The sequence below is a fragment of the Acanthopagrus latus genome, chromosome 18 (assembly GCF_904848185.1).
Source record: "Acanthopagrus latus isolate v.2019 chromosome 18, fAcaLat1.1, whole genome shotgun sequence".
NCBI lineage: Eukaryota > Metazoa > Chordata > Actinopteri > Spariformes > Sparidae > Acanthopagrus > Acanthopagrus latus.
Genome location: NC_051056.1, coordinates 23,860,052 through 23,984,919, shown reverse-complemented (window position 1 = coordinate 23,984,919; position 124,868 = coordinate 23,860,052). Strand labels below are relative to the sequence as shown.

The 124,868-nt window shown below is 42.0% G+C and overlaps 6 protein-coding genes and 2 long non-coding RNA genes across 9 annotated transcripts; 5 read left to right on the top strand and 3 right to left on the bottom strand.

Annotated features, from left to right (window-relative positions):
• The first annotated feature begins 12,771 nt into the window (after nt 1–12,771).
• On the top strand, nt 12,772–20,070 carry slc25a43 (solute carrier family 25 member 43). The gene is made up of 5 exons (XM_037078130.1): nt 12,772–13,268; nt 15,631–15,872; nt 16,063–16,235; nt 18,042–18,176; nt 19,360–20,070. The coding sequence occupies exons 1-5, from the start codon at nt 12,997–12,999 to the stop codon at nt 19,570–19,572; spliced, it is 1,035 nt and encodes a 344-aa protein (XP_036934025.1). The 5' UTR covers nt 12,772–12,996; the 3' UTR covers nt 19,573–20,070.
• Nucleotides 20,071–21,787: 1,717 nt separating this feature from the next.
• On the top strand, nt 21,788–23,931 carry slc25a5 (solute carrier family 25 member 5). The gene is made up of 4 exons (XM_037076849.1): nt 21,788–21,898; nt 22,702–23,188; nt 23,277–23,417; nt 23,520–23,931. Exons 1-4 carry the CDS (start codon nt 21,788–21,790, stop codon nt 23,675–23,677), a joined length of 897 nt encoding a protein of 298 aa, XP_036932744.1. The 3' UTR covers nt 23,678–23,931.
• Nucleotides 23,703–29,401, bottom strand: LOC119007289. Its single transcript, XR_005071086.1, has 2 exons — nt 29,268–29,401; nt 23,703–26,393 (listed from the first exon to the last, which is right to left on the bottom strand). It is a non-coding gene; the product is annotated as an uncharacterized LOC119007289 (long non-coding RNA).
• si:rp71-46j2.7 lies at nt 29,393–46,079 on the top strand. The gene is made up of 16 exons (XM_037076848.1): nt 29,393–29,759; nt 30,227–30,338; nt 33,119–33,332; nt 33,634–33,776; nt 36,532–36,700; nt 36,856–36,911; nt 38,266–38,456; nt 38,532–38,642; nt 38,780–38,905; nt 41,011–41,112; nt 41,202–41,360; nt 42,648–43,263; nt 44,799–44,862; nt 44,960–45,138; nt 45,230–45,318; nt 45,412–46,079. The coding sequence occupies exons 1-16, from the start codon at nt 29,571–29,573 to the stop codon at nt 45,508–45,510; spliced, it is 2,619 nt and encodes an 872-aa protein (XP_036932743.1). The 5' UTR covers nt 29,393–29,570; the 3' UTR covers nt 45,511–46,079.
• Nucleotides 46,080–47,765: 1,686 nt separating this feature from the next.
• On the top strand, nt 47,766–49,248 carry LOC119007550. 2 transcript variants are annotated; one of them, XR_005071156.1, is made up of 4 exons: nt 47,766–47,828; nt 47,995–48,196; nt 48,338–48,412; nt 48,966–49,248. It is a non-coding gene; the product is annotated as an uncharacterized LOC119007550 (long non-coding RNA). The 2 variants fall into 2 exon arrangements; XR_005071155.1 differs by lacking the exon at nt 48,966–49,248 and having other exon boundaries at nt 48,338–48,420.
• Nucleotides 49,249–49,257: 9 nt separating this feature from the next.
• mrpl11 (mitochondrial ribosomal protein L11) lies at nt 49,258–98,880 on the top strand. Its single transcript, XM_037077309.1, has 6 exons — nt 49,258–49,389; nt 62,680–62,858; nt 86,122–86,217; nt 94,577–94,670; nt 95,035–95,194; nt 98,677–98,880. The coding sequence occupies exons 2-6, from the start codon at nt 62,736–62,738 to the stop codon at nt 98,780–98,782; spliced, it is 579 nt and encodes a 192-aa protein (XP_036933204.1). The 5' UTR covers nt 49,258–49,389; nt 62,680–62,735; the 3' UTR covers nt 98,783–98,880.
• On the bottom strand, nt 72,848–80,494 carry tmem265 (transmembrane protein 265). Its single transcript, XM_037077308.1, has 2 exons — nt 78,359–80,494; nt 72,848–75,479 (listed from the first exon to the last, which is right to left on the bottom strand). Exon 2 carries the CDS (start codon nt 75,475–75,477, stop codon nt 74,413–74,415), a length of 1,065 nt encoding a protein of 354 aa, XP_036933203.1. The 5' UTR covers nt 75,478–75,479; nt 78,359–80,494; the 3' UTR covers nt 72,848–74,412.
• Nucleotides 98,881–103,772: 4,892 nt separating the features above from the next.
• On the bottom strand, nt 103,773–109,685 carry npas4a (neuronal PAS domain protein 4a). Its single transcript, XM_037077307.1, has 8 exons — nt 109,114–109,685; nt 108,616–108,779; nt 108,393–108,495; nt 107,976–108,288; nt 107,720–107,829; nt 107,436–107,571; nt 105,569–107,337; nt 103,773–105,466 (listed from the first exon to the last, which is right to left on the bottom strand). Exons 1-8 carry the CDS (start codon nt 109,286–109,288, stop codon nt 105,438–105,440), a joined length of 2,799 nt encoding a protein of 932 aa, XP_036933202.1. The 5' UTR covers nt 109,289–109,685; the 3' UTR covers nt 103,773–105,437.
• Nucleotides 109,686–124,868: the final 15,183 nt, after the last annotated feature.

The following is a 124,868-nucleotide window of genomic DNA, read 5'->3' as shown; positions in this document are numbered from 1 at the left end:
TGATTTTTTATGTCCTTAGACCTCATAATTTATAATGACTTATTTAAGATTCTTTGATTGTTGATTATGTTTATATGTACATACGAGTCTATTCTTACCTTTTTATTATAGTGTTTATTTTTTACTATGATTATTGTTTATTGTAACATTACTGTCCTTTGGCAGCTGTGGTAGAGAAATTTGCAGGACAGTAAAGGAATTCTGATTCTGACTCCTGTCTGTGATGCGATAGAAAATATAACAAGACATTTGTGAAAGAATGGGCCGCTCTCAGGAGCTCAGTGAATTCCGGCGTGGAACTGTCATAGGATGCCACTTGTGCAACAAATCCAGTCGTGAAATTTCCTCGCTCCTAAATATTCCACAGTCAACTGTCAGCTCTATTATAACAAAATGGAAGCGTTTGGGAACAACAGCAACTCAGCCACGAAGTGGTAGGCCACGTAAAGTGACGGAGAGGGGTCAGCGGATGCTGAAGCGCATAGTGCAAAGAGGTCGCCGACTTTCTGCACAGTCAATTGCTAGAGAGCTACAAACTTCATGTGACCTTCAGATTAGCCCAAGTACAGTACGCAGAGAGCTTCATGGAATGGGTTTCCATGGCCGAGCAGCTGCAGCCAAGCCACACATCACCAAGTGCAATGCAAGGCGTCGGATGCAATGGTGTAAAGCACGCCGTCACTGGCCTCTAGAGCAGTGGAGACGCGTTCTCTGGAGTGATGAATCACGCTTTTCCATCTGGCAATCTGATGGACGAGTCTGGGTTTGGAGGTTGCCAGGAGAACGGTACATTTCAGATTGCATTGTGCCAACTGTGAAATTTGGTGGAGGAGGAATTATGGTATGGGGTTGTTTTTCAGGAGCTGGGCTTGGCCCCTTAGTTCCAGTGAAAGGAACATTGAATGCTTCAGGATACCAAAACATTTTGGACAATTCCATGCTCCCAACCTTGTGGGAACAGTTTGGAGCGGGCCCCTTCCTCTTCCAACATGACTGTGCACCAGTGCACAAAGCAAGGTCCATAAAGACGTGGATGACAGAGTCTGGTGTGGATGAACTTGACTGGCCTGCACAGAGTCCTGACCTGAACCCGATAGAACACCTTTGGGATGAATTAGAGCGGAGACTGAGAGCCAGGCCTTCTCGACCAACATCAGTGTGTGACCTCACCAATGCGCTTTTGGAAGAATGGTCAAAAATTCCTATAAACACTCTCCTCAACCTTGTGGACAGTCTTCCTATGTTCCCTCACAAATGAAGCGTTAAAGTGATGTCAGTACATTTTAAGGCATTTTTAGTTATTATTTAAAGGTGTACCATAATTTTTTTTGGGTAAGAAATTTTAATCGGCAGAGAAAGTTTGACTGATTTTATGTCTATACAGACTTAATAAATGAACTGATCTTAAAAGGGCACTGTATCGTTTTGGAGAAGAAATTCAAACCCAGAAGTTGGATATTTACGCTATTAATGAGGTGATAACACAAACTCAGAAATATTATTTTCTTCCATAAGTGAATAAACAAGCTGTTCTCAGAGGAATACAGGGTCCCAGAACAGTCTTTTAAGCTAGAGAGGAGGCAGGGTCCGCCACATATAAACAAAGTGAAACTGTATGAAATTGTGTTGTCCTGTAAAGGTGCACGATGTAGTTTTGGGGAAGAAAGTTTAATGAGAAGAGATCTTCAATGGCAAACTGACCTTAAAGAACAACACAATTTCATTCTGTTTCACTTTGTTTATATGTGGCGGACCCTGCCACCTCTCTAGCTCCAAAGAGTGTTCTGGGACCCTATATTCCTCTGAGAACTGCTTGTTTATTCACTTATGGAAGAAAATAATATATCTGAGTTTGTATTATTACCTCATTGAAGATCTCTTCTCATTGAACTTTCTTCCCCAAAACTACATCGTGCACCTTTACAGGACAACACAATTTCATACTGTTTATATGTGGCGGACCCTGCCATCTTTCTAGCTTCAAACAGTGTTTGGGGACCTTATGATCCTGATGTTTGCATCAGTATGGATGATATAATATAACATAATAATATGAATACTGTAGCATGATGCACTTCATGACATATATTACTTATATTTGACTCTATAACTTGACTTTTATAACTTACTCAATTGAATTTTTACGACAGAACATATACATGTACATGTAGTCGATAATTCTTCTGGATTCTGAACGCAGGACTAACTTGTAATAGAGAAGCCTTCTTTTACACTGTTGTATCAGGTACCTTCATTTAAAGGTGCACTATGTAGTTTTGGGGAAGAAATTCTAACCAGAAGAGAAAGATCTTCATTGACTGATGTTTTTATGCCTAAACAAACTAAATAAACAAACTCTCTTAATTTTCATGAATAAACTGAATAAACTAACCCAAAACACAATGTCATACTGTTTCACTTTGTTTATATTTGGCGGACCCTGCCACCTTTCAACATTCAAATAGTTCTTATTTTCCTATTAGAACAGCTTGTTTATTCAGTTATGGAAAAACAAAAAAAAATCTTTCCTCATTCAATAAAATTTGGTTGAATTTCATCTACAAATCTATGCAGTGCCCCTTTGAAACAGTCACTTAATGGCATGTTAACTTCTAACATACGAATTAAACTCTATAATATTAGAATTATTGATGATTATTGATGAAAGAAGAATAGCAAACAACCAGAATAATTATTTAAAGAGCATAAAACATTACTCAGAAATGCTCCTACTTCGTATACAATCTTTAATTTATCAGCCTCCATTAATAGTATCAATTCAGTTTCTCTCTATTATCAACAATATTTGTGTCTTTACACTCAAACAATGATTTTCATCCCCCAGACAACTATCATCACATAAAGTACAAAGTCTTTAATTTCCGTCCAGACCGTTTGTATCTCCCTGTTATTTTAGGAATTCTGTTTTTAGAAAGTCTGGGATTATAAATAGCCTGGATGAACCGCCTGCTCTCACAAAGTAGATACCTTTCAAACTTAAACTCATCTTTCAGTTCACAGCATAGATCGAAATGATGATGTATTCTTCAGCTTATAACACCACATCTGCAAAAACGGATCTTTAAAAACTGAAAAAATAAAATGTTAAACATAAAACACAGCTTGTCCGTTGTCCCAAATTGATTTGAGACCTTTATTAAGCAGAAATCCTCACTGAGGCTGCTCCCAGACGCACCCTGTCCTGTCTGAAGTGGGAGCACGAGCTTGACCACACACTGAGGGTGGAGGCAGATTGGATTATGATGGACGAAGTTGTTTGGATACATTATACATATTTTGTATATATATCGTTTTTCATAAATCCCCATCTAATTCAGTTACTCAAGAGAATGCTGCTACGCTGTGACTATGAAACATCACTTTCCATCATTTTAGGTGAACTGTTCCTTTAAGTTACCCAATAGCAGGCTATATAAAGTAATTAGAATCAGCCCTACATTTACCGCAACATTTAAATAGATATAAACTTTATTGCACCACTGATTAAAATCCAGTAAAATATGGATGCAGGCTTCCTGTTTGCAACAGTATTTTTACACAGTATTATTTCTACTTTTTATTATTTTAATAATAAATCTGATTACTTCTTCCACTTCTGCTTTTAAACCACACTGGACACAGATTAGTCATCATCACTCTTCCTATAATCCTACTCGCCTCCATTTCCAAACTTCCTGTCTTGTCAGAACATCTGTATGTGAACACCTGGATGACGCTGATTGAAAAAATACTACTAGTTCTGGGACCGTGCCAGTTAAAAGGACTGTGACACATGAGGGCACGGTGTTAAGCACCATACCCCCTGCAGAATGGAAGGGAAGTCTCTGTGCCATAAAACATCCCCGTGAAAGCCTGTTTCCCCCAGGATTTACAGCCGTGGTAGGAAACCTCAATGCAAAGTGACATTTGCTGATACAAGCTCACTGAAAGAGACACTCCATTGTGGCAATACAGATGTCAGTTGCTCTATATTTTATAAGACAGACAGGAAGCTAAGTTTAGGCATTAGTATTTACTGAATTACTGAACAGCTTAACTCCGGCTGTAACTAATGATTTCTTTCATTGTCGATTAATTGATCCATTGTTTGGTCTATAAAATGTCAGAAGATGATCAGAAATGTTGATCCGTGTTTCCCAAAGTCCAAGATGGCGTATTTAAATGTCCTGCTTTGTCCACATCACAAATAAATTCAGCTTTCTGTCACAGAAGAGTAAAAAAAACAGGAAATAAAATCACTTTTTAGATTCTTGAATCAGTGAATTTTGCCCCTTTTCTCTCAAAAATGACAGATTAATGGATCTTCACAATACTTGGTGATTAAAGTAATAGCTGACAGCACTGCGTCTCTAATCTTAACCCACTGTCTTTCCTGAAAGAAAAATAAATGTATATACTCTATTTTTTGGCCATAACACACCAAACAGTAACCTACAAATTAACCAAAAGTGTGTTTGTTTGTTTTTTTCACAACAGAATAATCTGAAATGTTTTTGCCATGACGAGGTTTAAGACACAGTTTCATTTAAGGACCTTAATGTCGTTGCCTCACTTGTCTTCAGATTCAGGAAAAACTCGTCATCACTCAGCTTTTCGCACAATGCACCTCATTCTGATACTGCTCGTCGAACCATTTTTAAACTAGGTCATATCTTAAAACGCTAAATATAGAACAACAAAGTCTGGAGATCTTTGACTTCTAAGTACAAACAAATCTCTTGAAGTGATCACATGGCGTCAGAGTCAGACGTAGTGCACCAAAAACACTGCTTAAAAAACAACCTGACAGCTGATCAAGTGTTGAATTTGGACAGAGTAACAAACAGTTGGAGGGATGTTTGAAGACTTCCTCTGGTCTTTATCAACATAGATGAGAAAGAGTGACACCATGTGGTTGGACGAGGTATCATAACTGAGTTGCTTGAACTTTCTGTCCATGTCCTTTAGTTTGTTTGTTGGTTTGTCTGCAGGATTACACAAAAACCATTGAACGGATTTCTATGAAGCTTTGATGGAGGATGCGTCTTGGCTGTGAATATATCCCGTTAACTTTTGGGTTGGATCCATGAAGTAAAGCTTGGATCTTGATGAAAAATAATCAGGCCTGTTTGGGTGGATGATATCTATGAGTGAGCACAATTTGATGTGAATCCAAGTACAAATCTAGCGGATTTACAGTAATTCTGTTTGATATTGGGTCAGGTTTGACTGAATTGAAGGGGCCTAGGCGGAGGTATGCGCTCTACTAGCCGTCGACTCATTTCACATGGCACAGTAGTGAATTACACTGAAGTCACGTCATCAGAAATCCAAAACAACTGTGCCGATTTGAGATCTCGCGCAGACATCTGGCGTCCTTTTGGCAAGTTGTTCTTCGCGGAGCTGAACTGGGTCCGCTCCTCCTGATGGGAAACTTGGAGGTGGGGTGAAAAAAAAACGCAGAGACAAAGATAAACACCGACCTAACAATACAGTACATCCTGAAGCTCTGTCCCGCTCTCGCACATACACACACACACACACACACAGAACAGGCCCACAGCTCTGTGTTTGAGCTGTGGTACCTCCAAACAAGAAAAAGGGGCTGTTTGTCTTTCCTGGGATCAGTAAACATCCTCAACACAAACAAGTTCCTCTGGAGTGAGAGAGGAGAAACTCACACCGTCAGGGCAGCTGCACTCTCACTCCGCCGCCGCCTTTGATGTCCTTCAGAGGGAGCTGGTAATGAAGGCCCCTTACATCTTAATTCTTTTAATTGGAGCGTGGATGTAACAGGTTGCTGATACCTTGCTCTGTCTGTCTTGACTCGAACTGAACTTAAAGTGCATATTTAAAAGAAATCGTGATCACTATTTTTCATGTTTTTCCAGCTTAGCTTGTGTTAAAGGAAAGCGGAGCTCAGTGGTTTGGTCTGACTATAACCCTGTTAAAATATCCTGTGTTTCTGTAATAAACAACCAATATGATGGGGGAGAAACACCAAACCAGCAGCACATCAATCAGTACTGTCTGAAATAGCCTCAAGCCACAAATAAAACTTTAAAACTGGTCATGAACAGAAACCAGGGCTCCAGACGAACTTTTCAAACCTGTACTAATGCGCCTCACTTTTTCATTTAGGTGCACCCAGCAATACATTTTGATATGGAAATCATTGTCAACAGGAGCAAAAGCGCAAATACAGGTTTTTCATCATTTAAATCACATGCAAGAAGTAATAACAATAATCCTTATGCAACTTGTTTAAAAATTGACTTTTTAGTTGCACAGCAGCGACGATTGACACTTTTTTAGTTGCACTCAATGGATTTGCAAAATAGTTGCACCCTGGAATATCATAATTTAAATTTTCTTAAAACAGGTGACGCACTGTAGTTTGCAGCAAATGTTACTCAGACAGGAATAAATGGTGTATTTGTTGGGGACTGTTGTCATCTGTGGAGTATTGGGACCATCTCAGAATAAATCAGAGCCCATATTCTTTATGATGTCTGTCATTCATGTTGGTTCTTTAGGTTTTTGGACAACAATAAAGGTCCACTGCACAGATTATTTTGCTATGGTCGGCTGCACGGACAGTATTTGTTAGTTTTGGGCTTTTTATGGAATTTGTTGGCAATTGTAAGTGTATATAAGTTATCCTTTAACTGTCAAGTCCTACAAAGATAGATTCTCTGGTCGCAAGGACATGTGTGTCTGTTCTTTTTGTTTCTAACTGTTGCTAAGGGGAAACCAAGGACACCTCAGCTCTGCAGCAGCTTGCTAACCCCCCCTCTGGCCAATACAGGCTGAAAAAAAAGAAAGCCCTCCTCCATCCTGCCCTGGGCGAGACAGCGAGGCATTTGGTTCGGGCCACAGCTTGCACTGCAGCCCCAGGTCCTGTCTGGCCTCCACATGACGGCTTTTAATCAGTGACTTATGGGACAAAACCCACCAGACCACACTGTCACATTCAAGCTTCTCTTCAGTGGACTCATTGTGGATTTTGCCAGGTCATGGCTTTAGATGTGCTACATCATAAAACTTTCTTTTATATTATTGTTATGATAACAGGGATTTGACTGGTCACTGGCACCAGAAAAGGGCATTTGTTGTGTTTTCTGGCTGAAAAACATGTTAACAGTGCTACTCTAGTGTGAAATCCTGAGGACAACAAGCTAGTGTGTTTGTGTGTCTTTCCAGTCTTCCCTGTGTAAATATGCTTAGCCCCAGATCATCTTCAAGGGCTCGCTTGTTTGTACCTGCCGTGTCGTTCTGCTCGTCCACCCAGCATGACACCCTGTAGCTCAGGATCAGCCCCTCTGAGATCAAAAGACCTTGTGATTCTTATCAGATAATATTCTTGTCCGCCTTCCCTCCCCTTTGAGTCCAGCCTCCTCACACTGTTGACCTGAGCCATGCACACTGTTCCTTATGGCCCTTTGGCCTTTCCTCTTCTTATCACCGTGATGGCCAGGCCGTGATAAGGCAGGTCCGGCCTCAGGACAGAGGGAGGGAGCTGTCCACTCTTCTAAACCTCCTCGGTTGCATAACTCGGACACTTCAGGGCAGTAAAGAGGTTATCTCAGCTCTGTGCAAAAAAAGACACAAGTGAAACATCTCTCACCATGCAAATTGTACAGATCATAAATGTGTAGATCACTTAAAGTGCCGCAGACGAAAGATCTATATCAGCCCCACCTCATTATTTTATTTCTAACGTTGTTGGTTTTGGATCAGGATTACACCTGATCTTCTTGCCGTCGTCCTCTTTGTCCATAGAGGCTGAAACCTGCTCCGTCACAGCCACATTTTAACCTCGACACACGACAATCTGTCTGCGCGTTGCATGCATTTATGAGTATGCATTCAGGCCGAGCAGACAGGCAGGGAAGACTGGTGTCCAAAGTCACGACCCTGCCCTGACCTGGATGAAGGAAATGGTCACGCTGCTCGAGACAAAGCAGGCCAAAGGAGAGTCTGAGGGGCTGGCTGGTCAGCCTCTAACAATGGGGTCCGTGCTCTAAGACCGCGGGCCACACAAAGGCCAGTGAAACCCCCTCCTCTCGCTCTCACATTGCAATAGAGCTGGCATTTCACACTGGCCTGTGAACAGCCATTCAATCAAACTACTGTTTAACCTGACCCCTGGCCTGCACAGAAATCAAGATGAGTCTGGCGGGATGTATTTAGGTAACTGACCTCGCTGGCCGGCTGCTGCTTCAACTTCTGTGAAAATTGTAATCTGTAAAACGCACCATGTTTCCTATTTTGCAATTGCCGCGCCAAATTCCTGTGAATATTCCTTAAAAGCACGTAATCAATAGGCCGCCCAATAAATAATGTGTCTAGTGATGGGCTGCAAGAAGCAATAGCTCCCTGGGGAACAAGAGACAGCACCAGACCCTTCGTCTGGGTCAACTCCCCTCGAGCCGGGGCTGAGAGAGGCAGCCACATGACCCTCTCTGCTCTCAATGGGCTGCTCCTCCCCTCTACCTGTACATGGCTCGGATCAAGGTGTGGGGGCCGCATATCAAACAGACTGAGGCCTTTGATGTGGATGGAAACACAAACACTGATTTGAGCAGAGTCGTAACAGCTTATTTGTTCCCTTTAGTCATTCATTGAGCCGCTTGTTGAATGTGTATGTCTTCAAAGGGCTGCTGCATGCACCGACGGTACAGTAGCCAAGGAGGCCCTGAGAGCGCCCTGGCCCTCGTGGGTTGTGGTGGGAAGGCCATCTGGCTTCCTGTTCCTTAGATTTGATATTGATTTATTGGCTGTACATGGGAAGATAAGGGGGCACCAGCTGCCAGAAGTTCTCCTCTGCATCCTCGCAGACAATGGGCCTCCTGGTCATCCACATCCTGACAAGATAGGTGATGCATCATTCCTTGTTAGGATTAAACACGGCAAATAGAAAAATCAGGTGAAACAATGTGACATTTCTGCACAAATTCCAAATTAAATTATGTTTAAAAACCACTGATTTTCACTGACACAGTTAAAGACATTTTTTAAACCTCACAATAAATTGATTATGGGGAATTTTCATTATCAGAACAATTGTTTATTGAGTTAGAATTGAATTTCCCCTCGTGAATTATTTGAAAAAGCTGTCTAGCCCACTTGTGTACTGCCCTGTATTGGTTTCATGATTTATTTTAAATTGCATGGCATGGCTTGCACATTGTATCCCCCCAAAAACATTTTAAATCAGATGTGTTTAAATACTATGGATTACAAACTGAGAAACGAGGTTGCATCACAGCATTTATTTACTCATCATTTGAGCAGGAAGACCTCATGTTGTATGATGACTTATTTAAAAGTCTTTGATTGTTTTCTTCCCCCAAAAAGATGTTTATCCTATTTGTAACGCAATAGAAATATTTGTTTCTTCACAAATGTAACGTTAAAGTGATGTCAGTACGTTTTAAAAATGTTTTATTTTAATTTTAAAGGTACACTATGCAATTTTGGGTAAGAAGTTTTAACCAGCAGAGAGAGAACAACCTAATTAAACAAACTCTCTTCATTTTCATGACCGAATAAACTGAATAAACAAACTGACCTTAAAGGACAACACAATTTCATACTGTTACATTTTGTTTATATTTGGCGGACCCTGCCACCTTTCCAGCTTCAGGCAGTGTTGTTTAACCAGTTATGGAAAAATATATATATTTCTTAGTTCATATTGTTACCTCACTCTAGCTGCAAATATTAAATTTCAGAGTTTGAATTTCTTGTCCAAAACTACATGGTGCCCCTTTAAAGTTTTGGGAATACTGCGATGATTATAGGAGTAATGTTGTGAATTGCAAAAGATAATCACGACATGACATGTTCATATCATCCTGTACCTACGCACAGTGGCAGAGGGTATTTTTAATTTTTTAATTAAAAATGTCACTGCACATATGGTTAAATAAATCCAATAATTTATGGATGCATGATCACATAAATTCACCCTGTAACTCTGCACATTCACAGCAGATTTTACACATATCACTCTGTGTTTGACCGCATGTGCTGGTCTGCAGGGCTGAGATAACAGTACTTTTAGTGTGTGTTGTAATACAGACTGTCTTCAGTAATGAGGTGCAAAATTGCATTTACTATTCCTAACAAACCCTGACAACCTTTCACAGTTTAACCCATCACAGAAACCATTAATTCAGAATTAGCCTCCTATGCATAACAAGTCTCTGGTTCCTGTGAAGTGAGCCGGGCAGTTTGGCCTGAGCCCGGTCGGAGGAGGTGTGAACGTGGTGCCACAGTGAAATGTACTTATGCCTGATTTTTCTCACCAGTACACCCCCCACCCTCAAAAAAAAAAGAAGAAGAAGAAGAAGACACACTCACATACAGACAGACTTTGGTGTCCCCCACCCCCCGCTCCACCCTCCATCTCCACCCCCTTTCTTCCCTTTCCCCTCCCCAGCCCAACACAGGCCTGTGATGTGACTGTCTCAGATAATGAGGTGAGAATTTTATTGCAGCAGTCTGTGAGGGGATGACAGCGGCCCGGGCCCCTGGTTGTCGGGCGCCCTCTGCTGACTCGCTCGCTCTCTCTCGGGTCCTCCGGCAATGCACTTCAAAGTGGGAGATCAAGGGTTGACTTGCGCATGACATCCAGAGAATGACAATGCCTCAGCCAGCCTACACCTACTGCTACGTGCCGGTCCCGGAGACACAAAGGCACGCAGGGCTGCTCCCGCACTGCTCTGCTGCGTGGAGGAAGTGCTCATTCAGGAGGGGGACATACATAAAGGAAGAGGGCAGTGCTCTATGTGTATTCTATACAAACAGTGGTGGGTAGAGGCAGTGTGAGGGCAAGAGGAAGGACACGGAGGAGACAGGGTGGCAGTGACTGCTGGAGCATTAATTGATAAGATACAGCATCACACCGCTTATCTTTAAAGAGAGACGTCACAGTATCTCGTGCATTTCAAACCACATACATATGACAGTGACATCAAAGAAAGTGGACTCTTTTGTTGCTGCAGGGAGCAAAAGAACTGACTCGAGCACTTGAGTTTTGAAGTAAAATACTGGAGCTCCTCTTATCCACCCTATTGACTATTGATAGTTACATGATTCAAACATTCCTGAACCTTAAAATAGCAGGCTGGTTACCTGAGTAGCTGATCTGACCTCTCACGTCAGAGTGCTGCACATTAATAAGTCACATCCAGTTACCTCCCCTCCATCTAAATGTGCTTTCACCTCTTTGTTTTTCAGAGCGTTCAGCCGGAGCATCTCTTGTGATCCGGCTGTCATTTTTTCCTCTGGTTTGCCTCTGTTATTCCACAAAGCTCTAGTGAAAGGAGCCAAAGCGGTCCGGCCGCAGACAGATCACGGGCTCCCTCGCATGCATCCGGGGTTGTCAGCCCGGCAGGGAAGGGAGGCGCTCCAAGGAGAAAAACAAACACGGTGCTGAAACAAAACAGCCACAACAAATCCCTCCTGATGAACACAGTGATACAGTGAATCAGACCTGATGAACTCTATGAAAAGAAATGAGACAAAAACAAAGGAAGGAAAAGAAGATGTTATATTATTGTTTGTTTTGAAACAAACCTCTAAAACTTCTCTTCACTCAGAGCATCAATTAGGAACATGAGGTTCGTTAAAGGAGTACTAAGTCATGGCATGAAAATCTGTTTCAAGGACAGATACTTTCTCTCAAATGACCATGAAAAATATATAAATGCATGAAAATATAGAACAAAAAACTGTAACTGATATTTACAGTAACCTCAGACATACTTTTGTACCTTAAATAGTGCAGTTTAAGGCCAAAAGTCCTATCTCTATTTGTGAAGGATTAACTGATTGTTAATTCGCCCCCAGTTGCCATGAAGATGAATGAAAAGCTGGAGTATTGCGCCACCTGTTGGGATAAAGTGATTCAACCACTCCCTAAAAATCTTGCCTCTGAGAAAAGTGGTCTTCAAGAGGTCCCACTGGTGTTCAGCTGCAAAACATGAAGCTGTTTATCATCTGCTTCACTGATTCTTATTTATAGGAAGTAATGTCAGTGACAAAAAAAAAGATAAATGCATGACAGCTTTGACCGCAAGTTTTACTTCCTCTTCTGTTATCGCTGAATCCAGAATGCAAAAAGATTGATGCAGTTATGACTGACCTGCAATTTAAGAAATCGTTCTGGTGTGGTTTTTCTTCCTCTGGTGTAACAACTGCATACCAGTCATCTGATTCATGAACTTATTGAAGTAAAAAAAAAAGTGACAGGTTTTCTTTAAATCACGTTAAAAATAAAGAATGTTTTCACAAAATGGAAAATTGCTCTATAATGTCTTTTTAAAAATAACTGAACTGAAACTGTTCAACGCTTATCTGTGTTAACTGCGAATATTTGTGCAGAAGAAATACTGATAAATATGATAGAAAATGTTTCAAGTTGTCATCAAACATCGGGTTGTCGTGTGTTTATGTTTTATGTGGATTCATTTATGAGTGTTTATAAGCTACTCAAGCACTATTTACATTTTTGAGTCACCTGTTCTTTGACAACACAACATTTATTTAACAGCTAAAGTTGCTGTTATTTACTTTGAGGAGTATTTTTGACTTTTGTGTTTCTCAGCTAAACAGAGCTGCTACTTTCACTTGAATATAGGGTGTGAATCTTTTCTCTGGTGATCAGTGTGACAGCACGTGTGGGCTGGCTCAAAGACAACACACCTGTGCTGTACTGTGTGTGTTGTGATGGATTTAAATGTGTCCCTGAGCTTTAACCAGGTCAAACAGCGCCCCCTAGTCATCCTGAGGAGTCAGTCCAGCTCACCTCCTCCAGCTTTGTCACATAACACCGCTGGACAGCACAGCACAGCACAGCGCAGGAGACTGACACCTCCTCGGTCTCTATATTTAGATGTCTAACCTGCGTAAACAAATCCAGTCCTCGGAGAAAACACAACTCGTCTCAGGAGGAAGCGGACGGTTCGGAGCGAAGGCCGAACAGTGATGGCCTCAGTTAAAAAGGACGACAGGCTGACGAGGTCTCAGAGCTTCATGTGTGTCGGTTTCGCAGGTTTTTTCAGCAAAACCGTCACGTCGCCTCTGGAGGTGGTTAAAATTAAGAGCCAGGTGGGGACTTTTCACTCCAAGAGGGGTTTCTGGCAAAGTTTCCTCCTCGTCTACCAGAATGAGGGACTTCGGGCATTTTGGAAAGGAAACCTCACTTCTTGTCTGCGGTTGTTCCCTTACACCGCAGTTCACCTCACAACATACAAAAAGTGAGTAAAGCTTCATTTTAATGTGGACTTTATTGTTCTGTACTGACTATAAAACATCTCCCGTGCTACTTTACGTGTTGTGTTTGCTCGGTGTTTATGCTAGTTTGATTAAATTAGCTTGTTAGCCAACTCGGTCAGCTGATTTGTATTTAGCAAGTTAGCGTGTTTAGAATTGTAAAAAGAGTTGAGGAGGTGACACATGAGCTTCTTCAGGAGAAAACGTGATATCATGTTTATTTTTTTTATTGTTTGACTGAGTAAATCACCAGAAAGTATTAGTTTAAGTCGTCTGTTTACTTCAGCTAAAGATGTACTTCCTGTTTTAACGTACGAAGCGCACCTCCCATTGTCAGCCAATCAGAAGGCTGGATTTGGCTCGGTCGATGTGTGACGTGTGTGGGCAGGTGCTGCCCTGAGTCATGTCTCACAGGTCACGTGTTCAGAGAGCCTACTCAACAATGTGGACATGAGCTGAAAGGATTAATCAGTCGAGATCAAATGAATCACTAATGATAATTTAAGATAGATTGTTGTCATTGGCATTTAACTCTGTCATTAATCAAATTAAAAAGTTTAGTCATTCAAGGTTCAGTATTTAGTTTTGAGGTGTACATATTAATTGTATTGAGTTGAATGACTGAATGAACAAACTGTCCTCAAACAACAACAAGATTTCATACTGTTGTACAGTGTTTATATTTGGCGGACCCGGCCACCTTTTCCAGCTTCAAACTGTGTTGTTCAGTTATGGAACAAATAAACATTTCTTGAGTTTCTTTGAGTTTCAATCATATGACAAATATTAAGATTCAGAGTTTGCAAGTATGACATTTCTGAGTTTCTATGTTTTTTTTCTTACAACTACATAGTGCAACTGGTAAAATGGCAAAACTAATGGCCATCACAATTTTTCTGTACCCTGAGATGACATCATCTATTCAGATGTTTTGCATTACAGTCCAAACCCAAAGATTGTCCTGTAACTACCATCATTAAAAGTCAGTGGAAAGTAGCAAATCATAGCTGCTTGTTAAATGGCATTCATGGTTAAACAACAATCTATATTTGGTGGGGTTTTTTTCTATGGAAAACTTGACCAGTCGTTAAGTCAGGTACGGTAATTGTTCAGTTCTAAATGAAAAAAAGCAATAATAAATAAATTAACAATGAAAATTAGTGTTAGTTGAAGACCCATCATATACAGGTGTGTGAATTAGATTATATATGGTTGAATACTGGGGTTTAACAGTAAGACGACATTTGTACTCATCAGGCCAGGAAGTGTTGCCTGCGAGGCTGTACTCAGGGGAAACACATCCCTGTGCAACCTGCTGGGTTACTGCAGGACAAAATGTACTGAGGAATTACCCCATACATAAACACACAGGGCAGCAAGGAGCCTCACCTGACGGCAGTAATCCAGGGGCTGTTATTTACTGTGTGTAGTAAAGCTGCTGCAGTCAGTAGGTTCATTCTCATTGTCATGACTCAGGACACGTGTGTGTGTGTGTATGTAAACACTGCAGGATCCAGGATCTGCAGACCTCTGTCCTGTAATGTACACTGTGTTCCAGGAAAAGAAAGCAGTTCCTCTTTTCACATACACGTGACCTGAGTTATTAATGTGCTCTTTTAGTTGGAGGTGACTGAAACCTGACCTTTAAAAATGTTTTGATAGAGTTAATGTTTATGAATTTGCGCATACAATACAACAAAACACCAAAAGTAAAACATAGACACGATGACGGAAATGGCACCATAAAGTGCTAATTATTTTTAACAATCAGCTAATGTGTCTGTTGGATTAATCCTGTCATTGACCATAAAATGAGTTTAAATGGTAATAAATGTTCATCACATTCCTGAAGTGACATCTAAAATTGTCTTGTTTAGTCCAACCAACAATTCCAAGAAAGATGTTCAGTTTAGGGCTGAAATCATAAGTCAGTTAATAGACAGGAAATCAATGGTCAGCAGTTGTGATGATTAAATAAGCACTGACATTGTTTAATACGGAGGAAAAAATGAGAATTTCTTCCTCAACGTGTTAGGATTTGCTCCTTTTTCTGTTTAATATGATTGTGAATTGGATAATTTTTGGTTTAGAACAACGATGTCATGTTGTCATCGTATTTTCTGACCAATCTAACGATCGTAAACTTCATCAATAAATTAAAGGATAGTTTTTGATTTATTGTTCCTGTCCCAATTCTGATGATATCAAATAGAATTAAGCCCCAAATCCTTACCATTAAAGATTTAATTGATCGATTTTCTGTCACTTGACTTACAAATTTGTCCATTAATTGACTCAACAAAGAGAGAAGTTCTGCTCATTAATTTTGCCCTCCTCTGTGTCCAGGATAGTCCACCTTCACATGGATGAATTGGGCTTCATCTCTCAGTGGAGAGCCATACTGGCCGGTGGACTTGCTGGCGTCGCTGCTGCATTGGTCACGTACCCTCTGGAGGTGGCAGAAACCAGGCTCATCGTCCAGAACTGCAGACAGCCAACGTACATCGGTGTCGTTCACACACTGTCAAAGATCTACGGGAGCGAAGGGCTGCTCGCTCTCTACAGGGGCTTCTCTCTCACTTTATTGGGTGTGTTCGCTTATGCATGCAAATTATTTCATTTGCTACAGCCGGGCTTATGATACATGGTATCAATTCTGCTATAATGGCTCTGCTCTCTTTATTTTACTGTGGGAGTTGTATTTATATGAGCTGATTGAGTCTTACACACTTCATCAACGATAGATTTGGCTTTAACGTTCCCTTCATTTGTCCACAGGTGCTTTCCCCTTTTCTGTTGGTTGCTATGTGGTTCACATGAACCTGGACAAGATCTGGCAGGAGCCTGCTTCTCGCTTCACTCCCCTCCAGAACTTCATTAATGGCTGTTTGGCAGCGGGAGTGGCCCAAACGCTCTCCTACCCTTTTGAAACTGTAAAGCGGAAGATGCAGGTAATTTCCCACAATACGACTTCTCCTTGTAGTTTTGAGAAGTGACACCAAAAAGGGGCACGGAAATATATTAATAAACAGAGAATTTCAGAAGTTTAAGTAGAAAAATTCAGAAATCAACAAATACAGAAAACATATTCTTTATCAAGGTTTCCTGCTTTTAATCTATCGGTCTAATAGTTAGCAATTTTTAAAATTGGTCAGTTTTATGGCTTTTTAAAGGTATATTAGCTAAAAACTTTGATAAGAAAGCACTAGATTTCCAGTTAAACACGGTGAGCCTTAGTTTAAAAGGGATAATATTGTTTTAGGGATTTGGGTTGCATGGGATTTTCACAGTGCAACAGTATTTTTTAAAATTATATTGAAGATTTGGTTCAGACACGAACCTTAATATAAACTTGAAATATTAGTATTTTTTAATGACAGTAATAAATTCAAGATGTATAGAAGCAAATGTATACAGTATTATAACTTCCAATTTTCATACTGTGAAAACGATATATAGCTGCAACCCAAATGAGGATAAAACTGAAGAAAGTATGATTGATTCATTCACTGTGTCTATTATTTATTATTAGTCGATATTTTACCCGAAATATATAAAAATAACTCAACAAAGCAAGTTGACAGTGTAGTAGGTTTTGCCTGCTCACTGTTTTACCACCTTTAGTCCATTAGAGGGCAGTAGAAGTGTACCTACATTACTTGCTCTCTCAGTGTTCAGCAGGTTAAATTCTGAAATCTAAATATTCTCAGTCCTATGTTTATCTCATTGACCTCCATGTCATCTGTATTTATAAGGTCGGGATACAGGAAAACGTACTAGTCTGCACCACGTTCACCTTAAATGATGTCTGAGGACACACGGGTAACAATGGGTCTGCTAAGGACAGGATACTACATCCGGTTTTATCATCCTATTATTAGCTACCACAAGATTTGACAGCAGCTGGGAATGTGAATGTGTCCCTGGTCTGCAGAAGCTATAGATAAGTTCTCTAAAGATAGTCAGTAACTACCAGACAGACAGTAGGCGAGCGGAGAGTAATGTGTATGTCCACAGCTATGTCACCTCACCATGAGGAGCTATGTTACATAATAATTTAATTTAGGGATTCTGCTTGTTTCTGTGCCTCAGAGTTAAACATTCAAAGTCTGGCAGAGAATGGATGACCGTAAAACAGCTGAGGGTGTTTGCAGAAGCTTAGGGTAATGATTTAAGCTAAGTATTGTTTAACTTGCTGCTTAGTTTAATGTTTCCTTTACAAATGAAGCTGTTTGAATAGTCTAACACCTTCATGGCTGCGTGTTCTGTTGGGAACCTTGAAACTTCTAAAGATACTTTTCCTCCGTCACATGACTGTCAGCCTGTAGAGTTGTCAGGACACAATGTTAATGTCTCATACGGGACAAGCCTCATGAGTTTTAATATGCAGTTAACTAACATCATTATTTGACTCTTTATATTCTATAGCACTTATTCTGTCACTTTACCTTCAAAATGACAACATTGTTTTATTGTGTATATATGCTTATTTTTCAAATGGTGCTGCTTATTGTACCTTTTACTGAAATGTACAGTTTCATTTCTGTAGCAGAAGTTGATTAAATCAGTAGATCTGAGACATATCAGAGTTAATAACAGCCCTGCTGATCACTGAATGTAGCAGCAGTGTCACCTTCTCTTCACTTTGTCTTGTAAGCAAATTGCTTCCTCAAAATTGCCGTCCTGTGTTGTTTGACCTTTCTGTTTATTAATTTATCACTTTGCTGATTCACTTTTCACTTTCAATCCCTCCTCAGGCGCAGAGTGCCCGTCTGCCCCATTTTGGTGGAGTAGACGTCCATTTCAGTGGAACGATAGACTGTTTCGTACAAGTTGTGAGAAACAAGGGCGTCCTCTCGCTGTGGAACGGCCTCACAGCCAACACAATAAAGGTACGACTTTCACTGATATATCCATTTGTCACAACTCGTAAAACTGTAACCTCTATCAATCATACAGATAGAGGGCTGGTCTACTGCTGTCACAAATAAGCTCACGTGCTCAGGAACATGAGTGACAGAAATGTAACCCATGGCCTACTCGAGGGGAGAGGGAGAGTGAGGACGTGGGTGGGGAATGGAAAGCAATGTTCAGTGCGTAATTCATAGCATGAATAACACGAACAAGGTGAGCAAAGTCTGTCTCTGGAACAGCATGCTCCACTCTCCTATTTCAGCTGCAGACGTCATGATAGTTGTACACTGATTTACAAATATAATGAGGCACTGAATTAAAATAAAGCAATTCAGAAAGTTGTAGAAACATTGAATTACAGGCATTAAAGTGCATTTAGAGATCTTGGGGAGTCCTACTGCATATCTGAAAAAGGAAGTATTAAGACTTTTGTGGCTTCAGAGGAAGCTGCATGCAATCTGATTGCCTCCTGTGATGTCAGTCAGTGGTTAATGTTTAAAGAAAAAGGTCTGTATTGATACAGCAGAGCCGCAGATATCTCCCCGTCTCATTCCACTCATTCTTCTTCATTTTCAAACTCTGGAAGCAACATTACCCACAATGCAACGCAGCCACTGAGTGACATCACTGGAGGCAATTTCTCAGATTACATTATACTACTTTTTCACCAAGATCTCTAAATGCATTTTAATGTTAAAAATCTGTGGAGTTTTTCTTTAAATGATATACCCTGATATAGAAATACAGGAAGAAAAAAATAATTGAGTTAAAACTCTGGTTGCACCGGTGCATTTGTGGGCTTTTTAATTCCATGATTGAGCCATCACAATGAAATACCCTTATGGGCTCCAGGGTGCAACTAAACACAAAAATCTGTCAGGTGTAACTAAAAATATTGATCGATTGCACTGTTACACCTAAAATGTATCAGTTAATCTTTTAAACAATTGAGGTTATCATCATTTCTTTTTGCATATGCTGCGACCTAAAACACATGAAGAAAAACTTGTATTTGCAGCTTTATTCCTGCAAAGAAATGTACTTTAAATATATTATTATCCCGGTGCCCCTAAATAAAAAACTTAGGCGTACCAGTGCAACCAGTATATTGAGTATGTGTGGAGCCCAGCACTCATCTCCATCTCCTGTCTTCCTTCACAGATTGTTCCCTATTTCGGCCTTCTTTTCACCTGCTTCGAGATGTGTAAGCAGGTTTGCCTTTACCGCAACGGGTACATCGTCTCACCCCTGAGCTACAAGCTTGCGCCGGGGGTCGACCAGAGTCTCGGGCCGAACGAGCTGCAAGAGGTGAAGCAATACTTGAAGAACAGGAACTTTGGTTCAGGGGAGTCGTCTTTTGGAAACCAGTGGTGACAGTGCACATGATGTCTTGAGGACAAATATTGACTGCTGGCCCCCACTTGAACAGCAAAACGAGATATTTGTTGGACTGAAATACTTCAGAGGCTTGTGACTGTAACATTCACATAACATTGTGTTTCCGGTTTCATGTCTTGATATCAGGTATAAACTTAGATTTACATTATGTCCCGTCAGTAAAGGTCTACCTCTTTCAGAATACTTTGCAGTATTAATTGTTTATGACGGGTTCACTCATCCAATAACTTCTTTTCATGTCAGTTTTTAACCAAATGTCATGTGCCTTTGAGCGTTAACTATTTATTTTTAGGCTGACATCAGAAAGTGCCAGAGTTAAATCACATTGGCTGAAAGGCTCTTTTACTCCAGTTGTATGATAGATTGTATTTCTGATGTTTCATAAGTTCGATTAGATTTATCGCAATCATGTACAGGTGCTAACATTGTGATGCGAGGAATGTGCTTATGTCATTAAAATTTCACTGACACGTGTTCTGTTGTATTTATTGTCTTGATTGTTCTCACCAGTGATTTCCACGGGTTAGGGTTAGGGTTACTAGGTTGAGACTGTTTATTCTTTAAATGGTGGAAAATGCAGTGCCCACTGTGATTTTGATCAGTGGCCTGTGCTGGCTGAGACATTTTTTCAATCACTAGTCGACTGAGGCCAGCTTCCACAAAGTAATCCACATAATGTACATGTAGTTCTATATGGCTTGAGCTCCCTAGTGTGCCATCTGGTGGGATCATCCATGTGGTACACGGGCTGGTATTGGAGCTTTCCCATTAGCACTTTAGCTCGTGCTGTGTCAGGTTTTCCCAAAAATTGGCCCATGTCTGGAGTGGGGCCACAGCGGGCGGGCTCTAAATTACTGAGAGTGAAAATCCCACATTTCCTGTTTTTGGTGCTCCATAATAAAAGCTTTTAAATAACAGGAAACTTTTAGTGTGAAGAATTGAAAGGAGATGACCAATGTTTATCACCAAATTAGCTGAGCTTTATTAGCAGTGTTTCTTTGATAATTCTGAGTATATTCCGAGTAGGAAGAGTATTTACAGCTGGTCCTTTGAACACTTGTCAGAAGAAGCACATCAAAAGCTCGAGACCCACCTTCAAGTGGTTAGCCCTGTTTGAATCTAAATGCAAATCCCTGCCACCCTCACCTCATCCCTGGGCTGACTTAAGCAATCATACCACGTCAAGCAGAGCCAGCACATGTGTATAGAAACAGCCCCATTTATGAACAAGTACGTCCAAGACATGGCTGGTTACTATGCAAACGTGTACTTTAAAAGCCAGTATCTCCAGCCTAAGTAGTTAAAAGGCTAGAAGTTATCTGTGATCTTCAACTGCAAAGTTGCAGTAGTTGCATTTTAAATCTGAGTCACATAATGAAAGACTTAACAAGGATTTGGACCTGGTGCACCACTTGCATGCAGCTGGTGCCCCTTTTAGTTTTCTCCAGCCCTGACCCTCAGACAGCTGGAGTGCACCACTGCCTCAGGGAGAAAACTACCTCCTCCAGGGACAACAAGTGCTATATCTCTTCACTTCTGACATTTAATTTAATGAATGACTCCTCTTTGCCTTGTCGTAATAACCCAAGGTAGTATCTACTTAAAAGTGTGACTGGTTTCCAATTAATATTCTTCCCTCAGGCTGACTTAGTATTTAGTTTGATAAGTTTGCTAACACAGAGGTTGCATGGACCCAGTCAGCTGATTCAATCATGTACTTCTCCATACTGAGGTAAACTATCTGACAGCCAAAGGACATCAACAGATGGGTTGACCTTTATCCACCACAGCCTTTGAGCCACAGCTGCTTCACAGGTGACATCTGACACGACCTTGAGAGAAACCCGGTCCAAGATGTCCAACACAACACTTAACAACGAGTTCTGTTGAGGTTTAACTCAATCAGAACCACTAAACAACTTATTTAGCTACTTTTCTTCTTGTTGGAGTGTTAACGGTCGGCGTTGCCATGAGTGACGAGGGAGAGCATCGAATCAGCCTCCGGATACCCGTTAGCCCCGCCCACCACTCCCGCAGCCAGCCAATGAGGCGACAGAGTTGAAGTTCACGGTTTTTCTCGCGCACAGACTTCTTAAATCCCCTCTCCTTTCGATTGGAGTCGGCCATTTCAACTCCACAGGCGAACCCCACCGACTGAAGTGAGCGGGACGGCAGCTGACAACATCCGAAGATGACTGAGACAGCTATTTCCTTCGCAAAGGACTTCTTGGCAGGTGGTATCGCCGCTGCCATCTCCAAAACCGCTGTAGCCCCCATCGAGAGAGTCAAGCTTCTCCTCCAGGTGAGTGTGGGTTTAATTCCTGAGGACACTTTATCAGTTACAGCCGGTAATAAGATGAATAAGATGCCAGTTTTTTTTTGTTTGTTTGTTTGTTTGTTTGTTTTTTGTTTTGTTTTTTAATTTATCTGCGACACAAACTGGAGTTGTTCATCTGAGTTGTTGCTGATGTTTCTAGAAGTTTCCAAATGATGGAGTGTGACTTTAACAAGATATCGCGATAGAAAACGGTGAATGTAAAGATGCTGCGTTGTTGTGAGTGGAAACAGGAGTCCAAACATGGTGAACCAGCTCTGTCAGAGATTTGCTGCAGGCTCACATGAATGAGCATAATCGAGGCGCATCAGACTTGTTACGTAACACAGCGGCCAGCAGGCTGCAGTCTCAGCCCAGCTTAAATGAAGTGTGTTATTAAAGGCAGACGTGACCGTCCACTGTGACCATGGTGTTAAAAAAGTGCTCATCTTGCACGACAGGACTGTAGTTTGAGTTCACAACAAACAGGCAAGGTCAGAACAAGGTTTGCGACATGGCTTTCCTCTGCTGCATTGGGCCTGGGCTCAGCACCAGGATCAGGAGGAGGAGGAGGAGGTGGGGCTGTGAATTGTTGAATGGATGCCATCAGAGTTGTACTCTGACCCATGGCTACAAATGTGTCTGTCACACAAACACATGAGTCTGTGTCCTCACCGCTCAAACATAGGTGAGGTTAACAGGTGAAAGGTAGATGCTCAGAATGAGGTTATGTCAAACATTATCTGCTCTCCTGACTTCATCCTGTCTTCATCTCTCTGCTTTAATTACAGGTTCAACATGCCAGCAAACAGATCTCAGTTGACAAGCAGTACAAGGGCATCATGGACTGTGTTGTCCGTATCCCCAAAGAGCAGGGCTTCCTCTCGTTCTGGAGAGGGAACCTGGCCAACGTCATCCGATACTTCCCCACTCAGGCCCTCAACTTTGCTTTCAAGGACAAATACAAGAAGATTTTCCTTGACGGCGTGGACAAGCGCAAACAGTTCTGGAGATACTTTGCGGGTAACCTGGCGTCTGGCGGTGCTGCCGGAGCCACATCGCTGTGTTTCGTCTACCCCCTCGACTTTGCCAGAACACGTCTGGCCGCTGATGTCGGCAAAGCCGGTGCAGAGCGTGAGTTCAAAGGCCTGGGAGACTGTTTGGTGAAGATCTCCAAGTCTGATGGCATCAAGGGTCTGTACCAGGGCTTCAGCGTCTCAGTGCAGGGCATCATCATCTACAGAGCTGCTTACTTTGGTGTCTACGACACAGCAAAGGGTCAGTTTTAATTAACAGGCAGTCTTAGTCACTTTCGTTCGCCTTTTGAGTGTTAAATTAACCTTCTTGATTGACATTTCTCTTTCAGGCATGCTTCCAGACCCCAAGAACACACACATTTTTGTCAGCTGGATGATTGCTCAGTCCGTCACTGCTGTCGCAGGTCTTGTTTCCTACCCTTTTGACACCGTCCGTCGTCGTATGATGATGCAGTCTGGACGCAAAGGAGGTAATATAAAGACCACACATCAAAGCAAATCTTCCTGTTTTTGCTGCTGTTTTAGCAGAATAAAGTTGTGACTCCTTTTTGTGGTTCTGTTCATCCCCTCAGCTGACATCATGTACAGCGGCACCATTGACTGCTGGAGGAAGATCTCGCGTGACGAGGGCCCCAAGGCCTTCTTCAAGGGAGCCTGGTCTAACGTGCTCAGAGGCATGGGTGGCGCCTTCGTGCTCGTCTTGTACGATGAGCTCAAGAAAGTCATCTAAGCTGTTTTTGTATGTCCACTTTTCATGTTGTGATGTTGAATTGTAACATATCTTGTACATTTGGAAGGACTTAAATGCCACACTATATTTATAGGGACCAACTAGTATTTTGTACTAGTTGTACGGGCAGAATCTGTTATGCACTCTTCTCTTGGCCCACGCTTTGTCTGCATTTGTTTTGCCCCTCACCAGAATGTCATTCCCTGAACACAGGAACCTTACCGGAAAAAGAGAAATAAAACGCAAACCTTACAGTGAATCTCCTGTCTGGTTTTGAAATGTAATCTTATTTATGAAGGATGACGTTACAGAGCGACCCGGCAGCTCGTGTTCCCAGTCGCGTTGCTTAAGGAAGCTATTTGGCAGCCTCATGTGTCCAATGTAAGCTTAGAGCTGCAGACGTCTCCCAGGTTGTAATTGGGGTCGAGCCAAAATCAGCTGAGAAAGTTGACCTGCTGACAATAATTCAACTGAGGCACACTCAGATAGACAGACATGAAGTCAGGAGCTTTACAGGTGGTGTTTAACATTTATTGATAGTTCAGCAGATAATTTTTCACAAGTGAATTCCTGCAGGGAAACAAACCAGAGTTGCCCATATGGGAGGTGGATTAGTCCAGTCTGCCTTTATCTCCTTGCCAAACCTCATCTGACTCCAACTGGTGTGAGTGAGGACTTTAACCTTGAGCTGTGTGACCACTCTGCAGCGTGATAAACTTGCTCCACCTATTTACTACTACAGTCAAGTGATCTCCAGATCTCTGCCAATTAAAGTGTGTGATAAGGTTTTATTCCATATGCTTGCTATTTATTATCAGGAAAGCAAAGGGCACCCAGATGAGTTCATAGGGATTTAGGCAGGTGTTCATTTCTATGTAAAGCGTCATCGTGAATTGAATTCGTCCTGATACTTGATCTTACTACCTTTTTAAAGAAGCACATGATTGTAACCCTATCAGGACGAGACATGTTGCAATTCTTGGCATCTAACCAGGGTTTGTCCTGGTCTTTCTCTAAAATCAGATCTTAACCTTTGTCCTAATGCTGTCCACAGGTGGAACACAACTGTAAAAGAGATACTCAAGTTCAAATGTTGAGTTTTTCCTTCTTTCCTTATGTTTCGTTACATTCTTACTTTATTTTTACTAGTTACTTTACAAATTAAGATTTTTGTATACAAACCATAACCTAACACTTTAAAATATGATGAAACAAGTAATTGATAATTAGAAAACGGATGAGGAACTATTTTTGACAACATTTCATTGTTCCATTATTGTCTTCATGGTAGAGAGTGTTGATCAGTGTTGAACTTCATTACCCAACGTCTGAAATCAAATTTCTTGTTTTGTCAACAACTCAAAGATATTCAGTTTGCTGTCATAGAGGAGGAAAGGAACCAGAAAATATTCACACTTAAGAAGCTGGAATCAGACAATTTTGACTTTTTTACTTTAGGAAATTACTCAAATCGATTATCAAAGTAGTTTCCAATTACTACATTAATGAATTATAAAGTAAACTAATCAGTTGATTGGATATACAAAACAAGCGTTGCGATGGTGTCACTCTGGGCACTTTGGGTGATTGTGACTGCATTTATTGCTATTTACAGATTTTTTTTTACAAACCAATCAATCAATTAATGTAGCAAATAATCAACAGTTAAATCCATATTGAGTATAATTACTGGTTGCGGTCTTCTACAAAATAGTTCTAAGCGAGCTCCACCTCGACCACAACAGTAAAATCCAAGCACAAGCGCCGATTTTCGTTATGTGGAATCGGTTTACTTTGTATACTTTAGGTACATTTTAGGATTTTATGTACATAATTACTTGTAACAGAGTATTTTAACAATGTGCTACTAGTACTTTAATCTGAATACTTCCTCCGACACTGGGGCTGCCATTGTTTTAAAACAACTCTCCACACTAAGGATTTCTGACACTTGACGTCTGACGTGTTTGCTGTGGCTATTATCTGCACCCTGATGTTCCCGCAGCACACTGTCACTTTGTATTATGGACCGCATGCTGACTGTGAGGTCACATGGCAACTTGGCAGCTTTGATCAGCCTTCAGACATTTTTTTTTTTTTATGATGAACATTATCCATTTCTCTGTTTCAATTAGGAGGCTATTTGAAGTGTGCAGTCTGAAAATCTTATTAGCAGTGACTTGAACAAATGGCAGCAGAGTCAAGTTCTCTGTTTGGTTTTAACATCACAGAAGAGTCTGCAGCTGTAATTACTCTTATTGAAAGTGTGACTGCATCATTTGAGTCTATGAGAATAAGTTATCTTAAAATTGCTGAACCATTATTCACTCTCACAGTTCATTGGAAGTTTAATTCTGTCAGTAGAGTGTCTACTGTCGAGTATTCCCCTGATGTGATTCTTCAATTATGGATAAAGCATCAAAAATGATTAACTACACAAATTACTCCACAGAGTTTGGTGAAACGAAGCAGCTACAGATAATCTGCTGGTCTGAAGCTGATATTTTTTTTTTATGGTCGTAGTCGTCCTGTGCACTTTTAAAAGCACTTCTGTGTAGACACAATCACTGTGCGCTGGATTCTGAGCCCAGTCGGATCTTGAATAGAGGACGTAGACTCATTTTAGCAACACTATCAGATAACGTGGTTTACTCAGCTGGACACCGCTTAATCTCCTTCCAGTGATTCAGAAAAATCTCAGATGTAAACCGTTGACCTGAAAAAAAAAATAATAATCTGTTTTAAAAGTATATTGACCGCTCCATCCCCAGAAGCCCCTCTCAGCAGGTATATACGTTTAATCCTTCATTCAACAAGCGGCTCTGTTACAACTTTCAACAGGGATTAAAGAATCAGAGGCAACAGAGTTCACACAGAGTCTGCGTCCTCCTCGAGGTCACGCAGGGAACAAGTCAGACAAGCGTAGTCGACATGTTCTCAGCCTGACAGAGTACAGTATGATCCTGAAATGTGTGAATTTATTAACATTGCTCAGTATTTAGAGACAAAAATGCCTTAAAACTTCCTCTGTTTATGTGAGATTTTCAACTATCTTGCAACAGAAACATGTATAACTCTGGGTGCACTGAGACACACCAGCACGTCACTCAGGTGTGTCCAATAATATATTATAATTTAATTTCTTAACACATTATGTAAAGTTAAACATTTTTTTCTTCATTCATATCACAGCACATACAACTAGAAATCGCAATAACCTCAACTGTAAGTTATAAAGTGCTTGACAAACTGACAGATAAATAATTAACCTCAAACTTTATTGGGGTATTGTAAAAATTGATTAATATAAAAGCTTACAATTACAATCTACAGAAATATGTTCAGAGGCTGATATCTGACTTCACACTCAGTTGGTGTTTGTTACAAAAATGTTTTTATAAAGGTTTTAATCTGTCATGCTGAAAATCAGGTGCAGCGGTGCGAAAGGGCGAGTCTCACTTTGCAGGTTTTTTGGGTCATAGTCTCACCCTGAAGTCCTGGATTTTCAAACTATCATGGTGATGAATATTAAAAACAATTTTCTGTAAATATTTCAGCCCTTCTGTTGCAAGTACTTCCCATCATTAGACGTCCCAGCCAGAAACACCTGCTGTAACTTTAATGTTGAAGATATGAAATATATCTTTCATTACACAACAAAAGATCAGATAAACAAACTCTGGACTTTCTTAAGTGAATTTACTGCAGTAAAAGTAGTGATACCACACTGCAGAAATAATCCATTATCCATCAAGTATTAAGTGTATAACGTTATATTATTAAATTAAATTTACTTGTGTGTACATAGTATTGTGCAGTTGAAGTTCCTGGAATTGGGGTTAGTTTTAACAACTGCATAGACTGTTTGGTAACTCAACCTCAACCCATGCAGAGTAAAGACTGGAGGTGTGTGTGTGTGTGTGTGTGTGTGTGTGTGTGTGTGTGTCTACGGATCACTGAAGCGTCCCTGCGCACTAAAAGCCTTCTGTCATGCCGCCTGTTGCGTAATCTCAGCTGTTAGACTGAATGACGTCACCGGGTCACGACCTGACTGTTTTCCCCTCATGAGGAAAAACCACACAAAGAGATGGCTGATATTAAAATAAATAAATATATAGGGCTGTTTAAAGGAAGTGTGGTCTTTTTTTATAGCTTTTTTTTACCCAAAGACTGTAGTTTGGATTTTAGCCTCAGTGCTTGAATATCATAGAAGTTGTTGGACTATTTCTTGTGTTTATTTACTGTTTATTTATTCACCATTGCCTCATTATAACGTACATTTCATGACTGCTAGCTTTGCTGTGCTGTTGAATTTGCACTCATCGGTGAATAACAGGCTTTAAACATCATATAATCCTGTGTTCTGATTAAGAGTACTGGATAAATTATATTTAATATCATCATCCTTGTACAAATCAGTGGGCGTCCTTCAGCTCTGCTCTGTGTGTGGTTTAAGAGCAGTGTTATCGCCACCCTGTGGTTTTTACCAGGTTTCTGCTACCTTAAATTCACAACAGTTAGCAGTGTTCAATGATTCAGAGCATATCGATGTAATTTGGAGCACCTTTTATAGCTTCAGCAGTACTTTATATATTTTCCATCAGTGTTGCATCATCAGAGTTTGTGCAGTTTAGAGGGTAAGAGCACAGTTTTATATTAAAATAACTGTCACTAAAGCATTTTTCTTTTGTTCATTTATTAATGTATTAAGTTGAATGATCTGTCTTATGGATCAGAATTGGAAAAGAAATGTTTCTCTTATCAATATCTAAATTCTTATTAATGTTTCCTGTTTACAGGTGAATCAAATAATTATAGTTGGCTGATGTCAGGATGTTTTTGCAGTGATGGGATGTAACTCAGTACCTTTAAATACCTTTGACTCCAAGTACTGGAGTTTATTTACTCTTCTATTATATACTTCACTCCAAATGGTCATGCACGGTCTACAGGATTTTTCCAGTCTACTGAGTGCTCTAAGGGCTTTACAACACTTGCCACATGCACGCACACACACACATACACACACAAACACACACCGATGGTGGGGGCTGCCATGCAAGGCACCAACTGCTCATCAGGAACAATTTGGGGTTCAGTTTCTTGCTCAAGGACACTTTGACATGCAGCAGGGGGGAGCCAGGTATCAAACCAGCAACCTACAGCTACAGCCCCCCTGATATAGTCAAATTTTCTGCAATCAATATATATATATATATATATATATATATATATACATACATACATATATATATATATATATATATATATATACATACATACATATATATACTGTATATCTGTATATATAGTTTATATATACATAGTAGTACATAGTTGCAGTGATCCTAACAAAATTGTGTTTATCCATTTTCTTTTTTTGCAAGAAAGCTGGCATGGTTTCATTCTTCTTCTTTTTTTGCACTGTATATACTAATAATAGCTAATATAATCACTCAGGAACCATTTTACTTTTACTTCTATGGAGTATTTTCACATTATTACTCATAGATAGATAGATAGATAGATAGATAGATAGATAGATAGATAGATAGATAGATAGATAGATGCTGTCAGGTACAGCTGCTACCTGTAGATGGCATCCTGTCATAATCAACAGCAGACACGCGCCGGCTGCCCGCAGCCAATCACAGCTCCTCTTTCAGCAGCTTCATAAAGTTGGCTTCTTTCCGCCGTCCTGACTTAGTGTTTTGAGGAAACGGCGTCTTCTTTTTTTTTTGGTTCCTGGAGCTGAAGATGTGGGCGAACAATCACACGTACCTGACCATGAGCAGCACACGTCGGCTCAGAGTGAGAGACACGAGCAGAGAGAGACTGTAGTGGTGAAGAAGAAGAAGAGGAGGAGGAGGTGGAGGAGGAGGAGAAGAAGAAGATGTATCTATGGCGGTTCTCCATTGCCATAACCCTTGGCTTGGTGTGGTATTTGTCGGACTGCGGTCGCTCAGTGACACAGTACTTCTTGTGTTTCCTCTTTTGTTTCTACACTCCGCTTTTCGTCGGGAAAATTTGGCGAGAGAGCAGCACCCAAACTGACGAGGAGGCGAAGGAGCACCAGCTGCAGGTAGGCTGCTGCTGAACGGGCTACATGTTGCTTTATTGTGGGGGGAAGTGTTGCGTTCACGAGCACCATCAACACTGAGCCATGTTTCAGAGAGTTAGATACTGAATGTATCCGCTTTGTGATGCCACTTTCAACAACTTTTCTCCATTGCATGCGTGAATAAGTTGGATAAACACGGTAATGTTTTGAATATAAATATTTTTTAAGTCTCTAAGAGGATTTTCAAAGTATAGGTCATTAATCCAACTTGTCTGCCAGGTATCACTGAATAACTGAGCTGTGAAACAAGTTCAAATATTTAAGTGGGAGCTTTTCTCTTGTAGCCTGAGGAGCTTTTTTTTTTTTTTCTTGCGCCGAGGCCTGAACAACTTGTTTCTACTCATCACATAACTCACTGGAGTTCAGCTGTGAGTGTGGGTGGACTTTTTCTCTACTATGTTTTCACCCTTCTGTTGTGTGTTTTCCAGGAAACCGTGGATGAACGCTTGTTTGCTTGCGTCTGTGTTGATGGAGGGAGCCGGGAGCATGCTGAACCCCTGGAGTCTCAATATCCACATGTAAAGAGGTCTCTACAGAAAGGTGAAGCTTGTTTTCTTTTTTTTTTGAACTGGTGAAAACACATTTATCTCTCCTGCAAATGCACCCAAGGGCTCTGCTCCTCTTCTTGACTTCAGGATGTTTTGTCAGCGGTTTTAAGCTGTTATGACCCGACACACGGTTGAAAAAAAGGACAGTTTTGCATTGACACAGCTGCAACTGGAGCTCATGTTACATGAAGCTAGGAGGGGCTTCGGTAGAGGGAAAGACAAGATGAAAAACACACCCTCTGAAAAGCTGGGTTGTAATGGAAATAAGATATCTGTTTCTCACACTTCATTATCAGTTGTGTTTGCTTTGCAGCGTTTATTAAATTGGCTTGCATCCGGCTAATAGATTGATATCACAGCTCTGAATTGGCTCAGTTTCTTTGCTGGAGACACATATTTTGTGCTATCTACATTCAAATGTATCAAGGCTCAACTCTGACCTCTAAAAAAATAAAACCCCACTGACACGTTTGTGAAACTGAGAAATGTAAATCAAGCTTTTTTTTCCTTTGCAGTCACGTGTCCTTGAATGCACTTATTGTTTTCACTCCTGAATATATCTTGAAAATCAACTGATGTGAATATCTTTGCTGTGAATAATTCAAGACATTTAAAATCATCTTCCTTTGACTTTGTCGGTCAACAATTTTCACCATTTCCTGACATTGTATAGACCAAAAAACAAATTGATTAACAGACTAATAATCGAGTAATCGCCAACGAACACAGTCGTTAGTTTAACAAAATATGAGCCCCCCAAAATACATGAAAAATAATACAGGTGCCTTTGTAGAAATGTGTAGACACAGTAACACAAAATATCACTAAAGACGAGTTTCATGTTGTAAAAAAATTGCTATTTATAGACACAAACACAGCAGAAAAATGTAAGAAACTAAACTATAACAGTCTGTTCATGCGTGAGGTGATTTTTTTTCTCACTTGTTTCTGCACCCTTTTCATTGAGACTCTATGTAGCCCTAAGTCACTGACACTAATTAAACTGGCAGTCAGTATTGTTATAAAGTAAATATTGATTGCGTAACGTAATGGCTATAGAATAATGATGCCATCTGTGTTTGGATAAATCTCACTTTCACGCTGCAGTTTTGTCGGCAACTGGGAACGCAGTCTCCCGGGAAAATAAAGGATGACTGCCGATCCAATCAGGCTGACGGCCTGGCATGGTTTCTATTTGCTGTCACATCTCCATTATTGGCTAAATGAATGATAAACTCACATTTTGTCCTGCGTTGGTAGTTTATACTCTAAGGAAAAACGCTGCTGTTGCAAAAGACAGCCAACAAAACCATTTAGGCATGCCAGGGGAATTTCTACTCAAAATCCACCTCCAGTCAGAAACCCTCCTCTTATTCTTGCAGTTGGATGTTTGAGCTTGAGAATTTTCTCTGTGCTCAGTACAGAACTTATTTAAAAGGGAAGGATACGGGCATGACTGATGACATAATCATAATCAAAACTGGTTTTACAGTCCAAAAATTCAACAAACACAAGTGCGATGTGAAGAACTTGACGCCTCTGGTGCACAAACACTAAGACTGGGCTTCACTCTGAGGAAGGAGACATCCTGTGTTCAGCAATTAAACTGACATTAAAAATATTTTCCAGATATTCAGGAATTTCTATTAACAACGAAAGAATGGATGACACTTGAATGATTTCAACGCACTAATTGCACCATTATTCTGAGGGAACATGTCATACCCAGACACGGATCTGAAAACATAATGGCTCCGACCGTCACCGGCGCCGAGGCATTGGGACTTGAAGCAGTGATGGTAGAGGGACGTCTACAGCTTCAACCAAACATTCAAGCGGGTTTTGTCGTTGTGGAGAGCAATTATCATGATGCAACGTTTAACTCTTACAACGGTTACTTCTGTAACTACACTTTTGGAAGTACTCATACTACCAGGGCTGGGCAGTGTAAAGATATTATATCATTGTCGTGACTGGTAGACTGTTGTGTCACAGCCTCAGGAAGCATCGCGATTGAATCGCACATGTGTAGTGTAGCTGTAGTCGTCCCTTCAACCGTCGCCGCCTAAAGTCCTTGTTACTACCTTCAGGGAATTTCTTCAAGGACTCAAAGATGAACTGATTAGACTTTGGTGACCTCATGGCGTCCCATCATCTTGAACGCGATATCTCTAAAAGCACATTATTGGAGAAACTTGAAGAATTTTTACTCTGACATTCAAATGTCTTAACAGAATAAAATGATGAAGCTTTGACATTTGAAATCTGCCCTGTGACATCATCATAATCTGCAAAAAAATGTTTAGGCTGTTATCCGGCACCGCAGCTCAAGAACAACAACTGGACTGAAGCACGGTGGCATAAAATCTCCTGCCAGTAATTCTAGTTATTTATGCACATAAAAAAATGTCGAAGGGATCTTCAATAATTCAGTTCTAAAAAAACTTCTTCTAAAGAAATGTTTTATGGTCCTCGCACATCAATCAGCTTGTCTCTGCCTGATATATAAACAAAGTTGCATTGCTGTAAATAAAACATGCTCAGCGTGTCCATCGATTAATAATCCTGTCTGCATCTCAGCAGCAGCTTCTCGTGTTCAGAGGAAAACACAGTCGTGGATATTTGTGCTCAGCGTGAGATGAATCATTGGGGCAGGAGTTTTAAAAAGTCTGATTTTCAATGAAGTCTCTGCGGTCGTTGGGTTTGATGTTCAGGAGGTGAGCGTGGGCGCTCGGTGTTAATGCGAGTTTCCTTTGTGACTGCTCCCCTCAGTGTTTGAGTGTGCCTACGCTCAGCTGGTCCTGCCTTGGTACGCCGTTCCCGAGCCGTGCGAGCACCAGCCTCTGCACCAGGTGCTCAGCAGGGAAGTCGACTACATAATCGACCGGATCATTGAGAGAGCCAAAGACTTTGATGTCTGCCAGGCGGTTGTGGGCTCCATTCGGATTCTGACCCAGCACTTACATAATGCAAAGCAGCCTGACAGGTGAGACTTTACTCCTACTTTCTCTTTAAATGAGATTCATGCTGCTTCAGCTACTCTGTGCTCTCAGTTATGTGTCTGAACCCCATAAAAACCTCCATATTTCTTTATCACCTGTGAATAAGTCACCCAAGTTTTACAAGATCATCCCCACGCTGACATCCTAACGATTGTTCCCGTCTTAAATGGTGTTTCAAGAGCAGTAAATCCCCTCAGATTTAACACTTAGATTAAGCGATTATCAGATACGTGGTGATAAGCATCTATGATCCATTAATCACTTCTGTTGTTCTTCCTGTTTCAGAGAGCTCTTGTTCACTTCCAGAGCAGAGGAGATGGCCGTCCTCCGAGAGTTTTCCGACGCTCTGGTACGTAACCTTTTTCCCGACTCCCTCTGGAACCAAGAAGTCAACCGCTGTGCCTTAAATGAGATCATTGCCTTAAAGGGTAAGAAAGCTTTAACATTTCTCTCTTACATAAGGCGTAAGCCTACCGCGACTTCTTCCACAAGTGTGAATTGTGTGTAATCCCTAATTGTCAGAGGCATTGTGGAGCTTAGGATGTGAATATCCTCACTGATCTTCCAATTCCCTTCAGGGTTTTGTCATTTTTTGTTACAGATAAACTGTTTTATCTGGCGGGAGTCTTGCTGAGCAGGAGGTTTCTGCAATCAAGTTTGTAGCTCAGTTACAATAAGTGATTTTTACAGCTGTAGTTAAAAGTGATATGCATGTCCAGATTTCTTTTCATCTTGGCAGCTGCGAGCAACTCATTTCTATCATTCGTAGAGACTTAATTGTTTGCCATAATTTGGAACAGTTGGCAAATTATGTAGAGCTTTGATTTTTACAGTGAAAATGATTATCATAATTATGCCTAATATTGTGACTGCTCTTATCAGTTGGAGGAGACCTCATAAGAAATGTTTCAAAAGGGCTGATTTGACGAAATTAAACATGCTACAAGGAAGTTTTAACTGGTTATGAAGCAGTCAGTTTAATTCAGAGGCCTCTGTATGACCTCCCACCCATGAGCTGCGTTGGTTTCTGAGAATTAAAAGTTGCAGAGTTGAGGATGATTTGAGGGGAGAAGTTGCTCTGTAGTCCAGCGGTACGACAGCAGAACAACTGTCTTATATAATGATGTTTTATGTTGGCATCATGGCGAGCTGTATATTGCTGTTGGCATGAAGTTACAGTGGAATAGTGATGTGTCGGTCATGAATTAATCAGTTTGAAGGAACAACTCTTTAATGCCAAGGAACTGACCTGATTCCACGTTTCACTTCTCTCTCATTCGTTGTTGTTCTCACAAGATAGTCGTGTTGTTCACTGTTTAGTTATCAGAGTGGTGAAGAAGGCTGGGAGCCAGCCAATCGTATGCTGAGTCTACAACACTGTCATCGAATTTTAGCCAATGAGAAACACAAAAGCATAGCAATCGTTTCCATGGGGAAAAAAAAAAAATAATTTTGTTCATAGCTCATCGTTCTCGTTTGTTCACTGATTCCTCTGCTGGCGTTCTCGTTCAGTCAGTCACTTGTTCTTGGCTTGCAGGCTTTAGCTGTTGTGTTGGCTGAAAGTACACATAATCATGAAGTTGCAGCTATGTATTTGCCTTGAACTACAGTGTTATGTTGATCGTTAGCGCGATCGTTTGAGAACGAGGAGCTGAGAACTGTGCATTACATGATTCACCGCTAAACGATGAGTACCAGACTGAATGAACGAACGAACGATTCTTCCTGTTGAACTGGACGACAGGAACTGAATCTCGACATCGAACGATGAAATCCACCTCTACAGGGGAATGTCGATCACTTTTGGCATTATAAACAAAATGAGCTGTAGCTACATGTAATCTATGTGTCTGAACCGTCCGCATTGTACAGTTATTAATCTCGTTCAGTTTACATCAGAAGTTGGAAGTCGGCGCTGGGACTGACATCATACTTGAGTCGACTGCATTCCAGATTAGATTTTGAGGTCGGGGTTGGTGCGGTGGAGACGACTTTCTCGTGAAATCTGACATCAGTGACGTCTCATCAACCCATGCTGACCATCATCTCTCCCTCAAACAAGCCTGTGTTGCAATATTTAACCCAAAGTCTCTGTGTGCTCGGCTCTCAGTAATTGTGTGGCTTCTGACTGAATCTCTGTGGTTTGAAGTTTACTTTCACTTCTGAATCTCAGTTGAGCTGTCAGACACCTGCTTTATCTCACTGTTTCATGATGTTCATTACGAGCTGAAAAAAAAAAAAATAAATTTTGATTCTGCAGCTCTGTAATAAAAGATTGTAAATAACTAAAAAAACAGGGAACCATTTTAATTGGAAGCATTTATAGGAAATGAAATGTGTTTGTCACCAAAGTAGTGGTGCTTTGTTTGTGGCTGTTTTTCGATGATGCGCTCTTTCAACCACCACTCAAAACGAGCGCATCATCAGCGAGAGACACAAATTCACAGCTTCCTTGTTGCTGTTTTAATTAATTGGGTAACATTTTGTGAGATATGCACAAGTCTGCTTTCTTGTACGGATTAAAGAACCAAGATATAACATGGGAGTTGGTGAGCTGTGAGTTGTTTGGACAGAGATAAGCTAACTGTTGCTGTTTTCAGTGTTTAGTCGAAGCTAAGCTAACCGGCTATCTTTAAGCAACAAAGCAAATCAGGGCGGCATCTCACAATTATATTAATTACCAATAAGCTGCCAGTTATATTCACAATACATTGAACTTTTGATAAGCATTTTTAACAACTGTTTGACATTTTAAAAGCTAAAAGATTAATCAAAGAGCTCAAAGCGACGTCTTCGAATTGCTTCTTTTGTCCAACCAACAGTCAAAAATTCACTCTGACAAAGAAAAGCAGCAGATATTTGCTTGACAGGAGCTGGAAGCGGCAAATTGACATTTTTTGCTTGACAAAATGTCAATCATAATGGCTGGGAAACTACTTTTTTCAATTTGATTACACAGCAACACAGCACAGTTGTTGCAGCTCTTAAACGAATAAACATCAATTCATTTTGAAATGTTCCATCGTCAAAAACCACTGCAGCTGTATAACGTGAACTATAAAAAACATGACTCAACCCATTAATATCGCCAAATGAGAACATTGTGCCTCCTGATTTTACTGTGGTTTTTTTTAAATGATGAACAGCATTTGTAGGATTGTGCTGCTGTCGTGTTTTCCCCAGGTTTGGGCCTGTTGGTGACATGGCTGTCTGACCCCGACAACCTGAACCAGCTGGTGGTGAGCCAGCTTGACAGCGTGTCCCCTAAAGGCTCTGTGGAGGAGCTGAGTGGATCAGACCTGGATCAAACCTCTCTGGCTTCACAGGAGGGCCAATGCGAGGGCAGCGAAGCGTGAGTGACTGTCAACTTTTGCACCCAACTGGCTTGACCTTGGCACAGTGAGCCTCAAAGCAATAAAAGCAATGACTGTGAGAGCCACCTTCTGTGTTTTGAAATTGGAACTGACCTGATTTTTTACTTTCATTTTTTTTTCTTCTCCCTCCTAGGAGTTTGGAGGGAGCAGGGATACAAACCTGCACCAGGAGCCAGGCCAAAAGGAAAGGTGTGTTTTGTGATGGTTGAAATTAAAAGGCTGTAAGCTGTGTGAGCTGTTCATGTGAGTGTTACCTGGTTTTCAGCTCGGAGCGTGAAAACATTAGTGATGGAGTCTTGAGAGTGGCAGATGGAGAAGTTTGTGGGTGTGAAGAGGAGAAAAAAGAAAAGAAAGAAAAGACAGTGCTTACATAACATGCTGCACAACAGTTTGAAAAATAGCAGTGTGTTGTCGGCTACAAATATTATAATTTTCTTTACCAGCCTGCCTTTTGGCACGTAATTAATCCCCTGTTTCTTTTGTTTGTTGGTCCAGGCAGCTAATTACACAAACGCAAGCTGAATGGAAAATCAGTTCTGCTTCTATCTCCTTATATTGCAAGCAATCCAACAGTTTGATGACTTAATAAGAATTCATAATGCCATGATAATTAACCCTGACATGAAAAATATGTATTTTCGCTGTACTGATTGCATCGTAAATCCTGAAAAACAGCACAATTTGTCACCATCTGTAAGAATAATCTACGGCTGATGGGATATTTATTCATTGTAAGGCTGTCTGGTTAATTATAAGACTGAAAGTTGAATTACTAAAAAGTGTGGAAAGTAAAAATACTTAATTGCTGTACTTCAAGTATCTGCACTTATTTTTCTGTCAACTTTTTGCTTTTACTGCCTACATTTTGGTGTGCTTTTTCATTTTTTCCCTATTTCCTCAGAGTTTTATAGTTTCTTCTGCTTGCAAAAGATCTTTAAAAGTTAAAAAGTCCAAAGTCCGAACCAACAGAAACTCCTCTCACTGCTCCTGAAACACCTCATTGGCATTCATACCTTTAATTCTGTGACTTTCTGACATCACACTACGTCACCACGTCACACATTTATACATACATAAGAGTTGAATAAGCACAGCTGTTCTGTTGTTGTCGTTAGTGATACTGGCTCTGGTGTGTGTAAACTGACCAATCAGAGAAGGGCATACACTGGACATGAGGTTCAGTTAGCCTTGCTTTTTACTTTAAAGGCTGTGTTCATGTGAGAGCCTGTACTTTCTTTCTTTTTCTTGTGTAAGGGAGTTGTATCAGTACTTTGACTTGAGCAAAGAATGTGTGCACTTTTGAGACCTCTGGTTACAGACCTTACATGCCTAATCGAATGTTGTTCAAACTTGAATTGTTTCTCAAAAGATTTCTAACCATAGTGAGACTCTGAAGTTGTTATGCTTCCTTGTGATGCAGAAAAACAAATGCAAATTGCTGTGAAGGTGAAGGTCAAGTCAAGTTGGACTGGATTGCTACTCTCTCTATGAATAAAAACATTTATTTATCGTCTTGTTTTTTATTTTTTAATGTATCCATCAGGGAACAAGCTAAAGGAAGGATGGTCAAAATTTGTGGACAAGATGAAGTCCAAAAAGGCCAAGAAGAAGAAGATGAAGAAGTTGGAGCACGAGCTGGTGTTGAGGGTCATGGCGATCCAGGGAGACGTGTCCAACGACGAGGACGTCAGCAGCAGGGAGGGCTCCATTCACAGCCAGCAGGACTCTGACAGGGTGAGTCTGCTGCAGATAACTAGACATATTAAACCTGAGAGGAAATTACGTGAAAACATGACGGATTCTTTTCAGGAGGACAGCGATCTGGAGAACTACCTGACAAGCGTCCAAGAGGACATGATGGAATTCAAGCTGTCGTATGAGATGTGGCGCGTCGGTCGCTGGGCTGTCAGCATCCCTCATGTGAGTTATAAATATCAGTGACAGCCTGGAATGTCAGGAGACTTGTTATCTGTCTGCTGAGGCTCTGTAAAAGCTTGTCCCTCTGTGGTATGTTGATGTTTGAGCCGGAGTGTGAGTAGGTGTTTACTGTGCTGTAGGCCGACTGTGAGGAAGAGGAGCTGATCTTCACCGTTCACCTCGAGGAGAAGGACAGCCCAGAGAACCTGCAGTGGGACATCAGAAAAACCTACATGGATGTTATATACTTCCGCAACAGATGGCAGGTAAAAAGCTGCAGGCATAGTTATATTGTTCCTCATGTTCTGTCAAGCATACGATCTTACAATGTTGGATGTTTATTGAAACATCAGCCCGTTCGCTAGTTAGCTCAGTTAGCTGTGTAGTAAGCGGTCCTCCAGCTGAACATTTACCTGATTTGCCAACTTTCTGACTTTGTTTTGCTAGATTTAGATCCTCTTAGCGACAATTTTGGCGACTTATTCTAAGCCAGCGAGAAGCTGATAAATATCTTCAAATATATTATAATGTAGGGCGGCTGTAGCTCAGCCGGTAGAGCAGGTCGAATCACTGGTTCAAATCCCGGCTCCGGGCAGGGCTGAGCTGCATGTTGAAGTGTCCTTGAGCGAGATACTGAACGCCACATTGCTCATCAGTGAGGGCCCTGCGATGAGCTGGCAACTTATCCAGGGAGTACCCTGCCCTCGCCCTGAGACAAGGCTGGGATTGGCTCCAGCAGCAACACCCCGCAACCCCATGGAAAGGGATAAGCGGTTACGGATAATGACATGACATATATTATAATGTAATAAAAATGTCAGCTAACAGGACCGCTAGCATTAGCAGCTAACTGAGTTAACCAGTTAAGCAACAAGTAAGGCTGTCTGTCCATCAGTAAACACTTGGGAGTTGTTATCTCCACGAAATATGAAAAGAGGCAAGAGGAGTCTCTGCTCATGTTGGTATCCAGTCGTCGGCGCTTCACCTCAGCTGGCTTTTAGAAGCTTGCAATCAGAAGGAGCAAAAGTGGAGAGTTTCAGAGGATGAAGTGAGGGGCAGTACAAAGGGCCAGTATAAGATGAATAGGCTAAGAAATCTTTTGAAGCATGAATCATGAAAAGCTCCTCCACTGAACTCCCAGAACAAAAATACAGAGCTGGCAATGAGCATAATGGGTCTTCTTTTAAAATCATAACCTTCATGAAGGTTGACTGAAAGAAGCGCTTGTTGGTTGTCAGGTTTTTTTTCCTTTTGACTTCAGAGGAAAAGAATTACGTGTGCCACATATTGTATATTCAGCATGAGCCAGAGGGGGGAAAGCATTGTTGTGAAAACAAACCACAACTTTTTTCTTTCTTTTGTCACAAATCAGGAATTCCACTTATGTGAACCACTGGATTTGATTACAGTCATATGGGATGCAGAACATATTTTCCACATGTCAAAATCAGTTTTATTTGTATTGTTACACTTATTTAATCTCAAAGATGAGGGATTTTTTAAACATTAAACCTGATACAAATAGCAGCTGAATGGTTTATTATCATCCATTTAAATTTAACAACTGATATCAAAATGTTTTAAGGTGCTTTGTGGTTGTTGGGGCACACAAACTGAAAGCAGAGTTCATTAGACTCGAGGGATTTGCAGTGAAAGACTTTGAATATGAATTTGATATGACCCAGAGGACCAGTCTCGCAAAGTAAACACGACCGTACGCTGCAACCCCCAACGAGAGCCTTACATGGATAAACACAAATGTCTTGCATGTCTCGCGGACGTAAAACCACCCAACTTTTTTGTACAAGCTGCAATGATGAGCGCTACAAGCAGCACCAGTTGTAAAGCAAAGAGCAGAATAATAAACAGCGTCTGAGGGCTTTAGAGGAGAGGCAGAGGCATGCCTATAAATCACATCACCATAATCCATAAGGGAGAGAAAAACGGCTTAAACAATCCTTTCCTGACAGAGCTTAGGAATGTTGGTCCTATTTCTGTATATTGATGTTTGTGTTAAATACAACTCAGACAATCTTGTCAACAAATTATGACAGTTTATTGTCAATCTGTATAGTATATCTATATATTTATTTATACTCACGAACACTCCAACTGATACAGTGGGAATGCAGTGGACAGTATGAGAAAACTGATTTTGAGCATAAAAGCATGTAAATCTATTCCCAAAATAAAATGATAGACCTGAAAATGAACATTATGTTTCCTGGAAGATCATTAGGTGCAATTTGGAGAACGTGAAAATAATGTTTCAGGTTTTCCACGGCTAGTTGAAAACTTTATAACTTGGGTTGACCAAGTCTTAAATCTCTCTTTATCTTTTTTTTTTTATGCCTTTTTGCCTCTTTTTCAGGACTCGACCAGCTTGCCCACGATCCTGGTGCTGGAGGAGTCGGAGATCAACGATGAGAAGGTCAAAGAAGAAGCCAGAGTGTCGGTGGAGAACTTCCTACAGGTGAAAGACACCAGAGGAACCGACATGCGTTGACAGATAAACACTTGATAACATTAATGACAGATCACTTCGTTCTTTTGCTGTTTCAGGAATTAGTTTCTGATAATCTCATCGGCCACACCCAGCCGGTGTTTCAGTTCCTCTGCCCTCTTGACAAACTGCTAAATGAAGAAGAACATTATGGAGGCGTGTGGGGACTTCTGAGCGGTCTGGCTTACTTCCTGACTCCAGGTCAAGAGGAAGAGGAGGTAAAGTCTCACACATCTGGCTTGCATTCCTATCTGACATTGACCAAGTAACAGACGGTAACAGAACACAGTGAGACGATCAGATAAACAGACACGTTAATCTGCAACAGAACAAAGGCGGGTGGTGAAACTAGTTATTCAAGCTGTCCTGCGTAAACATCGCTTCAACAGACCCTGGTTCAGCTTTGGCCTACTTAATCATGGTGGTCCACAGAGACAGTGTTCCTGGAGTTGTTACAGATCACTGGCCATCACTTTTGGTTTTGGGCTTTTTTGGTTTTACTTCCGATGCTAAAATTAGTGGGATCATGTTCTTGCCAACGATTATAACCTCTGGCAATTAGGTCATGTTTTCAGCTTGTCTGCTCGTTTGTCAGCAGGATTACACGAAAAACTACGTAATGGATTTCCACGAAACTTGGATGGGGGGTTGGCCTTGGCTCTGTTAACTTTTGGTGCAGGTCCGGTTAAACTTGAATGAGCTTAAATGATTTTATGATAGCATGTTGCTTCCTCCTCTCTGTCTCTCTGCGTTTATTCTGCTCTCCTTCTCTCGTTTGTGGGAGGCCCGGCTTTCAGTTCGCCTACTGTCAAGACTTGCTGCAGTGAACCAAGAGGGATAAAACAGTTTATTTTTGTTATTTGAACTGTCTGTTTTAAGGCAGTGTGAGGGAGTGCTGAAAAGGAACACAGTTTTATAGTAGCATTGTGAGATGGAGCCTCCTATCACCCATTTCCGTGCTTATGAATGCTTAAATTGCTGCTTTTTTTGGGGGATGCAAATTTTAAGGATTGCTTTAATAGTTGGCAGCTTTAACAATCAATTATCTGCTAATTATTAATAATAAAAAAATAAATAAATCTGTCATTAGTGAGAGGTTTTTCCATTATGACTGACAATATCAATGGTTGGTGCTAAATCAGAGTAAGTTACTTGAATAATAAATTGAATATAAAAAAAAGCCATTCAACAACTGGCCCAGCAAAATCCAACAAACACTGTGGCCACTAACTGGCTTAAAAATATCGGTCGGCTCTATTTATTTAGGATTAGTTTTTTTTTATTTGTTCAGCTGGAAAACATCTAAACTATCTGGCATCACACTGGCATGATACTTACGTTCATGTGCCTTTTTTATAATGCTCCTTTTTAAGGAGTTAACTGAAACTTCCTGAACTAATACACATTATATGGATTAGTTTAGTTGCTGGTGTCTGTCACTCTGTATTAAAAGGACCACTGCCTCAGGGTCAGCTGTCATAACCTGATTGTTTTCCTTTTTGCAGAGCTCCAGCCCTCAGACAGAAGCCCCGAAAGAAATCATATCACGATCTTTACATCTAGAATCCACGCCTCTGCCTTCAGAAAACCCTGGTGCCTCTACCGAGATGGGCATTGACGTTCCAGACGCTGCAATCCCGTCTATTGTGATTTCCGAATGCGATCCTCCCTCAGAAACGCCTGAGGAGGCAGAAACCGAGAAGGAGCCGGCAAACGAAAACTGCTCCCAGGACAAACCGGAGGACTCTGATAATCCCTTAACCTCTCACTTCAAAATGATTTTCAAAGGACTGACCCGATCCAGGTCGCAGGAGTCTCTCGCCTCGACAAAAACCAACGGAGATGAAGACCAGCCCGATTTGGATTCCACGCCACACTGCAGCCAAAACGGAGACTTGCATGGGGATAGCATAGATGGCCCGTCATGGCTTCATTTCAGTACGAGGTCAAATAAAAAGGAGAAAACATGTTTCAAGATGTCGGGTGGAGCGCACAGAGCTAAGGGGAAAGACCAGGGCACTCTGGCACGAAGGGAGGACGCCCAGGGTCAGAAGAGCCAAGTTAACTGGGAGCAGCTGGAGGGGACCAAAGCCATATTTGACCTGCTGAAGGAAATATCTGGTTTGTTCAAACTCTGTTCACGAGAATAGAAGCTTCAGGATCATGCCAGTGTTTTTGTTATCATGTGTACTTCACTGACAGCTGCTGCGTTTTTAGATTAATTTTAAGTAACCCAACCTGTAGAGACTTGACACACGCTAATCCTAGTGAACATTTAATCTGTTTTATTAATCATCGTGCGGTATTTTGAGGTGAAAGTATGTGCTGTTTTGATAAGTCGTGCTTGAGTGGTGCATTCATGAGCTTTTTGACAAGCTCCAACAGTCCCGGTTTGACAGTCGACAGCTGAAGAGCATCATATTCACGAGCCTCACTGCCAACAAAAAAAAACCAAAACCTGAAGACGGATAATAAGACGTCGATCTGATGAAAGGCATTTTGGTAATTCGGTAACTTCATGCACTGAAAGGTTTGTCTCGGAAGACACTTTCACAGACAGGTTGGAGGATATCTAAATCTCTGAATGCTCAAGCAGAGGTAATTTTATTTCTGGTTTACAGAATGTTTCAGTGAAGCCTCACCAGGAAATAATTACACAAAAACTCCTAACAGGTTTCCTTTTAAATCAAATTATTCTGTTTTATGAAAAGGACTATAATAGTGGCATAATTATGAGAAATAACAAGTCATGTCGAGTCGGTTTGTTCTGTACAGCCCACAAATTTGCGAGGAAGAGAGCCTTGCAATTAGTACAATACATGACACCTCTTTCTTTCCTTTTCTTATTTGAATATGAATTTTAGCAATCACAAATGACAGCCCATAATCAGGAACATCAGACGTGTAACAACTCTACTTTTAACTTGGTATTGGGTAACTAGTTTTCAGAGAAAGAAGATTAATTAGTCAAAAAAGGGAAATCAAAGGAAGTTATAATTCAATTCAGTTACATTTTGTATGATATGGGATTCATTGTGCGAGTTAATCTGCTGCTCTGTGTTGAGTCTGAAATTTCATATCGTAGACTTACTTTTTTCCTCAGTGCCAGATTTTTAAGAATTACATGTCGTCCCCCCTTTTAAAATAGAAGAGAGGTTGTTTACTGGTAAAACCTTGTATAATTTTCTGTGCAACTGTGCTAGTGTTTGGGATTTGTGTCATTTAATCCACTGGAACAAAATGCGTCTTCTAGCTAGTGACTGCAGTTTTGTTACGAGAGAATACTATGAAAAACCTTCTGGCGAGACAAAAAAAAAATAACTGAAACAAGGTCGGCTCCAATTTAATTTCTATGTATGAGATTGTGCAAAGCTCTTTTTAGATTTTCCAGAAACATTCAGCCACAGGGCATTTTTGTGCACAAAAGAGATGTGTTGAGGCTGCATTTGTTGAGATGTTTAATACCTATGCTCAAATGTGCAGCTGGAGAGCTTTGTGGGAGATTTAGACACTCAGTCCTCTCATCTAACTCTACAACAACTACAAAATACTTGATGAAAAACTGGCTTCAGCATACAAAAACACTGAAATGGTCCCTTTTTTTTAACGATGCTCTCTGGTCAGATGCGTCTTAATACTCTTTTTGTCTTTTGCAGGAAACTCCATCCTCATAAACATATTTGATGCCATTTTGAAACCTGTCATGCCCATCCTGAAAAAGTAAGAATAGTGCCGACTGTCATCACAGATTTTACCTGGATTTTTTTGTTTGTTTGTTTGTTTAAATAACTCCTGGTCTTGTTGTATTCCCCTCCAGAAAAGTGAACTCTTTCCTGAGCAAGATGAACCCAACAGAAGTGCAGATGGCCTCGTACATCGACACCATGCGTGACAAACAGTGGCCAGAGTTTCAGCCGGCAGCACCTCCCCCTCCTCGCACCGACGAGGAGAAGAACGAGACGAGGCAGAGAGCACACAGCTTAATCAACGCCAGATGTAGGCGACGGCTTTCTGCGTTAAAGGAAGTAACCCGTTATTTTTGGCTGCTGATAATATGTGTAAACAAAACATCATGTTCTCTCTGTAGATTCTAACTATCTCGTCTTGAAGAAGACGGACATGGACTCCGCTTTTAATCTTTTCCAGAACAGTGAAGAAAACAAAACGCTGGTGTATGTGAGTATTTCAACTTTCTATTCAAATACTCCGTTTGATTTTGTATAGCATGAACATGTTGTTCTGATTCTGTCCTCGTGTCTTTCACAACAGATGCTCCTGTCATTCCTGTTGAGGGAATTCTTTCCCAGTGAGCATTCCTTGCATATGAGCGCTGCTGCTCTTCAGAAAGTGACCAACGCCAACAACTGATCTGTGAAGCCTTGATTGTATTTTTAACGGTACTTTTTAAAAAGAAACGCTTTGGAATATCAGATTATTTATTAAATTAAATGATCTTAAATGCCTTAAAAATATTTATGACAATGTCTGCATGGATGTGGGACTTTTTTTTTTTTTTTACCTCGAACATATCAAACATACTGTGAACACTTTGTGAAGTTCCTTTTGGTTTTTATTTTGTATAGCTGATCTGCATTTGTTGGTGAAATTAGAAAACAGTCTTTGCATATTGTACTTTTTATTTTAAAAACTCTGAGGAGAAAGTAAATTAGATTTCATATTTCCAGTTTGAATTTCACCCTTTACATTCTGATGGAGAAGAATTTAAATTTTCTAAAAATATTCACTTTGAGCACTTGTGTGCGGTGTTTTGTATACTGGTTAATTTGGCCTTAACATTTTTATCATAGAATATTTCACAGTGACGAATCACCTTTAATCTGTCAAAGCCATCAGCAGGCCTGCAAAAAATCAAAGCTTGAAGTAGTGTTAATGTAAATAATTTGAGTTTATTCCGAATAAAATATTTTAATACGTTTTTGTTTTCCATTGTGTTTCTGGTTCAGTCTATTTAACTGAGTTTAGAGTGTGTTAAGGAAACGTACAGTAGATAGAAAATGGGAATTAGTTGCTGATTTGCTCTGATCCAGTGTTTGAGTAGAAATAATGTTTTCAGATGAGTTAAAGAAGTTAATCCTCTGAGGGTGAACTGCCAGATGTATTAATAATAATTACTTAAATCAAAGTACGAGATTAAGATGTCTTGGCAGTATGTGTGCACTTTCACATTTGCCCACTGGAATTTAGAAATAATTGGATTTATTTGCTGAACAGTATAAACATTCCTCAGATTTCAATCACATACTGTATCTGCATGAGTTTGAAATGCTTCGCTGATCAGCTGAAAACAGTTTATAGCCCATAAACAGCGAACAACTTTTGCCATATTTTTATAACCCCTAATGGAAATGCTGCCTCTGGTGCTCACGCTATCTCATTATGGAAGTGTAACGGAATTAATTACAGGATTATTCTGGTCCAGGTCACAGGAGGGAGATTATCAGGCAGCGCAACAGCATTAATTTATTTTATATTCACTGAAGTTCCCTAGAGCAAGGTAACAAACGTCACACTGAACCCAACACTTTAATTTACAGAGGGGAACTTGATCCTATTAGCAGCTTGAGGTGACGACTTGTTAGTAAAGATAAATGCAAAATGACAAACTCATCATGAAAATATTAACACGAGTGTTTAAATGTTGCCTTGCCCCACCTCTCTGGTTCTCATCCTTGTTTTTGGTTGTCAACACGTTGTTCTACCCTCTGAAATTTGAGGAACAAAATTCACTCCTGACCTTTTCAACAGCAGTTGAGTAAACAAGGTCACCTTTCCTGGAGCTGTTGCGAACACACCTGGGGCTCATCAGAAGATAGAGTCTTCCCAGTTGTCACTGAAATGCAGATAGATGGATTGATAACTTTAATAATCCCCGGAGGGAAATTAGGTTATCATAGCAGCGGGTACATTCACTTACAATACAATCAAAATACAAGGGCAAATATAGAAACAATAAAATATTATATACAGTATGAAATGCTTGAGTATCTATAAAATAAAACACTGAGGTAGTAAAGAAAATTCTCATGAATATATTTGATTTCTCCAGCTAGTAAAGATCAGGTGACGTGACTGAGAGTCCCTGAAAAGCTTCTAAATGGACCAATTACTGCCCAAAAACCTGAAGAGTCACAATTGTACTGGAAACAATTTAAAGAACGGTATGGGAGACATCGTGACTGATGGTGATTACAAATCAGAAAATATCACAACCAACAGTTTGACACAAGGTGAGAGTTTAAAAACAAGAAAACTGGATTCATGAAATTATATATATATATATATATATATATATATATATATATATATATATATATATATATATATATATATATATATAATTTATATAATTAACATATATAAACTGTCAAAATAGTCCCTCATGCAAGTAACAGCTATAAAGAATAAACATTTACTACCTAAGAAGCTTTCAAATTCTGAATAAACAGACATCTTCTTATTTTCATTCCTGCTATTAATGCTTTCCATTTTGTCCCCCCCCCCCCCCCGTTTCTATTCTCCATTCCATCCTAGCTGAGTTGTTCATGTGTTCATACACGTTGTCTCCAGCCTTGCGTAACTGTTTCCGTGAACACTTGACCAGCAGGTGATTTGAGTTGAACATTCCGTTGCCAGTAGCAACTATTGCTGGTGCAGTGACGATCGCAGTGAGTTCATCTTGTTTGTGGATGCAGGACACACATCGTGCTTTTATATAACATTTAATCTTCATTATTTCATCGTTATATCCGTCACAATATGATAAAATGATGTGTTATTATAGGACATTAACTGTTTGACAGGTACAGCAGGTTGTATTTTTTTTTCTCTAAGTGCTGAATCGGAGACAACTGGACCCGTTTCAGTTCCTTGAAGACATTTCACTTCTCATCCAAGAGGCGTCTTCAGGTCTAACTAACTGGATGGGAGTTGCAGACTTGCAAACTTTGTGTGGGAGTGTCCTTATGGAGGTATTCATGGGTCACTGACCCAACTGGTCTTCATGTTGGTTTCTAGGACCAGGTCAGCACTGTAGGTTGGTGATAAATAATGTTACAGACCTTTAAAAGTCGTCTTGTTTCTGTAGGATACCCTTGAGCTGACCGTTATTTCTGATTCCTATCATTATCATTGTTGTCTGATACATTTTGCCACTACTTCTTCATGTGTTTAACAGGAGGAAGTCCATTCAACAACATCCTAAAAGACTCATTCCACCTCGTCCATCACCTGTTTGAACTGTTGCCCTCCGGTAAATGCTTACAGGTCCATCAAAACACACACCACAAGATTCATCAGCAGTTTCTACCACAAAGCCACCACCGTACTGAACTCAGAACTAAAAACACACCCCCACACTTTACCATCATGGAACATATGTTTTGCATACGTTGGCAAACTGGCATGACTGAGAGTATGAGTGAGGAAAGTGGATGATGAATGAAAGCATTATTTTTTGTATTTTTAGGATATATTATCCATTTTATTTAAGCATTTTTTTAGTCCAGTACTTGAGTGCTCCTAAAATTTTGTTGTATTTTTGTATTTTTATGACAAATAAAGTCATTCTTGGACTTTCAAAAGTGTTAAAAGCACCACGTCAGCCTCAGCCAGCTAGCAACAACAAGTGATCCCAGAAAAACTTCATTCAGACATCATTTTGTCACATCATGGTGGATTTAAAAATGTGACAAATGAAGATGAAATGTTTTTTTTTGTGTCCAGCACACATAAACATATAAACTCACTGCTGTGGGAACTGTGACAGACTTTATGTTCTACCAAAAAGAAACCACTCTTTTCAGTCATACAGTTACTGTTTAATTTGGAGGAAACGCGGATTAAACATGTACAACACATCCAGGGTGGAATAGGAGTGGACACATGGGCACAAAATGGAGGAAACACAAAACTATTGGGAATGAAATCAAGTCAACATGCTGATCCAGATGGGAGACAAGAACTGAAGCTGCAGTTGAATGGGCCTTGTGGTTACATCCTGTCAGCTATCAGCTAAAAGATATTCTGTGCTATTCATCCGCTGTGTCAACAACCACCTCCCTGCTGAAGCTCAGCTCACAGTTTCTCCTCCTGCAGTTGCTCCTCCCCTCCAGCAGGGGGCAGCGCTCTGATTGGCTGACAGCTAACTGACGGCTGTGTTCAGTAATCCAAGATGTCTGCGCCCTGAAGGATGCTGCTAGCGGCGTGAAGGTGCAGGACAAGTGACAGGTACGACAACACTGCGGTTAATGTCGTGTTTTTAGAGTTAAACCCGGTTTTGTTTGACTTGTTAGGAGGGTTTTAAGCTGTTTGTTGTCGTCCTCGGAGTACTAATGGAGGTGAGGTGCGTGTAGCTTCGTGCTGTACAATGTGACTGTGGGCAGAAAGTGTCTCTCCTGTGCGTCACGTTTGTTCTTTTAAAAGAATTGTCCGTGTTTGTTTACGTTAATGGATGATTTTCACACATTTGTTAATGTCTTATAATTGTTCTTCATCGCCTGGTTTGGTGAAGTAGACGAGGTCGAGTGTTAAACGTGCCTGAATTCTTGTCAAACTGGAGGCAAAGTCAAAGCTCCCATTAAGGCTGTGAAATGTACTGAGCTGGTCTGTTTAGGGTCACAATGAAGCGTTGGATCTGTAGAAACATCTGGGTGAGGGGACCAAAAAGACTGAAGGCTCCAATGTGTCCATCTCTTTTTCTTTTGTGTTACAATAACACTGCTGGAGACGCCAAGAACAAAATGAGCAAGCACAAATTTGTTTAAATATGATTAGCATGCTTCTGTTCACATTTCTTATTAGTTCATGTTATGCCATATACACATCTGCTACTTAAAGTCTGAGGAAACGTGTTTCTAAATCATGTCAGTCTGAGCAGAAGACTCGTACATGAACACAAGACTGCCTGACACAATCTGAACAGTCTTAACTATTTTACTTTTTCACATTTGAGTCAAAATCTTGTGACCGTTTTCTGCTTGTAATGCCCTAAAAGAAGCAGATAATCTGAGATTTTCTTGATAAACATGACCTCAGGAACTTTTTGCTTTTGTTGGAGTTTATTTTGATTTCCTTAAGAAGTGCTCGGGATTTGAATCCAAGGCTGTAAAGCCTCTGTCCCTTCACACACGAGGTACAACATGGCTCTTCTGCTATATGATTCGACTGTGAACAGGAGTCGTGTGCTTCCGCTTGAATCTTCATAGTCTACAAGCATCGAAGGATTGTTGATGATGATACTCACAGCAAACATTTTGACTTATTATTTAAGGGAAATAATGGGATGCAGGGGTAAGTTGTTATGAGCTCCCCCCATGTTTGACAAGTACAAAATAAAATGTCTGTAGATGCACAAGTACTTTTTTCTACCTTCCCTAAACAGTGGAGAAACAACAAAAGAACATCTTTTAGTACTCAAACAGCATAATCTTTACAATGGCCACTAAGAAACCTCATTTCTAATTGGCTAGAAGTTGTGCATCAACTTTAGGTAACCTGACAGTTTCACCGGACATCTATGAAGTATTTCAGTGTTTGTTTGCAGGTTTGAATTAATTAACAAACATCAGAGTGTAGGTAAAGACAGCAACTGTGTGCTTCGAGCTTGCATTATATTTGTAACCACGGTAACGACAGAAACCCAAATGGAGATAAACAGATGAAGTCAGAACCATGAACATTTAATTATGATGGTTTTTTTACACGCCTGTCTTCGTTTAATGAGGATGCTGTTAGGTGGTTCGTAGCCCTTGTCTCATGCACTACAAAACATGGAACGCACTTGTCAGATATTCTTTACTTAATCCATGATGAGCTACAAAAGCCTTATTAAAAATGCCCAATTTTAACAAGACCAAAGCCTGTTCTGGAGGACAGTAGTTCAGATAATAATCACTCACTGGCCGCTTTATTAGATGCACCTTGTGAGTACCGGGTTGGATGTTCTGTAACCTCCTGCACGATTGGCTGATTAGATAGTTGCTTTAATGGGCAGTTAAACAGATTATTTTATTTTCCCATCAGGGTAATCATCTCGCCACCGAGGGGGGGTCACTGATCCTCAGGTTGGAAACCGCTGGCTAAACACAATATGAGGGAAATCTGCCATGTGCGATAACATTGTTTAATATTGCGATGACGATTTTAGTTGCAAAAGATGAACAAATATTGAAGTTTCCATAGCTCTTCTCTGCTTCCCTAGCTTTCCTCCTAGCTTGCCATCTTTGCAGTTGCAGCCAAATGCCATTTGATCGATCACATAACTGACAAAATGGTGTGAATGCATCTGATACGTTTAATATTGGATTAATATCGCTGGATTCACAAGATGATGCGTTCTCGCAAATCCACCTGGCCAGGTTTACGGCTGACCTCACAGGTGTTGAACCAATCGGTGTCCTTTGAGAAACTACTGGCAACAACAGGTGTGGTTTAGATGTGATGTGCGGCAAGAGAAGCAACTTTTAGTCTGAAAACAATGGTGGCTTCTCAGGAGGTTATCATGAAGTATTAGTCGTCTCAGAACTGGAGCGTTTATTTCACTGAAAGAAGCGCAAAGAAAAGCATTGAAGGATTTTCTCGGTGGAAAAGATATTTTCCCTTTTTGCCCGACTAGCTTCCATTAGAGTTCGATTTACCAACTGGCTCCGCAGGTGGTAGCGCTCTCCTTCTGTTGATCTCTTGTTTGCCTGTGATATGCGGTGATAGACAGATGGTTACTCCTATCACCTTCCAAGTACTTTTTCAAAGTGACTTCCCTTTTCCAAACAGTTTCAGGCGACTCCTCTCCAGATGGATTTGTAAGAAAAAACATTTTGTGACACAAACCATCTGGCTAATTAGGATAATTCACATTCTGAGTGTGAATGCATGGCATGTATAAATTAAAACGCTCTTCAAAAGTAAGGCTTTTTTTGTGTTAAATGGTAAAATTTCTGAATAGTTTTAATATGTGAAAGACCATTATTGAGTTTAAAAGAGCTGAGTCATTTCTTGCTGTAAATCTTTTTCTGCAAAATCCAAGACCTGCCCGTAAAAGTAGCTTCTTCCGGATTCCTTGCGGCAACCGTGAGTCAGGCTTGACCCCTGTTAATTCTGATGCCTGTCTCCAGATCAGTAACCACACGCCCACACTGTTATATATTAATCATACCTCCCCGTTACTGTGTCTGTGAGGCCCAGCTGCAGCAGGAGCTCAGACCCGGGGGGGGCAGATGGCTGCAGAGTTCAGAGGGTTTACTGTCACATTCTGGCTGCAGTCACACTTGGCTTGCAGTTTTCTGCACTGCAATACCGAGGACTTGGTTTTATAATGTCAGAGCCTTGTGTATCCACGTGTCGCCAAGAGATGGCTGTGATGTGTGTAATCATTGAAATCTGTGACAGCATTGCCTTTTCTCCCTCTTCCTCCCCTCGCGTCGGCTGTGTGAGTGTTGCTGCCGAATCTCATCTTTAGTTTAAAGAAGTGTGATGATGGTGTGAGGAATGAAATGTCTTTTTTGCCTTTTTGTACATGCAGGGTGTATAAATCATGGATCATAAATCAGACATAAAACATACTCTAGCCTTCCTAGTTCGGAATCACATGTTATATTGATTATCTTCCTTCCTTTTGTAGCGGCTGTTTGAATGCAGATTAAAATGGTATAATTTAGAAAAAAAAATTATAATTTAAAATGGAGAGAAAATAAAAAATAAATTATTGAAACCTGGATTCATTTTATGTCCCCACAGTGGCGCACGACAGGAGAGAAAACTGTTGAAACACTCTTTTCTTTTAGATAATTTGCGCCACAATTGCGAATTTTGGCTCATAATATTTTGAGAACCTGCCTTTGTTTGGGCCTGTTGAAGTCTACTCCGTGATTAGTTGAATAGGTTTAAACCATGATTGTCTAGTCAATAGTCTAATTTTAATAGAGCTGACCTGGACTGACCTTTTTGAATTTTTGTTTTTTAGGTTTTAAGAAAAGCTCCGCTGAAGCATCACCTCTCAATTCAGGCATGAATATGTATTTGACACTCAAAGAGAAATTTGTTCTCTAATAAATCTGCAGCATTTTTTATGCTAAGTTCCTGATTTCTTTTGCAAATGCCTTGTGGGTCCTTGTATCCATTTTGCTCAGAGGTGTCTTTGTCTCTCTCTGTCTTTTCAATTTGTCCTGTTGAACCATTGCACAAAACATTTCTTATTATGCAAACCTATCATACAAAGTAACATCTATTTGTAAAGAGGACTCTCTGCTGCCTAAAAGCAAGAAGGACCCTTCAGAAATATAAAGTAGTCCTCTCTGCCATCCGACTGTACTGAAAATTAGGCTTTTATGGCGATTCCGAACTTTTGAGCGGCTGTGTGATTTGACACAAAAGTCTACTTGGACTTGAGGATGAACTGATTAGATTTTGGTTGTCAAAGGTAAAGGTTGCTGTGAACCGTCTTCCGTCCCTTCCTCCTGAACGCAGAGTCCCTGAAGTTCACCACATCTGGTGCAAACGGCGGCGGAAGAATTCACACGCTATGATTAAATTTCACACAAATGTCTAGAAAGACAACAGGATGAAGCGATGACATTTTATGTCCGGATGGTCAAAGGTCGACTTCACAGAGCTGTAATAATGTTCTGCAGAGAACACTTCTCTGGCTATTAATGGTGAATCTCAGTAACAGAAGGGGGAGACTGTGACCATATTTCACATTTTGTCAGATACTGAATCGGTCACAGTAATGTCTGGTGTCTGTGGCGATTGATTTGATCCTCTTTGCAGTAGAGTTGATGATGACGTGTGTAAAGAATCCACATTTGTATATTTTTGTATATATCAGAATCAACCTTTTTGGCTAAACATGTGAACCCATGCAAGGCATTGGATTTGTTTTTCTCAGTGGACTTACACGCTAACAGACATGCAGCAGCGCTCCACCGTAAGCCGATTGGTTGCGCTGATATTGAGCCTCAGGTGATTGTCGTCGCAGCTCTTGATGAAGCTCTCCATCAGCCGTCTGTACTCTGAAGACAGCATGTTTTTCATTGGAAATTGTATATAAAGTGATAGCTCTCATTTTGGCAAAAAGATACCCGTCATAGATTATATTAAATTCCTTCAAAGTCTTCGCTACATATATTATTGGGTCTGGACAGCCTTGTGTGTAAACTGCAGCCTGACTGGCTGCTGGACTTACAGCCGGCAGACGGTTATTCTAGTTTAGATTTATTCCCAGTGCAGGCAGTTTGTAACACATTCTGTCTCTCCATTCAAACATGATGGAGGGAGGGAAATGTAATTCAGGGGATCCAGTAAAGGAAACGGCCTCCCTGGGATTTCAGTACAGGCTAGCAGAGATAATACATGCAGAAAGTTGAGAACCGGAGTCATCACTATTCTAGTGCAAGAACCTGGTTTGACTGCAGTGATAGGCATGTATGTGCTGCTTCAGTAGTCAACTTTTCACTCAGCTGCCTTCAAACAGAGCAGTGGACGGCTGCTGCCCTCATTAACGGACTTATTTTTGCACGGTCACTGCTTAGCAACAGCAAGACAAGTCAACTGATGTAATACAATGTGCTGCGGACGCACCAACATATCACACACAAATGTGATGGTTGCTGAGCATCTCATACCAAAGAAAGGGAGATATAATGCATAATGCAGATAATTTGCTGCATACAGACTCGACAAGTTTTGATGGAGAGTTTTGTTTTTTTTTTTTTTCTGTGACATTTTAGAACCTGGCTGCTGGAATTTGACTTCATACCAGAGGTGTTGAATGTGTGTGAAGTCGGGGCTTTGTGCCGGAAAACCTTTTTATGAACTTTCCTAGACTGATGGATACACACTACTGGCTTCAAATACCAGTAGACAGTGTAACCTTTCGATTTCTCTTGACTGGAAATAAGAAGCATATACATGTTAAAACCATGTAAAAACAGCCCTTCATCTAAAGTACATCAGTACTCGGATTAGGGATGCAGATTTTAAGGCATGTATTTGATTGATTGTAATCTGCATTTACAATAGATTATTATTGAATCATTAGCAGTATAAAGTGTTGAAAATGGACAATGCAGAATCAGTTTAAGCTACATTAGGAGTTAAAAATTCACTCTTTTCTAACATTTATCATCTGATGATTTATTTTATAAATCCCCCCACATATTTGCTAATGAAACCAACAGCAGTGGCAGCTGAGATTTTATAGCATGAATATTTTGTTCAATAGGAACTAAGTGCAGCACAAAAGCAGACTGAGAGGGCGTCCGTCTGCTTTTGGCCGTGTAGTCTAAGAGTCATCTTTTTTTTATCAGCGTATCACTGAGAGCCAAGACCTTTTCTTTTTAGGAACACCCTGTGTGCACTCGCACACTTATACAGCAACAACCCTGGAAGGTTCTGTACATCCACAGTCTGGTCTGTTGAACACTGAGTGGATGAGGGTTAAGGGCCTTGCTCAAGGGCACCTCGGAGGTGGTAATAATGGTTCGGCAGCAGCTGTTCTTTCGCCTCCCGAAGTAAAGATTCAAAAATTGAACTTAAGGTCATAAGCCTTCCCTTCTCACCATGGGCCAGAGATATTATGGCTGTTATTAACTTATCACAGGAGTCGATATCGCTGTCAGCGGATGAGAAGCTACAAGTTTCAGTGCAGAAACACCAAAGAGATATTTGACATTGGTAAAGGAACAATTTATCCCCCGGAGAGTACTGATGATATGTTGAGCATTTAAATACGCTTTTCGGTCCAAAATGTACCTAACATTGCCCGCGCAATATCTGACGGAAGTAATGGCAGATACTGTGGAGGTCGGCAGATTGTTCAGTAAGATTGTGTGATTAATGTTTTTGATAGTAAAACATGCTGAACGCCGAAACAGTCACCCTCCAGTTCTGATGAATATTTTGGCAGAATGTAAACGTCTCTCTCTCTCTCTCTCTCTCTCAGCGGGAACATCAGATAAATGTGAGAAATGAATTTTAAGCGGTAACGCCTTCATCAGAATATATTTTTCCAAGATAATTGCGAAATGAAAATTTGATATGAAGCTGTTCTTTTCCGCTTACTGCTCATTTTGTAGTTAAAAACTACACAAGATCTGGTGTTACATCAGACTATTTGATGTAAAATGAGTTTATTCCTCAAAGTGGGGGAAATGATGAGGGTTTTTTTTTTTCTCTCTCTCTCTCTCTCTCTTGCTCTGCGCTCCGTTGAGATGAGACCTGCAGGTTCAGATCTCGGTTAAATCGGGTCATGCAAGTTCCCTTTTCCAGTCTTGTGGGATCATTCAGACTCTTGTTGAGTTCTTCGTTTTATTTGACTGGCCTTTAGGACTTGGCATTCAGCAATCAATAGCTCCAGGGCCGGAGTTTGATGGGATGAATACTAATGTGGTGGAACAGCTTTGGCATATGACTGGCCCTGTATAACTTTATATCTGACGTTATCTCTTCATCTCATCCCGGGCGTCTCGTGTGGCTCATCTAATAATCACAGCCCAGGACATTTGTTCTGTTCGGTCATTACATTAGGCTCATCGATTATAGTTAATCTGTAGCTCCTAATTCATAACACGGTGTCCTCTAAACAAATAGTGTCCCAGACTTCCCCTGCTGCCAGTGAAGGTCCTTCCTGTGCTATTTATTTTGCTGTTAACAGAGATTTGATTATCTTATGTATTCAAGGACACCAGTCGTGTATTGAGGCTCTAATGGTATTCAGACTTTTCTGCACAGATGAGCAGAAAAACATGAAATTGCTATTATAATTTAATATGCCTGTGCTCTTTTTCTATTAGTATCTAGGGACAGCAGCATGTCTCCAGGGCCTTTTCTTCCTCTTTATCTTGAATTTGTTTGGCAGGGAGGATGTGTAGCGGTGACATAGGCTATCTCAGAAGTCACACACACGTGACTGAAGTGCACCGCTATCTTATTGTGAATGAGTCTTTCAGCCAAATGTCTTGCATCAAATGTAAAGGTGAATGCCACCACTAGATGGACTGCCACGCTAAGAGTTGAATAAAAACCAATTGTCAGGGCCAGTTTTAGTGTCATTGAGAGATAAGAAAGGATTTGGTCCCTTTCCTTTTAATTTGAAAGAATACTAATCATGGCTTCTGTTTGGCAAGTGGGCTCTGACAGGTTTTATCTGTTTTGAAAGGATAGAAACAGAACGAGTTTCACTGAGTGATGAGACTGGAATAAGAATCCCTCAGTCCTTATCACAGTATCACAAAGAAAGACCCTCAGGATTGCACATTTAAAAACATAACCTACGATAGAAGCTTGATGCGTTAGTTATTTTATCAGCTAAAATCATCTTTATTAGTGCTGGGAGCTCTCAGATAAGCTGTAAATACCATACAGAGGAGACCGTAGGACGTAAATGGAACAAAAAAAAATAGAAATCTGTGGGGATAGGTGGCACGGATAAAACCCTTTATCACAGGGAGTCGTGTCGGCTTAGTGGATAGGACTGATGCTATATTGTGACAACAACCTTTGATGTATATTATTCCCATTGTCTCTGCCCTCTTTCCCTGTCAACTCCCTACTGTCCTCTTTTGAAAAAAAAAAGGCAGAAACACCTCTAGAAATCTTTTGTTTCCTTTGGTTTTATCTCTCAATGTATTTGATTTGTTGCATTGTTCATAATGGCCCAACAGAGCGATCGTCAGCTGGCGCCCCATGGGCATCATCCAGTCTGCAGAATATTAATGACTTCATAAAATGTGCCTTTCTAACGAAGAAGCCCAGTCCGTCCTCAGAGTAATCGACGATTATCTTTCAACCCCTGGTAACGAGCCAAAAAGTCTGTAGTTCATATTTCACCCATTCCACAGAATCAGATTATTCCTCTCAGCTTCACTCGGCCCGGCTCCCAGGCTACCGAGTCCCTGGAGGTGACAACACTGCATCGACTGGACTACGGGAGGCAACTCCAGAGTAGTTGGAGAATCACTCAGCTTGTCTACCGAGAGCCACAGGGATGACGTATTCCTGTAGGCTAACCCAGAAGTTAGCAATGTCCCCGTTCCCTTCACAAAGAAGAATTTTGCAGAACATAAAATAGATGATAAGCCAGATCATCTTGATTACTGAAGACTACTTTTACGATATTTTGAAATGTGAAAGATGCTGATATTACAATAGTTTAGGGTTGACTGTTGGTACTTTTTATTTTTTGATAAATAATCATGTCACCTCCCAGTGATTATCCTTCATCAATCATAAAAAATAATAAATCACAGATGATACTATTACACTAAGTGGGCAAAGGTGAGTATGAGAACAAGTAGAATGGTCTGCTAAGTTCAGAAAATTACATCACTTTAATGTGATTCAGCCTTTAAAACCAGGAATGAACAACATTTGTCACATCACCAAAATCTCAAATGGTACGCAGTCTAAGGATATGTATCGTACATATTGCTCAGCCCTACTTTGCAATATACAGTAACATCCTGTTCACCATCATAGATTAGCATGCTAACCTTTGCTGATTAGCAGAGCTATGTTTAGCTGTCACTGATGGGAATATTGGTAGTTTTTGCAGTTAGGTCACAAATCAAGGTATCTGAAGTTTTAAGGCATCGCCAAAGTTATTACAAATCTCACTCCAAACTACAAATTGCAACCTTGAGGTGGCCTAGAGGAAAAGTGATGGGATCACTAAAGTCAGTAGGCAACCATGAGTGCCTGTACAAAATACTGTGTCAATCCTTTAAGTGGAAGTTGAAATATTTGAGAGGATAAGTGAAAGTGAAAGCTGCTCGTGGCGCTACATGGAGAGCAACAGAGTCAGTATAAATCTGTAGGAAATTTCATATTCCATCAATCATTAGAGGGGTATTGATAAACGAATGTGAAGCTCTTGGTGGTGGTAGAAGAGACGTCAGTTGGGTTCATCCTCTGGGGATCATGATCGTCTATACATAATATTATGGCAGTCCATTCTTTAGTTGTTGAAATGATAATAAACTTCAGATGTTATATCAGTGTAGACCAAAGTGCAGAAGCGACATCATCAACCCTCGGGCAACGCTGCTAGTGTGGCTAAATATCATACATGCAAAATAGCTGTAATGAGGGTGATGAAGCTTACATTTAAGTTTCCTCATAAACAATAACTTGACTTTTGATACTGTTTATACCACAGGACTCAAAGTAATTGTGGGTATCAAACCTTGGAAAGCAGAAGTCAGTATCACCGGCCTGTAGTCAGACAACTAAAGATGGTTTAGGGTGGACGATGGGATCGGCTGCAGGAGCATAAACCAACCACATAAAGGTGCTCTGACAGGAGGTGAGAGAGCCTTCACTGAAGCGCAGTTTACAAGCTAACACATTTATACTCAAATGAATCTTTGTCAGTGTGTCTGTGATAAGATAATAATCTCCGGTTCTTGTAGCAACACAGACTCTGCCTTATTAGAAAAATGATTTGACTTCATTTTCTTCGCTCGTTCTCGTCCAATTTAGCCGCGATATGAAGATGAGAAGGCAGATAAGGTGTAACAAAGGTTATTGAACCAGATTTTTGCTCCGTGTTGTCGCGGCTACAAAGTCTGATCCCGCTGAGAAATCAATTAGTATTCAGCTTTTATTTCATCGGACCGCAGTAAAAAGATACGGAGGATATAAAGTGGAGAGGAGGAAGACATGATTTCCTGCAGGCTGATACAATGTCAGTGTCATTTATATTGAGGAGGGTCTGGGACTCGCGGCTCAAAGCGATCTTATAGAGGCCATTTTTCAAGAATGTCACTTTTATAGAAGATTGATATCTGTAACCTTGACTTGTAAACAAATCACAGATTCAGAGGATTCCTTGTTGTTTGGCTTGTTCCCCCTTAATGAAGACTAAAGAGAGCCTAATAGCCAAAACAACAAACAGCGGTGGGCTTTACTGGCGGCAATTAAACTCACATTGTAAATAGCAATCTGATTAATTTCTTTAATCAAAGTCAGCTGTCTCCTTGAAGTGCAGTCAGATTTAATTATGCCGAAACACACCACCAAAGCTGCCGTTACTGGTCTGTGAAAACCGTCCTGGCACATTTTGATAAAAATGTAATGAGTTTTTACGTGGGGAGTGTAGTTTTTATAGACCTGCATATTATCATGACGAGTGAGATTTTTCCCTCCTGCTTCTCTCCCGAGTGCTCAGTTTTATTGACATGTTTACCTCTGTCAGAGATACAGTGTTTCTATCCCGAGTAGTTTCTCTGACAGGCGGCAGGAAAGCTTAAAAAATGTCCAGATATCCTCGACAGATAGCCCGAGAAACACAGTCTGGATCTAGAGTTTGCATTCTGGTGGTGGCAGGCGATTTATTAAGTAAAATGGCTCGAATTGATAACCAGATAATTGTGAGGACAGAGGAAAAAAGAAAATCATTTAACTTGAAACTGACAGGAATAGGATTGAAGTTGTTGGGTGCAACAGTAAATTGGAGGGCAGTCTAACATTTGTTGGTTTTTCTCCATTAAAGCTCACCGTGCTTTCCTTTTTATGAGGTGGTTATTTAAATGCTTGTTTTGTGGCATGTCATTTATCGAGCATGCTCTGACAAAGTGCTTTTACACAGCAACCCTGCACGGTGCAAACAAATTGCCTTTTCTGTGTTCTCCTTGTTATCTGCAACACCGTTGCCAGTAATTGCCGTAGGAATGCAATATTCGGCCTAAAGAGCAGCACAAAATTGTGTCTGTTCCTTCAAATTACAGCGGCATTTGATTTGATTATTCACAGCAAAAATATTAACTGAGCTCTGATTGAGGCTTATTTTGCCACGTTTCCTGCCGCTGCATAGCTAATTCTGCTTATTCCTTGAATCTAATGTAAATTCAACTGTGACACATACTGTCAGCGTGGTTGTGATGCCTTATGTAGGTCAATTCTTATTCAGCGTTAACTGCTTGGCCTTGTGATGAGTGATTTTCATTTTGCGAAGGGGAACTGCAGTTTTATTATTCATACTTCAGCAGAGATTGGAGTTGCGGTGCATTAAAGCATGACGTTGTCATTTCCCAACTCTCAGTACTGTTATTCCCTTTGCCCCAAATTGGAATTAAACCCAACATTTGATGCTCGCCCTAATTGTTTTTTGCTCCCAGTCATCAAACTCCAGTTAAGCCTCCTCTCTGTGGAGGTACACTGTGTCATTTTATCGGTTTGGTGCTGGTTGGTGCAGCGCTTCTCCCCCCCGACACCTCAAAACTACTGTGTTTCTGCAGCTTGCCAGTTAAGGATTCATGAGTCTTTCTGTCCATTTTTGATAACAAGTAGGGGTTTCTCACTTCAGATTTAATGCATAGAGGTCTCTGCATTTTTTCTAACTGGCTCCGAAATTGATCTGAACTGCAACATGATTTTTCCACAATGAAGTAGCCGAACACATTAGGCGAGCAGCGTGAAATTGACCTCTGAGAAGCAGCAGTGTATGTGAGTTACATTTTAAAGACAGCTATTGAGAGAATTCAAACTAAATGGATTCTATTTGGGGACTTTTTCTGCAGCATGCGTATCACCTTAATGCTCTTACAAATATTGCCTCATGGTGGTTGCACTTTAACGGCTGCTGGATAATCAGCAGCCCAGATAGAATCACAACTTTTCTCGGGAGCAGTTTCTCACTGTGTGTTGCTCTCAAGCCGCGTGAGGTCCCATATATCTTTTTGGTACTGTCTCTTCTGTTGATCTAATTGGATACCCTCTGTTGCCTACAATGAATCATCGCTGGACCTCTTCTCTCCCTTCAAGTACTTATTTTTATTGAATGCAGGGTTCCCCTGAATCACAAGCCCCAACCTTAAAACTTGTGTTTGTCCCTTGGCTCCAGTCATTGATCTTTTTTTTTTGTTCCTTCTTTTCTTTACAGCTGTGTCAGTATCACTTTTATTCCAGCAGAGGATTATAGGCATGCTTTTATGTGCTCCTCCTCCCCAGAGAAAGGCCAGCAGTTCAGGCCATTCTCCACACTCCACTAATTGACTCCTAATTTGGCAAATGCATTTTAAGGTGGAATGAAAAAGCCGACCCCTCTTTGAGGTCATATGTGAGGATGACACTCCCACATGTATTGCTGTTGTTACTCATCCCTCCTTCGCCCTTGACTCTTGACCTCCACTGATGCAGAGGAAGCTCTGCTGCAGCACAGGGAGTTCAGCGCTGGTGAGACATCTAAAATGGAGGTGAGACAATGGAGGCGTTTTGGCATGCACGCCATGATTTTTCCAAAGAAGTTTAAATCCTGCCAGTCCTCGGGATCTTCATGGCGAGCATCTCAGTCGGCCGCTGATCCACACTGCAAACACCTCCAGGAAAGTGGCTCTCGCTGAGCGGATCGAAGGCAAAGATTTTTTTAATTACTCGCCTGCTGCAGAATGGAAAGGCACGGGTTTTGCCCATGGGCTTCAGTATCGACTTGAGTGTATGATGTTTTAATGAGCCCGGCGTGTAAATGATTTGTTGCGGCTGTGTATTCTTGAAAGACTAATTTGTTTGTTTTTCTTACGTTTTCAGTGGATGGATTCTCAATTGACTTGGAGGCAGATTTAAGGATTTCCAGATAGACCAGGATGTCAAAGATCTCAAAGGCAGCCAAGGCTGTGAAGAAATTGGATGCAAGCAATGTTATCCGGGCGATAGTGAGGTCAGGACAAGCAGCCCCTGGGCCCCCACTCGGCCCCATCCTGGGACAGGTACTTACGAATCCACTTCTTGTTCCATCTGTCTGCTCCGAGTAATCAGGAGTATTAACTTAATTGCAGGAGCAGAGCTTCATTTTATCAACTGACCTTCCGCAAACAGCTCTTATTAACTGCGAGACAACCTGATCCTTCCCTATTTTCTCTTTGCCAATCACATAGGTGCCTCTCTCTCCTGAGTCACCCCTTCGTACACCCCCCTCCACCACCTCCATCTCCTCCCATAGCCCTATTCATATTCCCATTCTTATTCTAGTCGCACAGCTCCATTGTGCAGGTGGGTGCCACACTCTGCCTCGCTCTGCAACTATTTTCTTGCAGTTTCCAGGCCAAAGACACTAACACCTCCATCCACACCAACTGTCTGCGCACATTAGCTTCACTGTTTACAAGCGAGCTGATGAAATGGGATTTAACCTGTGAAGGTTTTGTCTTAAATCCTTGTATACTTCTCCCCGCTTCAGCTGCTCCTGAGAGACAGCTGAGGCTGTGTTGTGTTTTATTGTTCAGGGATCCACCGCTACAACTATGTCACCACCGGTGCCAATTCCAACGAGAGAAACTGATGCATTGGCTGGTGGTACAATAATGAAATAAGTCAGCGGTCGTCAAGCATTGAGTAATGAACAAAGATGGTTCGGAGTCGGACGGGTAAAAATAACAGAGGCTGATTTATCCCTCACTCTAAAATAAAATCATCCTTCTGTAACTTAACTATTCAGTGGCGATGCTCATTAACCTTGTCTTTGTGTCTGATCACACAAGTGTGTTGTTTTAAGATATTTCTTGTAAAACTTTTTTATTTTATTGTACATCATAAAGGCACAATCTGCTCCCACTTTAATGGCCATTCAGCTGCCTGAAGTTTGATTGTTTCTTGTGCGCGATTGAATGAAAGCGACCCTGCGGCTTGTTTCCTACATACAGATGAGATCCAGTTAGCCTCTTTTAATGGACAGTGCTCATCAGCCTTGGATGCTGTTGCTCGCTTAGAAACCAGATCAATTCTCACAGCTCATCCATCTCTGTGACTTAATGGCGACGCCCAGAGAGGAGAATTGAAAAGTGAACAAAAACTGGCAGAAAAGATCCAGTCGTGATTAATAACGTCAGGCGAAAGCAAACGTCAGAGGGGAGTTAAACGAAGTGAATATAACACATTTCTCTTATCTGACATCAACAGTAACAGCGCAGTTACTTTATGGTTGTGTTGAAAATGATGTACTCTGCTGTCAGCAGCTGCACAACATAAACTGTGTAACATAAGATCTGTTCATTACTGCAGACCTGAACCTCCTGATGCACTGGGTCTTAGATTTAGTGCTCGGATATTAGTCATTTCAGACCCGCTTCTGAAAGAATTTCTAAAATAACAGTAAAGTGCAGGCAGCAGGGATGGCAGCATTGTGCTTATTCCACAGCACATCTACTTTAAATCATTTTAACAGCACATATATCGTAAAATGGATTACAGCATGTTACAGTTGGATAACAGTTTATAGTGATTTTACAGTGTATCCCAGCATGTTGCTGTTTATTTACAAAGGATAATAAAATCGATTACTTTTGCATTTATTGCCCACGAAGAAAATAAAACAGGAGCAAAAAAAAGAGAGAATACAGAAAAAAAGTTACAATATCTACTTTTATAGTTAAACAGCCACATTAACTGTTACTAATTACAAACAGATTAAATGCCAAGAGTGACTTTTAACAGTATTATATATTATATTATGTTTTGTTTCTTGTTCTTCTGATCTACTCGTTACAATTTCACCTATTATATTCCCATAGTGGAGTTCCAATTAGTATTTTTAAAATTTTTTTAATGACTAAAGGTTCTGTGTCTAGGATTGAGTGGCATCTAGTGGTGAGGCCGTAGATTGCGACCAGCTGAACACACCTCGTCCCACCATAAACACGAACACGAAATATAAGTCTCATTCAATAGTAGCAAAGACAACTCTCTTAGATTGACATGATTATACATGAATGAAAACATTAGAACTTCAGCAGTTTTGATAATAGATTTATCAGTTTGAGGGTTTTTTTTAAGGAAAAAGTTCAAAATGTTCTGTTTCCAGCTTGGTAAATGTGAATATTTTGTGGTTAATTTACTCTGCGGTATCTGCAAACTGAACATATTTGTGTTGTGGACAAAGCAAGACATTCGAGAACTTGATCTCGGGCTTTGGGAAATACTGACCAAAGTTTTCCACCATTTTCTGATATTTTATCAACCATACAACTAAAATTAATCGAGAAATAATCAATAGATTGATAAACAATTAAGATAATTGTTAGTTACTGTGCTAGAAAACATAGTCCTGATTATTGTATTCCATTTCTGCCAGTTGGTCCCCTTAAATCATCCACATTGAAATTTTGATTTACAGATTATTTTGGCTACATTTAGGCTTATAATTGCTTAAAAAGCCATAAACCATTAAACTATCAAAATAGTTGCCGATTTATATTTATCAAATGGGCTGTCAGATAATCTTAAGAGTCATTTCAGTTCCATCACAGATAACTCTGTAATCAATAGATCATCAACACTTTATTTTACAAATCTGAAAATGTCATAATAAGTTGGTGGTAATTAATAAATGGCATATTTGAAATTTCATTGAAATTACCCCAAAATTACCACAATCATTACCTCTAAATTTGTTGATATGTTTTCTGCTCAACCTTTGCTGACCTTTTTTAATTTCCAACTAGTTTCTCTCAGCAAGTGAGTTGTTTTCAACTAATTATTGTGGTAATTAGGAGGTACTTTCAAAGAAACTCCCAATATGGTACTTTCTAATTACCACCTACTTACCATGAATTTCTCAGCCGTTAAACTAATCCAACCTGAGGGGCTACCTGTTACTTTTCTGGAATTACCACCAAGAGCACTAAGATAACTGATTCTAGACTGGGGAATAGTTCTGGCATCACATTTCCTGTGCCAGAGATATACATTTCCTTGAAATAGATTTTGTTTAGTGTGTTTGCAAGAGTCAAAGTGTGTCTGCACTAGAGTTCAGATTGGACAAGCACACAGAAAAATACTCATTTTTCATTTTGGCGCTTTCAGGATGCTGGGAGTTAAAAGTCTCAGTGCTTCAGGGGGTCGTGAACATCAACTGTTTTTTTTGTTTGTTTGTTTTTTAGTGTGTGGTGACTCGCAAAGGTTACAAAACACAACTGAAATAGTTTGTTTTTGTCTAGCTTGAAAACATTAAGCGCTCTTCCTCCAGCCCACCAGCTCTGCTCTAAGCTCAGTCCTCCTTTGTCCCTCCGAATGCTGATAAACTCCCCGATAACTATCATCCAACTGTGCAGCTCCCCTCTTTAAACTCATTGTGTTTATTTTCATTCTCTCTGCTCTTATATTGGGTTTTTCTTCAGCTGTAGCAGGCTGCTGATTTCAGCAAAAAAGCTCTTATAACACTGAGCAGTACCTGCTCAGCACTAACGGCAGACAGACACAGCGAGCAGTTAGCTGTTGAACATAGTGGAGCATTTAGCAGCTAAACAACAAGAAACCACAATCGGAGCTAAAAAGAGAGAGTGAATTTTGGACTTAACCTTCGCCAGGCAGCAAAAATAGGAATACAAATTAATGATAAATAGGCAGCTGATTGAAAACAAGCTTGCTTTATTTAATTTTAAAGGTTGCGATGCGTCAGACGGTGTGTTCAGCGCTTGTATTTGCTGCTTCCACGTGGGGGAAAAAAAAAAATCAATTCACTGATTTGTCTCCAATACAATATTATCACAGGTTTAAGAGATCTCGTTCGCAGGAGTCTTGCACACATTGGTCACAGCCCTCTGGACTGATGTTTGACAGTGACTGTCACTTTTGAAAGAATATCAGAGTGAGTACAGTAATAATTCATACAGTTGGGAAACATCCAGACATTTTCTATCCAATAACAAAGCAGAGGATCTGCGCTTTAATCTCATCCCATTTCAGCCTCTTCTATTCCTGCTCAAAAATACAGCAGCCAGAATTTTAACCGCTGCCAAGTGAAGAGACTGTAATAACCCAATTTTACCCTCTCTGCACTGTTTACCAGTCTGATGTATAATTGATTTTAACATTTTTACTGATCATATTTAAGGCTCAGCTAAATCTTCCCTCCCTCTCAGCCACACTGGAGACCTCCGAGCTGAGATTAAGAAGCTCGCTCTGTCATTCAACTCTCAGCTGTAAAGGTCACAGAGTTTTTCTGCTTCACGTTTACACACATCCTGCCTTCAAGATTTGGGAATACTTCTTTCACTTTTTATCTTTACTTGTTGCGCAAATTTTTGCATATCAATAACTGCCATACACTGCAAAAACATGTTTTTCTCTGGCAGAAATGCATTACATGGCAGACGGAGGGCATATTTTTTAATGACAGCTTTCAATAGGCACACATGAATACTCCAAACGACAACAATCGCGAATTTTTCAACGCTCCTCAGTGTCTCTTGCCACATATAACACCTGTCAGGGTGACGTGAGAGCTGTTATGTCAGCATCAGCGGGTGTCGTGTGTGTGTGTGGTATTTTTAGGCATTCTTCCCCCAAAAAACTCTGTTACCCTTCCAAAGACGCTGTGGTTTGAGTTTGATCATGTTTAAAGAAGCTCAAATGGGTGACAACTCAAAGTATAGAAAGTGGTTTCTTTACTAACTCCAACAAGTATTCACTGCAGTCTTTACTGCTTGTCTTTGCGTGTGCTAGTGCAGTGCTCGTTCAAAACACACGGAGCGAAAATATAGCATGCAAGGAATTATTATTCATTAAACTATTCAGCGTTACATTAGAATTAAAGCGCTAACATGAGCAGACATTTGCCCGAGGCTCACACTTCAGCAGCACGCCCAAGAAAGTTGCAAAGCACCGAAAGCGGGCGTCTATTTTTGCAGCTCAACAGTTCGCTCAGACAGGATTCAGAAACATTCAAAGAGACAAATGCAGTATAGCGAAGATATGCGGTAACACTATCTTGATTTTCAAATGTGATCAGCGCTACCTAATTTTACTGTGTGATCTGAGTTTGGTGTTCAGTGTCACAACCCGGCTCAAGGCTTGACAAAGGAGTGAGGTTAAAAATAAATGTATTTTACATAACTTAGGGGGAAATTAAGGCTAAGTAAGGTAAACTTGGTACAGCACAACCAAACAGGGTGCAAGCCAGGGGACAAGAGAGACCAGCTGACACTGTGTTTATCTTCATGATGACCAAACCCCACCGTCATGCTCGTGGATGCTGGTGACAGTGAAGGTCCTGTATGTAATCTTTAGTAAAGTAATATAATGCTGTTATAATCCATCATCCACCCATCCATCCATCCCTCTATACATCCATCATCCATCCATCCATCCATCTATGCATCCATCCATCATCCATACATCCATCCATCTATACATCCATCATCCATCCATCCATCATCCATACATCCATCCATCCATCCATCCATCATCCATCCATCTATACATCCATCATCCATCAATCCATCCATCTATACATCCATCCATCATCCATACATCCATCCATCTATACATCCATCTATACATCCATCTATACATCCATCATCCATCCGTCCACCCATCCATCATCCATCTATACATCCATCCATCATCCATCCATCCATCCATCATCCATACATCCATACATCTATCATCCATCCATCCATCATCCATACATCCATCCATCCATCATCCATCCATCTATACATCCATCATCCATCCGTCCATCCATCCACCCATCCATCCATCCATCATCCATACATCCATACATCTATCATCCATCCATCCATCATCCATCCAGCTATACATCCATCTGTTCATCCATAGACCCATCCATCATCCTTACATCCATCCATCCATTCATCCATAGATCCTTCCATCATCCTTACATCCATCTATTCATCAATAGATCCATCCATACATCCATCATCCGTCCATCCATCCATTCATCCATAGATCCTTCCATCATCCGTCCATCCATCCATTCATCTATCCATACATCCATCCATTCATCCATTCATCCATAAATCCATCCATCCATCCATCATCCATCCATCTATTCATCCATCCATCCGTCCATCCATCCATTCATCCATCCATCCATCGATACATCCATAGCTACACTCTAGATGGACGCACGCACACATACGAACCGTTTGAGCCAGAAGCTTATTGATTTACCGATGGATGCTTTGGATGTTTTTATATCTTGTTTTTCATTTCATAGACGCAGCTTAGACGTTGGTGAAGTCTATTAAGGGTTCATTTGAGCAGATATCACATTTTTGATTCATTTTTCTAAATCATGTTTTTCTCATGGTGCTCTCCAAGGAAACAAACTGCTGCTGGAGTATATTCATTTTAAGAATGAGTTATCTGTTTTTGCAATTTCGCTCATCAACTGATGAATAAATATTGATTTTAAAATATCATATGTTGGTGATACATAGACACAACATTCAGTTTTAATCGTGGAAAGTGGACAAATACATTCAAGTAATTTACTGTAGTAACTAAGTCAGTGATTAGTTTAATTTTGTGCTATTATATTCTATATATGTTTTACTTTTCTTCGCTCCACATTCATTTATAACAGGTATTTATACACTGTGTGTGTGTTACAATGTCTGTATCTGCGTAGTCAATTGTTGAGACTCATTTACAGGAAGTCAAATTCTGACGCCGACCCAACGTGTCAGTATTTGACCTGCGAATGAGACTCAACCATCTTTTCTTTCTCTTAATTGTTCACCTTGATGCAGGCGCAGTGGCTTGCCTCACATTTCTCTTCTCTCTCTCTCGCACCAAAGTAAAGGTTATGTGTGGTTAACACTGAGAAGGTAACGCATCACTGTTCATACAGCCAAGCTCAGTGCTGGTTCTAGCTGTCTTCAGTTCAGTAGTTAAGTCCAATCTGCAGCTAGTTTAAACCAAGTCCAGTTGAGTAAAAGATCAACATACATGAGTTTTGTTAATGAGTTTTCTGATGAAGACTGTTTTTTGCGGCTTTAATTGTCTTGTGTTGGGGAAGTAACGTGGTGTGAGTCACAGTTGAGCTGACAGTGCTGCTGTCAGTCACCAGTAAGCGAAGCTCCACCGCTCGAAGCTACCGACTCAGTCAGTGACAATGTTGATTCAGTATTGTCTCTTCAGTTTAAAGATCTTTTCGCTTACAGAACATCTTTATTTTATAATGATTTAAAGTGGAGAAAAGCTGCAAATCCTCATGTTTGAGAAGCTTTTCAGTATTTTGGTTTGACAAATAATCCTTAACAATTAATAATCAAGTTAGAGTTTACTTTTCTGTCGATCAGTTCACTGATTAAATTACTAAATGTTTGTTTTCAGTTTATGTCTGCATCATTTAAACAACTCACCAGTATTTATCTCCTGTTTTAGCCTGATGTTACCCCGACATCTGAGGCCAGTATTAGTATGCGTTTGTCACCAGTATTGCATTGCATATCATAAGAGGGTCTTTTGCATCATTTCTTTCTCCTGGAATATACTTTGAAGTTCTCTCCAGAAGCTGTGGCGCTGATGGTGTGTGCTATGATGAATGATTTAGACATCTGTCCGTTAAATTTGGCTGTCTCTGGCAGACAAGGTGGCTCTGAGCTCACAGGCATACTGTAGCTGTCGTTGCCTCTGAAGTAATGAGGTGAGATGGGTTGTAACCAAGTGTTCAACCAAGCAAAACAAAGCCATATGTTTGTCTAAAGGTGCCTCCTTTTGGACTGTTTGGATGTCACTGTTGTCGGAGCGGGGTGTTGTGTGCGTTTGTCTCTCTTGACTCTCGTGCTCCATCAAGCTCACCCTGTGTGCGCGAAGCAAACGGTAAATAAATGGCAGTCGGCAGCCGCTCTGCTTTAGGCAGTGGCCCCGGCCCTTTAATCTTAGCCAGCCTCTCCTCCTCGGTTTTTTTCCTTCTCTCTGACTAACCACCCTTGACAGGGGAAGTGCAGATAGGTAGGCTGCCTGTCGGCTGCGGGGCAAATTTAAACAAACGAGAGAAATAAAAGAAGGAACGCGAGACACAAAAAGGGAAGCTGACAGCTTTGGTACAGGAGAATAATTACAGACTGGAATGAAATTAGCTCAGGAGCATGGAGGGAAAGAATGGAATGCGGTGGGGAGAGCGGCGAAAAGAAAAGAGAAAATAGAGCAGCTTGTGCCCTTTTTCTTCAGGAGCAGGTTATGAGAGTCTGAGGGAGCTGAGGGAAAATGCTGAGCATTGTATCTAGAGCTTAACAGGTGTAACAAATTCTAGGAGGTAGTCATTTGCAGGGGCTGCTGCCTATGCAGTTACTGCTTTTAGTATAATAGAAATATGAGAAGTTGCCCAACAGGGAGTGCATCTAGAATGCATGTGTTTGAAATGTAGAGTGAGCTGGGAGGAGGAGATGAAAGGTGGAGGGAAGGTGAGAGTTGGATGCCGTCTACTACACTGGTTATTCCTTTGTGGTTTTTTTCCTCAAAAGTCTCCCTGAACTGCAGAGAAATTCCCCCACCGAAACTTTAACTGAGTTTCTTTGTGTGGCTGACTGTGTGCATTAGTCTTAATGCATCCTGTGAATATAGCCTGTAAGTCATGCATAAAGCAGCGAGAATAAGCACTCGCATTTTGACAAATAGCCTCGATTTCAATTAATAGGACCATTAAAGCTCAGAGGAGAGGCCGACGGGTGCATTCACAGCCGCTGTTAGCCAAAGAGCCATTTCTGAAAAATATCACACACACACACACACTCTTACTACAACTCTTGACATGCACACCCCATCACGTCAAGACTTTGCTCTCTTTCAGCATTAAAGGCAGACAACACGACAGCACACTCAAGGATTACTGCGAGAGGATCCGAGCTGATGGGGCCGCTGGCATAATTGTGATAAATGACGGCCTTTTGTCAGGGTGCCGCTCCATGAAGCAAAGAGCGCAGTTTCTCTAGCTTGAATGTGTTTGGGGGGCTTACATCCACTTCACCAACTCCAGTCTGAGCAAAACATAAAAACACACAGTTTTCTCTCTGGGCCTGATTGACTTTAATATAATGGAGGTTTTGAAAGTATGAGGCAGTTATTTGTCCCTCAGGCCTCTTGGCTTTGAACATTTCGGACAGGCTCCTCCAGATTTTTCCCCTATATGTGGCCGACAGAATGCCAATAATGCTCCTATGAAATAGCCAATGAACTGTCAACACCAGACGAGTATGAAACACTTTATTAGTTTGCACTCTGTCCTGAAGGTGTAGCTGACGCCAGCTGTGGAATAACGTCACAATATACACATGGTAGTGTGTCCAAGTCCCACATGGTACACGTGATGTGTGTACGCCTCATGACGACTAAGAGGCTTGTAGCTCCATGAGGAAACAAGGCACTTGACTGTAGGGCTGCAACTGATGATTATTGTCATTGTCGATTATTTGCATGATTATTTGATTAATCGTTTAGTTCATAAAATGTGAAAAAATCTGGGAAAATGCTCCCAGAGCTCAAAGTGACGTCTCCAAACAGCTTATTTTGTCCAACCAACAGTCCAAAACCCCCTCGATTCTCTGTTTGCGATCATAAATGACAAAGGAAAACAGGAAATCCTTGAATTTAAAGGAGACATATTACGCCTTCTTGTTTCTTTTCCTGTTTTTGAGAAGGTTGTGAAAGGAACATTAAAATGAGCATATTATGTCCCCTTTAAGAAGATTGAACCAGCAAATTGTTGACATTTTTCCTTTTAAAAATGACTGAAGCAGTTAATTGATCAATCAGAATAACTGGTGATTAATTTTCATACAATCGATTAATTGTCGCAGCTCTACTCGACCGTACTGTTTGCCCTCTACACCCACTGACACTTCATCCCACGGTGCCCAAAAACTACAACACCCACATATTAACAAACCAGTTATTGAAACACTCAGTTCATAAAAAAGTTTAACTCTTCCATTTGAATTGGAGCAAAAAGGGATTTTTTTTTTTTTTTTTTTTTTTATCGTTGGACAGGCAGCGGGACAGTTTGTTTCTTCTTCTTCTTTTTGAAAATGACGAACATAGACCTTTGAGACGAGAACAGACGACAGAAGACAGCAAAACATGAATTTTGAATGTGTTGTGAGACTGTAAAAGGATTACTTACACTGGTGTTCCGTCTTTGTAAACAATGTACGAAAATAGACCTGTACTGTAGTTTGTGTTGCAGTAGGATTAAGATGATGCAAAGATGCTTATTGCCCATCTTTTAAGCCCCACCACTGAAATATTTTATTTATGGAAACTGTGTTCTTCATGAAGAGTTGGCATCTTTATGCATGTTTGCACAATCTGTTGTGCTAAAATGGCTACCGGATGGTTTTTAACACCAGCAGCTAAAGTATGTGTAGGTGCAGCAGACGTCTCTAAAATAATCTCTCTTGCTGAAATTTTGCATTTAAATCAAGTAAAAGACAAACACAGTTTGGCAGGGATGGTCGGGCACAAGGTCCATGAGTCTGCAAGATTTCACTCCAACCAAACGCCACAGTGAGTGATTTCACTGATGAATATTTCTTGCCAGATCACTATTATATTATCAGCCGGTGTTTCCCCTGTTGGTTTACACGACACGGCAAGACTGGTACATGATAAATCTGGGAGGTCAGGACATGGAGAGATAGGCTATGAGGAGAAAACATCCTCTACAAATGCTATGTTTATCATGTTTGTCTGACTCTTCACTAGCCTTGTTTTACTGTGAAAAAAAAGGTGCTTCACCTCATCAGGCCTCTGAAATAAGAAAATCTAAGAAGGGAACATCACTTGGGATCGTGACTAGACTTTGATTTAAAGGGCCACTAGCCAAAGAGGTTTGGATTCTCTGGGTTAGACTCTATTGAAATACTGAAGCAATGTGCAGAGTGAGTTTTACTCCGTAGATGGCTTTTGAATCAAGTCCCTGTGGTACTGAAGGGGAAAATAAATCATCACTCCTCTCTGTATTAAACTTTTCTCTGTGCAGGTCGCCCTCTAAAGTGACAGAGAAATTGTACACTAAAGGTCACAGTCTGTATTTTGGCATCTAACATGAGACGAGTGTTGATCAAATTGTCCTTTCAAACCACACGAACTGGATCCAAAGTTAAATGAGTAAATCACAAATACAAGTATGTGGGAACAGCAAAAAAGCCAAATATGAAGAAAAACCTCAGTGAAACAAATTCAACACGTCTGAACGTTCAAAAAGGGAATTAGCACTACGAGACTTCAACACACATTTCTGGAATATTCTTTACAGTCTGATAGATGTGTTCACAGTGTTCAATTTAAAAATACACTCACACAAATCACAGTAATGCGTTTTGAGTTATTCTTAGTACAACAAAATGTGCAGAAAGCCAAGCTTGCCAAATGCATTTCCACAGTTCTGCATTGTACCCATCGCCATTGTACTGAAATCCAATACAAGTTCTCTGTTTGGATGTGATACTGGCTCGGCTGTCTCGACTTCTGGGTGTGGGTACATGCTTTTGTGCGTGCGTGCCTGTTCGGAGTGACTCTCTAGAGTTCGTGGGAGATGAAAGAGGGTCCTAAGGGCGTCTCTGTGGGCTCCAGGCTGACGTGGGAGAGAGTGTGGCTCTGGGAGCGAGACAGCGAGTGATAATGAGAGGCTGGGGCTTTCCCCTGGGCCTGGCCCTCTCCCTGCCCCGAGCTCTGGCTTGGCAGTGTTGAGTCTCCTGGTTCTGCTCCAGCCACAATCCCAGCTCCCGCTGCAGCGCGGTCCTGCTTGTGTTTCTCCCAGGCTGAGCTCAGCTTCACAGCCAGAGCCAGCAGGTTCTTCCCCAGGAACACGGTGGACACACGGGAGTCCCTGTACCACAGCATGCCTGTGCCCCTCAGGGCCAGGGTGAAGATATTGATAGTGACCAAGCTGAGCCAAGGGTACAGAGCCTCCTTACGGGGCCCCCTCTGTCCTGGCAGGCCGGTGGCTCCCAGCTCTGTGAGGGCCACACACGGCAGCAGCAGCAAGAGGGCATAGCAGTAAAAGAAGACCAGGCCCTCGGCCCAGATGGGCAGCCTCTGCTCAGCAACCCCTCCAGTCCCCGCTGCAGCACCTCCTTGGGCTTCCCACAGTCCTGCCTGCAGGTCCAGCACATCCAGCAGGTCCACCACCACCCACAGGAGCCGCCCCCGCACCTCCTGCTTCCTGCGCTGCGGCGTCATGTGGTCGGCCCCCGTCAGGATGAGAAACAGGGAGGGCAGACAGATGGACAGCAGCAGAGTCAGCGTCTTTCTGGCCAGCGGGTCGGGCGGCCGGCGCTCCTGCCTATAGTTATGGCAGACGAAGAAGAGCTTGAGCTGGAGCAGAGACAGGAACAGGAACCAGAGGGCATTGGCAAAACCACGACGTGGCGACCGCGCCTCCGACACCACACCGGCCGACACGAAGCGCAGCGCGAGCAGGAAGCCCACGTCCCCGAGCAAAACAGCCGCATACTGCCAGACGCTCGGCCCTGGCAGACCACGAGATCCCAGCATGCTCTGCTCCAGCAGGTAGAGGTCGACCACTGCCATCGTGCTCACTGTGACCAGGGTTGATACGCACACCTGGGGCGTGGGCACCATGCCTGAAAGAGACACACACACATGCTCAGTAAATCTCTTGCATCGCCTAAATTCAAACTCGGCTCATGTCACGTTCCACGGTGCCATCTGTCCTCGGAGAAACTATGAAATGTGAAGATAAGAACATGTTTCTCCTTAGCAGCAATAACTCAAACCAGATGTAAAATAGTTTTATGCTTGTTGCTATGGTTTAAGACATCAGCTGCCTAGTAAGCAGTGAGCGCCCTTCATCTTTGGCCAGAGCTACATCTACCCTGGCTGCTCAAGCCGAGGAGCCTGTTAAATTGTGTTTTTTTTCCCCTTTTTCTCTGCAGCGCTTTGAATTAAGCAGTCTTCATTTTCCATAAAGGTCCTAAGATTACTGCTTTTTTGATTCGGAAATCTTCCCCAAGTTCTCTGCTGATACTTTCTTCCTGTTTGTTGTTGAGGTTCCTGTTCTTTTTTTGTACTCTGCTTATTCATTATTAATTAATTGTGTTCAGACGCAGCTAGGTGCGCTGTCAAAGCCCTTTCTTCGCCTCTATAGTCTGCCATGTTTATTCTCACGCCGTGCTGCAGTCTTTAATCATCACAAATTCCTCTCTCATTTCAGATGAATATTGATAACTCTCTATTTGTTTAGAGATGTGTTCGAGTCGTGTCTTTGTGTACACACTGTGTGCGCCCGGGTGAGTGCACGCAGGCAATGCTAATTTGGCTGAATATGAGGGGTTTATTTTGTGTGTGTTGCAGCTCATATCTCAGGCACCGACAGCGTAAACCTCAGTATTGGAATAACGTGAGAAACGATCATTGACTTTACGGCGTAATCGAACCGACATCTCTTTATCGTATTTAGCCGTAAAAGCAAAGCACAGGACCGGCGGACTGTCTGCTATCTGCTCGGCAGCACTCGGGGGGTGTCAACCCCTCAACTGGATCGATGACATTATAATATAAAATCATTACCGGCTCAGATGTGTCGTAATGGCAACAGTTGAGCGTGATCGAGCGAGGGATTGTCAGCATGATTGCGGCCTGTGAGAAAATTCTGCCAGTGGAAAGTGTGTATTGATATCTTTCAGACGGAAGACGCATCACTTCCCTCACTGTAAGACTAGCAGGAGCTCTGCCGTCTCCTCTGTGCTGGTGAATCATTGAAGAGGGCTGAGGAACTCCACTGGGTTAAAGAAGAGGGTTAGAGAGTGTGAATGCGTGTGTGTGGCGAAGCGGGATTGAGCACACGACCGCAAGTGAAAGATTAATAGGCCTCTTGGCTGTCTACATTCCTAATAAAGTGTTACTGCATGATGGTAATAGTTCATAAATAAGCTCAGGGGGAGAAGGGGTGAAAGTGATGAAGAGGAAAAGACTCAAATGCAGATACAAAGTGACTTCCACCCACTTATGTGAGGACGTGCATTTCGCGAGCCAGCCCGGGCCGGATGAATCGAAATGTATTCATCAGCGGGGGTATTGAAATATCACAGACATTAAGGGTTTGTTCTGAAACAGATGAATCAAAGAGATGAGGAAAAGGAGCGATCTCCACTGATTAATCTGCTCGGAGGCATGGTGGGAGGACAGGCGTGGATCATGCCAGCATTCGCAATATCTGATTGTCTGCGAAGCCTTTTGTCTCACCACACACTGCAAACTTGATTATCATCCCACCCCCCCCACCCCCCTTCCAAAAGAAAATTCAATAAACCTCGCCACAGATTGAGAGGATATTGGAATTTAAATTTGGTTTTGCTTTTCTCGGGGAACAAGCCCCAGTCTGCGGGGGGAGGGGGAGGGGGACGGAGAAGTTCGCATCCACCGTTGCAGCTGGCTCTTCCTCGAGGTCGCGCCTCTAAAGTTATTCCACCTGCGCCTTAATTTTCACCCTGGAAATCTCGCTGTCAGGCCGCATTTGGGTTTTGACTCCCTGTCAACGCCTGTGTAATTTATTCTGCCCTGAGTGAGGGACCGGGGTGACAGCCTGTGTGTCCACTCGGCTCATCAATAACGGCCAAATTCATCATTCTCCTGTCTGGGAAGTGACACTGCTGTTGACAAGGTGAGGTAACCCATTTCGCTCTAAGCACGAGTAACGGCATGTAATGGCGCAGGTGAAAGATGAGTTCATTTTCGTTTTTTTTTTTCTTCAGACATTTGTTCGATTTTTTTTTTTTTTTCCCTTACTTCTCGCCTTAAAGCTAATCATGTGTGACACCTGGCGCACAGGATCTTCCTCCATCTTTGTAAGTCTGAAAAAAGCTCTTAAATTCAGGTGCAGGTGTGTGTGTGTGTGTGTGTGTGTGTGTGTGTGTGAGGTGGGGGTTTGCATCTTGCATTTGTTTTCCAGGTAGGCGAAGCAGAGATTAATTAGCCCACCCACCCCTCCCCTCGGTTGATCTCTACAGACTCGCCTCAGAGAGTTCCTAATTGTATCAAAGACCAGGATCCCTCACAAGTTTTCACATGTTCCACTGGAGCACCAAGGGCATCAGGACAACATCTCTGCCATAATGTGCAAACTAATTAATTAATAGAGAGCCAGGCAGTGTGCTGAATAAATCCCCTCCCCAGACTTAAAACCCACGTGACTCAAACATCTGTTGATTTGTCAGGTAGCAGCCAAAGTGTTGCCTGAAGGGCCTGTTGTTTTTTTTTTTTATTGTATAGAGTTATCACGTTTGTTTTCTCTTGAGTCCCCCCAAAAAATCATGCTTATCATTTGTTGCCCCAGCATGCACGCAGCCCTTCTTTCTTGCATCCTCTGCCAATTTAAACAATCTCTCCCTGCAACACCTGTTTCATAACTGCCCCCGTTCACAGCAGGTAATCTGGGGTTTTTTTTTAATCCGTGCAAGGCTGTGGTAGTAAAAGTAAAATCTTTTTTTTTTTTTTTAGTTACCCAAACCATTCGTCTTGCACTCTGGCTCGATCCTCTTGATTTACAGCTGGGAAATGTGCTCTCTTTTCCCTCCCAAGAAGAAAGAAGCAGGAGAAGCAGGAGAATCAGGAGAAGCTGCGGTCGGCCACCAATAAAGTCGCTTTTATTGGCGTTGATGAGAATAAAGTCTTATTCCAACAGTCCGGGTGTTTGTGCACAGGAGAGGAGGCTGCGAGAGGGGAAAGTCATCGCTACAGCAGAACAAAAAAAAAAAAAAGAAAAAGACTTATCCAGATCCATTGCTCTTCCCGTGCAGATCTGGCGTGGCCGATATCTTCCAAATGGCTCCGAGGTTTTTATTGCAGAGGCTCGAATCTGGATCTGTCACCTCCCGCAGTGTCGGCTTCTGCTGTTGTCGGGGTTTATCTTCTGACACAGAGAGACAGAGAGAGAGAGAGAAAGAGAGGGAGAGGGAGGGAGAGAGGGAGGAGGGGAGCTGCTCCTGCTCCTGCTGCCTCCTCTGCTTGCCGCTGCTGCTCTGTCGGGCTCCGGCTGCGCGGAGCGACCGACGGGGGAAGTCGCTCAGAAGTGGAGCGGCGGCATCGGGCGGCGACGCGCAATCGTTAAAGTGGAGACCGCAGAGAGATCCAGCCGAGGAAAGATGGCTCAGGAGGAGGAGGAGGAGAGAAGCGAAGGGGGAGAAACTCACTCACGCTGTCCGAGTTTGGCTGTGCTGTTCATTTGTAAGCATGTTACGTGCCTCCAGTTCAGACCTCCCACCCTCTTCCAGTCCCTCCTCCTCCTCCTCCTCCTCTCCCTCCTCCTCCTCCTCCTCCATCAGCTGTGGAAGTTAGACGCTATGAATTCTTGAAAGCAAACCCCAGTTACAGTACACTCATTGGTTACGGTTAACGCCACTTGCAGGAAGATTAGTTGCATTGTTTTCGGGGAGCAGGCAGATTTACCTTATTTACCCTTCCTCGCCTCCGAATTTAGAAAAAAATAAAAATAAAGCGCGAGGAAGTGGAGCGAAAGATGCTTGTAGCCTGTAGACACATTTAGAGCTCAGAAGGCAGATGTTACAACTTTAATTAGTCCTCCTTCTGTCTACTTACTGTCTTAGTCACACAAGGAAATCATCCCTCTGTTGTAGATTAACTCATTACAGCCGGCTTACTGCATACTTAAACAGAAGGATTGGGAATTTCTGAGGCAGATCTGCTCCCAAAATGAATCTTTTGGAAACAGTTTTCAGAAGAAAGGCTGGCTGCCGTCTTCCGTTTGGAGAAATTAATTTGGGGTTCCTTTTGTCGAACCACAGATGCAATTTTCTTTCTTAAAATGTCCAACGTCCAGGGGGCTCAAGTCCTCTTCCTCTGTGTGGTGCGGTGGGTTCTTTTTTAGAGTGAGAGGTTTAATCAGACTGGTGAGAAAGGGGATGGAGACTCATCTTTCTTGTCAGATCCAGCTCTGCGCTCTGCTGGCTTCCAAGAGAAGAGAGATTTTCCATTTTCCTCACTTCAGCGTGAGGTTTTCTTTTTTTTTTTTTTTTTTAATCTTCTTCACCCCCTCTTCTTCTTCTTCTTCTTCTTCTTCTCCTCGCCTCTGTCACTCCTCTGTCCTCTCGTTTATCCTATTCTCTCCTCCTTCCTGATGCCATGCTCCTGTTTTCTTTTTGTTCCCCGTGGGTGTGGTTGAAGGTCATTGTGCACACTGGCTCACTTTCAGAGAAAAGAGAGGAAGAGGGGGGGGAGAAGAGACGAGGCAGGAAAAAAAGGACAAGGGAGAACAGTGAGAATAGCAGAGGAGGGCGAGGGGCAGCCAGGCGGACAGGCTGTCCACAGTACTGTGCAGTCATCACTTTTTGCTTCCGACATGATTGGGGAAGTTTGGAAGGACACATGGGGTTACAGACTGTCCGAGAATGCTAAAGGCGTCAACAGTGTGCGGTGCCACACATCAGACCCGAGGCTGACCTCGCCAGACATGGAGGACTCGATCCCTTCCCCTCCTGCGCTCGGATCTTCTCTCTCTGAGTCGTCTCGGAGTGCGAGACGTGAATCAAATCAGGGCTCCTCTGATTTTGCATTCTGTAACATTATCGCAGTTTTTGATGCTCAATGAAACAAAACCAAAAAAAATGAATAAATAAATGGACGCAGCAGAATCAGAGATAACTTCTTTTTATTCCTTGTGTTCTTCTTCTTGTCAAAACCTGGCACACACTTTTACCCACAATGCAGCTCGACCTCTGACAGTTCAGAGGTTTGGTCTTGAAAGCTTATTTAAAACTAAATCTGTTTTATGGAAGCACAGTAAGGATTATTTTCAGCTGATGATTACCTGCGTCTCATGGCTGACGACAATAACAGATTCCTAAAGATGGATGATTTGATATTGTTTGTCTCTCTCGCGTGCACGCCGCGGCTCTAACCAGGTGGAGCAGTCTGATGTCACGAACCCGACAACAGCGTGCTGCGCGTCTTCTTCTTCTTTGTGTTTATTGACAAAATGCCAAACAGATTTAGAGGAGCATGCTGCCACCGACTGTATCTGAGCGCATAGATGTTGCTCTTGTTAAGCCTTTCAAAGCAGTTTGGCTTCATATTAACAGGTACATTTATCTGCTACAAGTGATGAGATCAATTTCCCAATATAGGGCCTGTATTTACCATGCATTACTAATGTTTTCAAGGTTTAGGAGTATGAATTTAAACAGCTTACTCCTTACTCATCGCATGTAAACCGAAAACCTTTTCATATTTCAAATTGAAACAATCCGGTCATCATATTTGTTTGTCGTAGAAAGAAAGCAAGAGTTAAAGATGTTGTGTAGCATGTCTGAATTCTGTGAGACCTTTGTTACATGTTGTTGTTTACTTGTAACAAATGTTTACAAAAATGAACAAACCCAGAGAAATACGCATTTCATTTGAGAGTGAGGCAGGAAGTCGGCTAACGTGGCTACACGTAGCGTGAATGAAACATTACCTCGTCCGTGAACATTTCTGTCCGAGTCAGGTCAGATAGATTTTCATCAGCAATGGTTGTTGTTTAGCAATGAGAACAACAAACTCTCACGATGCAAAGCTGCTTACGTCCTATGTTTTGTGATGAGTGCGAGACCCCCTATTGGCAGAAATGTCATACTGTGCATTTTAAAAACTCATAATCTAAACGTAGAACCACAGTAGGTGCCGGGGCTGCACGATAAAGTAAAAAAAAAAAGAGAACATATTGAGATTATTTTGACTGGTTTTACAATTGCGAGATGATTTTGTGATTAATGAGAATGCTTGTTTTGATGTGACGTTTGTTGAGGTCTGTACTGAACAAACATGTTTTCTCAGATCTGGATAACAAGCTTTGCTAATGTTGCCTGGAAGTTTTGGCTTCAAGTAGAAATGAAGAGCGGCCTCTTGTGCTTAAGCCCCAACAGATGCAGACTCAAGTGAAATCACTTGAGAGAATTCGTCTCCAGCTCCGTCTGACACTACAAAAGGGCTCGCAAGAATTTTTTTTAATTTTCCATACGCAGTCGTTCTCCTCAAGAGCTACACACAGCCATGGATGTATGAAATCACTGGAGTTCCTCTTTAAAAACACCTGTAGTGCACAAAATTCACCATTTTCTCTGTGAAGACTCGGCAAACTCAACAAAAGATTTGGTAGAAACATTTTTCTATGAAGTCTGACTTTATTCCAACTGCTGACTCTCTTTCTTTGTGTGTCTCTCCTCGGCTTGTCAGCGTATCTTGTGATTGTTCAGTCGTCACCAGCGTGGAGCCTCAGCTGCCTGCCGCTCAGGCTTCTGTGTTTCTGCTGCAGCCTCCACACGTGATTAATCATGTGAAGTGGCAAAAAGCACAACACTGTCAAGACTGTGAGGGAGACCTAATGGAGTTGAAAATGGGATGTTTTGTCGTGATGCAATCCATTTTGTTTCACCTTCGCCGGCTCGCCTGCCTGCCTTCTCGCTCGCTCACTTGCTCGCTTTTTCGCCATGCCCCCAAACGGCAAATTCTTCTTCTGGTGCCAGGTAGCAGAGGAAAGTGTGAAGGCTGTGTCTATTTTAAGCAAAGATCCAGACGGCAGCAACACTGCTGAGAAGTTTTGGCTTGTTTTGGTGGTTATAAGGATGAGTCCCTGAATTTGGTTCGCTCCGTCGGCTCCGCACTCATAGCCGTTTGAGCAGCACTCCTCTGCTCTTTTATGCAGGGCTGTATATTGGCCTCAGCACAGTTCACTGGAGACTCGGGGTGAAAATCGTTTTCATTTTCCACTTTTAAGACTAATCCACTGATTCCAGGGTGGAAAATCAAGTAAAATGCATGTCCAGCGTGAACTCAATTTATTTTGTGCTGTTTGCTGTGTGCGGCTGCGAGTGTTGGACCTAAGCCCCGAACGCTCTCAGTTACCCAGCCTGCAGGCGAGGGTTCAACATGAAACCTAATCAGCTGTATGACGCTACAATGAGGCTGAATGTGATAAAATGCCAACAGCGGAGCAGATTAAATGAACAAGGTAATGAACGTAATGAATGAGAGTGTTTCACACCGAAGAGTTTAATTAACCTCGCCTCCCACCAGCCTCTCTCCTCTGTAACACCTTCCTCACCGTATTGCAGACCTCCTCCGGGTCGACCGCCCAGGGCAATTTATCGAGTGGCCTTGCGTGCCAGGGGCAATTACTCCAGCCTCCTGCCCCAAGGCCTCATCCTGCATCTGTGTCCTGTATCTCTGTGTTTGCCACACTCCAATAAGCACAGTGCTTCTCTTGACCTACTCTCCCTGCTTCCCATCTTCCTCCTCCTCCTCCACCTCCACTCCCTTTCTCTTCCTCTCTCCTCATTTTTTTTTCTTTTCTTCGCCGAGACACCTGCGACCACACACACAGTGAACGCTTCCTCACTGTCAGCACTCCCTGGCAAGCTTAATATGCACAAATATCCATGCTTGAACTGATAGTCTTGTCAGATTGAAATGAGGCAGAAGTCTTCATACATAAACATACACACTCACACGCTCACCCATATTCATGAGGACCTCCCGCGGCCTTCGCTTTACTTCTCTCCCGTCGCTCAAACAAACCTCCTTCCCCATTGTTCAAATATTGACCACGACCACTGGACACATTCTGACAACTTTAATACACCTCAGCAGTCTCTCTCTTCTCCCAGTCCTGTCTCTCCTCCCTTCCATCCACACACAACATGCACGCACACACACACACATACACACATACACTCTCGCCATCCTGCCACACCAGTGCTACATCTTGTTAAAAAGAGTTAGTGAAGCTGAAAGGCCAATCACATTAACACGGAGGGAGTGTCAAAAAAGACTGCAGAGAATATGGTGGAAGGGTCAAATCAAACGGACACTTCTCTGATTTTAATTGCAAATGCTTAATTGCTCCCATAATTATGAGTAATAAAGCTCAGCCGCGCTGATATTGAATGGATCATATAGCAATTACTCACCACTGTCGCCGCCGGATTTGACGGCGAGAAATATCTTCGTAGATTAGCGTCTAATCCCGGTGCCCAGGATCTCAGAAGTCTTTGAAGATGTGCGGCTGAATGTCCTCGTCCACGGCCGGCGGTGGAAGGCCCCGCCTTGGGTGATGGGCTGCAGCCATTTTATACTGGAGAGCACCCGGCTCTAATCAGTCATGGTGGAGGAGAGGGGATTTATCCAGCAGCTCGGACTCGAGGATGATTAGATGCTCAGATGCAGTGAGCGGGGTTAGCGATTTGGCCAGGGCGCGAGTGTTGCTGTTCCAGTTCTCTCTCGCTCCCTCGCTGATAAATGTCATGTGAAGTTGGAGGAGCCAACCTTGAAACCTGCTCTCGTTGCACACCAGCCCTCTGCTGCATTTAAAGACGGTGATTGCAATTACCAGCATGGCTCAATTTGCTGTAATTACAGCAGTTAAACTATTAAATAGCCTGAGGCCAAAATAAAACTTGCTCACAATGTCGTTTCCAGAATCTAAGACGGTTGGACTCTGGAGAAATAACTTCATTAAAATATGATTACCTGTCTCTGGTGCATACTTGATTGTGTGTGTAACTCAGGGCAAACTGTCTGCTATCCTCAAGTGGGTCCCGTCCCTTGTCTTTGTTCTCACGGGCCACTTTTTAGCTGTTTCTTCATGTTGAATTTCCCCTTTTTTTGCGCTGTCTGTCTGGTCAGGGTGGCCATGTGAAGTCTTTGCCTCTGTCTATCTTTAGAACAGTCGCTCCTCTGTCTGCATAATGTCCCTCTGCCCGTGCTTAAGCACATTTTAGAGGCATCAGGCATTATCTCTGGCTGGTCGGGGAGGCCCTTTCATGGCATTGTGTGGCTTGAAAGGGCCATCGGAGTCGGTGGGAGAGATCATTATCCGACACGGGCTGAACAGAAGGAAGGGAGCGGGAGCTGAATGTGTGAGGCAGAGCCCGAGGGTTTGCTTTGACTCATACCCAACATCACAGCCTTTATACTAATCCATATTTAATTAGACTTTCCTTCATTGCTCCCTCCCCACTTGTTTACCCTTGCTATGTTGTTTTATGGGATGTGGAGGGAGGGAATGGGGCACGGGTAGAAGGTATTGAGGTTGACATGGGATTACTATTAATAAGCACGGGAGGGGAGGGAAGGTAGAGCCTAGTGAGGGCTCTGGGGACGTAGCTGTGTTTCATTTCATTAATTGGATATTGTGATTCAAATAGCAGCCATAAGCTCGGAAACAATAACCTTCCCTGCGACTCGCGATGTGATGTGTTGAAATTTCAATCAGCCTGTTGTTATGGTGTCAGCGGACGCATCGAAAACGCCCGTGAGTAATGAGTAGCACTTTGGACGCTAATGAAGTGACGGTCTTGTCTGATTTGCAGTCATCAGGTGCCTTCAAAGCCTTTAGTGGAAATGATGTTCACAGAAGTTTCTGCTCCGTTAAGATCAAATAAATGTCTTCCCGGATACTGTCATTGGAGAACGTCTCAGGATGACTGGCTTCTCATCAGATCCATTATTAGAATCTGAAAGCTGTGCTGTGCTCTGTCGTGGAGCAATAGAAGCTCGCGAGTCCATTAAACTGTATAAAACCACTTTTTTTTTCCCCTCCTCTCATTTCTGAAATGAACATTTCAATCAGCGTGTTGCCTTTGGGAAGGATGGCAGATGAAGGTCAGTATAAGTTTCAGCGGTAATAATTAGATTCTTTATTAGGCTTTGCCGCCGAATTCAGCTCCGAAGAGGAATGGTGCAAAGAGGCAGCGTTGGCCGGGTGTTGACTTAATGTCACCCATCCATTTTGCTTTCGCTCTGGTTGGCCTTGCAGGAGCTGGAAAATGGGAGGCTCATTCATCACTGGGTTTCTCTGGCTCTGGGCGCCAACATGCATTCAGTCATAACTCGAGTGACAGACACACACACACAAAAACACTCTGGAACAACAGAGAGCTGTGCACACACACACACACACACACACACACACAACCATCTCAGTGTGAGTATAGCAAGAATAACTCGCATGAAGCGTCTCAAGATGTAAAGGCGCATGAACTCACACACCTGTCACATATATACCGTGACACGTCTGCTCCCCGAGCCACTGGTGTGTGCAGATACAGTCAGACCTGTGCTGAGCTTTGTCACTGATTGACTGACAGCAGCCTGCGCATTTGTATTCAGGCGGCGCAGTGTGACACCGGTGACGTTTTAACTGTTTCTCATGCATTTTAAAACCATCCTCCCTCATTTTTCCATGTTTATGTCCCTGTTTTTCCATCCCAGAGAGGAATCCCCATCGGCCAGTTCTGTAAGGACTTCAATGAGAAGACGAAGGAGCTGAAGGAGGGAATCCCTCTCCCGATCAAGATCCACGTGAAGGTGCGTCTGCGATTCCTCGCTGTGGGTCCCTCCAACCCATTCGTGACCTTCTCCACTTAACATGCCTCCGTCTCACGGTTTTGGTTAATTCATCTAGCTGCATAACATTACCATAGCACTTCCATTATTCATACTCTACCACTGAAGTAAGCCTTTTCCATTTGCATTCATTAATGAAGCAATACCCAGAGGAACTCGGAGTCAAGAAGCATTAAGTGCACACAGGAAATGTGAATTACTCAGAAAAGAGGTGTTATGAGCGTGTAGTTTTTATTTTACGCAACCACATATTGTTTGACTCGTCACACCCTCCCTCCCTCTCCTCTGTGTGTTGTTGTGTCCTTTCCGCTGAGTAAATGTGTGTTGTAATGAGGTTTGTGATGTAAGGAGGGGGAAGCCTAATCCTTTAAAAGGCGTGAATTTATTTTGACATGCAATATTCAGCCAACAGCTCTGCCATCACGACTGGGGCCTCGCTGCTGCCGAACGTTGCCATCTGCTGGCGGCGCTCAGTGCTGTGTTTGCTCTCTTCACCCTGTTCTGTGTTGGTGTGTTCACGCAACATGTTTCAGCCACTCAGATTGATGTTTCCTCAGCTCAACTTTCACCTCAGGCTAGTTCTCACACTGCCTTTCATCTCACTTTAGAGGAATGCCTTGACATTCTGGGGAATTTGCTTATTTACTGTTTTGCAGAGAGTTGAGGATCGAGATCGTGAGAAGATCGATAGCACTCAGCCGGGAGGCAATTAGCTTAGCATGAAGAGTGGAACCGGGGGGAACGGCTAGCCCGCTCTGTCCAAAAGTTTTAAACGTTTTGCATCCATTTAGGTTGACCCATAAACAAGCAGACGTCCAACAAGATTAAGATTCAGACATGCTTGTGGCTCTGTGAGGCGGTACAGTACTGACTCACAGCGGTGCTCTCAGCTAAATGCTAACATCGGCGTGCTAACATGGTATGACAAGTCCAGCTGAGGCTTATGGGAACAGCATTGATATTACATGAGTCTGATCATGAACCAAATACATCGAAACACTACAAAGAGATCGGCTTTTACCATTGAGTTAAAGCAACATTATGCAGAACATGATCTTCAAACTGTTCAAGGTAAATAAGTTACGTAGTGTTGCTGTAAGTGGGCCTGCACTGACCAGTTTTTGCGGCACGGGCACGTTTACATTTTAATCTTAGTTGCTTGAGTTTTTCTGTGTTCCAGTGCTTCACTCAACCTGCCCCCTTCCATTTATCACCTGGGAGGCAGAAGAACAGCCTATTTCCTTCTGATGCCCATTAGTATTGTCAAAAGCATCAAAATATTGATAAGTTGTTTTTTTTCTTTTATCAAAAATCTGAATTTTGATATCCAAATCTGTCAAGAAAACACTGATCGTCTACTAGAAATAGTGTCACTGCTGTTTTTTGACTGTGTTTTGAACAAATGTATTCTACTGAGCCGACTCACACAGGCTGCGGGCAGTAAAGCAACACCCTGCTTATCCAGGAACACATTAAGGACTGTACGCTATAAAGCCATGAGGTTATTATCAAGATGCATGTGTAATTAGAAGAGATCAGAGGAGCAGAATTGACCTGTGTGGAGAAATGTGCTTCCGAACAGACTACAGGCACTTATTTTTTTCCACTTCAAGCACTGGTAGTTACTCCAGTTATTCTTGTCAAGTCATCGGGTCGGATTCAGACTTATCCGGGCCAGATAAGACACACAATTTAAACCATTTTTTATGGTGGAGTGCTGAGGAACAATTGAGGAGTTTTTCACAGCCGGAGGAAAGAAGCTGCTCTGTAGTCTGATGTGATTCACTTCATTTCCCCCCATCTTCATATTTACAGTTTTGATCTCACACAAACAAAATATTTCCCTGCATCCTGCAAAAAGCTGTGAGTAAAAAGGAAAACTAGTATAAATAAAAAATGTGTTGAGCCCTTCTTTCACTCACTTCCAAAGCAAACTTAAGGGGCTAGCACATCAACGGAAGGCTCATACAGCTTTTGTCCACAGGGGGCAGCAGAATCAACATCCTTCCTTGTCACGGCTTTAAACAAAATACATTTTTGACCTGCAACTTCTGACTCATCCTGAGAGGATTTTTAACATGTGCACCAAATCTCCCATCAATCCATCCAGCGGTTTCAGAGACATTTCAGTCTGGAACACAGCGGTGGACCGACAGACTGAAAGTGTCATCCATAAAAATGGCAAGTCGTGAAGTTATGTGCTGGAAGATGCATCTCGGCTCACGGTGGCTCGGTGCATTCACCCTCTGGTGTCATCTTGTCACACAGGTTGCCAGATATCAATTTATGTTTCGGTACAGTTTAAGCAAACACGACATAGCCAATAAATAAATGAGGCAGGCAGATTTTTTTGTATGTTGGACAGAGCAGATCAACTGTTTCCCTCCATAACAATTCATATTTAGATCCTGATAATAGAGTCTTGAGTGAGTCTTTTTAAGATGCTTTCTCAAATGAATAAGACTATTAAAGATAAATCATCATCAGATTTATTATGTTATAGATTATAAGACATTTATAACACACTGTTCTCTCTTTAGATCCAGCTGACATTGAACAGTTTGTTAGTGAATAGTTAACTGCTAAGAAGTGAATGATGATGAATTTATGTATCTAATAAAGCAACAAAAAAGCTTAGTGAAGGTTTAACAATAACATAATAGTGAAGTTAAACTCATGTGTTTGTATAAGTAACTGATAAAGCTTGTATTACTTTCTAGAGCGTCTGTTAATTGTAAAATATTTGTCTTACATTATAAAAAATAAATGTACATAAAATGCTCAGATTAACACTTAGTCTTATAAATGTTAATAAGTACCATATACTGTAAGCACTGCCCAGGTGTGGCTCAGAGGTAGAGCCAGCATCTTGATATCGGAAGGTTGCTGGTTCAACTCCCCTGATCTGCATGTTAAAGTGTCCTTGGGCAAGAAACTGAACACCAAACTGCTCCTGATGTGCTGGTCGGCAGCTTGCATGGCACCCAGCGCCATCAGTGTATGAGTGTATGTATAAATTACTGTAAGTCGCTTTGGACAAAAGGCTAAATGCCCTAAAATGTAAATGTAAGTGCTTTACAACCTGATTAACTAATGCTTAATACAAGGATCTTTGACATATCGTGTTACAGGTCTGCTGTGTTTCCAGGCTTTGTGCTAAGCTAAGCTAATGCCTCTCATCATCTACATCGCTGAATGAAAAAAATCCCAAATCTTTCTTTTAACATTGTGGGGGTTTACTTGTTCGTTCACCGCAATCCACTTTTCCCCCCCATCTCTGTATTTTTTTCTCTCTTTTTCATCTCGCCTGTCAGAGGAAGCCGCTGCAGTAAATGTCGTGTGTTTTCGTCGTATAAAAATGTTAGGATGAAACAACAGCGAGCTTCAGACCTTTGCAACTGATCTGTTTTTTCACAGATGGTGAAGAATTCTGTTGCCTCTGTCGAAAGGTCAATACTGTTAGATAACGCGGCTCAGATGACAAATCACCTGCTCTGTAGTATCTCCTCTGTTCCACCCACACTTTATTGTCCTGTGTTTTTTTTATTTATTTATTTATTTATTTATTTTTCTATTTGACAGGTAACAGATAATCCAAAGTAAACTTTCCTCAGATGATTCATTGATTGGCTCGATATGTCAGATTGCAATAAATAAAGGTCTCAGGCCGGGGAATGAATCTGAATTAAAAGAAAAGGGCCAGAAAAACATAGCGGGGCTGAGAAGATCACTTTTATTTTTAGTCCTGAGGGGAGGATGGAAAGGGTGAGCGAACGAGGCCGGAGGGCAGTTCGACGATGCAGCGGGAAGACAGCGTTGATAACTCACTGTTTTAATGAGCGTTCACATTAATTTGTCTTCTGGAACACTTTAAATTGTCAAGTATCAGAATAATCAGCTACCTCTGCACTTCTCCTCATCATTGCTTTAGTTTTTGGACTCACAGTAACTGGTGACGTTCAGATACAAGCAACCTGAATACGCCTGATTTGTTTTCTCCATCAAGATCTGTGCGTCTTTCCCTGAGAAGTGGAAAAATGCCCCATCATGCACGCTAAAGGAAGTTAAATAAAACTCCTGGATCCATCTCTTTATCTGTATTTGCACCAAAAGGTAATGAAGTCTATTCTGGCCATTTATCCATCCAAGTTTCAACCAAATCCATTAGGTAGGTTTAGTGGAATTCTGCTGACAAACTAACCAACAAACAAACGTGGGTAGAAAGTTAGCGACTAGCTGGTGAACATTTAGCAGAGTCAGAAATTACCATCAGGAGTTGGTGGAGACCAAAAACAGAGCTGAAATGACGGTGACCAGAAACATGAATGCTAAGCATGAAAACAAGGCAGTGGTGAACCAGCAACTCTGCTGTGTAACGTAGCCTTAAATTCGTGTTTATTTCAAAGGAGTCTGGTTGCTGCACATAAAGTGATATAACTGGTTCAGCTTCCCACTGGAACAGGCGGTCTGATGAGGCAGTGAAAAAAAGATTCTAAATATAGCTCAGACTTGAATGTAAATTGATGAATCGTTGATGAAATTAATTTTTTAAGGTGTCTAAAATACATTTTGCTGCTAAACTATTCCGTGGCAGAACATTAATTAACTACCGACAACGGCACGCCTACTGATCCAAGATTCAGAAGCGTTGTCCATTAATGCTGGCAGTAATGGAAATATGTCTCATTGAAATACACACAAATACATATAAGCACATCAAATAAACATAAAAGAGAAGACATTACATGTGTAATGTACCCATCTGTACTTCCCTGACTAGCAGCACATTCAACCCCACCTCTAGAAAACAAAACCGTCCCTTTGAATTGTATCATGGACTGAAAGTGCTCTTGAAAGATTAAAATAAAAAACAGGCTGAGGGTAGCACACAATAGAAACAGGAAATTGCCTTGAACTTTGGCCGGGGACTTTCTAATCACAAACAAGAAGTGTTGTCTCACCTTTTCTGTAACCTGAATTGTTGTCTAATGAAATGTTGTTGCGCTGTGACCCTCAGAATCAAAGTAAACAACAGTAAACAGTGAAAGACCAAATGCTAATTTACTTTTCTGTTAACAGCTGGCACTGTAGGGAATATATCTGATATACAGGTTGTTATATTATGATTTTTGTTCCTGTCAGAGTAATAATTGCAGTGAACACGAAGCAATTAGGCCCAAAAAGTAAAGGAGAGACTTGAATCTGAGAAGGGTGAAAGAAAAAGCAGGGCCTGATTGATGAGGAACCAAAAACACTGAAGATGAGCGGGAAAGATTTCTGCACAGAAAAACACACAGCGTCATCGAAGATGGCGAGGACACCAGTGAGCGGTCGATTGACATTCATCTGAGCTTTAATCATCTCGTCTTCATTTATAAAAGGTTTCTTAACTTCTTGAAGTCTAACGAGGCAAAGTGCCTTGAATTTTTGGGGTTAAACAGTCGGTCCAGACTGCAGTGTGACTAAATTTCATTTAGAAACTTCAGTACATGTTTCAAAACACAGAAAAAGTATTACTCATATCTGCGCTTTTAGATTCATTTTTAAATCATGTTTTAACACTATTAAAGGTTTTTAAATTAATTTCAGTGATTGTTGAGGACCATAAACTGATAGGTTTGATATATTTGTGTCTGGGCCGTAGCTACGACAGACGAGAACACATTTCCAGAGTTGTTTCCTGCAGTAATCAATAAGTCAAGGTTTACATCCTACAGTGACACAGAACAAGCACATGGTGCGTTTTGAAGGCTTGTTCTGATGGTTTTTATTTTCAATTTTGGGTTTTATGGCCAAAAAAGAGGAATATTGTATTTTTACCCTAGTCTTCTTCCCAGCAGTGTGTCGACTGCCTCAGAAAGCTTTTTAAAACATCATGTTTGACCGTAATATTGTCGAGTTCAACGCAGCAGGCCTGTCGAGCTTTGGATTTCTCTGCATGATGAAGCGTTACGCTTTAAGCTGCAGTAAGACAGATAATCGACGTTTGAAGAGTCTGAAGGCTTAGTTCCTCTTCTTTTCACAGTTAAACACATAAGTGTGTGTAGATCATTAAACATTGTGTTCGTCTGCTCTGTAAGCTTTCATCCTTAGCATGTCTGGCTAACTAGCTTGCCACTGTGGTAACCTGACCCAGCTTTACTTCCAGGAGCCTTTCAGATGACATGATGATATTTTCTGTGGTTGCAGTTTAATTATTAACCAGTTCAACCACTGTGTTGTATTTCCCCGAGCTCACGTTAGTCCTGAACATTAAAGTTTAAGGCCTTTACAAACAGGGGACATGACGAACAACAACTTAATGTTGGTGTGAAAGCTCTAAAAATGAACCTTGTTGGAGATAAAACTGCATCACTTTTGTAACCACGTTATATTTACGTTCTGTCTGAAAGTACTCTCGACAAAAACAACAGCTGGAAAAGGAATAAAATGACGTCCAAAGATTCAAATATTTATTGTCATTGTACAAAACTATGAAACTGCGACGAGTCTCCCTGAGCTGCATAGTGCAGAATATAAGATGAAATTTTTAATAAAACAACAGAATAAGATAAGATGAATTTATTTATTTATTTATTTAACAAAATCCAATATTAATAGTTAGCACGTATTTACATACACAGTAATTTGTAACAGATCAAATTTATTGTCCAGATGCAAATAAATTGTTGTTTACAGGCCGTTAATAACCTCAGCAGCTCTGTATGATCTGTGAGTTTAGAAACCGCGGACGACTTTACCTGAGATAACAGCATCATGTCCGCCAAACACATCGACACATCTGTAAAGCCTTTTTTTCCCCCTGAAGGCTGAAGTTAAAACATCCTTGAAAATACAGACAAGTATTAAAGTTAAGCAGAAAAACAGAGTTATGTTAGAATGAAACAACATTGTGGTCTTTATGTATCTTTACTATACTCATAATAAAGGACTAACCACCTCAATACAGCAACACAAGGACAACGATGTTTTATTTTTTAAGTTTCTGCTACATGATGATGAGTATTCAGTCTGAGGCTCTTTTTATCTTCAGAACAGAAGGACTTTCACAATTAACATCACTGTGATTTCCAGAGCGAAGTCGAACTAATATATTGGCTATTAAACCGTCTCTGTCTACTGGGCAAAGTTTGCATCCACTCAGAAGGGTACCGACCTTTCAGCAGAGTCTGTGTAATCTCGGAGGGCAAATAATCAAGGACAAGATTCCAGATCTTCATCCTCATTATAATTAAGCACTGCGCTCAACCTCTCATGAGGAAGGAAATTAAAAATCTCTGTGTACCATGGAGTTCTGGTTGGTGGGGTATTTTTAATCCATTTTAAAAGGACACATTTGCGAGCAAGAAGAAGCGTTTGTCTAATAATATGTTGTGATGATGAGAAAGTGCCAGCTCCTCGGAGGCTAAATAATCCTGGATCTTTTTCTCACTGCAGTCTGAAATATACCACTTAGACAAGTGACTCCAGCACCTGAAATCCATTTACGCCCCTAAGAGTGGTGAAAGTGAGTTCCAAGATTGCGATTGACTGCATGTGGGGATAAAGAGGTATTTTTAAACTCAGAGAGTTAGCTAGCGTTAGCTTCATCTGCAAGCTGCAAGAGCTGATGAAAGCTGCTAGCAACAGTCAAGTCAGTTTTATTTGAATAGGTCAGAGTCACAGTCACGGTGCCTCAGGGGGGCTTTACAATCTGTACAGTAAACAACATCCTCTGTCCTTAAACCCTCAATTCAATAAGAACAGACTGTAGAAGTGAATAAATGGAAGATCCACAGAGGAGTCTCCGAAGCCTGACAGATAATCAATGTGTACAGAACAGACAATTTCAATTTCTGATATGAGTGGGTCATCTAAAAAGTGAGTGACGATCGTGGATCCAGGAGGACGACCGAGCAGGTCAAGTGGTGCCGGAGCGTCACGACCTCCTCTGTTCTCAAAAGACGTCAGGATGTACGCAGACTTTGATTCTTGGAGAAGAAAGTACAGACGGTCGTCATTCCAGCTGGCTGATGGCTCTAAAATGATTTTGTCTGCCTCTGTCAGAAATCAAGGGCCCACGTTTCAAAGATAACGAAGAATGTCAATCAGAAATCAATTGTAAAACTGTGCTATTCAGCAGTCTGAGTGACAGCTGTAGCCGAGTGTTGAGGCTCAGCGAACAGTCAATCAAACGAAAGAAGAAGTGTGGATATCTTTTGATGCCTTTTTAAAAATCCTGTCTCCAGCCCGTTCGCTTGCCGAGATTTTAATGCCATAAAGTTTTAATGTTCGCACCTTTGATCACAGCTTTTAAACTCTAATTCTTCTGTCTCCTCAGCCCGACAGAACCTACGACCTGAAGATCGGCCAGCCCACCGTGTCCTACTTTCTCAAGCAAGCAGCGGGCATCGCGAAAGGTGCCGGAAAGACAGGTGAGATGTTCTGCTGCACTGATGTAACTGCTCCACTTTTCACCCGCTGAGCCCATCCTGTAACGGACACACGTCTCTCCCCAGGCTCGGTTTTGAGCTTTGCTGTGATTGATGTTATATTCATTACGTGGGGGAACTGCAGCGGAGGAAGGAAGTGGCAAAGGTGGAGTGTTAGGAAAAGAGAATTATGAATTTCAACCTTTAACGCTTCAAGCCATCCGTAGCCTCGTTTCACCTGTTGACTTCTAAAACCTCCCACACACACACTTTTGCCACTTTTATCATCGAATGTTTATTTAATTTTCACTCCCCTTTAATTCTCTATTCAAACTCTTGATCTTGTTTTGTGTTTGTGTGTGTGAAGGCCATGAGACGGCAGGGATGGTGTCCGTGAGGGCGGTGTACGAGATCGCGAGGGTGAAAGCCGAGGATGACTGCTTCAAACTGAGGAACACCTCCATGGAAAACATCGTCAAAAGCATCGCCGGCTCGGCCCGTTCGCTGGGAATCAAGGTCGTCAAGGAGTAAGTCCTGATCCTGTGCTCGATGCACAGTAAACCTCACCTGTGTGTGTATAAGCAGTGCTGTCAGAAGCATCTGGCACATTTCTGCAGGGTTACAAAGAAACAGCAGGTGAGTGATCATCTGTTGAACAACCACTAGAGGTCAGAGTAGATAACAGTAGATGACAGTAGAGAGTGCATGACCACTGAAGTATGACCTTTATTATTCATAATAATGATAATATATTTTGTTTGTATGCTGCTTTTCATGATGTTCAGACACTTTACATTATCACATTTTAAAAGGAGACAAGACATTCAGAACAAAAAGAAACAAATGACGCACATCCGAGACCCCTGACAAGACAACGGGACCCGACCTCGTTGTGAGGAACCGCTAGTCCTTGAAAGGAACCCAAAAATGAAAATGCCATCATGTTCTACTCGCCTCCGTGCCGAGGAAAGGTCAGATGGAATTTTGAGGTCCAACGAAATATTTCTGGAGCTTCACAGCAAAATAGTGTGAAGTTGGCGAATCCATCGTAACTTCAGAGAGCTGAATTACACCGTGCGAGCGGCACAGAGCCATTTTTTATGTTGTTGTTTTTTGTTGTTGTTGTTGTTGTTGTTTTCTTACATTTTAGTCTCCATCCACTTCAGTTGTTTAGGAGAATGCTGCTTCGCTGTGAAGCTCCAGAAGTGTTCACCTGTCTTCACATTGGCATCATTACTGAATTTGCATTTTCTGGGTGAACTTTAACATCGAGCATTATTCCAAACGGAGTCCTATGAATTATTCATCTGTTATATTTACGTTGGATTTCTCCTGTCATACAGCTTCACAGCTTATATTTGGGCTACAGTCAGCTATTACGTTAGAAAAGAAATTCGAGTGCAGAGGTCCAACGACATAAAGCCTTGAAAACTTAAATACAGCTTTGTATTTCCAGTTCAGTACCTCCCCATACTCAAACTTTATGATTGTACAGTATCTGCTGTACTACCAGCACACCGTATATGATCAGACATTATTCTCTTTTAGACTTTATGTCTGGTCTTAGTTTAGTTTATTGTTACCGGCTTGATCTGGCTGGTGTAATAATGACACCACAATGACGCTCGACTCCTCCATCTGTCCGTCTTCCTGTGGTTGAGGCTTTAGTTGTAGTTGCAGGTGAAATACATCCATATTTTGCTGTAGAGGTCACTTTTTATTATGCAGCCCAACTACTACTTATAGAAACATAACGTGAATAATACCATGCAGGGTACCTGACAATAACAAGCAGTCAGCACGGCAACGCCAGAATTACAGGCACAGAAATTGAATCAGCAGCTCTCTCCTGGCAGCGACGCTGGACCCTGTGGTTTAAGATGTGTACTGCGTGATAAACAATGTGCCTGGCTTGATTCCAGCCAGAGACCTTTGTCGCATATCATCCAGACCAACTCTGTGAGCTGGTGTTGTCAAAAATATTGATTTATCGGTACATACTGATCCTGAATGTTTGAGAAGGTTTCAGTACTCACAGAGAGCAGCTACGCTTCCTCTGTTGCTCATTAACGATGGCAAGTGCAAAACGTCCACGACTGGGTTTAGTTGACTCAAAAAATAAAGGAGTGCAGTTTAGAAAATATGTCACATTGAAATGGCAAATGATGCAAGAGCGGCGCTAACAAGCACCTGAGGGCCGACACTTTTACGGAAAACTTCCACATGTTTGGAGGCAGTTCCCATTTCAGCCTCACTGAAGTGGTTTGCAAGGTGGCTCAGTAAAGTGCTGTTGATAAGTGTGTTGTCCTGTTGTCGGCCCGGCAGCCATTTGTAACTCCCTGATAAGCTAGTCCCTCTCGGAGCTATCAGGCCTGAGGAATCTCTGCTGATAGGAAAAGACCGACTGTGGTCAGAAGTAAATTAACTTGCATACAGCCGTGCTTTAACACCAACTACACAAGAGAATTCTACAGTTTTATCCCCTGTAGTGCTGAACATGAAATATCAATATTTTTCAAGGTATGTTAGTGAAGTTACAATCTGCTGTCCATTCTCTAGTGTCCTAACCTGCCTGAGTCTAAGCAGGTTTTATAAAAGTAGGTATGTATACTCAGAAACAATTGATTTTTTTAATGTGCTGTTGTTGACTGTGCCACAGTGAACAAAGGCAATGGAGGCGCTCCCCTCTCCCCTTTCCTTCATTTATTTGTGTATGTTATTTTATTCTCTTTTACTTTTGTCATAGTAAACTCCACCTGCTGCTTATTGTATTGTGTTGTTTGCACACTTTTTGCTGCTGTGTCAGATTGGATTTCTCCTACAGGGGATCAATAAAGGTTTGTCTCATTGGACATGGTTCGCCATCCCGATCGGCAGAATAAATGTACATTTCTGCAAAACCAAAGACATGTTGAAACAGTCTTTATCATGACAACACTGTGCCAATGCTCTGGTTTGGTTAAAGCATAAAAAAAACAGGGTTCCGATTTGGAAAAGATCATGATTTGTCTTGAGAGATACCTGTTTTAGTCACAGTGTAGTGGTGAAAATCTGATATTGCGATGTCCCTGCTGTAAAGTCTGTGACAAACTGTACATATATGAATGTATCAGTGTTTGGCAGAAACATTAACCGCCAACATTTTATCCTGGTTCCTGGTTCTGGGTAAAATAGCCCTCTGAACACTGCAGGAAACACAAAAGTAACTACTAAAATCATGGAGGTTGAATTAGTGGTCCCAACGTCACACGCTGCATGATGTCCTGTTGTGTAAAACATTTAAATTAAGCGCTTTAACAAAGATTGTACGTCTGCCGTTTTGTATCAGAACGCTTTAAACACCAGCACACTTTCTCACCTGTGAGGAACTTTGCATCTTAACATCCACCTGTGTTTACTTTCAGATGTTTATCATTTTCTTATGTTTTCTTACGCATTCCTTGTTTCAGTTCTGTATTCTTGCACCATCTCAGTCCTCCTACCTGCCGCATCTGCTTCTCCTTCAGTTAATGATATTGTACTTCTCCCAGAATCCCTTTCTCCCCCTTACTTAAAACTTAACATGTCTTGCGGCTGCAGAGCATTATGATTTATTGAGAGTACTGTCAGTGGAGAAATTGGTATCTCTGCTTCTCTTCACAAAGGATGTTTCCCCCGGACGGCTGTTGAACACTGCTGCATTGTGGCGACTCCACAAAGAAGAACGACGCTCTTTGGTTCTGAGGGGCCGACGCCAAAAACTGTGTTCAAAGTTAAAGTCACAGATAGATGATGATGATAGGAGTATAAAGCTGAGTAGTAGAAATATCTCCTGTTAAACATCACCGGCTCCACTCGAAACATCCCGACGTCGTGTTTGTCATCCACATTTGTCCAGTTTTATTAAATTCACTAAATGATGTAGGAATGTAAGGAACTGCTCAATTAGATTTTACTGCGGCGGTACGTCAGAGTTTGGTGTAGCGGATTATAATATTTTCTGTCTCTTTCTCCTTCCTTCCTTCTTCAGTCTGTCGGCCGACGAGTACAAGATCTTCCTGGAGCAGCGAGAGGAGAAGCTGAAAGCTGACGCCGCCGCGGCTGCGAGTGAAGCTCTGCTGGCGAAAAAGAAATGAAGACTCGCAAAACACCCGAAATCAGCGCCCTCATTCCCTGTTTTTACTGACTGTGTTAATGTTGTTTGAGTGATATTAATAAACAGTTGTTATGCGAATGTCTGTTCCCTTAATTGTTTGTTTTGACTGTTCCAGAATGATTTTAAGGATTTTTTTTTTCGTCACTTTCGTCTCAGCGACAACAACATCTTCTCAAATTTGGGGAATATTTATGACCGCGAGCATTTGGTTTCCTCTGAGCCGAGCTAATGAAACTGTGATTGCTCTGTCTTGGAAGGATTTGTACATGCAGTCTCTTTGATGTTATTATCTATTATTAACACTTCTGGAAGCGATTTGGATCTTCGTCAGGTTGTGCAGATGGTTTCTTGCACACTCGACACAGTTCTCATCAATCCGTGATCCAAAGGGCTCAGCACATGAATTAATGCAGAAACATCACAGCTCAGTATAATGCTTTATTGACTTTTAATGGAATAATTGTGGGGATGTTTGTTCAGCACCTTCAAATGGGTCAGTCTCATTTAATGCCTCAATATTTAATGCCTCATTGTTAAACCAAGACTGAACAATTAATCAATGCACAGAAAAGTTTTTTTTTACAACTAATTGAGTCATTTGTAAAGCAAAAATACCAGCGATGAAATAATTCAGGCATTTCAAAATGAGGATTTTCTGATTTTTTTGTTAAACATTTGTACGTTTTTGTTGTTTTGACTGCTGATGGGATCAAACGAGCAATTTTAGAGGATCCCTGATGACTCTGGAACATTTAACTGAGAACAAATTCCTTTTAATATTGAGGAAAAACGTTTGACTGAGTGAAGCTCCTGTTAGTGAGACAGTAACACTGACTCTCTTGGTTTCCTAACTAAATGTCGATACTGTTGGGATTGCAGGGAAGGTTGTCATCCGAAAGCGTCAGAATTATACTTGGAAATCAACAGTCTTAATAACAGGAGTTTTGATCAAGATTGTTGATAATGTAACTCTTTGTATTATAAGAGGACATATAAACCTTAATTAGTTGTTTATTTGTGTACTGGACCTTCCATCCAAAGTCAGAATTCCAGGTCAAAAGCTCGAGTTCGCCAACATAAACACAAATGACATCACCGCAGTTTGGTGACGCACGTAGTGAACAATTACTTTTTTTTTTTACCTCTTCATCATTTTTTACTTCATGATGTGTTTGTTTAGTAGTTTTCACTTTCACTCAGTTGATCTGTGCTCAGCAGAAGTCCTGACGGTCTGTGTGAGAAGCCTGAGCTGTTGAATCTGCTGCAGCTGCTGTGAAGTTTGCAGCGAGCGTCCATGATTTACAGAGTAAATGCACTTGAACGTTTTCAGATTGGAAGTTAGAAATACTAATTTTGGAATCTCCTACTTCAGACTTGCATTGAACACACCATTAATAGCACATCAGCTGTTTATTAGTCATTATAGGACACTTATTTATTCCACAATATTCTACAATGACCAGGTCGTTAAACAAGTTCTCCCTCAGTAATCTGCTAATTATGGCTTGTTGAACAGTTTCCTTTAATAACACTTAGAACTGGTTCATACTTATGTATTGGTTAAAACAGCATTATGTAGGATTTGGCATTTTGTGTGTCTTGGCGCCTCCTACAGTTTCTGAGTGCAACACTACTGAGATAAATACAGATCCCAGGTCTGTAACAGTCTGTCAGGTGTAATGTGATGTGTTTAAAACTTGCATCTTGAGGTAAACATGTGTAACACTGTGATCCGACCCTCTCACGGACACCATCCGCTCTATTACAAGCCACTTTACCATCAGAATGACTTTAACGCTGTTAATTTAAGGTAAAGAAAACAAAGTGTTGCTTTAAATCAACGCTCCCTCGTCCATTATGTGCATTAAGACTTAATTGTTGGTGTAATTGTTCCTTCTCTACAGGCTGGCATTGATGAAACTCTTCTGAAGTGATTTAAAGTTCCCATGAAAGGCGGGTGGAGTGCTGTTTGCTCCGGCAATTCGTGTTTCCTGTCGAAAGAGGCGGCTGGGGAGCCATTCCTCACTGATATCGATTGGCGTCTGCTGCCGCCAGTAGTGCTAAATGTGCATTACACATTAAGAGACGGGTTATTGGTCACAAAGTTAGTGTATGCCCCTGAGTGCAGGATGAGTCATCACCATTTTTTTGAGGAAGTTACAAACTCTTGAATATCATTTATTTAAGGAAAAAAACAAACATACAAAATGACTTTTTGGCACCGTTGGACCTGATGTACAGTAATAGTGTTATATAGAGCAAGATGTGTGGTAAAAACATCTTAAACATTTTTGATTTCATGAAAACTTCAGAGAGGAAGTTCCTGTGAGACAAAATCCACCGTCCTCTCTCTGTAAACACTTAAGTTTAGCTGAACCTGGGCGCCTGCCAGCAGGACCGTGTCTCCACCATCTGTGGAGGAGGCTCTCCATTAATCACATGGTTGGACTCCTCCTGTCCTGTCCAAGTGTCCTTGGGAACTCCTTTTTAAACAGCTGCTGCCATCGGTTGCTGAGAGAGAGAGTCAGACCGGGTATTAACATCCGTCTGAGTGATCACAAGTGGACATGCGTCCCGACATGAGTCTCAAGTGACCACTTCCCCGCTCGCTCTGTATGCAAATACACGCGTATATCACTGGGTCTAACAGATATAACGTTTTTTTATACATAGAAAGGAAATTTTCATGTGAAACATTAGCCGAATTATAAAGAAGGACAGAATAATTAACAATTTGTTGTAGACAGCATTTCTTACAGTTTATAAAGTTTCTCTTATTCCAACAACTCATAAAATTTCGAGATTTTCAAAGGGAGTCTGGGGATTTTTCAGTGAGCAACAATGAAGTTGCCTGAATGAGCAGCAAAGAGTGTTTTGGATCAAATGAAAAGCATTTTTTGTTAAGTACAAACATCCACCTTTGTGTTACTCTTCCTTACCACTGATCAGCAAACAAAGAGGATTACGTCTTTAAAGTCACTTTTTCACGGATCCATAGGTTTATGGAGAGAAGATGTTTTTTTACACAAATAAAAAAATCCTCATCTATAACATTAGCCGAATTATGAAGAAGGTCCTGATAATTAAAAGTGATTGTAAACAGCGTTTCCTAAAGTTTATAACGTTTCTCTTATTACAACAACTCACAAAATTGAGAGATTTTTAAAGGGAGTCTGGGTCGTTCTCTAGGGGCGAAAGTAATTTTTATTTGTCACTGAATTAATGAATAAGCAGCAAAAAGTGTTTTAGATCAACTTAGAAGTTATATTTGTTTAGTACAAACATTTATCTTTGTGCTACTGTTCTTCACTACAGATCAGCCAAGACGCTTTCTGTGCAGAGAGAACTGTGTCTTCAAAGCCATTAATTCATCAAACATTGACGGACATTGTGCATATTATGCATGTGAATGTTGTTTTAACTCAGACTTTAAAAATGTGAACGTATCCTTTGTTATACTACTTATAAATGTTGGCAGTGAGCGTTTGAAGTGATCACCTCTGATCAGGTTTCATATCCCCTCTCTCCAGAAATAACGAAATATCTTCATGTTTATCATGCCGAATTATGACGAAGGCCAAATTAGTTAATGATTTCTTGTTAACAGTGTTTCTTTAAGTTTATAAAGTGTCTTCTGAGTCAACAACTTACAAAATTGAATATTTTTTAGAGGGAGTCTGGGGACGTTCTCTGCGGGCGACAGGAAAGTTGCCTGATCTGTAACTGAGTGAGACGATGAGCAGCAAAAGGTGCTTCAGATAGAATGAAAAAAAAGAAGCATATTTTGTTATAATATCAGAAATTGTGAAATATTCTGACAAATGTAATGGGTTTGGGTTTTTTTTTTTCATTTGAATAAGCGAAGATAAAGGAGAAAAAAATCGGTACATTCTTAAAGCAAGTTGGAAATGTCTTTTGTTTTCTCCATTTACATGCATGAATTTCATATTTTCCCTTAATTATTAGTCTACATCTATCGGTCTCTCTGTTTGTGTGGGTGCAGTTCTTGTCTTCGCCAGCAGATGGCAGCAGTCAGCCGTGCAGCTCTTCCTCCCCTGCTCGTCTTCCCTCCATCAGACACTGCAGCAGCAGAAGCAGCCAACGAAGGAAGGAGATCTTCGCTTTGCAGGAAAAAAACAAAAAACAAAAAACAACAGTATAATGTCTCCGGCTCTGCCTCGTTACATGTACTCTGTGTTATCTCTAATGTGGCCCCGGGGGGTGGGGGGAGATATTACAGATTATATTCGGCTCCGTCTTCCATCTTTTATCCGTCATGATTTACAGAAAATTGGTGTATTTCTGTGTGATTTTGATTATATGTTCACCTCCATCCAGTTTTTGTCCCACATCCCTCTTTTACTGTACCTCTAATTTTAGCCTCCCCTCACTCTCCCTCTGTCTCCCCCACTCCTCTCTCTCCAGCCCTCCCCTCTCCGCTCCTTCTGAATGGAGGCTGAGAATAGACGAGCAGGAATGCCTATATATGGAGTCTTACACCAGCACGTCGAGCGCTGATGGAGTCGCCAGGTACACCGAGTGAACGTGGGCTACTGCCGTGATTTGTAAAGAGGGGGTGCTAGGGATGGAGGGATGGAGGGGAGGGATGGAGGGAGGAGTTGGGGGGGGGGGGGGGTCATATGCCTACTATTATGTGTGTGCGTGCATCATCATCATCAGCAGCATCATCATCATAAGTGGGAGGCCGGCTGCGTGTGCACATGCGCACGCAAAAAACCTCGATGCCAAGAGTGTGCGTCAGTCTGAGTCAGATAGTGTCTCATTCTGTCTCGTCATGTGTGTGCGTCAGTGCTGTTGCTGAGCGAAACTCGCTCCAGGGGAAGAAATGGAGGAGAGGAGTGGAGTGTGTATGGGAGGGAGAGGAGAGAGGCAGGGATGGTGGGATGATGATGATGATGATGATGATGGTGATGATGATGATTAGGGAGGAACAAGGGGCTTGACTGTGACGACACGGATGCATCAGCCGCATTATAAGTGCACTTTAATATAAATGCATTTGTATGACAACCAAATACACTTATAAGCAACACAATAGAACACTGGTCCACAATGTCCATTCTGCAGTAGGTAAGATGTTCAGAATATATTCCATCTTATGCAATAAAAATCTCTTTCTCATATGTACAGACCGAGAACAGTTTCATACAAATGTACAAATGTGTACAACCTTTCTGAAAAGAACATATGCCTATATCCACAGACATAACGCATATGCATTAACATCTTGTTCAAATGTCACACATACAATATAGTAATTTTACACATGTATAATAACTTAGCCTTGAATAGCTAGAAACGTAGGAATCAATCCTTTACTTGACCGTAGACAACTCTACGTGAGCATGTCGACACCATGGGAATAGTACCATTCTCAACCCGTGTCGCTTGGTAACTGAATAGAAATAGCACCCCATCCCTATATTTGTCATTTTTTAAAACAAAACTTTTGTGTATTCTAACCCCTCTCAAAAAAGAAGAATCGCTCATTCACATAGTCAATTGTGCCTCAACTACACCGCGCTCCAGTGGAGCAACGATGTAAAAGTCCATGTTGAATGGACATGATAAAGAGTTCAGAGTTCAGCAGGTCAGGGGGCCGCTTCAGGAGCCGCTATACGCTGCCAGCATTGCAAATATTGATGCTGCAACAATATCCAGCCAACTGGAGGGACCTGAAGAGCCCACATTCAGAGTCTAATGTACAGTACGACGGAGCAGTGGATTTGTGGCATGATCAGAGAAACTTCCAGACAACGTCTCCTTCGACAATCTTGATATCTTCACATGCCAGAATCTCTTCACATGTTTTTTCTTTTTCTTTTTTTTTTTCCTTTTGTTTGTTTGCACATCACATTGATACACAAGATTTTCAGATGGAGAGATAAATATGAAATGTTAAAGGTTTTATTGAAGCCGCAAACTCAAAGCTCAAAGTATCTCGGGTTTTAAAGTTACTGTCTGTGGGGGTTTTTGTGTCGCCTCGAAGGCTCTGAAGTTTGTTCAAGATCTCTTGTGGTTGGATGCTCTGGTAGTGGTCACCCGAAGGACGTAGAAAAAAGGAATTGTAAACATTTGACTTCCGGGTACGTTTGAGGTTTGGGTTTGCGTTGCTGCATGTCAGGCAAAAAGTGCTATAATTCATTTCCCCATTGAAGTAGCAAGAAATGTTTTTTCTTTTCTTTTCTTTTTTTTTTTTGTTCACAACAGATTTTTTTTTTTTTTTCACTACGAGTGAATACAAATGCGCGTCTGGAAGTTAAACAGCGCGTTACACGTTCAGAGAGTTTGTCTCTGTCTGATCATATCTGAAGCTCATGTCACAGAGAAGCTGAGAGGCACCACATGGACTCAGAACCCAGTCAGTTCTGAGCCCATGCGGTCGACCCGTCACGTAAAATGTTGCACCAGGTTTGTAGTAGTATACAGATTAATGACTGAACAAAAATATAAAGCCAATCTTTGTTCTGAGGAGACATGTAGGAGTTAAAGTCCTTAAGTTGTATATACATTATGTATATTTATACACTTAATTATTTTTTACTTTGCAGTAAAAGGGGCTCCACAAAATATGACAATATGCCATACTTAATGAAGTAAGTCACAGACTTATTTTAGAACGGAGGAACACTTCCACTCCCATCTGGAAGACAAAAAGAGAGAAGAGAGACAAAGAGGACGTTAGTGGTCTATTTTCAGACGAGTTTTTTCATTTGAGAAGTCAGGAGAAGGGACAGATTCTCACCTTTGTGGAAGCACTGTGGCGATGGATGACATTGGAGTTGATACAACTCAGGTTGTTGCCCTAAGCCAGGGGCGATCGAGGCACCTGCCCCAAACATGGGTTCCAGGACGGCCAGTTCCTCCAGGAGGGACTGAGTGCAAGACACAGCAGGCGTGGGCGAGGCGATGGGCGTGGACGTGACGGGGCTGGGGGAGGCAGTGAGGATGAGGGGAGGGGAAGCCGGGATGGAGGAGCAGGAGGACACAGGAGATGACACCACCTCGATCTCCATTGCTTCCTCCGCCAGCCCCTCCCCTTCCACATTTGCCCCGGCCTCAGCAGCCACAGTCGCCCCGCACCCGGCCATGGAGTTACATTGCGCCGATTGGACGCTACAGAAGTGGCCCACTCCCTCAAACTGGGAGGGTTGGCGCCAGCACACTGGGGAGGAGGGGCTGGAGGGAATGGGCACGGGGGAGGTGGAGGGGGAGGCGGAGGAGAGCATGGCGGACTGGGGAGGAGCGAAGTCGTCTTGGAGGAGGGTTTCTAGGATGCTCTCTTCAAACAGAGAATCATCATCGTCGAGGAAGATGGGAATGTCCAGACCTCTCCATGCTTTGATGGGATAAAACTCCCTCAGCATGTGGACTGAATCCGCAGGTTCTACGGTGGGGGACAGGAAGGGGGAGGGAGGGGAGGATGAGGGTGACATGGAGGGGGGAGAGAGTTTGGACAGCAGTGGATCCAGGTAGAATCCCTCTGCCAGGGAGCTGATGTGCTGCGCTAAGAGGGAGATCTCCGCCCTCTCCTTCTCCCTCTCCCTCTCCAGGGAGAAGAAGGACAGGCAGGGCTGTTTACCGGGTGACGCCTCAGGGGTGAGGAGGCCCTCAGGGGGACACTGGAGGGGCCCCAGTGGCACATCTACATACAGCGGACCCCGAACCTCGGGAAGGGTCATCACTGTGCAGTCGCCGTCTCCGGGGCTGTCAGGCGTGGGGGGCAGCTTCTCGTACAGGGAGCCGCTGCAGGGGTCGACGGAGAACAGGAAGTCAGTGGACAGCGTGGGCAGAGCGAGGGGAGGCTTGGTTGAGAGGGTGGTGGGGGGAGTGGGGCTGGAGGCGGTGGTTGGTGGGCCTGAGGAGGAGGCTGCAGGGGCCAGAGAGGTGGTGGCGGTGGCCGTTGTGGCAGAGGGCGGAGGAGTGGTGGTGCCAGTGGGGTCGAAGCTGAAGAGAGGCTCACCAAATGGGAAGCTGGCCCCTCCGATCTGTGGGGTGTAGGGTGGAGTGCACACAAACTCTTTGCTCTGCTGAGCTTGTGAGGTGGGGACGGGCGGGAGTGGCAGGGGGAGAGATGGCAGAGGGGGGTCGAGCTGGAAAGAGGGAGGCAGGAGGATGTTCTGGGTCAAAAAGTCTAAGTCTGCTACTGTTTCAACAGTGACCGGGGTGGGTGAGGAGGCGACTGAGGGGCTCTCAGTGGGATGCTGCTGGAAGAAGCTCTCTTCCTCCAGAGAGGAGATGCTGGAGCGGGGGTCGCCCTCCAGCTGCATGGCCTCGGCGGCAGAGCTCCCCGGTTCATCAGAGGAGCCCACGCTGCAGCCGGCGGTGCTGAAGTCAAAGGACTGGGCCGAGAGGCCGCTGCTGCCTGGGGTGAAGACCTGGTCTGGGCTGGAGAGGGTTTCTGGAGACTGGAGGCTCAGACCCTCCTGCTGAGAGGTGCCGGAACTGAGGACCAGGGTGAGCTGGTTCTGCTCTGAGCTGAGCTGCTGACGGACCGACCAGGCCTCAGATTCACTGGAGGGGGAAACAGAGGAGGAACAGGATGTTAGGGAGGTGTTTTATGATATTTGAATCAAACGACTTGAAACTGATGAGTGGCCTGTTGTGAATACCTGATGATGTAGTTGTTGCTGCTGATGGGGATCTCTCCCGGCTGCAGCTGGAGCACCATGTAGAGCCAAACCCACGACTGGTCCTGAGCCTGCACACGCACCACCATCTCAGCTCTGCCCTCTCCTCCTTCTCTCACTGTGGAACAACAGTCACAGCACAAGTTGGCACCGGTTTGTAATCCTATTAATCATCATAGTGTTGTTCTTCGCTGCGTGGATGTGCCAGTGGGCACGATTTGTGTGTGATTGTGTGGGCAAGGACAGTTGTAGAAGAGTATACTTACATAGGCTGCGGTGCTGAGCGGAGGCATGTGACAGATCCTGTGGGTGGAGGAGGCTGTACCAGGAGCGAGCGCGTAAAGCTGTCACATCAAAGCCGAGATAGGAGCTCACGCTGCGGGGGAGAGTGGGCGGTGATGCGTTAGGACCATAATGCTTCACCCTTTTTTTTTTTTTTTTTTTTTTTTTTTTTCAAAGTTATCTCACGAGCAGATTGCCTATTAAAACAACAGGTGGAGGGTGGAGGTGTTTGGGACTCACCTGTCCTGAGCGAGCTGCAGCCTCATGTCGCGGCCGTGCTGCGAGTAGAAGCAGGCCAGGAACAAGTTGGTGTCAGCCAGAGGAGGGGCGGAGGAGGTGGACTCCCTCTCTGCTCCGGGGCCGGAGCGGCTCGGGTGGGGCTCCAGTGGGGAGCAGAAGCACACCCAGACCGGGTTGGAGGTCCAGTAGGAGCCGGTGGTGGGGGAGGTGGAGGGGAGAGAGAGGCAGCGAGCTCGGATCAGAACCAGCTTGTTCCCAGCGCTCTGCCTCCGCACGGACTTAGAGGTGTTGAAACGACAGCGGAAGAGACGATCTGTGGAGGAGAGGATGAGAGGAGGAGGGTTAGATCTCTCTAGAAATTTAAAAAATATATATAAACTTCTGACTTTAATGATGCGTTTTTCTCTGATAACTCACCCATCTCGAGGGAGGTGGAGGTCGACAGGTTGTTCCTCATGATGAAGTGGTCTGAGGCGTCGATGATATCGTACACGCTGTCCCCCTGAGCCACGAGATCCACCTGGAAAATTAACACACATAACACTAACGTTACCCCCTGAAGTAATGGCCGTGTGTGTCATTTCAGTTAACTACACAAATATGTGTGTATCTGTGTGTATGTGTGTGTATGTGTGCTCACCATCGAGTGTCCGAGGTGCTCGGAGACGCTGTCTGACAGGTACAGGAGCTTCCCCTCCCCGGTCACCAGCATCAGGAAGCCCGGCAGCGCCTGCATCAACTCCGACAGCTCGTGGAAGGACAGAAAGCCCGCGCTCTCCTCCAGACCAGCAGCGGTTCCCCCTCCTACAGACACGAACCGGGACACAATGTGCAGAATGCGTTAACAGGAGCCCAACAGAGCCGAGCTCTGCGGCGGGCTTTCAGCACCGCGGACAGAGGCGAGCCGGAGCGTTTCAGCACCGCGGACAGCGACACACGCTGCTGAAACTCATCTATCAGCTTCTGTATTGATTGTTTGTGATCAGTTAAGACACCCGGCTGTACAGAATGAGATACACGTCAGGAGAGCCGCCTGCTGTGCCGCTAAAACACTTGTTGATCCCCCCCCCCCCCCCTTCTCTCTCTCTCTGTCACCGCTACATGAGCCTCATCAACAGGTTGTTTAATTCATTCTCACCTTGAGTGAAGAAGACGGATTTCCTGGTGTACATGCAGGCCAGTGACATGATGTGCAGGTATGACAGCCGCGCTTTATCTGCATCGGTGATAGGCAACAAGTCCTTCAGGTTCCGGATCTCGGCGTTGATCTGGTCCCGTCGAGCCTTGGATGCTCCTTTGGTTGAGCGGTACATGGTGGCCGGCTGCTGCTGCTGCTGCTGCCGCTGCTGCTGCTGCTGCTGCTGCTGCTGCTGCTGCGGTGGGTGAACTATCGAAATTCCTCCAGATGTGAGTTGGAGAGTTGTTGTGAGCGGTGTGTGTGTGTCAGCGCCGCTGAAGTCTCAGGTCGTCAGAGTGGAGAGAGGAGAAGAGCTCGGAGGTGTTATTGGACTGTCATCTCAGCTGTGTTGTTGTTGTTGTTGTTGTTGTTGTTGGATTTAAAACCCCGTCTCCTGTCCTGGTCCCCCGGCTGCTTTAGCTCCACCACAGCGTCCACCAGCTCTGAAGGCTGGGCCGGCTGCTGGATGTCTGTCCCCCCGCTCGGAGTGCAGGTGAATCGGCGGCTGTGGTAGCCGTCTCTCTCGCACTGAAGTCCGGAACCCGTAAATCTGGTTGAGGGACTCTGCTCGCGGGTCACTTATATAGGCTGGGACTCCGCCGGAGTAGGGGGGCTCCCAACGCACCAACACCGACGTAAAAGGGAGGGAGGGGGGTGGAGAAGGAGGGGGGAGAGATGTCTCATATCAGTGCTTGCAATGGTGAATCTCTCCCCCCTCCCTCACCCGTGCCCTCTCCTTTCGGTGACTCTCTCTCGACGTCAGCTCTTCCCTCTACTCGCTGATGACGTCGGGCTGAAATCGGGAGCTCCGGCGACGCAAAAAGCCCGATTTGGACAAAACCGAGTAAGAGGCGGAGCGAGCGTAAAACGTAAACGGAGTCACCGGACTCCGGTGTATTGGAGGAAGAGGAGGAGGTGGTGGTGGTGGACGGAGGAGGAGGTGGAGGAGGGGGTGCAGCAGCAGCGGCAGCGGCAGCAGCAAGAGGAGGACGACGAGGAGGAGGATGAGGATGAGGAGAAGGAGGAGGAGGGGTGTGTGGTGCATACGAAAACAGGTCTCTGTGTTTATATGTCTGGCACCTGAGGAAGACTACCCGTCATTTTTATTCATCTTTTCTTTTTTCTTTCTTTCTTTTTTTTTTTTTTTTCTTTTCTTTGCCCCGGACCTGTCAGAAAACACGGCAGGTGCTCGTTAGGTGACATCCACAGATTTTATTTCTGTCAGCACCTCACACACGTCGGACTGATGCCGCAGACGCGTCGCCTCTGTCGCCTTTTATGAATGAAACATCATCCCGAGCGGCTGAAAACTGTAATAAATGCTCAAATATACACAGAATTTGCGGAAAACCTCCAGCCAGCATGTCAGTCAGTCAGTCTGTCGGTCTGTCGGACGCGGATTCTGCGCATGTTCCCTGCAAATTCATATTTTCCTGTCGTTGGGAGACGATCTTTGATATTTTAATGAACACGTATTTGCTGTGATAAAACACGAACGCTGCCTGTACACACACGCAGTGAGACGCGTCGAATCGTCCCGCAGCCCTGCGAATGACTGTGCGGCGGTTCTGATTCTGATCAGGTATCAATCAAGAGGCGAGAACAGACAGACTGTGAGTGGAAGTTGTGATTTGGTTGATAGATAATGAGAGGAAACAACTATGACAGCTCCACCAGTGAGACACCAGCTCAGACCAGCACAACCATCATATTTTTTTTTATTCATTTATTTATTTGATTTTCACCGTTTTCTTTTCTTTTTTTTCTTTTTTTTTTAATTTAGTGACGTGCTCGTGTGCGTCAGGGTTTGTCTCTTTGTTCTGCAGCTCTTTAAAAACCTCACAAGGACGATCTCCAGAGGCTTCATGGAGACTGAAGCCGTGTCAATAATTGGCATCTGTGAATATAAAGAAATCAAACAGACGCCAGTATTGCACAACCTGCCGTCCTGTCGCCGCGAGCCTCACGTGAGCACGTGAGGGGGGAGAGGGGGGAGACGGTGCGGTGTCTAAAAATAGACACCGCACAGGTGACCCGCACAAGGACCGCGAGGCGCGCCCCCGCAACCAGCTCCCCACCGTCCTATTTATAGGGAGGAGATTTCACTTGTAGCCCCCCAAAATAGATCTGGAGTGTGTGCTTCACATGTGGAGCAGGCACACACACACACACACACACACACAGCTGGATCTGCGCACACACACACTTTATGATTCATCCGGATAAATTATGAACACATTCGTCACATATTTTCAAGTTTCCATTCTGAGTCTTTTTTTTTTTGTTATTTTTCAATGGACAGAGTGTCCCAGCACACTGTCTCACATCTAAATCTCCTCTGCTGTGTGTGTGTGTGTGTGTGTGTGTGTGTGTGTGTGTGTGTGTGTGTGTGTGTGTGTGTGTGTGTGTGTGTGTTGTGTGTGTGTTGGTTTGGTTTGTAAAGCAAGTTTCATTGTCTGTGTTTGTTTAATCCAGGGTGGAGATCTGTGATGACCATGATCGGCTCTCAGTGATGGTGACTGCTCCACCTCAGAACCACTGATGAGGACAGGTGTGTGTGTGTGTGTGTGTGTGTGTGTGTGTGTGTGTGTGCGTGTGCGTGTGCGTGTGCGTGTGTGTGTGTGTGTGTGTGTCTTTGCCTCCCTTCCCAACCAGCTCGTTGGCCGTCACTGAGCAGTAGCTTGTTCTCTGTGCGCCGCTCTGCAGGACTGTCGATCTCCTCACTCATTCTTACTTTCACTTACTTGCTAGTTACTTTCTAAGGACTGAATACAATCCAAATGAATATTTAAACCTTTCTTCATCTGAATTTTTATCTGTGGTTAGAAAAGACACAGTGTACATTCTAGGTGATGGTCTTCAGGGATGTTTTTTTTCACCTACCTGTCTGAACACTCACCTTGTGAGGACCCGTTTTATTTATGGGGACCACAGACCGATCCAAGTGCAGCAAACTGTGAATCTGAGCGCCTGCTTAAGTTATTTATTTTATTATGTTTTTCATTGAGCTGAGAGATTGAGATTGTCCTAAAGCAAGTCTCCAAGTATTTTTTTTTTAATGGGCAAGTCAAATTGAGTCCTTAAAGTTAAAGTTAAGTCACTTTTTCCAGGAGAAACTTCGGTCTCACCTTTATAATTCAGTCGTTATGAAGAGAATAAACGAGGCGTCGGTTCATTTAACCTGTTCAAAGAGTGACAGATGATTACATGTTTGTTAATAAATATAATCAAACAAAAACAAAAAACTACTCCATAACTTTTGAAGACTTATTTGTTCTTTAATCCAATGATTTATTCTCTTTTATTAACATCTTACTGCTTATCATAATTGTATTTAATTTACGAATTTTTAAAAAATATTTTTTTACATTTAGTGTTTTATCATTTTATTTGTATTGCTTTGCCTTTATTATTCAAACTTTTTAAATCTTTTTTTTTGTATTTGGTTTATTTTTCAATCAGACGCTATATATAATTTATCATTGATTGATTGATTGATTCAGAGAATTAAATACTGACAGCCAGACTGCAAGACACTAAAATGAAGACAAATTAGTCGAGTCACATTGTCTCAAGTCAAGTTACAAGTGTTTAACTTCTGAGTCTGAGTCGTGTCCCAAGTTATTTATTTCCTGTTGAATCAAGTTTCAAGACATCGTAACTTAAACTCGGGTCCACATCCGTGACTGGGGTCTTGGCCAGGATCGGTTCCGGGCTTGAATCAGGCGGTCCAGCCCAGATCCACCATCAGTGTCCTCGATGTATAGAAGTCGATGTCCAAACGAAGATGGCTGCAAACACCTGTGTGACTTAACTTTTCACTGACAAACATTTCTGAAACAGAACCTGATCTATTATCCTATTCTTCCAGATAAATGAAGACGGATGCCGAATCAGAAACAGTACGAGGACCATTTGTTAAACATATTGATTACTTCGGCCCACTGTTTACTTTTTATATTATTGAATATGCAGAGGATAACTCATTGATGAATCATCCTGGATCCAACTGGGGCTCTCAGCTGTAGTTTTTCTTGCCTCGGTGCTCGCGGCTCTGCCTCTGTGTCTGTTTTCTCTCATATTTCTTTGGTTTTCCTATCGGATGACTCAGCCAGCTCTGCTTCCTCTGTAGTTGTTCTTTTTCACCGCTGGTTCCTGTTTGGTAAATGACCCAAAGGTACCAGATTGTTACCAGATGATCAGAGAAGAATGACGAGGTACAGCACTGATTTATTGACTTTTTGGGGAAAAAAAAAAAAAGTAGAGTTTTAGACCGCCTCACTCAAGTTTGTCTTCTCTGCTGCATGTCACAGAGAAACACGTCACACACATCAGTCTGAGGCTAAAGTCATGACCGCAACGTGTCGGCGCGGTGACATCAGCTTTCCTCGCGGCTATTAAGGGCGCAGCGTCACGCTCGTTCATTAGGGCGGTTCACTCACAGGAGGTATAATTGCAAGTCTTATGTCAACCGACCCTGAAAGGACCGACATTGAGTCATGCTCTTCGTTTCAGGGGCATCTCACAACCCCTTTGCTTTGGTGTTTGGTGTCAAAGATCATCCAGGTTATTTCTCCTTCTCCCTGGATGTGATGAATGAAAAACAGAGGAGTGAGTAAGACGCCTCAGGTAAGTGCCCCTAAGGTGAGGTGATAACTGCGAAGTGTTATGTAGTTCTGTGTGAGTATATGTTGAATCCAGTTAGAGATTAAATTAATGACACAGCAGGATGAGAACAGGTCTGCTTGACTGATTCGAGTCAGAGCAAGAAAACAAAGTGATCATTTATAGAGGGCGCGGAAAATGTTTCTCCATAAATCACCTTAAATCGCCGTTAGAGCCGAAACCATTTGTTCATCAGTGGACAGAAAATTAACCAGCATTCATTAATTTCTGTAGAGGTCCAGTGTGAAGGATTTAATGGCATCTAGGCTGCAGATTGCTGCTCCTAAGAAAAATATTGTGAGTGTTTGGTTTGTCTGTTCTTCTGTAGAAACATGTTGGACTCCACGCAGGATGAACTCGCTCCATCTGTAGATATAAAAGGCTCATTTCAAGGTAACCAAAACACAAAGAGTCTTAGTTCAGGTGATTATTTTCAAGCATTACATGAAAACATTAAAGGAATATTATATTTAATTTCTGTCAGTAGCGTCTTTGCCTTCCCGTCTTTCCTGTTTTATGTTGAAGTTTATTCTTCAAGTCGTGCTTTATATTTCACTTCCTGTCTTTGTCTGTTTTCCCCTCCCTTTTTTCTCAGTCACCTGTAAGTTGATCACTTCCTGTGATCTCTCCTCTCTCTTTGCTGGTTCACCTGTGTTCCTGTGCCTGTTCTCCGGTCCTCGTGCGTCCTCGTGCTCCTGCCTTGTTCTGTGTGACTTATAGTTTGTCCTCAGTTTTTGATTTCTTTTGTATTTGTTTTGGTCTTTTGCCTTTTTTTGCTTGCTTTTTCAGGATTTTTGGACCTTGGATATCATCTTATCATTAAAGCTTGCTTTGTTTTCTTGCATTTGGATCCATTTTTGTTTGTTTGTTTTTGTAAAAACTTGTCTTCAGCATGAATTGCCAGATATTTTCTGGTGCCTTCTTCTCAGATGTGAGAATTTGCTGCTTCGCTTATGCGACTGTGAAATGAATTTCTTTATGACTGCTTGTCAGAAGAAAAAAGCGTTACCAGCCATCTTAATCTCAGTTCGGTGTGATTGAACAAGTCCTGTAATCATTACTGTACACTGATGCAGTGAAGGCTGTATTTTGGTGATTCTCTAACTTTTAAGAATTCCTGATTTGTCTGACATTTCACACAATCTGCACAAGTTTCCTGCTTTTTCAGGAAACACAGCCACTCGTGATGCAGCTGTGACTGTCTCGCTCTTTGTTCACACAGTCTGATCACATGTTTTATTTGTTTGTTGTTGAGGGTAGATAACAATTGAATTTTGTACTTGCTCCTGTAAAAAGACTGTTTCAGCGTTCCCCATCACTTCTGTCTCTCCGAGCATCATCTCAGGTTCTCTACATTTTCCTGTAAAATCACCTCACACTGCATTATGACGTTTCCTTCTGCCTGATTCTTCTTGTTCACAAAATTCTTCCCTTCCCTGAAATAAGTACTAGACATGTTTGTACCAATAACCCTCAAGCTTTGGTTTCTTCAGCTGCCACAAGACTGAATTACAGTCCTCTGCATCTTGGTGTCATTAGCAACCGTAAAATGTTCAGATTCATCAGCACAACGACTCTCATTTATTGTAAAAAGCGAAATAAAAAATTAAATCAATCGACTGGACACAGTTAAGTCTGCTGCATCATTAACCAGCCCATCAGCGCGTCTGTGGACGTCTCATATCGGACACCATTAGAGTAAAAAATGACGTACAACAATCTTTAACTACAATGAAATAAATGTCTTATTTTCCTAATTTAAAGATTAATTTGAGAGTAAATTATTTAGATTCGAACTCTCTTAACACTTTAAGGACCGTGCCAGTGTTTGTACATGATTTGTTTCATTCTCCAAATCACACATTCATTATTGTAGATCATTTACTGAATCCTCTCGTGATGATTTATTAACGTTTAGACTCTCAGTTATGTGTGCTGGCTGTTGTCGGACTTTCTGCGTCTCTGTTGCTCTCAAATCACATTTCAGCCTTTAAATTATCATCTTGGAGAAAGACATGTTTTCCTAATGGACATTAAAGCTGCCAAAAAAAAAAAAACGTCCACTTTTTGTAGGAACTCTCTGCATATGATTCAAAAAGCCCAATGGATAAACACTTACCTTGATTTAATTAATTTGGATCTTGGACACTAAGGAGGGCTGGTGCCAGGATGGAAACCATTCCAGTCTGACGATTTATTTATCATAGTCATCAGTTTTATCTGTGTGCTGCTTTTTGCCACCTCAGTGAATTTTAGGTCCCATTTCTCGAGTAGGGAAGTCGTCCCTCCGACTTCGGTGTGTTTGTGTGCATCATGTCAGAATGTGGGAGCAACATGGACGCCAAATATAAGTCGTTTTGCAGCTTCCAGTAATTGAGTGACCAGGAAGAGCAAAGGGAAACAACAGAATGACTATACAGTACAACACATGATGTAAACCAGCCATTCCGATGTTTACTTTCGTCATGTTTCAGGATCAGATGACATCAACTCGGCTCAAATTTCTCTGAAGTTTTGATGTTGTTGCATCCATGTGATTTTCTCCTGTGAATAACACACAGCAGGATGCTGTATGTACCGGCTCTTTGTGATTAAGTGTCAGAGTTTTCTGGAAACATAAGCTGGCTGCAGCATCAGCTAGATAGTTTGAATTCTCCGCTTGTGTGGGCTAAACGTCTGTAGTGATGTGGCAGATTTGTGTACACTTGTGGTTGTGTGTGTGTGCTTGCAGGGGCAAAAGCAGTCAAAACAAGCATGCTGTCGAGGTTTGTTCTTGTTCAGTGCAGTTGTTTCCCTGTTGGGGCAGAGAAACATCCCAAGCTTGTGGTTCAGGACGTTCAGACGACCAGGATCTCATTTCTCAGTTTGTGAAAATAAAGTTATTCAGACTCATAATTAAATGCAAAGTGTTAAATGCCTGTTTTAAATTAGGTCAGGTGTGAAAGGAAGACGCTCCTTTACAAGATCTTACATTTAGTTTTAAAATGACAAATATCTAACTCTGTTTTGATTAAATTACCTTCTGACTGTGTTTACTTAAGGACACTTCTTGTATGTTAGCATTAGCATTTAGCTCCAACATGGCTGTAGATCCTGTATCTCTCAAAAAAAAAAAACAACCTTCACTGCTTCTTGAAATGTCAGTTGCATGATTCAGCATGATAACTTTTGTTCAGTTTTCTGATGTAAAATGGACAAAATGGACATTACAAACGCATGGAGCTATACATCGGTTTTCTCAGACCTTATTTATGGAATAAAAAAGCAGCATTTCTCTGCACTCTAACCTGATAAATAATACAAGCGTTACAAGCAGATCAGCGGTTTTCAAGGTAATGGAGGAGTAACTGATTCCCTTATGTTTGAACAGAGACAGTCTGCAGCTGCACATGTGAATGTCATTTTCTCTGGTTTTGTGACTAAGAACACACCATTTCTTCAAGACGTAGTGTATCCAGAGGATGCTTTTATAAAAAATAAAAAAAAAAAACACGGCGCAGGTAGATTTTCTGTGGACAGAGATAGCGCACATCTTTATGCAGAAGCTCCCAGAACAAAAAACACTCAAAGTTGTTTTGTTTTTTTGTTTTTTTTCCAGGCCGGCAGTCTCGTAGGTACTTAAGCTGTCCCGGTGTCCCACACACTCCTCTTGTCTAAAGCGCTGCCATTGTTGCGGTTGTCATGATAATCCGTGCCATTATGAGTCGGGGTTGTGTCGGTATCATAGGTGGGTGGCAGAGAGGAACATGGCTGTGGAGAGGCGGATGGGTGAAGAGCGAGGGGTCGGAGGGATGAGTGCCTCGTCTCCCTGACAGCAAATGGACTCAAATGAATCCAATTAGTTGAGCGTCTTTGTGCCAGAAACTCCTGTTTGTCTCAATATTCATGCGGAGGCTCATTTGGTCTTATAACCCTCTTTACTCTACACTCATCCAGGCACATTAAGTCAGGCACTCATTCATTCATGTTCCCACTCTCTCATTCATTTTTTTTCACAGCCTCACTTCTGTCACTCATTCATGCATTTTTCAATGGGAGCTCTCTGGTTTGGTTATTTTGTTCAAATGTAATGTATTAAGAAATGTCAGACAGAGTGCAATTAGCCTGGCGAGCTAACAGCCAGTAATGGATGGAAACTAAGAGCCTGCAGCGGATTTGTGAGGCTGCAGTGAGGCGCAGTGTCCCCACAGAAACAAACGCTGTCAAACCTGCTGATATATGTTTTTATTGTAGTTTTAATGTTGACTTCTTCACTGTATTAGTTTTGAATGTTAGCGTGCTTATATTTTCTAGATGAGGCTGATGGGAATATTGTTTATATCAGCAGAAAAATCTTTAATCAAAACTGCATGTGGAAATTCTAAATTTCATGTGAAAATGTGCACATGAAATGTAATTTACTTGTGAAAATGTAGATTTATTACGCATACATTTTCATTCATATCATCACTCGTGGAATAGTACAGTATTTTTTTAACATTTTTTTTAGTTCGTATATAAAAATAACCAATCGTTTGGAAAAAAGCGATTTTTTATGTTTTTTTAAAAAAAAATGTATGTAGACAAATCATTTAAAAAAAAATACAATGAAGCTTGTGGAAAGGTGCAGAATAAAAGTATCTCTTCTCCTTTAAAACATTATTATTAGTAATTTAAAAAATGTTTGTCAGGTCCATAATTGTTTTTTGGTTTATGTCTGAGTAAGAATTCTGCCGATTGGTTTCTAGCTTCTGACGAGGTTTGCGAGCTGATAGTAAACCAGCGTCGGTATCATGTGGCGTGACTCTGCAGCTCTACAGGAAGCGTCCGGCATAGAAAATATGTATGGTGGGGAGAGAAACGATACATTTTTTTTTATCGCTTTTGAATTGTGCCATGAATCACACATGAGATGTTTGTCAGTTTAAAAGATCATTTTCCATGTTACATGAGAACAAGAACGTTTTCTCTTAGACACAGATTCACTGTCGCAACTGCAGTTATTATCTCACACAGTCTTTCTCTGTTATCCTCCTCACAAGCCCCTCTAGTGTCTGTTTTTATATTTCATATGAGTTCTGTAGACAGTGTTGATGCTGCTGGTCCATGCTAATATCGATGCTATCGCTAACCCATGGTAGTAATGTTGATTTTAATGTTGAAGTGCAGCAGTCTGATTGTGATGGTAATAACTACAAATGACTGATAACCACTCCCCCATTCTCTGTTTTAGAAATAACGCTGGACGTTAGACAGGAAGGAGCACTGACAGGAGGAGGCTGTAAAGCAGCGTTGAGTAGAAATTGGCATTTTGTGTGATTTGGCGCCCCCCTCAGATCCCGGCTCTGTAACAACCTGTCAGACGTTATGGAGGTACTAACTACAAGCAAAACTCATCACGCCATGACAATGTTATGTATTGAAAACTTGTATTTTGAGGTAAACATGTGTGTAACGCTGTGATCCGACCCTCTCACTGAAGGTGGTGATAGGTGATAGGGAGGCAGAGAAGCTGTGACAGAGACACCCTGTAACTGTACCATCAATGTGATTTTGAAGCTGTTATTTTAAGGTACATTATGTTGCTTCAGCATCCTCTCCTGCTCGTGGTCGTTGAATACTAAAGTAAAGCTCATGTTCGCTCTTTCTTCTTCACCTTCCCCTCCTCACACACACTCACTCACCCTCGTGTTACCTTGCTCGACCTCTCACATTCACTCACTCATGAACATTACACTCATTTAATTTCTCACTGCCGCCATCGCTCAGTTGTTCACGCGGTTACACACTCATTCACTCGACACTTACACTCTGTCGCTGTCGTCGACACACACACACACACACACACACACACACACACACACTGAACAGATGTACAAAGCGCAGGAGTATTCTGGCTCTTTCTGTTCGCACACACACACATTTTTCAGCAGCAGTGGCCAACAGGTGTGACTTTCACAGCTTCGGTCGTTGGCAGACTGAAACTGCCGATGAGGGACGAGCAGCGTGTTCCTCCACAACCTTAGTCATCGTCAGAGGGAACAGAGAGGACAGATCATCAGTCAGTGCAGCGGGATGAAGGTTTATTACAGATAAAATGTCAACACTTGTGCTGATGATGAGCGGCAGAATGTGTTTATCTCGAATGTAAATGGGGCTATAAATAAGTTGAATTATTTCTGGTCCACTTCAGGGGACGAGGGGGGGGGGGGTGAGAGGGGCCGAGGGGCAGGAGGGAGGTTGTAAATTCAAGGTTTCTCGTGCCAGAGGTGAAAGACACTTGTCCCTTCTCCCCTCTAAGACGGTCTTTTTTTTTTTCTCTTTTTTTCTGTTTATTTTTACACCCAGAGAGTCGAGGTCTGCGCTCTGCTTCTTGAAAGGAAGGAGCTAATCTGTCGCTTAGCAACACCTCCCACTCCTGCATCGAAGCGGGAGCCGGAGAGAGGATGTGGAGTAGTAAAGAGGAGAGACGAGGAGGAGAAAGGCAGAAATTTTAGGGACAGGGAGAGGTGGAGGAGGACGGAGATGGACATCAGCGTGTGAAGTCTGAATAACCGCACATTAACGGCGAGAGCGAGGAGACTGTCGCATACATGAACGACTCCGTGCTGCATACAGGGACACACACACACACACACACACACACACACACTCCTGCAGTCTGTTTTATTTATTAACCAGGACTGATATACTGATACAGAAACACGGTACGTTACATCTGTTGCATTGCTTCTCCCTAGAATTGATCATTTCTGTTAAATAAACATAGGTTACTACATAAAGATAGAGATATCAATGGACAACTCAAGAATTGAAGTTGAGTTGCATTTTTCATCACATCAGGGCTACAAATATTAAAAAATATATAATTTCAAGTATTTTGTACATCTGTATTTCGATACAGATGTTTAAAAGCTGATATACTTTTATATCATGAAGAGATTTTCTGTATTTTACGATGTTAACAGTTGAAGTCAATGGGAGATGCATGGAGAGACACTAAAACCTAAAACGTGTCTACGTTGCTTGACTTCTGATGAAGAAATGCCTCCAGAAAATTAAAGAATACACTCCAGGGAGTATGTCAGTGACCAAATGATTGTCCAGGCTGATGACATCCTGACCAAACAGGGCAGGTCCGACTAAATGTTGCTGATTAGTTTGCAGTCATGCTGTGAATAGGAGACTTTCAAAAACAAACTGAGTGTGGCTGAAGTGTGTTTGTTGAGTTTTAGTTTGTGTCTTCATGCATCTCGTATTGACTTCAACACAGCTGTCTGATTCAGTGACGTAATGACCCTTCCTACTTTTTTCAGTTCCTTGTCTTCGGCAAAGACAAGGACAGGACATGAGGGGAAAAGAGGGAAGTAGTTGTGGTACACGAGGCCTCTGTGATGTCACACCTTTTCTGTCTGTTTCCAACGTCCAACCAAAGTTTTCACACTCTTGACCCCAAGAAGAAGTAATTTTTTTTTTTTTAAGAGTGTGCATCCAGGGTGTAAATAATGTCTTTTTAAATCAATTTTGAATGTTTTTAGCAGTTGTTGAAACAACTCCCCGTCTACTTCAGTTGTTTCGGAGTTTGCTGTTTTGTTGTGAAGCTCCAGAAATGTTTTGTGGATGACAAAACTTCGCCTGACTTTCCATCAGCATGAGGATGAGCAGATGATGAATACATTTTCATTTTGGGTAAATCTTTAAAACCAAGTCCAAAGAGGGATTTGTACCCCTTTTTTTAATTTTACTAGGAAGTCAACGTATAAATCAATATCATAATTAAAAAAGACTTGGGGGGTATATTTCTTTCTGTTTACCTTTGAATCATCTGTATCTTGTGACAGCTGCAGTTTGTGAAACTAATCACATTTTTTCTTTTTATTTCTTGATTGAATGAAACGCTTCATGTATGAACTGCTCTGGTGTCGCAGGGAGGGACGTCAGGGTGGATGACAGATGTACAAAGTCAAAGATTTACATACCTGAATCCAGGGGCTGCATCCAGTTTGTGGTTAGGTTTATGCAACAAGAGGACTTTGGTTAATGTTGGGAAAAGATACTTTCAACTAGTCAACAGTCAAGACATTTAGACTGTAGGGCTGATTTTTGTTAAGGTTGGGAAAGATTATGACTTTAGTTGTATGTTAAATTCCAATTCGTGCCAGTGTGCATGATTTCTATAGCGAACCGTTTGTTACTACTTTATACTGGATTGTTTGACCACTTGTAAGGGTCCCAACCTGCTCTTTGTGAATCCTTCCCCCCTTACACAAGGCATGATGGGACCGGCTCCAGCACCCTCATCACCCAACAACATTACAGGTTATGATGATTTTTTATAATGAAAACGTAAGATTCACTGTCTGGGCCTCAGATTGAGTCTCTAAATATAAAACTGCAGCTTACATCTGTGGATGAAAATTTAGTGGAAGACTGCTGCCATGATGTCGACGATATCCTCACGTAATTTTAACATGCGAGTCACCTGCCACTCGCTTTGCATTCACACAGCTTCTGACTACACGTCACTCTGATTTGAAGCCTGTCAGATCCGTCGACGGACAAACCTGTGAATACAAAACCATACAAACACCCACACACACCCCTGCTCCTCACCTCCCGCCTTTATCCATCACTCCCTCCCTCCCTCTCTTGGTGTGGCTTTGTGAGCTGGTAGCCTTGTACCTTTTCTCTTTGCTTTTCAATATCCAGTTTATTTTTAGCAGGCAGGGAACAGAGGGCAGAAGTTTTTCTCCGGAGCTCTTTAGTTGTGTTCACAGTCCTCTGTCTGCCCAAGGTCCCTGGAATATACATGGGGCAATAAATAGCCAAGAGATTTCTATAGAGCGGAGGCGTCATTGTACTGTACGAGAATGTGCTTGCGCTCAAGGATGAGCGCTGTATCGGTTTGTGAGGTAAAACATCGTCTGAATACGAGACACATATTTGTTTAACATTTGATATTTGTCTATAAAAATGTGTTTTTGTTTTTTTTTTTTGAGTACTGTACTGTGACATACCAGCACAGACACTGACTCTTTCTCCCCACAGTAAGTTGGTGCTGATGCGGGGTTGCCATGGCGACGACGTGATGTAGATGTGTTATATCACGAGAGACCTCCTAGCAGCAGATCTTTTCATTGAGACTCCCTCTCTCCCTTTTTTTTTCTCTCCCTCCCTCCCTCCCTCTCTTTCTCTCTCACCCCTTTGTTTCTCCCCTCGACCACCTCTCAGCCTCATTTTTCCAGACAAAGAGGTCAAGCGTGGATCAAAAGACAAAGACGCCGGAGAAGATACACGGGGTACATTTGACTTTTTAAGTCTTAATCTTAATGTGTATCATCCAGACGTGTGTTCAAGGTGAGCTGATAGAGCGAGGTGTTGCATAACAAAAGCAGAGAGTGGGCTGCTGGAGGAGCAGATGTGCTGAATGGGCTTCAGATCCGCCAATGAACCACATGTGCACCTTTTCTTAGACTCGGTCTACTTGTCCTCTTTTTGGTCGCTGTCCTTGCTCAAAATACTTTTCTATTGACCGAACATTGTGATAACAGTCACGTGACTCCCCTCTCATAACTGCCATTACTGCATTTTGTCTTCCCTCCTCTATGTCGTCTACAGTCCTGAGCAATTTACAGGTTCATTCATTCCACGGGCTGATCCATGAATGGACCGGGTCAAGTAGCTGTCAGCTGTGGCTTGCTCGTTTCCCCCAGTCGAAGCTGGTTTTTCTATCTATAGCGCTCCAAAAATACATGAAAAAACAAACATGACCTTTCTGGTGTCAACAAGCTGGAAAACAGGTAACAGGTTATAGACAAGCCCCATTTTTCCGGATATTATTGTCATATTGGCTTGTTAGAAATTGTCACGATAAGCAGGTTGGGATATTTTTTAGAAACCTGATTGCTGTTGTCAAGAGTTATTTGGCAGATGAGGGGAGTATTTCCATTTTCTGCTACATTTCAGAGGGAAACAGTGCTTTGATTTCTCCACCACATTTATCAGACAGCAGCTAGTTAACACATTTAGACTTTACAAACAGAACATATTAGTAAATATAGTTCACTAAACTACTTAAAAGTATATACAGTTGTTAAAATAACCACAACATTCAAGTGTTTCTGTACATTACATCAATGATAGTAATGCTCTATTATAAAATGTGAAATATAAGTCAGAGGTATTTTAAATTAAAGCGAAACTCTCGCCAAAATGCAACCTAGGCTTTTTTTTGTGTGAATGTATATGAGTCAAACCTTCATGTAAAAGCATAATTACAATGAAAGAGGCACTTTTAAGGATAGCATCAAAATCTCTATCTTTAAAACACTAAGAAGTCTTGACACAACATGAACCTTTGCTCGTAGGATCACCAGGGTCTCTACACGTGAACCATGAGCATTGAGAACATCGTTGGAAGTCCCACAGAATTTTAAATAGATGAAAGCTTGACAAATGAAATAATAACTGCAAAATCAACCAGAAAAGTTTCTTAAATTTTATCTGATCTTATTAAAACCTGGCGTGTAGAAAAGTATTAAGTTGTAACTATTCCCTTTGCCACAAACTGAACTGAACAGTTTTGAGTGAGGATACAAAGTCGTATCAGCTGAACAGATACAAAACTTCAAACTTATGACAAAAGTTATGAAACTCCAATTGAATAAATTAGATTTTGTAGAAAATGTTCTGTGAATACCAATCACATACATAGAATATATTGATACCTGTTTTATTTAACCACATTTTACAGCCAAGATCTCCGAGAACCAAACAAGTTATGTCTCATTCTAAGATCGTGCTTAAACCATTAGAGTCAGTTGATTGGGTGGATTATTGACTTTCAATGAATCAATTTCATTTTTTTTTACGTCTGTCATCTCATCTGTCAGTGTAACAAAAAACTACAGAGCTGGCAGGAACCTAAGAATATATGAAATGCAGCTTATAATGACCCTAAATGTTTTACAGGACATTTTTATGGCCTTTTACTCTCCACAAACACAAATACAGCAGAAGGATGTGAGAAATAAAACTATGAGGCTGATCTTCTGAGCCTGTTTCTAGATAAA

Bases quoted from the DNA above. Each gene is read 5' to 3' on its own strand.
- slc25a43 (XM_037078130.1), top strand. From the start codon at position 12,997: ATGGCCTCAGTTAAAAAGGACGACAGGCTGACGAGGTCTCAGAGCTTC. The intron at 15,873-16,062 runs GTGTGTTCGCTT...ATTTGTCCACAG, and splicing joins CTTCTCTCTCACTTTATTGG to GTGCTTTCCCCTTTTCTGTT. The intron at 16,236-18,041 runs GTAATTTCCCAC...ATCCCTCCTCAG, and splicing joins CTGTAAAGCGGAAGATGCAG to GCGCAGAGTGCCCGTCTGCC.
- slc25a5 (XM_037076849.1), top strand. From the start codon at position 21,788: ATGACTGAGACAGCTATTTCCTTCGCAAAGGACTTCTTGGCAGGTGGT. The intron at 23,189-23,276 runs GTCAGTTTTAAT...TTTCTCTTTCAG, and splicing joins TGTCTACGACACAGCAAAGG to GCATGCTTCCAGACCCCAAG. The intron at 23,418-23,519 runs GTAATATAAAGA...TCATCCCCTCAG, and splicing joins GCAGTCTGGACGCAAAGGAG to CTGACATCATGTACAGCGGC.
- si:rp71-46j2.7 (XM_037076848.1), top strand. From the start codon at position 29,571: ATGTATCTATGGCGGTTCTCCATTGCCATAACCCTTGGCTTGGTGTGG. The intron at 38,457-38,531 runs GTGAGTCTGCTG...GATTCTTTTCAG, and splicing joins GCCAGCAGGACTCTGACAGG to GAGGACAGCGATCTGGAGAA. The intron at 41,361-42,647 runs GTAAAGTCTCAC...TCCTTTTTGCAG, and splicing joins CAGGTCAAGAGGAAGAGGAG to AGCTCCAGCCCTCAGACAGA.
- mrpl11 (XM_037077309.1), top strand. From the start codon at position 62,736: ATGTCAAAGATCTCAAAGGCAGCCAAGGCTGTGAAGAAATTGGATGCA. The intron at 86,218-94,576 runs GTGCGTCTGCGA...CTGTCTCCTCAG, and splicing joins CGATCAAGATCCACGTGAAG to CCCGACAGAACCTACGACCT. The intron at 94,671-95,034 runs GTGAGATGTTCT...GTGTGTGTGAAG, and splicing joins GAAAGGTGCCGGAAAGACAG to GCCATGAGACGGCAGGGATG.
- tmem265 (XM_037077308.1), bottom strand. From the start codon at position 75,477: ATGGTGCCCACGCCCCAGGTGTGCGTATCAACCCTGGTCACAGTGAGC.
- npas4a (XM_037077307.1), bottom strand. From the start codon at position 109,288: ATGTACCGCTCAACCAAAGGAGCATCCAAGGCTCGACGGGACCAGATC. The intron at 108,780-109,113 runs GTGAGAATGAAT...TCGTGTCTGTAG, and splicing joins ATCCGTCTTCTTCACTCAAG to GAGGGGGAACCGCTGCTGGT. The intron at 107,830-107,975 runs GTGAGTCCCAAA...TCTCCCCCGCAG, and splicing joins CTGCAGCTCGCTCAGGACAG to CGTGAGCTCCTATCTCGGCT.